Below are 144,179 nucleotides of genomic sequence, written 5' to 3'. Positions count from 1 at the left end.
AAGAGAACACAAGACAGGAGAACACAAGACAGATAAACACAAGACAGGAGAACATAAGACAGATGAACACAAGACAGGAGAACATAAGACAGAAAAACACAAGACAAGAGGTCAGAAAATACAAAGAAAAGAACAAATCGTGGCTAAGGTGTATTATTGGCCCACTAACTGCTAATGAAAACATGTGGACTGAAGGAATCTGTGTGTGTGTGTGTGTGTGTGTGTGTGTGCATGTGTGTGTGTGTGTGTGTGTGTGTGTGTCACTCACAGGCCAAGCCGAGGGAGATTGATGTTATGTTCTTTACACCTGCCAGCACCACTTACACTTTAGAAGTGTGTGCTATAAACAGTAAGATCAACACACAGCTCGTTATCAGAGGGTGAAGACACACAGATAGCTCAGGTGTCATCCCAACACTTCCCTGCTGTCAGCTTCTTAAAGGAAGTGCTAATGTGGGGAAAAACTAATGAAAGCTGCTGATTAGCTGTTAGCAGTTAGCATGAGCTGCTCAAATATAAATTTATACACAAATTATTCCTGACACACACTATTACATGTGGTACGCATACTTATACCCTATTATACACGAGTCAAATTGAACAGTGACACTCGTGCCACTATATAACCGTTCACTACTCTAATAAAATCAGTACCAGTAGTTACACTGTTATTACACTGTTTGTTATGTGTAAATGTGTAACTACACTATTATTAGAGACACTTATTATAAATTGGGAACAGCCCAGTGAAAAAAAAGATAATTAAAGTATACTAAGCATTATTATAAAGCTATAGTGCACTAAAGTGTTCTTGTAGCCACATTATTATTAATCAGTATATTTAAAGAGTGCTACAATTGAACATCTTTTTTGTACTTATTATACTTTAATTACAGTATAAAATAGTACAAATAGTTACTTAAATTGTGCAAAGTGTGCTTAACTCTACTAAATCTATTTTAAATATACTTAAGTAACATTTAAACATACTACTTCATGTACAGTATGTAACCCCATGTTTTAAATATGATTACAGTAAAATACATATAATACATTTAATACATTTAATTAAATAGAGTTATTTTAAATACTCTACATTGTACTTTTTAGGAAGTATGTCCAAAGTTTACTTTTAAACATTTGATAAAAGCATAATATTAATGTACTTTTAATATATTTTAAGTAGTTACATAAATCTTTTACTTTTTACATTTCTCAATACGTTTTAAGTACAAATAAGCATATATATTTTTCACCAGGGCAAATACGCATTTACACTGATTTTCAGATGTTAATGTTAGCAGTTAGCATGAGCTCTCTGCATCACTTCACTATTCGTATACAAAGTAGGAAAAATAAATAAGAAATGAAAACATTTAATAAGGGTGTGTCCAACGTTTTGACCAGTACAACAAGATAACTTTAGCAATAATAAACATACAATAAATAAGTATAGTATGAATTTGATTCATTTCTCAGATCAAGTTTTTAATATCCACCAAGCAAAACCTTTTTTTCGAACGTGAGATGACACCTGCTCGGAGAAACAAAGCGATATGAATCCAGGCTAAACTTATCAGATGAGCCTGTACAATTTCTCAGAGGACGTTGGAAAAAAACACAGGCATGGTTGATCCAGATGGGAGAAAGAGCCTTCATAAAAGAGAGAAATACTCCAGAATCCTGTGTAAATTTAATTTAAAATTAATTTATCATTTTGTTTTGGCTAAACATGCTAAATTTGAAACACTCATCTAAACATTTACATGTCTGCTTTTACCATTTTATTAAGAAAAAGCCAATACTATAACATATATAGCTCTGATGGAGAGGGTGTGCTGTTTCGAAGTTGTAATTTGCTTGCTGTAGATTTCTGTTTTTTTAAAGGTAGTCACACAAAAAATCCAATTTTTTATTTTTATTTTGGTGCCCCTTTATAGTATTATTATACACCAAATCTATTGATATACCAATACCAGACATTAGTTGCTTAACTGTGATAGAAGCACAAAACATATAATTTGAAAGTACTTAGTACATCTCCCTTATCTGCTGACTTGCCAGACTTGAACAGTATATATAGATCCCTCCCTCAGACGAAGTCTGCTGGCTAACCCTGCTGTGTGCTGTCTGAGCTTCTTAACCAGCAGAACAAAACTGTGTTTCTAGAAACTGAACTGATCTAGTGGGTGGGGCTCTGGTGGGGGTTGAAGGGTGTGGGCTGGGTGCCATGGTTTCCTTATTGTGACGCCATATGATCACTGATATCAAATTCTTTCAGCTAATTCACAGAAAACAGATGGATGGAATGTGGATAGTTGTTTTGTGCCTTGAGTGTTTATTGTCGGCAGTATAGAGCCAGGATATCTCAGTGTTTTCCATGCCTTGTGACCATCAGCCCTGTGTGAAACTGTCTGGCTTGATGTTCAGGTATTTTATGGCTCGGTGACTCAGTGCTAAAGCAGTGCTGGGAGCAATCGGGTAAGTGAAGAGCGACTCACAGCATCTCCTGTGTTGTGTATTTATTTCTGAGGGAACTGTACCATTAAATAGCTTCTCTACTGTGGGTTTGTGATCGCACTAGCCTGAGGAACGCTGACTAACAGAGTTTAATGTACAGTACAGCTTCCAATCCCAATGCTTTATACCCCATGCCCCAATGCAGAATAAGTTCTGGAGTGGTTTGGATTGTTGTTTTGTTCTCTGGAGTGATGGCGCTCCATACAGTTCCTCTGGGACGAGTTGGAGCAAAGAATTAATCATCCAACCACAGACCTTGACCTTATTGATGCTCTCGTCAAGCTGAATTCAATCAAATTTCCCCGGCGTTGGTCCAAATTCTACTGTAAAGCTTTCCCGATGAAGCAGAGGCTGTAATAAATGGGCAGGACGTAGACAAACTCAACTCATTACTCTAAAGTGTTTGGAAAATGAGTGAGAGCTCAAAGTCCCAGAAGAATAGAGGAAGGAAAGGAAGCAGCGCAGGCAAACACAAGCTTTCTCTGACTTCTCTCATACAATACTTCATTCATCATCCTTTTCCTTTTTGTAACTCCTCAGAGCTGCGTTATTACCTCGCGTCAGTGATGCTTAGTCTCGTGGAGGAGCCGGAGGAGAGAGAAAGAACAGGCCTGGTTCAGGGGGGACACGCAGGACACTATAAAGACCATTCCCATTCTTTCTTTGGCAAACCGCCTTATAGTCGCAGTCCTACACATAGTACAGATTCACAGGGTTTCTTTTCGTAACCCTTTCAGACCCTGGTTCCATTACAGTGGACATATCACACACTCTGCACAAGGCATGTTATGATGCTCATGGCTCATTGGAAATATAGGCGCAATTTACTTATTAAAACCCTGACAACAGTCAACAGTCAGACGTACCTTCACAGCGTGAACGCGCAGGTCAGAATACTCTGCACACATGGTCAGCAACAATACTCAGGTAGGCTCAATTGGTACTAATGACACGATGCTCAGTTGGTAATAATGGGACCAAAGTGTGCCGCCAGGAAAATATCCCCCACACCATTGTAGCACAACCACCAGCCTGACCAGCTGATACAAGGCAGGATGGATCCGTGCTTTCATGTTGTTTAAGCAAAATCACTTAAATCACCTTTCATCTCCATTCTTATACTCAGATTGAACTGCAGCAGATCAATCTGGCCATGTCTACGTACATGTGGTAATGGATTGAGTTGCTGCCATGTGATTGGCTGATTCGACATTTGCATTAATGAGCAGTTGGACAGGTGTACCCAAAAAAATGGCCGATCCAAGAAGTCTAAGAATTTGAGGGAAGCTTTGTCATAGCAGTCAGCAACTAACACTCTCTTTGTACGCTTTACAAATACACCAATTGTTACATCCAATTATTTCTCATTGGTCCTGAACTGCAGTTGAGTTTGCAGTCTAGGCTGTGAGTATGTGTGTGTGTGTGTGTGTGTGTGTCTGTGTGTGTGCTCAAGGAAGGTGTGTGCCTAAATGGTGGTGAAAAAGCCATAATCTAATTATCCAAGTTGTAGAGGGTGACATTAATCTATTGGAAAGGATGTCTCAGCTGACACCTGCAAGAAAACTTGAGTCTACCTCTGGATTGCGCTCATGGGTCATGCCACGCTAAATTAGCATCAGGTTAAGGGTCTTTAGCTGAGATTCCTTTCTTGTCTTAGAGTCAGAAGACTGTCAGAAGAGCTGTTAGACTCCATAGAAAAGCTAGGAGGCTAAATATTTGAACAGCACTGAGTACTCCATTTATTATTTTTATATACCTCGCTCAACTTGTCCAAAAACCCATTTCAGATAATTCTGTTCCACACTTCGTACTCGCGTCTCGTCCACATACTGCTGTGCAGTGATGGAGATGAAATTGTCTGAATCTGGGTGCTGGAGCAAAGCCACAGCTGGCAACAGAATGGAAATGCTGAACAAACATTTGTTCTAGAGGACCAGAGTGAGGAGCCCACAACCCCCAGCCCCCAGGAGCTCTGCTGCACATGTCTAAGTTGTGTAATACATGTCTATCATTTTTCCTGCATGTATTATAGTAAAATCTACCGCCTGAAATATCATAACAACTCTCTTTTCTACGATTTTCTATGGTATATTCTAAGGAATGTTACGTAAACCATCTAAGCATCCACCCAAAAACATCTTAGCAACCATCTAGGTCACATGCAACATCCTAGCTACTTCCGTGATAACCACCTGGAACCACTACATTAGCCACCAAAAAAAAAACCTACCAAGAAAGACCTTAGGAACCATCTGTAATTCAATAGCAACCACCTACAAAATATCCAATCAAGATTTCCTCCAGATAGTATCCAAGCAGATACATACTTGGACAACTACCCTTGTTGTTGTTTGGTATTTATCAACCACTTTAACATCTGCCCTAGCAACCACCAAGAAATGTCTTAGCAACACCTTAGCAACCATCTGGGCCACATGCATCACCACCTGGAACTACTACCTTAGCCACCTCCTTAAGAAGCCACCAAAGAAGTTATACCAAGAAACACCTTTGGAATGATGTATAATACCCTACTACCCTTGTTGTTATTTGGTATATATCAACCACTTTAGCAGAAACACCTGGGCAACCATCTGAGCAACCACCCAGAAACATTTTAGCAACACCTTAGCAACCATCAAGGCTGCATGCAACAACCTAAGAACTTCTGTGGTAACCACCTGGAACCACTACTATAGCCACCTCCTTAAGAAGCCACAACAAAGCTACCAAGAAAGACCTTAGGAACCATCTGTAATACAACAGCAACCACCTAAAAAATATCCAATTGAAAAATTTACCTCCACATAATATCTAGGCAGATACATACTTTAAAAACTACCCTTGTTGTTGTTCAGTATATATCAACCACTTTAGCAATTACACCTTAGCAACCATCTGAGCAACCACCCAGAAACTTCTTAGCAACGCCTTAACAACAATCTTGGCCGCATGCAACATCCTAGGATTTTCCTTGATAACTACCTGGAACCAATACCTTAGCAACCTCCTTAAGAAGCCACAACAAAGCTACCAAGAAAGACCTTAGCAACCATCTGTAATACAACAGCAACCACCTACAAAATATCCAATCAAAATTTTCTTCCACAGATAAACACTTTAACAATTACCATTGTTGTTATTTGGTATGTTAAAGCAACCACTTTAGCTGAAACACCTAGGCAACCATCTGAGCAACCACGCAGAAACATCTTAGCAATGCCTCAACAACAGTACAGGCCACATGAAATATCATAGCAACTGCCATAGTACCACATGGAATACGTTAACCACTACCTCAAGAAGTCATCAAAGAAGCCACCAAGATACACCTTAGGAACCATCTGTAATACAAAAATTTCAGTTCTATTATGGGTTCTACTGTGACCTCCTGGATGAGTTGTCCATGCCCTTTTCGTCAGGCTGGTCACTAATTGGAAGGTTCAAATGTTCCATGTTTTCTTCATTTGTTTATAATTGCTCTCACTGTGGTCTGTTGGAATCCCAAAGCTTTAGAAATTAGGTTCTATTAGTGATTTCTTGATTCTACAGGTCTGGCATATATTCAGTGTCCTATATTTTTATGTTTGCAATTGAGTAAATGAGCAAATACCTGATAGCAGTATCAGTATTCATGCATGTTGTTTTTTTTTTGGTATAATCATAATAATCTCATAATTAATAGCATATTAGGTACATCATTAATAAACATAACAGTTGCATTCCAATCTTCTGATTCTACATTTACAACATTTTAAGCAACATTTGCATTTTGTTACCTGCCAGCATGGTGGTGGCTGTTTATTTGCAACAAAAACATGAAGCTAGAGAAAGTCGTTTGAGGATAAGTCATAAGACTGGGCACCAGGTGTCTGCCTGAACCAGCAAACAGACGTAAATGAATATTAATATTCATCTAAAAAGAGAAGGGTTGACGTAACAGAAGCTGCAAGAACTGCATGTAGACACCACTGGGTAAAGACAGAGGATGTGAGGAGTGATGGCTGCTTTGAATTGGCTCCATATGGGCCAGAAACCACCTGGCGAACTGCGTGTTTAGAAGACTACAGCGAGAAAATAAAAAAATCAAACGCAGCTCACTTTCTTTTTTACGCTTCTTTTTGGTGTGTTATTTAAGAACTACATTGAAAACAGTTCAGTTCTACTGAGTTATTATTGTGCTTTAGAAGTGGCAGTTTTGATGTGATGATAAAAAATAAAACATGTTCTGTTTAAATATCAAATATAGCTCCTTAGTAAAATATGAATAGAAATTTAGTCAGAACTGTAAACTCTAAGCTTCCATAATGAGCTATAGGGAGGTACTGTAGTGCTTTAATTTGAGATCTGGGGCCCTTTTTAAGTGAATTAGTCAATTGCGGATCACGTAGCTGGATTTAGGGCGTGTCGGTGTGTCTATGGTAACGTGAGGGTGCAAAAATAGGCCTTGTGTGGCTCAAAACGCACAAAAGGTATGTACTAATTCTCTTAATTAATCATAGGTGTGGTTCATTTTGGGCGTAACATAAAATAAACCAATCCGTGTGCCAGTTGTCTTTTCCTTTAAGAGTCAGGTGTGCTATGACTTTGGCACATTCGTATCTTATATAATTTTATTTCTATTTTTTTCCATATTCTCCCTAATTTAAACGGCCATTTACCCAACCCACTTATTAGAAATCCCCCTGTCACTAGTGATGCACCAACACCAGGAGGGTGAAGACTAGCACATACCTCCTCCGATACATGTGAAGTCTCTTTTTGAACAGCTGCTGCTGATGCAGTATTGCTGAGTAGCATCACAGCATAGCACTCGGAGGAAGGCGCAGCGACTCGGTTTCGATACTTCAGCTCACAGATGCCTCGTGCTGATCAACATCACCCATTGGAGTGATGTGGGGAGAGAGTGCCATCTACTGTACCCACCCAGAGAGAGCAAGATCAGTTGTGGTCTGTCAGGGCTACAGCAGCTGATGGCAAGCTACATGAACATTATACAGCGAACTTTAATTCTTTACTCTGTTTATTGTTGAGTTACCACTTTAAAATAAGACTACCTTTATAAAGGGTTTATAAATGGTTTACAATTAGTTTATTAATGGTAACTAATTAGGTTGTAAATGACTTAAAATCATTAATAATCAGTTATGACACCTATGTAGAAAGGGCAACAATATAGATGGCAGTGGGTTCACTATTTGGCAACAACAACAGGTCATTGTTGCTCTTTCTATGTGTGTTATAACTGATTATTAATGATTGAAGTCATTTACAACCTAATTAGTAACATTACTTAACTAATTGTAAACCTTTTATAAACCCTTTATAATGGTATAATAGTGGTACCAAAGTCGGATTTGTGCTTTGCAGCACGTCCGTGTGTGTGTGTGTGTTTAACGAGCGGGGTTGTACACAGCATGCTGGGAGCACCTATAGGAATAGACTCTGATCATTGATTGTTGTCAGGGTTTTAATCAGTCAGTGGAGCACCTGTGTTTTCCACCTGAACACACCTCACTTCCAGACCACCACACCATATCATCAGCAAGGCATGAAAAAAGACTGTTGACGGGGTGTAAGATAGCAAAGAGCATCGTGACACGCCTTTTGCAGGGTGTATGATACTAGGGCCCATGGTGTATAAACTAAACTGTGTTGTGCTAGCCCTCACCCAGCTGTCAGTGCGTTCTGCCCTTTCTAATGACGCACAGTAGGCTGGTGAATTTATGAGCTGTCCAATTGGTTTTGACATGATGACACAGTGGATACTTTCAGGCTGGGTTTGACCTGAGGCCTGCAGACTTGTGCTTTAATGCATCAGCTCAGATCCCACTGTGCACTGCTGATGCAATGCTCGGTTCACTAGCTGAGGGAAGTTATTCTGTAAGCCCACACTTACTACTAAACCACAAATTGAGTATCTGTTATAGATAGATAGAGAGATAGATAGATAGATAGATAGATAGATAGGTAGATAGATAGATAGATAGATAGATAGATAGATAGGTAGATAGATAGATAGATACTTTATTTATCCCGAAGGCAATTTAGGAATATGATACAAATGTGCCAAAGTCAGAGCACATCCGGCTTTTAGAGGGAATAACAACTGGCACACTGCTTGGATTATGGGGTGGCTAACTTAGTTAGGTAAAGCTAAGCTAAGTAAATAAAACTGTAATTCTTATAAAAAATATATTTTAAAGTGCTGGATGTTAACCTACATAGATTTCTCTCTTGAAAACTCTTTTGTTATTTTACAGTAAGCTTAGATTTCCAGATTTCCACTGAGGCTGGGTGCAGCAGCATTTGCACTTGTATTAGCACTAGCGGCTAACCTCGCTTGCCATGGTTGCTTGATGTCATGTTTCAAATATATTATATATTTTTCGCAGCATGAGGCACACCGGATTATAAGGCATATTATGCGACACTAGTAAGAACAGGAGTGTTGCTATGTCTTCCTTCTAATTCAGCAGGTCTCATCGCTGGGTGTTGGTAGTAGGAGTAGCTAAAAAGTTAAGTAAAGCTAAGCTAGGTAAACAAAACTGTATTTTTATAAAAAACATTTTCTTTTAAAGTCGAAAGAGTGCTGGATGTTAATATACACCGATTTCTCTCCTGAAAACTGTTTATTTGGCTGAGTAAAGCGTTTTTGTTTATTTACAGTAAGCTTAGGTTTCCAGATCTCCAGTAAGGCTGGGTGCAGCAGCATTAGCATCAGCATTAGCGGGAACCCTGAGTGTTACTGTAAGCCAGGGTGATATTAGCTAGTGGTTTGTCGTCAAGTAGCTTGTTTTAACACAGTAAACATGCAGACTACAGACTGATATACTTGTCTCTGAATGGCAAAAGAGATCTAGCGCTGGCAAAAGAGTCTAGCGCTATTGACAAAACTGCTCCACCCTTGGTGTTGGAGAAACTTTACTGGAACTCTCTTATAACGCTGTACTTAATAATGCAAAGGGGCTTTACTGCTCTTTACCACCTGACTGATATAATTCATAAATTCATACATAAGGATAATAAGGTGCACTGAAGATTTTTTAAGGAAATTAAACGAAATTAAAGGACTTTAAGTGCGCCATGAGTGTTAAATGATGAACAAATCTAAATAGCACTAATACGAGCAGATGGCTACATCCACTTGTAGAGAAACCACGCCATAAGAGACCATTAATATTCCCATTAGTGGTCTATTAGCATCATTAGGGAGGAGGGCTCTGTAGTTTTTCCTGCCTTCTGAGCCTCATAGCTGTTAATCTGTGCTCACTCTCAGCTATAATAAGATAGAGGAGACCCTGACTCTGACGGGTTTGGGTCTCCAGAGTGTGAGAGAGATATGAGGACGCATTAAAGTCTGAACGTGTGTTAAATATCTCTGGCTCAGTTCCGGTCACTGCTCCCAAGACACATTTAACGGTCTGCTCGGCTTCTGTCCCTCCACTCTGCTCACAGTGAGGAAGCTGACTGGGTTTTAAATGTGATTGCTGCGAGCAGTTAAAGTGTGTAGGCTGTGTAGGTTACTATAACTCCGTCACACACACTCTCCTCAGACACACTCTTCTCCCAGTTCAGAAATGCTTTTTCTCTCAGCGCCATGCTGTGCAACCTGAAAACCCTCCTGAAAGCCCCCGTGGTGCACAAGTATTTTGAATATATGCCTCGAAATGATGTTCATATATATATATGAGCCAGCCTGCCAGTATATTGTGAATATTTGAATTTGCCCTATAGTGTGTTGTTCCTCAAAGGCTTGAAAATCACGAGGCTCCCTGTAGTGATGTGCGGGACTGTGCAATACTTGAGAAAAGGCAGCAGGGACGTGCACAGGAATCTTGAAGGGCAGTTGCTCTAACCTAAAGAAAAATAATTGAATAATAATAAAGATAATAAAAAAATAAAGAGTTTCTCTCTCTCCTGTATTCGTCTCTTTTCCGTGGGCATTTCGAATTTTCTGCATTAACACAACGTGCATGTGAATAATTAGAATAGTGCTTTGTGTCTGTCATTCATCTTGCTTGATAAAATGAAATGTAATCGGCTGCATGTAACTTTTTGGCTAAAGTTAGCCTGGTTAGCCTCTCACGAAACAACCTGAGCCATGTAAAACGTTGACTGCAAGCTAGCTGGCTGTCGGGTTATTTTTTGCTACCTAAACGTGGCACAGTAGGTGCTGTCAGATTATTTAGAATCACTAAACGTCCTAGACTCGACGACATCGGATTTTAGAGAAGTTGATTGTGATCATGTCTTATAATACTGTGAAGGCTACATTTTAAGCTCACCTTCAGGGCAGTCGCTCTACTCCCACGGCATCTTCAAACTCTGGGTCTCTGTTAGTCGGCTGAAGCGCCGCCCGGTCGTGTAAAAGTGTAAAAGTGCTGATTTCACAACAACTACTTAAAGTATAAAAGTAATAGTAATCTAAGGCAACCAGGCAAAAAGGCAAAAAAAATGGTGGCACATGATATGTGTTAAAATAGATGCATTGTCAAGGAAAGATGTGTAAAAAAGAAACAGACAAAAAGAAAAAGATCTGATAAACACAGAATAGAAGGTTGCACCACTCCTGCGTGATAGGTACATAACACTGACTTATTTTTGCTGTTTCACAAAAATAGGCCAATTTTGTTTTGTCTTGTTTGTCTGAATATTTGTGATTGTAATAGATAATTACGACTAGTTCGCTTAGCAGCAGAGATTGTAGCTACGTTTCGTGCACCCACTTGAGGGAAATGATCAAACCAAAAGCTCATTTGGAAGCAATAAGAAAGAGAGGCTGCAATGTCCTTGGGTGTTGTTTACCACAGATTCCCTGCCTTTACAAGTCCTACTAAAACAGCAGCCTGGAGTTAGGTTTATACTAATGTCCTTTTCCTGTTCAATGATGCAGTCCTTGTCCATCTCAGAGAAACTCTGGCTTGTAAGAGTACTGAGTATCTCTGTCTTTCTTTTTATCTTCTTCCAGTCTCCTTCCAGACATTTCCTGTCATTTGCATAAAACAACAACCACATACAGCTCTGGAAAAAAATAAGAGACCACTTCAGTTTCTCTGATTTTGCTATTTATAGGTTTATGTTTGAGTAAAATTAACATTGTTGTTTTATTCTATACTACGAACTACGAACAAGAAGCAGAGCTTTGAGACCTCAAATAATGCAAAGAAAACAAGTTCATATTCATAAAGTTTTAAGAGTTCATAAATCAATATTTGGTGAAATAATCCTGTTTTTTAATCACAGTTTTTATGCATCTTCAGGCATCATGTACTCCTCCACCAGTCTTACACACTGCTTTTGGATAACTTTATGCTGCTTTACTCCTGGTGCAAAAAATTCAAAGCAGTTCAGCTTAATGTTTGATGGCTTTGATCATTTTGTGATTCTTCCTCTTGATTATATTCCAGAGGTTTTCAATTAGATAAAATCAAAGAAACTCACCATTTTAAGTGGTCTCTCATTTTTTTTCGAGAGCTGTGTATAAAGTGTGTGGTCACTGATGTGCATTTCCTCCTCAGCTTCTCTCGGGTAGCCAGGCCGGCTTGTGGCCACGTGAGCGCTGACGAACAGAAGAGCACTAGTGAGTTCTGTAATTTGACATCACTGAATCACTGGAACTCACTGTTGAGTTCATCTGTACTCAGGCTCACCCAGTGCAGCTCACTTTTCTGCGACACCCTGGTGATTTGGCCAGCTGTGCGCATGCCCACTGCCAAATGCGCTCTGCTGCCCGACACCACAGATAATGATGCTACTCTATTTGACAAACACATTCATTCAAGCTTCATTTAGCCTCCGGCCGACTCTCTCTCACTCGGCATCCTGGAAAAAGCTTAGGCCTATCATTAAGACGTGTGCACTCCTGTATGTGTGTGTGTTTGGTTGTGTATTTGAGTGTGTGTGTGTGTGTAGGTGTGTGTGTGGCCCAGAGGGTGAATTGGACAAACAAATTATTTGGAGAGTAGGAAAATATCTATTCGGTCCTTTTCTAAGAAGAGACTGTTCTCGTCACGTCAAGTCCTCATGGATGGATAGAGCACTATTGGACAAATACGCAGATAATTCAGGGGGTTAGCTTTTCCTGACGAGCACTACACTCACACTGAGTGAGCAATAGCTGACCCCACATGGTCCCTCACTGAGGTGTTGGAAGGAAATGATTAATGGCTACAGTGGTGATTAATAGAACTACACATCTGGCAAATGTCACAATTCCAGGTATTCCTTTTTACACGACTTTGTACATGATAAAAAAGAACAGAAAGAGAGAAAGTGAAAAAAAAACTCTACTTCTTCAGCAGAACAAAATAAATGCAAAGTTATCGTTTTTATACATATATTTTATTTAAATTTTTATCCCATCTTCTCCCAATTTACACGGCCAATTGCCCAACCCACTCATTAGGACTCCACCTATCACTAGTAATGCCCCCCAACACCACGAGGGTGAAGACTAGCACATGCCTCCTTCGATACATGTGAAGTCAGACTCCGCCTCTTTTTGAACTGCTACTGATGCAGCATTGTTTGAGTAGCATCACAGCTCATTCGGAGGAAAGCGCAGTGGCTTAGCTCTGATACATCAGCTCACAGACGCCTCGTGCTGATCTACATCACCCTTTGAAGAAAGAGCGCCATCTACCCACCCAGAGAAAGCAAAGAGAAGCCAATTGTCCTCTCTCAGGGCTCCGGTAGCTGATGCAAGCTACATAAACAGGATTCGAACCGGCGATCTACTGATCATAGTGGAAGCTTCTGCTTTTTTATAGGGTCGTCCATGGTACCTTTTTTATTTTATGTGATGTTGTATGTTGTAAAATTAAAGAAGGGTTCCAAAACTAGTCATACAGTGTATACCCAACGTTATAGACTACATGATACCTATACCTATAATGACAAAAACGCCTAGAAAGTGCTGTATGCGCACACACTGCCACCTGTGGAACTTGGAAATGCAGCTTAGTTTAAAACACACTTATTCGTAAAGTACCCTTAATACTTTATAATAATAATAAAATAAATAGGGTGTTGTACTGATTTTAATGATGGTAATAAAAGTATTGTGATACTTTTCTAGTATTGGGATACTACTTACTGTGCAACACTACTTCAGACTGGAGTACATCACAGCTGCTACTTTGGATTAAGAAGAAAGTATGCTTAAAGGTAAGATACCACCTCTATAAGCTCAATATTCATGTAATACGTATCATTACACTGAGTTAACAGCAGTGTTTTTCACTCAAGTTCCCCTGCCTTCAGATCCTTTTACAAAGGTCTTCAAAACTAATACCGGGAACAGTGACATTTAGAAGAACAGATTATTCATCCTCTCAGAGCAGAGAGAGCTCTCACAGGAAAAGTCATTGACATATCTGTCTGATTTAGCTTTCTTTATGCTCCTTTTTTCTCCTTTGATTCCACTGACACCTATGAGTTCAGGTAGTTCAACTCTTTAAATTGAGATGACGCGCGGTCCATTGTGCGGTTCGCAGTAATAACACATTGACGTAAAAGGTATTCGAAGGTTGCCGTTCATCATGCTAAAAGTGAGAACTGTGTAAAACATATTGAACACGCTGAACTTTCCCAATGAGAAAAACAAACTGGATAACCTTCCCGTCGGACGTGCTGATCTCACTCTTTACTTCCTGCTTTACGCTAATGAATAAGCTTTAGCAAGCTTCCAGTGTTAACACTCCTTTTCTTTCATCTTCCTTCTTTTTTGGAGGGATTTTTTTGTTGCTGCAATAAGAGCATGATCTGTGAATGTCATTCAGAGCCACATTCAGTTATCTGTGGAATCTCTTTGATGTCAAAAGCAGGTATTCGTGTATCTATTCGTTATTTTTATTTTTCAGCCAGATGCTTGTTGCTACCATTTTCTACTCTTTTCTACATTTTTAATGTCCTTCTCTCTTTCTCCCTCTCTTTTTATAAAGGAGTTTAAACTCCTAGGACCTGGCGTCCACATTTTGGGTTGTCTAGATCACAACACTAAATTTTGCTCTACGAGGGCCTGGTGTCCTCATGTGAGGCCATTATACTTTCACCTAGTGGTGTCAGATAAGTTTAACACGTTACAGTTTAAATTTTGTTCAGAAATATAAATAAACAGTAAATACAGTAAATGTTCGTGTTTTTTACTTACTTAAAAATGCTGCTTTTGCACATCATTACTAATTGCAACTTCATTGTGTTCTATCGAAATATAAATCTAAAGTCCTCATATGTGGACATAATTTTTCTCAGAAACTACATCATGTAAAAGGACAATTCTTTGTTTTTTTTACACTAATCAAGTGGCAATTAGCCCAAATAGCAAAGCATATGCAGCAGTATGAGTGCAATGCAGGTGATTCCTGTATCTACTGTAACTGTAGATGATTCCTTTTTTAGACAGAAAAATATAGGAAATCTAAGTGAAGTGAAAATGAAATTGATTAAAAAGAAAGTGAAACAAAGAGAGAAGTAAAAAGCTCACTGATACACTGATACATGGAAGGAGAAAGGCAGATGGAGGATCTTTTTTTGTAAAGAGATGGCAGGATGGACAGCAGCCTTCAGGGTCACAGAAAGAGTGCCCTCTAACACACACTGACAGAATGTGCAGGCCCAGTGGACTTCACATGCCTCAGTTCTCTTATACCTTCTGTCTGTTCCCTCTCTCTCTCTCTGTCTCTCTCTGTCTCTCTCTCTCTCTCTTTCTCTCTGGGTCTCAGAAGGCTTTAAGGTGAGGCGTTTCATGGTGTCTCACTGTTTGGAGGAAATCGGCCTTAACCCTCTACTGCAACAGAAAGACTGTAGTGAAATGACTTTAGTACGTCTCTCTCTCTCTCTCTCTCTCTCTCTCTCTATTCTTCTTTTTCTGTTCCTCTCTCCCTCTTTTTTATGATTTTATTTCTAGTTTTTCCCATTTCCTCCCCAATTTACAAGGCCAACTACCCAACCCACTCTTTAGGACTCCCCTTATCACTAGTGATGCCCCAACACACCAGGAGGGTGAAGACAAGCACATGCCTCCTCTGATACATGTGAAGTCAGACACCTCCTCTTTTTGAACTGCTGCTGATGCAGCATTGCTGAGTAGTATTATAGCGCTAACGCTCAGAGGAAAGTGCAGCGACTCAGTTCTGATACATCAGCTCACAGACGCAGCCTTGTGCTGATCGACATCACCCTTTGGAGTGATGTGCGGAGAGAGCACCATCTACTGTAACTACCCAGAGAGAGCAAAAGCCAATTGTGCTCTCTCAGGGCTCCGGTAGTCAATGGCAAGCTGCATGAACACGATATAAACAGGATTCTTGTTCAGTAACTCCTGGCCTATCTGCAGAAGATCCTGACTACAGCTCAAGATACCCACAAAGCACAGTACACTGATATATAGAGAAGTGACTGGTAGAGATATGGACATGCAGTACAAGCCCATCTAGGGTGGCCTATCAGTTACAGGCCAGGGTTCAACACGTCCATGTGTCAGAGAGCTGCTGTTTCTTAGCAACGGCTCACAATTCCAGCTAATTCTCAGCTATGATAATTACTCTGACCCTTAAAGGTGTTGTCCTCGAAGACGATTTAATGGGAATTTCAAGAAGCCCCCGACAGAGAGCTCTGAGTGATCCCCTTCACTCTGTCTTACACTGAGATCTTTCACTCATAGCAGTTTTAGAAGTTTCACTTATTCACTTATTGTCAGATGTCTGGAAAGATTAATGGCTTCTGGCTCAGAGCTATATTTCATGAAGGTCTTAAATCATCTTTTAACTAAGGATGGAATTTACATGCATTTTTCTGTCCACTGAATAAAGCAATGTAATAAATGTACTCAATTGTATCAAAGTTTCAATCAAGGCATGCATTCAAATCAATTAAATGTGTTAAATCAACATTATGGATCATCTCTAAATGCTACTCTCTCTCACTAAACCGAATAAGACGGATGCTGGCAGTAAATTAGTTTGAATTATTTTGTCTAAGTGAGGTAAAATGTTGGTAATTAGAATTAGAAGCCGAGACACGCTCTATTCTGATCGTCTGATCGATGAAGCTGTCAAGAGATGTCAACACAGTACTACTGTATTTGCTAATAAACATCTTGGAGTCTATCGTGCACCCTGTGCAAGGCCCATTGCAATGTTCATTGCTATCTTACACCCCACCGTCTATTTTCATAGCTTGCGTCTGCATCGTCCAAATAGCAATGGTGCTTGTAAATATATCTACACTGATTGAATACAACCTAGGAAAACATAACAGTCAGACGTTCATTACTATCTGGACAGTGAATTGTCAATTGCCAACGGGAATTATTGGGGTCTATCTATCTATCTATCTATCTATCTATCTATCTATCTATCTATCTATCTATCTATCTATCTATCTATCTATCTATGCGCAGCCCCTGTCTGTCCCAGCTGGCATGTATTGGACCGACATAAAGACCCTAACTCAGCCTTCACTGAGGAGAGACGCTAATAGTGAGAAGAAGGCTGGGGCAAAACAGACGTTGGTTTGAGTTTGTTTGAGAGTGGTGGAGGGTGATTTTTATCAAAATAAAAGTATGATTTGAGTTAATTCACTTCTTGTGTCAGTGTCTCTATGTGCTTCCTAACATTCTTCTATCTGGCTATAATTTTAGAAAATTTCATGGCATGATATAAATAACATGTTTTTTAAGGAATATTTTGAATAGGAAATGGTAATAATTTTCCATTATGAAGATTTAAGCGATTTTCAGACTCAGTTCAGAACAGAAATACATTGGAAAGGACCACTGTCTGAGAAAAAGTACAAGTACCGCCACTACTGCAAAGAACTTTGTACAGAGTCTTTGTTAATGTGACCAACAGCACAATAAACACCACATAATGAAGGCTGTCAATCACTTCATTCATAAGCGTAGCCCCTCCTTCTTACGATACAGCAGAAGAACATTTTGAAAATGTAATTTTCTGTTGGAACTGTTGAAGTTAGACAGTGGAGAAGAAAATGGAAGAAGTTGTTTTATCATTAAAGCATATGTGAATGGGAGGAGCTACACATCATACTGCAACCAGCCAGCAGAGGCGGTAGACTTCACTTTTTTAAAGACACAGAACTGTCCATGTCTTTCTTCAGAAATTGTCACCAACCATCCATGTATCACTTTAAAGTAGACACTTTAAAGATTACGTGCTGCATCACATTACCGCTGAAATATCCTGACGGAGCATTTTTCCGGAAATTCCGAAGACACAGAGCGAAGATTCTCAGATTCTGTTTAATAAGTGAAGGAAGTCTGTGGAGCACTCTCTCATTTCCATTTATTAAAGGGGCGGCTTATCGTTACACTCATTAGAGATCAAACTGAATGAAACAAAATGAGACATGAATTATTCATGTCGACACTTTCTGTCTCACTTACCCTCTTATTAACACACAGAGGAGAGTAAAGTTACAGCACTTCATTTAGTAGCTTTTGTGACAGTAATCCTCTTTTCTCCAGGCTCAGGATAAACCCTCGGGTGGAATCAGGTGAATGCAGGTTTTGCTGATAAATTGAATGAAAGAATCATCCAGGCCAAACATTCTTAAAAATGACTTTTAATGGGGTATAAAGTCAATTAAATCAATGCAATCTCTGTGAAGTTGAGAAAAAGAATACTCTCATATTTACTATGGTACAGTTGCCTCCATAAAGTTAGGATATATATATATATATATATATTGCCATCAAAAAGTCACACACTCTAATATTTCATTGAACCACCCTTAGTTACGAGTTTAACCCTTGTGTGGTGTTCGGGTCTGTGGGACCCATTTTCATTTTTCATCAAATGAGACAAAAAATATATTTTTTCTAACTCAAACTCATTGGCATTTGGCTCATTTTTTGTGAAAAACATATATCAAAACACATTTTCGATAAACACACACTGTACACCCCCCCCCCCCCCCTCCCACACACACACACATTTATATTACATACAGTATGTTTGGCCAAGGGCTAATAAACATTGCTTCATTTGTAAATTTGAAACTAAACAAATTTTCTACTCATATCTTGAGTTAAATTCATTTTCTTTTACATTTTATTAAAAAACTAATAAAAAAAGAGTAGCACTTTTTGAAAGAAATGTAACATAAGAAAGGTCAAGGGCAAATATTAACCATGTAAGCTGTTTATATTGCTTGCAATGTAGGTGAAGCAAGCATGTGTAAAGCATTTTAATGTAAAATTGCTTAATTTTGCTGAATTAAATACAAGTAACAAAGTAAACGAGTAACAGAAATATGAACACCACACAAAGGTTAAAGTCATAATATTGTGAGAATAAAGTTTAAGGGGAATTGTAAATATAACACAGGCTGCAGTTTAAGAGCAAAGTGAATTTTATGACTTTAATCTTGTATTCTTATGACATTATTCTCAAAGTAAACTGTTTTTATTTTTGTAAGAGCGGCCCTAAAAAACTGTCATATACATTTCCCCCTGTCCTAAACTTTTTTTAAGATGCTGAAAGGCAAAAAATAATGTATTAACTAGAAATGTCAATCAATAATAATAATAATAATAATAATAATAATAATAATAATAATAATAATAATAATAATAAAAATTTGGTAGTTATTTGCAAAATTTGTTGTTATAAATTGCAATTAATCACATTTGACAACACTGAAACCTTTAAGACAGATTCTTTAAAAATGTGTAAAATAAAAGTATCAATGTAAGATCATCACAATGGGATTTTATTTAAATGTTTGTTTAAATGCATCTTTTTAACTTTAAACTCAGCTTGTCCTTTGTGATCTTTGTTCAAGTTTAAGTCGAAAACATTGATGAAATTATGAAAAAGGAAGAAGGAAATAATAATAATATTTACAGTGAGAAATGGGTGGATTTAACAGCTGCAACATGTGTGTGTGTGTATGTGTGTATGGCAGCAGCAGCCCACAGCAGTTATCGATTTACCTATTTCTATATTTTATGATAATAGCTTGGTGCTATTTTCTGGTCCATACATAAGGTGCACTGGATTAATAGGCTCAATAAATGACACTAGTAAGGAATAGGGTTGTTGTCATGTTTTCCTTCTAATTCAGCAACTGCCTTATTTACACTGATGATTTTTGGGAAAATTAAGTTTTAAGTTTTAATTTTAAGTTTTAAATATTCCCAGACATTAGAGCCAATTTGGGTAAAATAATTATTGTAGAAGAAAATATGTCTTATGCATTAACATGTTACAACTTTGACAGTACTATTATCAACAAATGAATTTAATTCAACCTGAGAAAACATGAAAGGACATTTATCTTCCATATTATGCCAACTTTATTTGGATCTGGGGTTGCATAAATCTTTTTTATAAAAGAGTAAAATGCATCGTCCCAAGTGTCCAGACACACTTTCCTATCATAGCTTTTATCCTAATCTAAGATTAAAATCAATTTCAAGTCAATTTCAGTTTCCAATCGAGGAAGTGTATAAGCCAAACTCAATAAAGGAGAAAGCCTGACTCGCTGCATGTTTCACCTACGAGAGTAAACCCGGGCTCAGGGATCACATCATGAACGGGTCCATTAAGCCTTATTGGCGCTGATAAAAACCTGAAAGGAAGCTGTGGAGCAATTTCCAGCAATATTTTTAGCTGATGTGAAATTGTCTCTCGTTATGGGATTTGGAGTCAATTATGTTCTGACGTCACGGAGCTGCAGGAAAACAAAAGCAGCGGGCACGCGGCCTTCCGCCTACCATTTTCCTTATCTGCTTGATCCGTGAACCGTGGGGTCACGCGAACGCTGAGAGGATTTTGTTTCCTATTCAGCAGCACGGATACGAACAAGCAGAAGAGGAGAGCACTCCAGTGCACTTCATCACACAGATTTCAATGAGAGAAATTAATTTGTCCACATCATTTATATAGCCTACACAATGCATGAAAGGGGAGTTTTGAGTGTGTTTCCTCTCACTTTAGAAATGACAGTTTATTATTCACCATAAAATGGGTTTATTGTGTTTTTTTGTTCAGATAGTAGATATTTCTGTTGTTGGTGTTGATGTGGAAACCAATAAACCACTTCTATACCTTCTACCATAGAGTTTTACAAGTGTAACAGGTTTTATTTTGTTTGTTTACTTTTCACACAAAATCTTTATATTTTATGTGCTAGCATTTTTCTATTTTACATTAACAAGGGATATTTATTATATATTTATTTTTCATGACTTTTATTATTTTATTTTATTGTATGTTCATTTTCTCCATTCCTCCGGGGGGCGCTGTGTCTTTTGTGTTGCGCTAGTTTCTCCTCAGTTGGCTGAGAGCACTGCTGGAGAGAGGTTGGTAAAGTTCAGTCACTGGTTAAAAGTGTCTTAAAAAAGTTCAATATGTGTTAAAAAGTGTTAAAAAATAGTTTAATATGAAGCATAAGGCCTTTAAGTATAATATTCTGGATGTTTGAAAGATGGATGGTGTGTATTGTATTTGTAGCTAAATCTTCGAGTGTTTGTGTGAGAAGTGTTAGCTAGCTACAGCGTTTAGCTCTTTTGATCGGTTTTCGTGTTTTAAAAATGTTTCACATTAAAATACACTACAAAGTTGGTATAAAAAGGGAATTCATTAAAAATATTATATATAAGGTTAAGTTAAAAAGTTAAGTTTAAAGATAAGTAAGTAATATTGCACATATCCCAGTGTATTTCTATATCAGGATCTTGTTTTAGTGAGTCTATGAAGTGAATTTGTCAAATATGTGTTATAAGTACTCGTTTTCATACTAAAATATATTATATATACTCTGACTGAAATTATTTTATATTTGCTATATTGGATATGTCTGTCTTTTTTGTAATTTTTTTTATTTTAATTTGAAAAGTTATACTTTTCAAGCATATTAGACCATGGCTGTGACCAAATTGGCTGCCTACTCCCTCATTAGTGTAGCGCTACCCTGGTGAACAAAAAAAAAAAATATATATATATATATATGTCTAAGTATGCTATAAATATACTAACAAATGTATATTTACCTAAAATATATTAAAAGTACATTAATATTATGCTTTCATCAAATGTTTGAAAAGAAACTTTGTACAGTTAAGTACACTTAGCACAATTTAAGTAAGACTTTTGTACTATTTTTATACAATTAAAGTATAATAAGTGCAAAAAAAGTTGTTCCATTTTTAGCTCTCTTTAAATATACTGATTAATAATAATGTGGCTACAAGAACACTTTAGTGCACTATAGTATAATAATGCTTAGTATATTTAATCTACTTTTTTCACTAGGGTTAAATCACCAGGGTCTCCAAGATTTAGAGTCATTGGGTGCTTTTGTACACCTATTGCGCAAGGGGTGTTGTGATGCTCATTGCTATCTTATACCCTATACAAACAATCTTGTGTGCCTTTAAAAAAGCGTCGATATAGTGAGTTTAGGAATAAATCTAGAGTATACTGATGAGTGGTAAAAAACACAGGTGACTGAAACGCCACTGACTGAAATGAACCTAGACAACAGCCAATCATCAGAGTCCATTGCTGTCTTAGCTACACATGGGCACCATGAGCAAAGCACACACAAACCCAACTTTTATCCAAACAATCAACAGAATAAAGAATAAAAAACTGAACATACAGATTAAAAGTCCACATAGTTGAAAAATGGAGGGCATCAGTGCTGCGCTTTTAAACTAAGCGAGCTGACAGTGTCCACCGTCTCCTCGGGGACGTACGGGGTGATGGATGGTGCAAGGTGGGCGACGCTGCCCTGTGGACTGTAGGGAGAGATAATGGATTACTTCATCCCGACAGTGTTCTGAGGTTTAGAGACAGTCATGCCAGGCTGAAGAGAGAACAAACAATGTGATCTGAGGATTCTGTTAAAGTCACTGACCTCAACTGTGCAACACACACACACACACACAAAAATGGGCTGCTATGATTAATCAACTTTAGAAGATTACTCATCTCCCATAACAAAAACATTAATTAATCTGCAGTGATTAGTTGTCAGTTTTCATTACTTACAGATTAAATTACTCATATAAATCTGCATTATTCACTGTACTGTATGAGCTACTATACTGGTTCTTCTCATAATGAAACACTTCTGGATTTAGGGTGTGTCGGTGTGTCTTTGGTGTTGTAAGGATCCCAAAAAAACGCCTATGTGGCTCAAAATGAACATTAACTAATTATTTTAATTAATCATGGGTGTGTTTTGAAAGTACGCCAGCAGCTCATTTAAGGGAATAGTAATGTTAAATTATTATTTATTCTATTGTTAAGTTAAAAGTTAAGTTTGTGCTCTGCAGAGTGTGTGTTTGTGTGTGTGTGTGTGTTTAATGAGTGGGGGTGTACACAGCGCACTGGGAGCACCTATAGGGATCGACTCTGAGGATTGATTGTTGTCAGGGTTTAAATCAGTCAGTGGCGTACATGCAACATGCCAGAAATTTACCTGAACACACCTCACTTTCAGACCACCACGTCCATCAATGTACATTTATTCATAATTAATAAGAATGGACGTAAAAGCAGAAATATAAATTTAATATAATGAATCAAAATGAACAAAAGCAAAACAAGAAAACAAACACTGAAAATGCAAAATACAAAACAACTAAACTGGGAAACTAAATAACTAAGACCAGAACAAAAAACAATCAAGACTAAAACAAAACAATAATACTTGAGTCAAAAGCAAAAAATCTGATGCATACACAGCAAAGTACCACACAAACTTCCACACTGAACACTGAAACAGAGGGACTTAAATACACGAGGAGGGTGCGGAACACCTGGGACGGGAAACAAGGGGGCGGGGTTACAAACAAGACACAAGGTGACCACACTAATGGCAAGGGTGGGGCGAGGGCGGAGATAGGACCATGTACAGTAACTGAAAAATACACGACATAAAAGACACAAGGTGTAAAAATAAACTGTTGACGGGGTGTAAGATAGCAAAGAGCATCCTGTTGGCTAACGACACACAGTGTCTCCAGGATATCAGCATCATCTGATTAGGCTCAGGTATAAAATAATTAATAATAATAATAATAATAATAATAATAATAATAGTAATAATAATAATAATTATTAGTCAAATAAAAAATATACAATAAATAGTAGGAACGCTAAAAAACTAATCTATGCTATGCACTGGTATGCTTTGTAGCTTCTGTGTGACTGCGCCTTCTACAGTGATGCCCGTTTTTAAGGGGGATTTTCTGGTTTAAAGAAAAAGAAAGTCTAATGATCCTTCAGATGTTACATTTAAAAATATATGTCATGTATAAAAATGGGTGTTTGATATTTTGTTCCACCAGCTGGCAAAGCCAAATGTCACATCTGTGTATTTCAGCCTCTATATCAGTGGCTCTGCCAGCAGACAGGCTTTCATTGCTTGACATATTTATTTAATACATGCTGGGTATTGTGAGAGAACATTAATGGAGAAAATCCACCCAAAAAAAGATACAGATAATGAAACCTGTCACATTGTTGAGGCTGCATGAAGCAGCACTGAGCTACAGGATATTGCATATCATGACAAATAACATTAAAATGCTACTTCTAAACCAAAATTTTCTTTAATGTCACTTTGTACTGATCAAAACTTTCTTGTTCCATTAGTTTTCCCTGTAAAAAAAAAAAACAGTTTTAGCAGCTTGTTAAGGCTAATTATGCTTGTTGACCAGCTTAATCATCAGAGCCCTGATAGAGCACAACTGGCCTTGCTCTCTCTCTCTGGGTGGGTACAGTAGATGACACTCTTTTCCCTCATCACTTCTAGGGTGATGTCGATCGGCACAAGGTATCTGTGAGCTGATGTATCAGAACTGAGTCGCTGTGATTTCCTCTGAGTGCGCTGTTATGCTACTCGGTGATGCTGCATCAGCAGCAGCAGTTGGAAAAGAGGCGGTGGCTGATTCACATGTATTGGAGGAGGCATGTGTTGGTCTTCATCCTCCTGGTTTTGTAGCATCACTAGTGATGGGGGATATGCAGCTAAGTAACAGCTGAATGGGTGGGACAACTGGCCTAGTTAAAATGGAAGGAAATGAGGGAAAAAACATTTTTACATCCGTTGCTTTTAGTGTAGAGGACCTTTTTTGTTTAGATTCATGATAAAGCAGTGGTTCTCTATCATCTCTGGTCCTGTAGATCTCTTTCCATCCTGCATGTTTTGGGTTCTTCCTTGTTCTAAAACATTAGATCAGGGGTGTCCAAGGTATTTTAGAAATAGAATGAAAGTTGGCCCGCTGTTAAGCAGGTTTTTGTAATGTGAGATTCAAAGTTTGAACGCTAGGTGTCAGAAACGGAGTCTAAAAGCGGAGAGAGTGCGCATTTCTGCCGCAGAAAAACAGGGTAAAAGAATCTAAAAGCAGAGAGAGTGCGCATTTCTAGCGCAGAAAAACGTGGTAAAAGAATCTAAAAGCGGAGAGAGTGAAGTTGTAGCGCAGAAAAACGGGACAAAAGAGTCTAAAAGTTGTTTAATATTAAGAGACATCATGAAATTAAACATCAATTTGAAAAATCTTAGTTTACACAACACTGTCAAAGCTAAAGATGTAAAATGGTGTGTAAATGAAATAATCAGGAAAAAAGTATTATTTAAAGTGGTATATTTTATTATTTGTTTTATTACAGAGTCTGTGGCCCGTGACTTCAAATATATTTCTCCTTCTGGCCCCCAACAAAAAAAGTTTGGACACCCCTGCATTAGATTCACATGAGCAGCTTATAATCAAAAGACAAAATTTAAAGACGAAATTTAAGTTTGCTACATCCACAGAGAAGCTAAAGGAGCAAAAAAGACAAGACTAAACAAAAGCAGATCTTCCTTTCTACTGTCATCTCTCTTCTATCCTTTGAAGAGGAATTTGATGTTAGCTTGTTTGAAAAACACTTCACAACTTCATTCAACCATCAAGCTCTCAGCGCTCAGTTTTTACCACAGGTTAAGCAACCTGGACCACATTACAGCATCAGCCGGGATTCATTCATTCTATATTAACAGCTCTTTCTATTCAAAGACAATCCAGCTCTGAGGTCCTCCTGACTGAAGACCCAGCGCACATCTGTGTTTCCACTGGGTGCCCTTTTCTCTGCTTCTCCAGCTGGGCTCCTGCATGGCCGGCTGGGACAAACACCCTGGAGCAATGTGAGGAAAAACAGAATAAGTCACTGTGTTTATACTGAAACCGACAGAATCCTCTCCATCCACTGCAGGACAGAAGCTTGGCCTGTGGCCTTATAAGGGCCAGAGATAAACACAGGGATTAGCGTAGCCACCTCTGAACGCATTCACCGCTGAAATATTCACTCGCTCTGACTCCAGTCTGAAACACAAGCACAGAAATCTGTTCTCAGTGTTTGTTTTGAAGCCTTTTTGCAAAGATTACCATCATTCTGGAGTGAAATAGTGCAGGTGCAGAAGATTGCACAGTTTTTAAATCCTACTTTCTCGCAAAGTCTGTGCTAGCGCAAAAACTCAAAGAATGTACAGCTCGCACTGGCTGGCCCTGAACTGAACTGCTTGATTTTTTACACCAGACGTGACATAAAGTTATCCAAAAGCAGTGTGTAAGACTGGTGGAGGAGAACATGATGCCAAGATGCATGAAAACTGTGATTACAAACCAAGGTTATTCCACCAAATATTGATTTCTGAACTCTTAAAACACAGGGATTAGCATAGCCACCTCTGAATGCATTCACTGCTGAAATATATTTATGAAACACAAGCAGAGAAATCTGCTCCATGCGTTTGTTTTGAAGCCTTATTTCTAAGAGTACCATCATTCTGGAGTGAAATAGTGCAGGTGCAGAAGACTAAAAGTGCAAAAACTTAAAAGGTGTATATCTGGCACTGATCTTAGTTTTTTTTATCACAAGCCATCAAACCAAGCTGAACTGCTTGAGTTTTTGCACCAGGAGTGACATAAAGTTATCCAAAAGCAGTGTGTAAGACTGGTGGAGGAGAACATGATGCCAAAATGCATGAAAACTGTGATTAAAAAACAGTCTGCTTTTGGATAACTTTTTAACTTTTTTTTTTTTGGATAACTTTTTAACACTGCTTTTGGATAACTTTATGCTACTCCTGGTGGAAAAAGCTGGCTTGTGATCATCCATCTTCGTCTTGATTATATTCCAGAGGTTTTTTTAATTTGGTAAAGAAAGAAACTCATAATTTTTAAGTGGTCTCTTATTTTTTCCAATGCGTTCAGCATTTGGCTTTAAAAGAAAGTCTTTTTTTCATTACAGTTTTGTTTACTTAACTTAGCAGTGAGACCTGCTGAATTAGAAGTTCCTTATAGTGTCTCTTAAAATGCACCTTATTATCAGTGTGCCTTATAATTGGAAAAAGATTCTATCATATATTATATTGCAAAAAATACAGTATTTTACATCACAGCAGTTGTTAAGAGCTAATGTATTTGTGGGAGGGGAGAGAATAATTCATTTCAATCAATAATGCTCAACATTTGAATTCAGCAGACAATACAAGTCAATAGATTTCATACATATATTTATTTTATTCACAATATTGACACAACATTGTATGCAAAACCGTACACAAGCACAGAGGCTTTAATATCTACAGCATGATAGTGCATCTCTGTCCGTCCCCGGCTATGTTCAGTTGGAAATAGCTGCAGAAAATGAGAATAGGGCTCAGGACCCTCTCAGTCAGACCGGTATGTATGTACACAATAAAAATACATTATTTATTTTTCATTTATTCAAACATGCACAGCTCAGTGAATGCAAACATATGTTGGCAATGCCTGTGTTGATGTAATGTATTGTGTTCAATGTGGAAATGATGTATATATCTTATATTTTATTAATTTCAGTTTAGGAATGAGTATGGGCTGCTGTCTCAGCTGCATTAAAATGTTCGGAGGCAGTGAATAATCTACAAATTCAATGTTTCATTACATCTAAAGAAGCCCATAGCAAGCCAAGCACTTCATTTCATTAGCAATGTGACAGATGAGACACTGAGACACTGTACCTTCATACACCTCTACACACTCGTCACTCAGTGCCCCTCCCAAACTACTCCTTCCATTTTTTAGCCTGTTTTTAAAAAGATTGTTTTGGGAATTCTTACATCTTTTTAGGAATATTTTCTATGTAGGATATATGATGCTGAGAAAAAAAAAGAACATTTATTTATTGGAATATATATATATATTTTTTTACCTCAGGCCTTATGAACTCTGCTGCTATGCTGCTGTAGAAGACTGGAAAAGCTTTCTTTCAGTCTGTTTAAACAGTTTTACATTTGCCTAAATAAACATCACTTGACTCTAACAAACCTGCTCATTAAATTTAATGGGATTTTCACACTTAGCTACGACAGAAAGTACTTGTGTTCAGAGCATGGACGGGTCAGTTATTGCCAACCATAAACCATCGGAAAGATAAAAAAAAATTGTTTAATTTTTCACTAATGTGACAAAATGTGAATCTTGCAGAAATAGCATAGAAATAATCCTAAATTACTTGGAACAAAATCTTTTTAAACTGACTTCCATTGAAAGTTAGTTTTTGAATGAATGAATGAAATTACACTCAAAAGCCCTATCCGGACGGGATTAGTTTCTCTAGGGGATGACTGTGAAAAATATTTCACACTTCTACTAAGCGATAAAACTCTTGCATTTGGACTGCAATTGAAAAAACAGGAGGACCAGTACATTTTTAGGCTTTCTCGGTCACATGACATCGCGTTCGGTAGTTCCTCCATTTCCACTCACTGGTGTGTTTACACGGATCTCTGTGGAAACGCGCACCCAAAGTGTAACTATGGTGTGTGGCAATGGACAAATAGCTATTTTATTAAACGTGAGGTGTAGAAACTCAGAGATGTGACTCTGAACCCGGAGTAAAATTACCAGAGGACCACTGAGTTCAGCAAAAAACAGTAGTTAATTCAGCCTGTAATTTTCGTTGAGGACGTCTGAGAAAAACACAAACATAGTCATTCTGGACCGGGAATAAAATCACAGAGGAAAAAAAAAAACACAAAAAAGAGAAAATTACCCCAGAACCCCCTGAGAAACTATTCCCGTTCATGTATGTGTTTTTTTCAGACGTCCTCTGAGAAAATGATGATGGTAGAGTCTGACCACTGCACAAAGCAGCACTTCTCCATCCCAAAGACTCTCAATGAGGTTAAGATCTGGACTCTGTGGTGAACTCTCTCTCAATCCATGTGTGAAAATGATAAATGATGATCTCATGCTCCCTGAACCCTGAACTCTTCTCAATTCTAGCTCCATGAATCCTGGCATTGTAATTTTGGAATATTTCTTTTATTAAAAAATCCATTGATGGAATAACCTGGTCTTTATTCAGTATATTCAGGGAGTCACCTGACCTCATTCTTTCAGCAGCACATACTGTTGCTGAACCTAAACCTGTAGACCAGCTGAAGCACCAACCAACCAACCCCACATCATTTACTTACTTAAATCCAGGCGGAGACTTTTTTTTTGACTAATTAATTCCATATATTTGAGGGCAGGAGGTCAGGGCTCAGGGTATCTGGGTTTTGTCAGTGTTTCAGTTCATTTTCATGGGATTTGAAGGCCTGGGACTCTGGGACTCGAGAGAGGTGGAGACGGAGGGAAAGCGGAGCAACATATGCATGATTTATTTCCTCCCTCATGCTTGGCTAGCGTTAAATGACAGCATTTCTGTAAGCAACCTAAATTAGCTCGGCCCACCGAGCCTGGGCTGCGAAGCCTCGGAGAGAAGAAGCCAACATAGAGAGGTTCACAACTTTTGATCCCTTATGGCGATAGAGAATTTCCCTTTTTTGGAGAGAAATCATCTGACTTCACTTATTTATTTTATTTTATTTTTTTGCAGCGTGTTGCGTGAAGCTGTCCGCGAGTTCCCCGCCTACAAAAGCGTTACGAAACAGATGCATCCGTTTTGCCCCAGAGCAGATCTGAGGGTGAATCATCATTTCTTTGCTGTGGAGGTAAACTTCTCGTCCTTCCAGTAGCGTAAAACAAGATGCTATTCTGAGCAAGGTAGGCTTCCCCTTCTTCTGCTCTTCTACTGCTGGAGGCACGAATCCACCCCCACCATACACCACACATCCTCCCCCACCATATCTACACACACACACACACACACACACACACACACTGTAGATGAACAGCTGTTGTTATGAAGCTCACTCACTCAGGATGTTCAGATATCTACATTCTTCACAATTATAAAGTTAAATAAATCATTGTGCAAATAGTCCTTTAGAATGGAACAGACTGATGAGGCAATGATGAGCAAGAGCTCCTGTTTTTTTTTTTTTTTTTAAGCCACACAACCTACTGTACATACAGGTGCATCACAAAAAAATGTAAAAATTAGAATATCATTGAAATTTTTACTTTATTTCAGTAATTCAGTATTATATAGATGTATTACACATGTATCACAGCCAACAAAAACCCAAAAATCAGTGTCTCAGAATATTAGAATATTATATAAAACCAATTGGTACTTTTGGCAATGTGGGCACTGTGCCAAGTCCTGCTGGAAAATAAAATTCGCATTACTTAAAAAAAAGTTAACACCAGAGAGAAGCATGAAGTGCTGTAAGATTTACAGGAAAAAAATACACTGACTTTAGACTTGACCACACCAGCAGAAGTCATGGCTCTCCAAACCCAAACTATTCAACGATATTCCATTTTTTTAAGTGTCTGAACTGAGGAGGATCATCTGAAAATGAATAAATAATAATGAATCGGGACAATTCTTTTAAAATAAAATTATTATCTTAATTAACTAATATCTTAATTAGTGTCAATTAATAATATTGTAAAATGTTACCAATGTATACATATATTATATTATGTAATTTCTATACAGTGCAACGGTTTAAAACATATTTAAATCATTTTAAATAATACATATATTTGGGATGCATATCACATTGAAATATTTTAATACACCATATTTTTTGCACTATAAGGTGCACTTTAAATAATTTAATTTTCCCAAAATCGACAGTGCACCTTGTAACTCGGTGCACCTTATGTATGAATTCTTCTAGTCAGGTTGTAAGGAGCAGTAAAAAAAAAAAACACAGGAGTAAAAAGGAGTTTCAGTTTAGTTCTCTAGCACTAACACTGGAGCAGTACTAGCATTAGCCGCTAACCATGCTAAACCCTAGCTCTTTTATCATTCAGGGGTGACCATTATCTTGTTTTCCCACAAAATCTTACAGCACTTCATGCTTCCCTCTGCTGACAACTTTTTTAATGGAGATGCAGATTTCATTTTCCAGCAGGACCTGGCACACTGCCCACACTGCCAAAAGTACCGGTTTTAAGCGATAATCATAATCAATAAAAGGACTCACTCTGTGTTTAATACATCTATATAATATATGAGTTTCACTTTTTTTCTTCCTGAATTTCTGAAATAAAGCCACTTTTCAATGATATTCTAATTTTTTGAGATGCACCTGTATTTGTATATTCTGTGTGGCTATTTTTACTTGACGAGAGAAGGGCGAATGTCCTCTGTGAGGGAGAGCGGCTTGTGCGGCAGTTGGCACATCACTGTGATTCACGATGATGCATTAAACGTAATGTGTGCTTGGAGTTCATGTCAGCTAGACTGTATAATAAAAGTGTAATAAAAGGGCAAAAGGATCGCAGTCTGTTGTTTGTGATAGCAGCTGTGTGTGTGTGTGTGTGTGTGTTAAGGGGATTTAAAGTGCACAGATTTCTTTTTGTATTTTATAATGTGACTTAATTTTTATGCTTTCTTATGGAGGAACAGATGGGAAAAAAACAAATGCACATAATTGTGTCTACTTCACAGTGCGATAAAGATCAGTTCTTATTAGTGATTTTAGAGTCTCAGTAGGGCTGCACAATATACAGTTTGTACAATACAATCATTACAGTAAAAGTCATTACAGTTTTCGGTTAATTTTATCTGTATAAGGAATTAATTTATGTATTCAATATACTGCATGCCACCCTGCACAGCTGCAGTAACAGATCTCTGCTAAAGGGAGAACACCACAGAATACCCCAATATAACAATCCTAAAATAGTTTAAATCAGGGGTGTCCAAACTACGGCCCGTGGGCCATTTGCGGCCCGTTTCCTTTTTTGGAGTGGCCCGCGAGGTATTTTAGAAATAGAATGAAAGTTGGCCCGCTGTTAAGCTGGTTTTTATAATGTGAGATTCAAAGTTTGAACACTAGGTGTCAGAAACGGGCCAAAGAGTCTTAAAGTGGAGAGGATGCACATTTCTAGCGTAGAAAAATGGGGCAAAAGAGTCTAAAAGCGGAGAGGGTGCGCATTTCTAGCGCAGAAAAAACGGGGCAAAAGAGTCTAAAAGCAGAGAGGGTGCGCATTTCTAGCGCAGAAAAATGGACCAAAGAGTCTAAAAGCGGAGAGGGTGCACATTTCTAGCTCAAAAAAACAGAGCAAAGAGTCTAAAAGCGGAGAGGGTGCACATTTCTAGTGCAAAAAACAGAGCAAAGAGTCTAAAAGCGTTTTATAGAGTTTTATATTAAGAGACATCATGAAATTAAACATCAATTTGAAAAATCTTAGTTTACACAACACTGTCAAAGATAAAGATGGTAAGTCAAGTAAAATGGTTTAAAGTGGTATATTTCATTATTTGTTTTATTACAGAGTCTTTGGCCCGTGACTTCAAATATATTTCTCCTTCTGGCCCCCAACAAAAAAAGTTTGGACACCCCTGGTTTAAACAATAAAAAAATGTTTGTTTGTTCCATCTGCACAAGCTGTGCTGTACGACAGACTGTAATTCAGAATTAGGTTGCAGTAGAATTTTAATGTTTGTGAATCAGCGTCAACAAATAGAGATAACATAGATAATTCAATTGCATCTTGGCTCATTTGATGTCTTTCCACAGTTTTTTAATGATGTTTAGTTTGGGGGAGCTGTAAAGGCCTTGGGAAAACTTTCAGATTGCTCCTCTTGCTGTTTGTACAGGTGGTATGATGGTTGATTCCATAATTTGCTGGAATTTAACAGAATCATGCTTAACCAACTAGGAACCACAGCCATATTGATGTTTCTATTAATTTACAATACCAGTCAAAAGTGTAGAGACACAATTTAATTCAATGTTTCCTTTTTTTCCTACATTGGAATGATGTCCAGACAACATTCAAAGTCATCTAAATGAAGTGATCTACTATACTAGACTATACAAAGGAAAACACCTATGATCGTGAGCTCACTGGTTCGCATCCTGGTCATGCAGCTTGCCATCAGCAGCCAAATCCCTGAGAGAGCGCATTTGGCCTTGCTCTTTCTGGGTGGATACAGTAGATGGTGCTAGGGTGATAAGGGGAAAGACTGAACTTCTGGTCATACCAGCAAAACCATCCTTTCAACACAACCTCTCTATAAGCATCGACTCTCTCTCACCGACAAAGGTTGCTAGGAACCTGGGTGTTATGGTTGATGACCAGCTCTCCTTCACGCACCATGTGGCCTCAGTTGCTCGATCCTGCCGCTTCGCGCTTTATAACATCAGGAAAATTAGACCGTTTCTGACGCAACAGGCCACCCAACTCCTGGTACAAGCAGTCGTCATCTCACGCCTCAACTAGCAATGCCCTGCTAACTGGCCTCCCGGCCTGCGTAGTAAAACCACTCCAAATGATCCAGAACGCAGCAGCACGTTTGGTCTTCAACCAACCAAAACGGGCACATGTCACCCCGCTGCTCATTGAGCTCCACTGGCTACCAGTTGATGCTCGCATCAAATTCAAAACTCTTACAATCGCCTACAAGGTGATGACAGAACAGGCTCCTTCCTACCTGCACTCGCTCCTGAAGGCTTACGCTACCTCCCGGCCGCTGCTCTCCTCCAATGAACGTCGCCTCACTTTGCCAAACATTCACACAAAGCAATCCAGACTGTTCTCATACAGAGTTCCCCAATGGTGGAACAAACTACCTTCCACTACCAGATCAGGAGAATCTCTCGCTATCTTTAAGAAACTACTGAAGACAGAGCTCTTCAAAGAGCACTTACTCTCCTAACACCTCTAACTAACTACCTTCTACTACCAGATCAGGAGAATCTCTCGCTATCTTTAAGAGACTCCTGAAGACAGAGCTCTTCAAAGAGCACTTACTCTCCTAACACCTCTAACACACTAACTACTTCTAACCCCATTTCCTTCTTCCCCTCCTTCACTTCTGTATCCCTTTATTTCCCTTCGACCTCCTTTAAGCCCTATCTAAAAATGGGTTATCTAAATTCCTATTACTTTTGTACTTCATTATTGAAAGTCGCTTTGGACAAAAGCGTCTGCCAAATGAAATGTAATGTAATGTAATGTAATGATGTGGATCAGCACAAGGCTGTGTCTGTGAGCTGATGTATCGGAACCGAGTCACTGGGTTTTCCTCCAAGTGTGCTGTGATGCTACTCAGCAATGCTGCATCAGCAGCAGTTCGAAAAGAGGTGGAGTCTGACTTCACATGTATCTGAGGAGGCATGTGCTTCTCTATCAGATGATCAGCTAGCAGCTGATCAGCTAGCAGCTGAGTGGGTAAGAAAAATGTTAGAAAATGAGAAATAAATAAAAATAATACCCTTAATTTTGGAAGAAATGTCCCAATACCTTTGTCTAAATACCTATATCTGTAGGTTTTTCATTACAATGTATTATTTTGTTCATATTGTGCAGCCCTACCTCAAATTACCTCAAAGTATGGCTGCCATTCAGAACATCACTCTTTCAACTGCTTAACCACAATTGAGGACAGATGATTAATGAACTTATGTGATCTTTTTTTTAAACCAATCAGAATACAGTTTTTTTTTACACTCCGGGAAATAAAAGGCACACTTTCAGAACTGCTTGATCTGCTGGACTTCAATATGATCCGAAACAACGACAACAACCACAATACAAATAAAGAGCAGAGAGAACCGAAGCGTACAGCTTTTCACAAATACCAAAAAAAAAAAAAAAGACTTTTCATTTCTCTGAGAACCCGTCAGACAATAAGGACAACAGCTAGAGCTGACATTAGAGAAGCAGAGACAATAGTTTTGATGATTTGACGAGTCTGTAGACGTGAGTTCGTGCTCATAAATTTATTTCTTCATATCTGCAGGAATCACCCAGGGCTGGGATTATGGAGATTATGCTGTTCAGAATCACTGTAATGTCAAGGATCCTCTGGAGATCCCTGTTTAATATCCTGTCTTGTCCTTGTCTTTGTTTTGGTTTAGTTTGATATGAAGGAATGCTGATTGAACCCTGGTTGATTCTGTATCCTGGTTGGACATCGCATCCTGGTCTGATTCCGTATTCTGGTCTGGGTCCGTATTCTGGTCTGCCAGTTGGGTAACCAGTAGCCAGGTAGGGCTGCAGTTTTCCGTACCAAACCCAAACCGGCAAGATTAAAGAGTTATGTAGACGAGAAGTTTGAATCCCAGATTCGGAATCATTTGAGTTAAGAGCAGATATCCTCTGCTGGTGTTTGGTCATCGGCCTCCTTGGTTCAGGTCAGTGCACTGAGAGGTGTGTTCATGTGGTGTCAGGGTGCACAGAACTGGTTAAACTGGACTGGCCGCTTTTGGTCAAGGAAGCAGCCAGCTGACCAGAACGTCCTTCACACTGAGCAGCAGCAGCAAGGGTGCTTACACATACACACACACACATACACACACTTGTACATGGACACACATATATATACACACACATACACACACCTTGCTGTCTCCTTGCTGCTCGGACAGCGGGCTCATGGCTAGCTGGACCTCCGACTGTGAGTGTGAATGGAGCACATACGCACACATACACACACACACACGCAGGAACATACACACACCCGTTATTTCCATTTTTCCCGCTCACAGGTTGCTCTCATCACTCCCTTGTGGGAACTTATAACACTGCACTTTATGAGCCGGCTCCAAGTCTCCGTCTGGGCCGCTGTTGGTGGCGCCCTCGTGTGGCAGGGGGGTGAAATTCCCCCTCTGCTGGAGGTCCATGCCGTTCTGACAGCCCACGACCAGCAGGTGCTTCTCCTCGGGGCTGGAGAGTGGAGAGGCCAGGCGGGTGATGTCCGGCAGCCTGGATTTGGCTGGAGCTTGGATGAGCATGCTGTTGGTGACCTGAGCCGTGTTGCTGTAGGTGTGGCGGTACTCCTCCTCGATGTCTTTGCCCAGCTTCCATCGCTTCCACCTCTTCAGGATCTCAGACTGCACCTGAGCACAGCGAGGAAGGAGGAAAGGTCAATAGAACGTAAGGCAGGGTGTCTCAAACCTGATCTGCAAGCTGCAAGGGTGGGCAGGGGAGTGGGCAGTGTTGGCAGTGTGCCAAGTCCTGCTGGAAAATGAAATCCACATCTCCATAAACGTTGTCAGCAGCAGAGGGAAGCATGAAGTGCTGTAAGATTTTTCAGGAAAACAAAACTGCACTGACTTTAGTCTTGATAATAAAACACAGTGGATCAACACCAGCAGATGACATGTCTCTCCAAACCATCACTGATCATCAGTAAATTTTACATTTCATTTATAAATCAAGGGAGCAGAGTCTGGAGGAAGAGTGGAGAGACACACAGTCCAAGCTGCTTGAGGTCTAGTGTGAAGTTTCCACCAATCAGTGATGGTTTGGAGAGACATGCTAATCATCTGCTGGTGTTGATCCGCTGTGTTTTATTATCAAGTCTAAAGTCAGTGCAGTTTTGTTTTCCCACAAAATTTTACAGCACTTCATGCTTTCCTCTGCTACTGACAACTTTTATAGAGATGCAGATTTAATTTTCCAGCAGGACTTGAGCACACTGCCCACACTTGCAAAAGTACCAACTGGCCTTAATAATATTCTAATTTTCTGAGACATTGATTGTTGGGTTTTCATTGGCTGTAAGCCATAATCATCAACAATAAAAGAAATAAACGCTGAAAATTGATCACTATGTGTAATACATCTATATAATATATAAGTTTCACATTTTGAATTGAATTTCTAAAATAAAGTAACTTTTGATTAATGAAAAATATGAAATACAGTATTTCATTCATACTGTAATTTCTGCAGTGCAAATCTGTATTTCCATTCTGTATTTCCATACTGTATTTTAAATCCAAAGATGCACAGGGAAGAAAAAAACAAGAGCTTCAGACTCACCTCCTTGTTGACGAAGCAGTACAGGATGGCCACGAGCAGCCCCTGCGAACATGTCAGAATGTGGATCAGTTGTCATCACTTGTGAGCCACTCTCAGAGTAATATCAGAGTCACTGCCAGACAGCAGCTAATCACTGCTCTGCACTGCACTGCACGCTACAGGAGAGCTGAGGACACACACTCACAGCTCTGCAGATGAGTGTTATGAGGGATGACTGGACTCTGTTCTGGAAAATGCAGCAGTTGTCAAACGCTGGAAAAAGTTCTTATCTTAATGTCTCCATTCCCCACGATGGGGAAGCTAACTGTGCACAGATGGACCCTTAACGTTCCAAATGATTCATTTTTGTGAGATTTCTCGTTCTTTTTCTAACTTTGCCTTTCTCTCTTTCTCTCTCTCTCTCTCTCTCTCTCTCTCTCCAATTTATTAGGCAAGAAAAGCATCATCAGGACGATTCCTCAGAGTCACTGATGCAAGTTTGACGCGCAGCAGCTGGGCGCCATATGACCGTCACTCTTGGTTTGTCACGAGATGAGTCAGCAAGAGTGTGACTTCTGTTCTTATACTGCTTTTTAAAGCAGTGATTGAAATTAATGACTATTTATAATCATAATCGACTAGTTGCTTTATTAGTCAAATTACTTGATTGGTGTATTTTATTTAGGCAGAAAAAAAACATAAAGAAAAAAGTTTTATTACTATTAACTACAAAGAATTGTACAACCGATTCTACGATTTTTTTTTTTGTTTTTTTTTTTGTTACTTTATATGTTTGCAATACTGTATTTTTCGCACTATAAGGCGCACCGGATTATAAGTTGCATTTTTTGCAAAACTAGTAAGAAACAGGGATGTTGCCATATTTCCACTTAGTAGCCAGACCTGTAAAGCTAAGCTAAGTTTAGAAAACAAAACTGTAATTCTGTCTAAAGTCAAACAAGCGCTGAATGATAATCTACACAGATTTCTCTCCTGAAAACTATTTATTTGGGTGAGTAAAGTGCTTCCGTTTATATACAATAAGCTTAGATTTCCAGATTTCCACTAAGGCTGAGTGCAGCAGCATTATTAGCATTCGCTGTTAACCGCTAGTGCTAGCCACGGTTAGCAGCTAATGTCACCCGACAGCGCTACACTGAGGAACCCTCCCTGAGTGTTCCAGTAAGCCAGGGCGATATCAGCATAGCTTGTTTTAACAAGGTAAACACGCAGACTACAGAACTATAATACTGGCAATGAGTCTGGACTTGAGTGAGGTAGACTTGTTTATCTGCTTTGGGTCATTGTCCTGCTGCAGAACCCAAGCACATCTGAGCTGCTTGAGTACATAAACAGATGGCTGAACATTCTCCTTTAAGATTGTCTGGTAAACAGATTCTGCCCGATGAAAATATCTTATCACAGATCATTTTGAGAAATTAAAGAATGAAAGACTTAATTTTGTGTGGTGTGTGTAGACAGCGGTAGCCAGGTTTCAACTGAAAGATTTCAAAAATAATAAAAAAAACTATCAACTACAATTATACTAACATAAATAGACAGTGATGAGCAGTAATTAGGAGTGATGAAAACTTTAATGTCCACCACATATCAGGGAGTGCAAACACACCAGACAGTTCTGGCAGGGTACCACTTTAAAATAAGACTACCTTTATAAAGGGTTTATAAATGTTTACAATTAGTTTATTAATGGTTACTAATTAGGTTGCCTTAAAAAACATTAATAATCAGTTATAACACATATGTAGAAAGGGCAACGATATAGATGGCTGTGGGTTCACTATTTGGAAAACAACAGGTCATTTTTGCCCTTTCTATGTATGTGTTATAACCAGTGATGTAATCAGTGAGTATCACAAAAGTAACGCGATAGTTACTTTTACTGGTAACTACTTACTTTTATAGTGGAGTAACTCTCTTAGTAACTCAGTTACTTTTTTGGAGAAGTAACTAGTAACTATAACTAATTACTTTTTCAAAGTAACATGCCCAACACTGGTTATAACTGATTACTAATGAATTTTAAAACCTAATTAGTAACCATTAATAACTAATTTATAAACCATCTATAAACCCTTTATAAAGGTAGTCTTATTTTAAAGTGGTACCGGAATGTGCAAACTTTTAAAAGTTGTGTGTCGACACTTCAGAAGTGAGAAGTTTGTCCTCTATGAGCTTAAAGAGCTTCTGTTCTCACCTGAAAGGAGTTAAAGAAGAGGTCAATGAAGAGTTTGGTGAGGCGCAGGGGCATGGCGCCGTTTGAGGTAGACTCGTCAGTGACTAATGAAAACAGAACCAGATGGATGCCAAGCAGTGGGATCAGGGTGAGGGTAGACTTGGCGAGCCTGTAAGAAGAAGAGCAAGAAGCATAAGACACTACAATAAATACAGTTACTATAAAAGCAGTTAATAATGACGTATTGTTATATCCATGCTCTGCTATAAATTCATTTTTCATAAGATAACTAATGTAACTAGATTTCATAATTTATCTAGATTTGATGAGCTTCACAGAACACAATACATATCAAACACAATTACAAGCCAACAGCATTCTTAAATATAAAATTCTTAAATACAATATTTGCATTTGAGTTAATAACGACTGTTTTATTTAAAGGGTGATTTATTTATTAATTTCGTCATTTTTTTCCCCCATTTTCTCCCCAATTTACACGGCCAATTACCCAACCCACTCATTAGGACTCCCCCCATCACTAGTGATGCCCTAACACCAGGTGGGTGAAGAATAGGTCATGCCTCCTCCGACATTTGTGGATAATGCACCTGGATTTAGGGCATGACGGTGTGTCTTTGGTATCGTGGGGGCACAAAAAGTACCCCTTGCGTGGCTTGAAACAAGCAGATAGCATTAACTAATTTTCTTAATTAATCATGCATCTGTTTTGGGTAATGTAAAATTAACCCACCAATGTGTCACTAGTCATTCCCTTTAAAAAGCAAGTGCACTCTGACTTTGGCACGTTTGTATCTTAACAGCTTAGTGTTTTGCGTGTCTCAGCAGAAGATACTGACCTGTGTGTTCACGCTGTGAAGATACACCAACAGCTCATATAAGGGAACAGTAATGTTATTTTATTCTTTATTCTTCTTATTGTTGAGTTAAAAGTCGAGTTTGTGCTCTGCAGTGTGCATAGCCCCCTATAGGAATGGACTCTACAGATTGACTGTTGTCTAGGTTTATTTCAGTTAGTGGAGCACACGCTAGAAATTGATCTGAACACACCTCACTTCCAGACCACCACACCCATCAGTGTAGATTTATTTCTAAACTCTAAACGCTATTTTAATAACGCATTCGCAAGACGTGAAAATAGACTGTTGACGGGTGTAAGATTGCAATGAGCATGGTGACGCATCTTGTCCGTGGTGTACGATAGGGCCCTTGATTCTGACATTACCCTGTAGAATCCTGTAGTAGCTCTCCAGCCTAGAGGGTTGTTGAACCCAACTGCAGAACAGTTAATCTCAAAGCAGATAACCCCAAGAAAAAAAAATAAAATAAAATAAACACACCACTCCTCACGTGGGCTTGACCCTGGTCTTCAGGGTCGCGGTCCAATACACTATCGCTGCCCTGCGTAGTAAATTGGGACACAGCTGGGGAAAAAAATGCCATTATAAGGAAATAGGGAGCCCGAGAACGAGTGGAAAAACGAGAACGGCGGAAACTAAAGTCACGACGAGCGCGACAGAGAGACTGGGGAGGAATATAAACAAAAGCTCACCAGAGAAGCATTTTATTTTTTTATTTATTTATTTTTCACAGCATGGAATTGTTTCAGCACATAAGAACACTCACCGGCACTTGTAGTCGTTATATCTCATCTGGTGAGCTCTCAGCTTGGACACGAGGATCTTAATGATGTGTATGAAGATGAAGAAGTTGATCTGAGTGGAGGACAAAGCAGAATCAAGGTTAAAGGTTAAAGATCTCCAGGTGTTGTTTTTTTAATGCCGCCGTGTCATGTTAAAGATCTCTGGGCTCGTCAGTCTGTGTCCTCACGCAGCGTGCAGAAGTGATTCAGGGATCAAACGCACAGTTTCAGAGGCTTTAAGCGTGAGGGTAAGTCTGTGGTGTTTTATTTAATAACGTTTGAAACAGGCAGGAAATAAAACCTCGTCTGACACAGCGAGCCGAGCACAGCTCAAACTGCTATTCCTGCTATTCTCTCGCCTGTGCTCCAGAGACGGACGTGCTCTTTCTGCCAAACGCTCTTCAGACCCATTACCATTCAGCGCTGAGGCTGGCTGTAATGTGAGTGTGGTTATTATGGAGAAAATTAGCCATAATGCAGCGAGGAGAAAGACCGAGCTGTGATTAGGATTAAAAATGATTGAGGGACAATTCTCCGAAATTCTGTCCATTAATAAAAAGACCCCTTTCTTTTAAAGCTATAAAATTTAACTTGTAACAGTAGCTTTTTTATTGGCTCCACCCACACAGGATAAGATATCCTTCTCTGCCCTTAAAAAAGGAGGAGTATAATAACTCTACTCTTCTGAGGATTACCCAGTCGTGGCCTCGGTGAGGACAGCAGAGGAAACATAAGGCGGGAGGACATCATAATCACAGAGACCAGACAGGAGAGGAGTTAGAGTTAGAGCTTAGCTCAGAGAGGTGTTTAAGGGTGAGGATAAAGTGGCTTTATCCACTGGATCAGGCAGAGGACAGTGTGATCTACACAGAAAGCTGAAGGAAAGCGAGTACATGAACAAGTGATTAAAATAGAAACTGATAAAAGCAGAGGAGCACTCTCACCAGCACTGCCAGCAGTATGGGCGAACGAATAATCCACCAGTACTCCATGTTTATGTTCTGCTCCCAGCACCTAGAGGTGAACAGGAACCAGGAGATTAACTTACAGTACAGTTTTTCACCACAGATCACCAGCAGTTATTATGATTATTCATTGGGATTCATATTCAGATTTTAGTGCTCTACAGACTCGGGTTTCAGGATCGCCAACATGGAGGAAGATTTTGGCTTCATTTTCATTGAATGAATGGGAACAGCGACACGGCGCCCATCTTTTTTTACAGTCTCTGTCCCAGACAGTCACAAAATTACATGTACTTCTTTATTAGAGCAGGTCCCCAATCCCTAACCCTCATGGTTTGCATCCTAAATGTCTCCCATTCAGCTATTCAACTATTTTGGTTATTATTAAGTGTATTCTGTAGTAAAGTGTACGAAATAGCTCTCATCCTGTGACACATATGGAGGCCATTCATGCCTTTCACACACTAGATGAGTGGTGTTTTCTTTGCAAGAAGGAGAAAGAGACAACGGGACTGCGGCTGAAGGCCACAGAGGAGATAAGCACGGCCAGGCCAGGCTCATCCACAAGGACAAATCAATGATTTATCAGAGCAGAAATTGCCTGAGAACAGGCCGTCAGGCTCGTTCAGGAGCTTCAGAGCTCATCCTGGGACTGAGCAGGGCGGCGATAAAGCGTGCGGGCGGCCGGGGAGCACATCCAGACAATGGGTGAGGTAACCCACAGCGGAGGGAGCGCACCATGCCATTTACCGCCCTTACATAACAGCTGAAGGTGTTCCAGAAATGCACTGAGCAGGCTGGCTGGCTCTGGACCAGGGATTCATTCTACGCCTCAAGCAGCAAAAAGGGAAGGGTACCAGTTTATGTCTTACTGAAGACACTGTACAATTTCTGTACAGATAAAGAAATATGATAAATTATAAGGAAAGCCTTCTTATTGGGGCCAATACAGAATAAAGGTAATGGCTTAGGTTTTGAGAACAGGTTTGGGCTAGTTTCCCCTTTTAGAGTAGTCTTTTTTTTACCTAATTTTTTCCCAATATGAGCTGTGCTAATCACCCCCCACCACACACACACTAGGAATTCTTTGTTGTGCTTCGAAAATTAATAATACTTCAGCATATCAAATTATGATTTGTGCAAAAGCAAATAGATTTCCCAATAATAATGAAAGGGTTATTCAAATATTAAATAGTGTCAATTGATGACTGTTTGATTTGCTGGTTTTATAAGACTACATATGATATTTATGCAAAACCTAATGGACACTTTTACTACGTTTGACTTCTTATCCATCCATCCATCCATCTATCTATATATCCATCCATCCATCCATCCATCATCTACAGCTTAAAGTTGTTGTTGATGATGATGATTTTGGCTTACAGCTATAATAAAACCCTTTAAAAAAGTATCTCAGAAAATAGAATATTATATCATATCAATTGGTACTTTTGGCAGTGTGGGCAGTGTGCCAAGTCCTGCTGGAAAATGAAATCCGCATCTCCATAAAAGTTGTCAGCAGAGGGAACTTTGGGCTTGATAAAACACAGTGGATCAACACCAGCAGATATCAGACATGTCTCTCCAAACCATCACTGATTGGTGGAAACTTCACACTAAACCTCAAGCAGTTTGGACTGTGTGGCTGCTGATGCCTAAGCACTGTGACCTGACTTTAATGCTTGCAATCCTCAAGCCTTCCTCTCAGTGTCTTGGTATGCTAAAATACTTTGAGTCCCCTTTATATAGTATAGCTAGTGTATAGCTAGAATTCAGAAATGAAGTTCTGCAGTATATCAGTGACTTACTATAGACAGTAAGAAGGATGTATTGGGTTGTTGGGAAGACTGGACACAGCAGAACACCACTTCAGAAAATGAATCCTGTTTAGATCAGTTTTCTAAACAGACCTAAGCCTAGTCCTAGAAAACACAGCAATCTGGATAGAGATTCTCCATCGAATAATATAATCCAGGATTTGGCTTGAACCCTTAAGTCCGTAGTGTATTACAGATGTATAAAATCCACTTTATTCCAGCATTTCTTGAGGCTTACTGCCAATCAACTCAATTGCTTAGTCATAGAACAGAACACTGAGATTATCTTTTTATTGGACGCATTCGGGGTTCAGTTTGACCTGGTCATGCTGGGTCAGAACCTTAAAGTCAGAGATCTGGACTTTCTAATGCAATCCAGTGCACACTGTTGATACTGATATTAACAACTAGCTTAATATCAATATTTACAGCTGAAGTGTCTCTTCCTTTCTTATTTAATCTAATTTTCAGGGCAGACTTGAATACAGTTTTTAGGGTCTGAAGATTCAGCATCGATTATAGGTAGGACTCGAGGCATTGTCAGGGTGCGGGCATGAAAATAACTTATCAATAAATAAAAAAGATACAAAACAGACATATTATTTGTAGATTGGGAAGAATCTAAAGAGTATTTAAAGAGTAATTGAAGTAAATAAAGACGTGATTGTTTTTCCTTGTGTCTGTATATCAGAATGTTTTAAAAATAAACTTTCTAAATTTTTTGAAAGTTTATTACAAAATGGGAACTAATAACCAAACAGAAATAAGACTAAATAAACAAACATCGAAACAATGAATACACAGAGACTGGGAACCAAGGAAAGCCATCAACCAATCAGACATACGTAAAGACGTATAAGAACCGACAAGGAGAACAGAAACACACCAACTATAAATACACGTGGATGAGTACAAGAAACAGGAAACATCTGGGACTAGGGGGTGGAGCTATAAATGAACAGGTGAGCAACAGGGGAGGAGACACAGGATACACACAGGGCACGTGCAGAGGGTAAATAAACACAGAGAATAATGAGCACAGAAGGGAGGCGACAGGGAGCAGGGCAAAGACGTGACACTTTATAGCCTAGGTCAGGGGTGTCCAAACTTTTTTTTGTTTAAAAATGTGCACTCTCTCCGCTTTTAGACTCTTTGCCCATTTTTTCTGCGTTAGAAATGCGCACTCTCTCCGCTTTTCGACTTTTTGGCCTGTTTTCCTGCGTTAGAAATGCGCACTCTCTCCGCTTTTAGACTCTTTGGCCCGTTTTTTTTTCGCTAGAAATGCGCACCCTCTCCGCTTTTAGACTCTTTGGCCCATCTTTTTGCGCTAGAAATGCGCACCCTCTCCTCTTTTAGACTCTTTGGCTCGTTTTCCTGAGCTAGAAATGCGCACCCTCTCCGCTTTTAGACTCTTTGCCCATTTTTTCTGCGTTAGAAATGCGCACTCTCTCCGCTTTTAGACTTTTTGGCCGGTTTTCCTGCGTTAGAAATGCGCACTCTCTCCGCTTTTAGACTCTTTGGCCCGTCTTTTTGCGCTAGAAATGCGCACCCTCTCCTCTTTTAGACTCTTTGGCCCGTTTTCCTGAGCTAGAAATGCGCACCCTCTCCGCTTTTAGACTCTTTGCCACGTTTTTCTGACAACTAGCGTTCAAACTTTGAATCTCACATTATAAAAACCTGCTTAACAGCGGGCCAACTTTCATTCTATTTCTAAAATACCCCGCGGGCCGTAGTTTGGACACCCCTGGCCTAGGTTGTTTTTCACTATAGACTAGACTGTAATTTTGCAATACTGCATACATTTTTACTATAATATATTATAAATATGATAATGTTTTATACTATGAAAGTACCCCTAAAATGTGTACGAATAATATAGTCCACAACAGACAGATGTTGTGTTAAGTGTATTTAGAGTTTTGAAAATGTGACTTTGGATCAGACAAAAACAGGCTACATATGCTACAAATAAACAGTTTTCAGGAGAAAAATATCTGTAAATTAACATCCAGCACTCGTTTGACTTGTGACAATGTTTTTTTTGAAAGAATTACAGTTTTGTGTACTACCATTAGAAGGGAAACATGGCGACACCCTTGGTCACTTCGATGTAGGCATCCTTACTAGTGTCGCTTAATGCGCCTTATAATTCGGGGTGCTTTTTTGTATGAAAATAGACCAGAAAATGTATCTTCATTGAGATATTGTGCCTTACAATCCGTTGCACCTTATAGTCTGAAATATATGATACATATATACCAGTTTATCTCAGCATGAGGCATTCCGTCAATCATCTCAAGTGCTTAGGAACAAATCACAGTGCTGGTATGGACTTTGATTAGGGTGAAAAAAAAAATGTTCAGATACAATTTAACATGCCTATCTACAACCCTGTTATTTTTCATCAGAGTGAAGTTGGTGAAAACAAGTAAAGCTGTTTTATTTATTTAGTATTTGTGTTTGTGTTTGCATCATATCCTGCCCAATTTAATATTTTCCCATACCTTTCTTTTTTTATTACTGTCTTCCACTTCCATCTATAACCTCCAGTACTGCTGCCAAGTTTACCTTAACTGCCTTAATATGTCTATCCATATAAAAAGCAATATTATTCTAAAGAGTTACAATCTTTCAGAGCGCCCGCTATAAATCACAGAGATCTCTTAAAGCATATAACGTCCAAATGAAGAACGCCGCCATTTATCATCCATGTCATTAATCAGAGCCGTGTACTTCAAGCATATTACATCATAAAAATAGCTGCAACATATCCTTATTTATAATACTAGCAAGTAGGCACAGAGTGCAGCCATCAGGTCTAATTTACTTCTTGAAAGCGTTCCAGAGAGGAGCAGAGGCCCTGTGATGTACGCATTTTGAGGAGGGGTGGCATCCAGACGGTACAAGCCCTCGGCTACCGCGCGGCTCGGGGAAAAAAAAACTCACCGCCGTGTTTGAGTTGCTATTGTGAGAGGCAAGAAGCCGGCGCATTTTTTCCCAGCTAACGCTTCAAAGGAAAGCAGCTCATCTGCGCAGCGTCACTGTCTCTGGCAGCATGGCTGCGGTGGTGCAGCTCGCCTTCCCATTCCATCTACGTCTCTTATGCACTTGATTTGTTACACACCAGCCGTGAGAGAGTCCGAGTAATCACCCTCTGCCTTTCGTCTGCAGCCGGGAATAAAAATACACCCCGGATATCGTTTTAGAAATGCTCCATATTCTCTCTCTCTTTCAACAACTCCTAATGTACTACGTAATTCCATCTTACAGTATATCTCATCCATGATTTCTATAAATAACTATACTATATCAGACTCGCTCTAGTGACTGGATCACCAGTCAGGTTCCAGGAGTTTTTTATTGAACTGGGAAAATCTGCTTTTAGCTACTTCTAATTTTTTTCTTTTACCTTTTTATTTATTTTTTATTTATTTTGTCTTTTTATCTAATTTAGCTAATTTTATGTTTTACCTTTTAGCCTTTATATTTATTTTATTTATTTATTTATTTATTTACTTTTGGCCTTTTACCTTTTTAGTATTTCATTTATTTCATACTTTTATTATTTATATTTTTTACTTTATTTTAAGTTCTATCATTTACTTATTTATTTTAGTCCTCTATTTCTTTAATTGTGTTTATATTTCATGCTTTTTTTAATCTCTTTCTTTTATTGCTTTACATTTTAGCCTGTCTGCATATCCTTTTATTCTGATTATTTTATTTATTCCAAATTAAATCTTACATTGTTTGCTTGTTTTTATATTTTACACTTATTTTGTGATCGGCTGCACTGAAAATAAGAGCTTATTAAGTGGAAATAAAGGTTGATTGGTTGATTGACATAATGTCACTGCATTAATGTCACTAGTTATTAGAGATAACAAAAAAATATAAAGAAAACACCATTAATACTGAAAGTGTTGACATCTTTCACATTTCTGGAGTTGGTGGTCTAGTGATACTCACTCCACCATGTTTAACAGAAACACTGAAAATGAATAAGCACTTACTCTTCATTCTCGTAAAGGTATTTCACAATGATCCAGGGCAAAACAAAGATCAGTGGAGCTCCTGTAAAAAACAGAAAGACCATGATGTAATCGATCTACATCTTTAAACACGAGTCTACAGAACTCCTTCTTGTTGCAGGCCTACTGTGATGAAAGGTAAAGTCTGTAGACCAGTGCATATCGTTATATAGTTATATTAAATCTGTACAACAACATGTATAACCTGTTATAACCTGTTATAGCTTTTCTATAGCAATTTTAACAAAACCAACCTAAACCATAATATAAGTATAAACAAATAAGTATTCTTTGATTAAAAAATTAATAATAATAGCAGCAGCAACCTTTGTAATTTATCACATATTTACTGTACAATTTATAACTGCAAAAATATATACGTGAAAATGAAGGTAAAGAAACAGTAATGTTCTTGCAGCAGTGTTGACAGGAAATGTCTGATAAAATTGGTACTTATCTGGCATCCCTAAAACCAGAGCAAAATGTCCTGCTGGAAAATGAAATCTGTATCTCTATAAAAGTTGTCAGCAGAAGGAAGCATTAAGTGCTGTAAGATTTTGCGGGAAAACACTTGTTATAACTTTTTGTTATGTTATGTTATGTTCTGTAACAGTACACGGTTTAATAACTGCACTACAACTAGCATATATATATATATATATATATATATATATATATATATATAAACTAGAAGAAAACTGTTAAAAGATTCCATGATGAATCAGAAATGTGAAATGCCTTACCCCAGCCTATACACAGGTAGATGCTGAGGTAGTTCCCCTCAGTCAGGACCGTCACCGCCAGCAGGTTGTGCAGGTAGATCCCTTCCACCAGCAGCCAGTAGCTGTTAGCGATGATACTGTACTGCATCATCACCACGGCAGTCCTGCAGCCAATGGCGGTCTGCGAAACCTGAAGAATATAACACTAGGCTCTAATTACAGTCAAACGCAGTGATATTCACTTATTAAACTACCTATTTTACCCACAACTACTTGAAACAGCATCACACTGATACAGATATCTACATCTAAGCCTGGTTCTTACCTCATTCTTCACCAGCCACTCCATCTCCATCTCCGTGGTGATGCCTGGATCAATGTTGAGACTCGGCCTTTCCAATAAGGCGTCTTTAATGAGTATGGACGCAGCGCGTAGGATGAAGGACGCGAACAGGTTCATGTGAATGTTATTCCTCATGCAATGCAGCTTCCTGAAAATAGTACAGCAACTTAATAAAAATGCTAATGAATGCTGAGTTTTCAGAGATTTGAATTTGACTATTACCAACAATCAATTATGGACAGAAAACTCTGAAACAAAATGTGAAAGTATGAATGGTGTGTGGGGGAGTTACATATAGGTGTAATGTCATTTTATTATTTGTGTTATCGTCTTATTATTAATGTCTTTAAAATCTTTAAAACAGACATGGTTGACTTTAAATGCTCTGGTTGGATGAGTCAATGGTGTGCAATGCTTTGTTGGGAACTGTAACTTTGATAACAGAGATGTTACGGCCATGGTTATCTCAAGGAACTTCACAGGAACATCTAGGGCCCTATTTTAGCAATCTGTAGAGCGCAGGTCAATTGCGGATCAAGCAGCTGGATTTAGGGCGTCAGTGTGTTTTTGGTATCGTGAGGGCACAAAAAATACGCTTTATGCAAAAAAGGCATGTACTAATTCTCTTAATTTATCATGAAAGTGTTTTGCACATAAGGTGAAATAAAACAAATAAACCATCAGTGTGCCGGGTTGTCATTCCCTTTAGGAACTAGCTGCGCTCTGACTTTGGCACATTGATATTTTAACAGTGCAGCGCTTTTGTGTGTCTCAGCAGAGGAAACTAACCTGTGTGTTCATGCTGTGAAGATAATTTAAGGGAACAACAATTTTATTTTATTCCTTATTCTGTTTATTGTTGATGAACAAGCTGGACTTGCGCAACTGTTGACTTTTATCAGGGTTTAAATCAGTCAGTGGCGCACCTGTATTTCCCGCCGCCAAGATAGAAACATGCCGGAAATTTACCTGAACACACCTCACTTCCAGACCACCACACCCATCTGTGTAGATTTATTCCTAAACTCCAACGCTTTTTTAATGGCGCAGACTCAAAGGCATGAATATAGACTCTTGACGAGGTGTGAGATAGCAATGAAGAGCGTGATGCTCTTGCGCAGGTGAGAGACTTAGAATTAACCATTCATTATTCATAAGGCAACTGGATTTGGATTTGAGCTGATTTAAAAAAAAATGTGCAATGTGGGCTAGTCATGGGCTAGAGATCCATACCCTTCATTAACTGCAAAGAATCCAAGGTCACACATGATCGATCTCATTTAAGACACTATAGTATGCAGCTCAGCCTCATTTCTTTCTTAATAATGTAGTATTTATCAGAACTACTCTCATGTTGACTAGTATGGGCCATATGGAGTTAAAGGAAAACTCCGGTTTAAAATTGACTTTGGGTGTAGTAAAACATGATATATAGACTACTAACCGTTGTTAAGTAGCACCTCTGTTCTCTTGCAGCTTTCTGAGATCCAGTAATTTTAATGCAGTTTGTCCAAACATGCTTTAGAATGGATGATATGGGGATTATCATATTTTTCCCCTGCAGATAAATCGCTTCTTACACTATTTTCCAGGCTAAAAGTAGCTCCACGCCTCATTGGTAGGATCAAGAGAGCCCTGACATTTAAAACGAGGCATTAATACCTTTAAAAATGCAAAAGAAGCTTATTAAAAACTACTGTTTACAACCTGTAGTGTAACCTAGCGTAGCGTAACCTAAGAGATTAGGTTACGCTACTGGTTGTATACAATGTTTTTAATAAGCTTCTTGTGCATTTTTAAAGGTATTAATGCCTCGTTTTAAATGTCAGGGCTCTCTTGATCCTACCAATGAGGCGTGGAGCTACTTTGAGACTGGATAACAGTGTAAAAAGCGATTTATCTGTAGTGGCAAAATATGATAATCCCCATATCATCCATTCTAAAGCATGTTTGGACAAACTGCAAAAAAATGACTGGATTTTGGAAAGCTGCAGGAAAGCAGTGGTTAGACCTCTTTATCATGTTTTACAAAACCCAAGTAAATTTCACACCGGAGTTCTCCTTTAATTGGCACAAGTACAATCCACAACTGATAAGACTGAACGTGTCAGAGTGTATCCGCTACCTGAAGGCCACCAGGATTCCCAGTGCAAGCACCAGTGCTCCCAGTGAGAGGGAGTATCCCACAGTGTACATAGTCCTGAATTTACTGAGGATCCTCCCGTAATGTTGCTGTAGACACAAAACGAGAACTTTAGAAACATCAGGGTGCTTTATTTCTGTACAAATGATTATTAAATCAGATGTTCTTCAGACGTACCGTGTCCATCTGGTCTGGGTCATTGTGCTCACACTCACTGGTGTTCTTCTTCTTGGCCCACTGGCCATCTGCATCGCACTCCAGATACACCAAGCCTTGCCGAACTGGAGTAGACAAACAGACACACCCATATATTCTTCAACTACTCCATGAAGACATCTCAAAGCTGGTGGATATTAGAGACCTTGCATTCCTCTATCTTTTAATGTGAGGATGCCCCACAGTTGCTCTCTTCTTGCCCTTTCTTCTTGGGTTTACCTCCTTTAAGATCAACTGTTCTGCAATTGGGTTCAACAACCCTCTGGGCTGGAGAGTTACTAGTCTGTAAGTCTGTAGCACTCCATCCCATTACACTTCATTTACCAAAACAGTTTTTTTTTTGCTTGGAAAAAAGCTTGGAAAATATCTGGCCCACAGCCAAACTTAATTGCCGACCCCTGGTTTAGACATTAATGGCTGTGTGTTGAGTTATTTATAGGGCACAGCAAAGTTACACTGTTATACATACAATATACAGCTCTGGAAAAAAATTATAAGAGACCACTTAAAAATAATAAGTTTCTATTTGTTGATTTTACAAAATTAAAAACCTCTAGAATATAATCAAGAGGAAGATGGATGATCACAAGCCATCAAACCAAGCTGAACTGCTTGAATCTTTTAACCAGCAGTAATAGCATAAAGTTATCCAAAAGCAGTGTGTAAGACTGGTGGAGGAGAACATGATGCCAAGATGCATGAAAACTGTGATTAAAAACCAGGTTATTCCACCAAATATTGATTTCTGAACTCTGCAACACTGCAAATAAATGATCTAAATGACAATATTTTTATTTGGAATTTGGGAGAAATGTTGTCTGTAGTTTATAGAATAAAACAACAATGTTCATTTTACTCAATCATATACCTATAAATAGCAAAATCAGAGAAACTGATTTGAATATTGAAACTTCTTTTTCCAGAGCTGTATATAGCTGTACACTGACTACTTTACATTGTGTCATACAAGTGTCATATCTTAAGTGTTTTCCCATAAAAAGATATAATCAAATATTTACAAAAAAAGTCAAAGTCATGGGATTCGATATCAGTTTATTTCCCATGTCTTCTGGCATAAACTCTGGGTAGCTGAAAACCTGTTCATTAGTACTTTAGGTATGGGCTCTCACCTGTTCTGTGCCAGGGCAGGTACCAGGGGCAGGGCACGCTGACGGTGGTGTTGGGTAGTCCGTCTGGCCAGCAGGCATATTTGTCGAAAGTTCTGTTACAGACGAGACCTGGAGAACAGAACTCAGAAATCAGAAATCAGAGGACACATGGCAAATGTCTCCATATCAAACATCTCAAAATACTACCTCATTTTATTCACCTCCACCTTTCCACTGAACCAGAGTGAACCAATTACATCACTGTTTTCTTCTTTACCTGGACATTATTGATACCTATAATACTCTGGAAAAAAAAAATAAAGAGACCACTTCCGTTTCTGAATCAGTTTCTCTGATTTTGCTATTTATAGGTATATATTTAAGTAAAATGAACTTTGTTTTTTATTCTATAAACTACAGACAACATTCTTTCAAAATTCCAAATAAAATTATTTTAGTCATTTAGAGCATTTATTTGCAGAAAATGAGAAATGGCGGAAATAACAGAAAAGATGTAGAAGATTTTAGACCTCAAATAATGCAAAGACAAAAAACAAGTTCATATTCATGTAGTTTTAAGAGTTCAGAAATCACAGTTTTCATGCATTTTGGCGTGGTCTCCTCCACCAGTCTTACACACTGCTTTTGGATAGCTGTATGCCACTCCTGGTGCAAAATTCAGGCAGTTCAGTTAGGTGGTTTGATGGCTTGTGATCATTTATCTTCCTCTTGATTATATTCCAGAGGTTTTCAATTTGGTAAAATCAAAGAAACTCAACATTTTTAAGTGGTCTCTTATGTTTTTCCCGGAGCTGTATATCGATAGCGTCTATTAGATTTTGCAGCCCTATTGTGTGTGGTGCCCTTTTGGCTCTAATCAGTGGATGCTTTCATCATCATGGCCACCATACAGTCTATATGGTGGTGTTCACCTGTGGGATACGACTGACCAGTCCTTCAAAAAAAAAAAAAAAAAGAGACTTTGATATGACTTTGATATGACCAGCTCTTACAGGGATTTCCAGGAATTCTTGGACAGTGCAGGGACTCTCACTGATTACAGGACTGAAAAATATCTCACCTGTGACCAGCGGTTCTCTGCTGTTGTTCAGAAGACACTCTTCCTTGTACTTCATCCATCTTGCCATTAAAGTTTTCATGGACAAAGCAGAGGAGGCCTGCAATGACAACAGTATATGATATAGACAAAACTACTGGGCCAATATAATAAGATAACCATTTTTTTTTTTTTTGAACCAGTGGCTTGATTTGGTTACATTTCTGGAAAAAAAAAAACACAGTGCATGCTGACAACTTTTATGGAGATGCGGATTTCATTTTCCAGCAGGACTTGTCACACTGCCCACACTGTAGCCAAAAAAGTACCAATTGTCTTAGGTATATAATATTCAAATTTTCTGAACCACAGATTTTTGGGTTTTTATTGCCTGTAAGCCATAATAATAATCCTCAACTATAAAAGAAATAAACACTTAAAATAGATCACTCTGTGTGTGTAATACATCTATATAATATATTTCACACACAGTTTCACATTTTGAACTGAATTACTGAAATAAAGTAACTTTTCAATGATATTCTATATACATATTTTTTTTTCGATCTTATTCTAATGTTTTAGCACCTGTACATGATAGAAACCAGCTAGCAACCCAACAGAAATCACCTAGGATGTAGGGGTGGGCGATATGGCTCTAAAATAATATCACGATATTTCAGGGTATTTTTGCCATAACGATATACTTGTCGATATAGGACAACAGAAAAATAATTCATTAATTTCAGGAATATAGTATAATAGTATAACAGTATAATCATAATGTGGCAAAATAAATAATAGAGCATAAAATAATATAATGCAGCAAATAATATTTAAGACAGAACATCTCTATTATCACAATATGGATTTTTAATATCATGATATTTCTGTGTCACGATATATTGTATACGATATAATATTGCCCACCCCTACTAGGATGCCACAGCAACTGCCCATCAACACCAAAGTAAAACATAAAAACAATATGTGTTTCTTTAGGAAATGTATATTTGAAAAAAAAAATAGAATTTATACAAAATCTAATTAGTAACAATTGTAATTGCTGAATACTGTAGCCGATTTGACCCCTTTGTCACCCTTGTGTCGTCTTGCGGGTCAAAAGTGACCCACCACCATGTTCAGCTGTAGAAAAAATACCTTAAACTATATTTTTCAAACTTGAACATTTATGACTTTTCCTAAAGGCACCCCATCATTAGAAAGAGTGATTCTTTGTTTTTGTTTATGTTTCCATGTGGGCTATACATGACTAGAGTACAAAGATTGTCTTATGGGTCATTTTTGACCCATGAAAGCATTTAAACACCAGAAAAAAAGTATAAAGGCCACACAAAAAACTCTCTCTAATACACACACACACACACACACAGACACAGATACACACAAACACACAGCATCAAACATCATAAGGATGACTCCAGGACCAACAGTGTATTCAGCTGCCTGTGTCCAGCACATTTCATCCCATCCTTTTTCCTTTTTATCACAGCAGCCATCGAAAAAATCACCCTGGAGAATACAAATTTGGAGGATTCAAAATGTAATTTGGCTGCTTTATTTTGGGGGTTTGGTAGGGCGGGTCATTTATTATTTTTTTTTTATAATTTTATTTCTGATTTTTCCCCATTTTCTCCCAATTTGGTTATCCAATTGTCCCACCCCTTTGTGCGTCCCCATCACCGGTGACGCACGTGACCCTTGGAGGATGCGGACGAGCACACGCCTCCTCCGACACGTGTGAAGTCAATCACCCCTTTTTTCGAGCTGCTGCGGATGAATCATTACCTGAGTAGCATCACAGCGCGCTCGGAGGAAAGCACAGCGGCTCGGTTCCGATTCATCCGCTCACAGACGCCTCGTGCCGCCCAGCGTCACCTTAAATGTGATGGGGAGAGAGCGCCATCTACCCACCCCAGAGGGAGCAGAGCCAATTTTGCTCCCTCTAACGCCGGCAGCTTGATGGCAAAGCTGCATGAGCGGGGGTTCGAACCTGCGACCTCCTGCTCATAGTGGCAGCGCATTAGACCGCTGGACCACTCGGCGCCCCAGGGCGGGTCATTTTTGACCCCTTAGCACAAGGGGATCACACAAGAGTTAAAGACAACCCTGGTGTCTTCAGACTGCTGCATTTAACATCTCTAAATGCTGTTCAGGTTTTCTACTGTAGGCTGCAGGTGGATCAGCGCTGTGACGCTGTCTCCCTGCAACAGTCCGTGTTTTGTTTTGCAGTGTTAGATCTTCTTTACTCCTCCTGGAACCGAGGCTGACGTGCTCTGAATTAGAGCACGGGTTGGGATAAATGTGCTGTTTTGCTCGTGGATCACGACTGCTGCCCTAACACTGCGCTGCTTAGCGGCGTTCCATCATGTTACCTAAGCGTGAGGAGCAGCCTGTGTTTAGACTGCACCTCTGCTCCACAGGGAACGCACTGATTACACACCCGCTAAACACTACAGATACTCACTACCACACACAGACAGGTGGAGAGAGAGAGAGAGAGAGATAGTAGAGCGTAACCAAGATACAGTATTTGTTGTTCATATTTTAATGGTCCTCTTTAATTTATGGATTATTCAGAAAGTTTCAGCAGCTTCAGCTGTTTTAGCATAACAGCACTGTAGTCACTAAAGTTACTAAACAGCAGGGATTCGCTGCCACTTTCCTTACATTATAATTGCATTGAAGCAGGAGACAGATATACGATTTTTCAAGTTGATAAATTATCATTAAATTAGGATAAAACAAATAATATGATAATCAGTTATGGAAAGAAAATGATCGATATTCCATTTAGAATTGATGATGGAAATTTGTAGAGTCAGTGAGGTGAAGTTTCTGGGTGTCATCATTGATTATCAGAAAGGCTGACTTGGAAACCTCACATAAATCATTTAACCCTTGTGTGGTGTTCGGGTCTGTGGGACCCGTTTTCATCTTTCATCAAATGATACAAAAAAAAAATATTTTTTCTAACTCAAACTCATTGGCATTGGCTCATTTTTTTGTGAAAAACATATATCAAAACACATTTTCGATAAACACACACCGTACAACCCCCCCCCCCCCCCATTTATATTTATATTACGTACAGTATGTTTGGTCAAGGGCTAATAATAAACATTTTTCTACTCATTTCTTGAGTTTAATTCATTTTCTTTTACATTTCATTAACAAACTAATAAAAAAAGAGTAGCACTTTTTGAAAGAAATGTAACATAAGAAAGGTAAAGGGCAAATATTAACCATGTAAGCTGTTTATATTGCTTGCAATTTAGGTGAAGCAAGCATGTGTAAAGCATTTTAATGTAAAATTGCTTAATTTTGCTGAATTAAATACAAATAACAATGTAAACGAGTAACAAAAATATGAACACCACACAAGGGTTAAGAACAAAAATCGCTAACTCTATTGCATTGCTGTACAAAGTGAGGGATATAAAGTTATAAACAAGTAATAAACAAGCTCTTTATTTACAACAATTCGTTCTGGCCTCACAATCTGATTGGTTGAGAAGTGTTCTAGTCGTGATGATATTTGTGATAACAGCACGGCCTTCACACACTAAATCTGTAAAATCTCTGTTAAATTATTTTTGGGATAAAAGGATATATAAGATATTATAAGATTTTTTTTTTCTTTTCAATTAATTTGTTATTTGTATTTTTTCTGTATACAAAATGTATTTTGTTTAAAATGACTGATTATATTTAGATTTTTTTTTTATTATTTTTATTTCTGTGTATTAAAACAATACAAAAATCACACAAGTCCAGCAGGATTTGGCACACTGCCCTCACTGCCAAAAGTACCAACTGGTCTTATATAATATTCTAATTTTCTGAGACACTGATTTTTGGCTTTTCATTGGCTGTAAGCTTCATAATCATCAACAATAAAATAAATAAAATAATTTAAAGTAGATCACTCTGTGTGTAATACATCTATATAATATATGAGTTTCATATTTTGAACTGAATTACTGAAATAAAGTTACAGTTCTTCAATGATATTCAAATTAATTAAAGTTTGTATATATGATATAAATATATATATACATATATATATATGATATTTGATTATGTACTGTATGTATCTGACAATGGTGTTACATAAGCCTTAAAACAAAGAGAAGTAAGTAGTAAGAAAGGGGTGAAAAGAGAAGAGAGGGAAGAAGAAAGAGGGAGAGCGAGAGAATCATATGATGCCATCATCTGAGTCATATTTACATAAGAGACAGTGAGAGAGAGAGAGAGACAGTGAGAGTGAGAGAGAGAGAGTGAGTGAGAGAGAGAGAGAGAGAGAGAGAGAGAGAGAGAGAGAGAGAGATGCTGACCTGGATGCAGGAGGAGAGTATGAGCAGGCTGAGCAGGATGAACAGTTGGGACATCCCTCAGTCGTGCAGCTGCTGCCGGCGCTGGGACGGGGGGCTGAGGGGGGGTGAGGGGGAGCTCACCTCATAGGACACCTTTACCTGGGGCCACCACGCTGCCTGCACTGAACACACACCACACACACACACACACACACAGTTACTAAAGCCATATTTACCTGGTGAAAAAAAGGGTGTTCAAGTTTCACTACAGGCAAAATAAACAGCAAATCTGCCACTGCTTAATCAACACTTACTGCTAACTCTGATAATTCACTAACTGCTGATGCTCACCCTTTTTTTAATCTAGACTAGGTGAAGTTCATTATGCAAATGAGCTGAGCAGTGACTAATCAGAACATTGGTTAATGACTGATATCGTCACCACAATCAAGCTACATACTGAATATTCAATATTTCAACAAACAGAGTCAGATACAGTTTTAATTCTAAGCTCAATTCATTTCCGTCTGCACTTCCTCTTAATTTATTTGAGGTAATTTATTTTCACACTGAGTTGATTCCTGTTTTCAGGGTTTTTTTTTTCAGATCATTTAAAGCAGTTAGACAGTTGTGCCACTCGAAAATTATAAAACCATGAACATTCCTTTTTTCCATATAAGGCAAACACAGATCTGTATTGTTACGTGATGTAATTTCACAGCTTTAGAGTGGCCCTACAGTCTAACTGCTGCTCATCACAATTGATTAGCTCATGGGACCTATTTTACACACTTTGCACATCCCTATCTTACACCCTACCAAATGTCTATTTCTGACCAATTTTTCAACTGTCTCTGGAACAAAATAAGAGATTAAGAGAGAGTTACTTTGATTTTACCAAACAGAAAAACCTCTGGAATGTAATCCAGAGGAAGATGGATGATCACAAGCCATCAAACCACCAAACTGAACTGCTTGAATTTTTGCACCAGGAGGAAAGCAGCATAAAGTTATCCAAAAGCAGTGTGTAAGACTGGTGGAGGAGAACATGATGCCAAGATGCATGAAAACTGTGATTAAAAACCACCAGGATTATTCCACCAAATATTGATTTCTGAACTCTTAAAACTTTATGAATATGAACTTGCTTTGCATTATTTGAGGTCTGAAAGCTCTGCATCTTTTTTGTTTTTGTTATTTCAGCCATTTCTCATTTTCTGCAAATAAATCCTCTAAATGACAATATTTGTTTTTATACAAAGTAATATTTGTTTCTACACAGACATCTGCATTGCACATCGCATTAAAAAAACGCTATGTTTGAAAGAGCAGCTGTAATTTAAATCAACCAGTTAAATAACTGAAAATTATAGTATCAGATAATTATAGTTTTCATTAAAGGGCTCTTAAAGGGAGAGTGTACACATTAATGAATACTATCCATTACATATTTCTCCTAGGGATAAATATTTATTACTTTCATCGTGAGATCAAGCTTAGATAAAGTTTATAATATTTAAATTTAAATATCCACTATAAAAACCTGTGTCTTAAGTAAAACAAGTCCAATTAATTGCAGTTAATCACAGAATCTTCTTGTGATTAATCTGATAAAAATATATATTTTATTGATTGACACTACTAATAATGCTTAAAAAACATTTTGAAAAGTTCCAGGAAGGTTAGCTTGTAAGATGTAGCCTGTTTTAAGAACTTTCTGAAAACATGTGACATAATTATGATTTAGTGAGGGGACCATCATTTCAGTATTATACTTATTTGATAATGCATTCCTTGTTTTTGCCATAGACTGTATATAGCTGGACAGAGCATCGTCTCTCAAAAGGGAAGCCACCACAGGTCCGGCGCCCCCTGCTGTTCGATTTCAGAAAGCTGTGTAACCCCACCCATCCCCATAGGTTTCAATGGCAAAACAGACAACTTTCAATCACGTTTTTTTTCTAATATACTGTAATTCTACCTCCTTTATTTAAATGCAGCAGCTAGAGTAACCTCTGCTTATATTGTTACATTTTTATATCCCCACAGAATTCGTTTTTTAAAACGTTATTCAGCTCTATTCAAAAAGGTGTGGTTATTGTAAAAGGGCTGGTTATGGGCGGGACCAATAACAGACCGTCAGCTCTGCTCCGCTCAGCTCTGCAGCCTGTGACCTCGAGGCAGCCCTCAGGGGCGGGGTTATTCAAATGAGTAGGCTGTCTCTCCACAGTCTTTCTCCCTCCTCTGGTCTCTACTGCGCAGACTCGGCTATCAGGATCGCCAACATGGCAGAAGATTTTGGCTTCATTTTTATTGAATGAATGGGAACGGCGACACAACGTCCATCTTTTTTACAGTCTCTGGTTTTTGCTGACTGACCAGAAAGTGTCTGAGCGCTCACAACAGTGGAAAAACAACACGGTGACCCATCACACAAACTAGATCCTGGTGAAATAGTGTGTAATTACAGTGTGATTTCCAGAACACACCACATGAACCCCCACAGACACTTTGATGTTGATCTCCTGCCCACGCAGTAGAATCTCTTCATTACTGCGTATTCAGATACTCTGCTCTGCTGATGCTCAGGACTAAATGAAGCCTTCATTGGTCACAGTTGGCTGGGCGAGTTGGAGCTGTCTGTTTATTGGAGTCTGGTTGTTATGCTGGAAGCGATGTAAAGGAGATGACACAGTGCTCTGACTCCAGGCCAATTAGTAGAGGAGGACACTGAGAAAGAGGAGGAGGCACTGTGACACTGAGGCACCAGCCAGCTAGAAACCTTGTTTATAATCACCACTGAATAAGTCCTACCATCACACACAAACACACACACACACACACACACACCAGTGCTATATTCAATTAGTGATGACAGTTTCAGTAAAGTCAACACTTAAGCTTTTAAACGAAGGCTTTAATTACTATTGGGTTTACTTTGTCCCACAAAATTACACAATATATAAAGAAATCAGACTTAATTTGCCGAAAAAAACAGCAAAAGCTTCCTTTACTAAACAAATTATTGTAAATAGTTCAATAAACATTAAAATACTCAATGTTTAAACCCTCTTATTATGTTCCGGGTCAGTTTGACCCGTTTTAAAGTTTGAAGGTCTAGTAAAAATAGTTAAAAGTATTAAATACTTAAATAGTTCAAATTAACCCCCGAACACCATTGCTATTCCTGACAAATGAACATAATAGGAGGGTTAAAGAGATATTTGTCAAACGTTCTATTGCACAAGTAAGACACAAGTTTGACATCAATTTATAATATGTTGTTGCTGAAGCCAAAAGAAGCATTACGGTGTTAAAATCAGCCACAACTGCTTTCTTTCTCCAGTTAAAAAATACATTCAGGTTAGTGTGCATTACCATTATTCTTTAAAACAACAGTATACAAATATTTTTAAAAATATTTTAAAAAAGGCTATAGCTACTGATTTTGAAGTTTATTTGCACCTCGTATTCAGAGTTTTAGATTTTAGTTTTATCACTTGTGATAAATAAACAATTCTGGGCTCGAATGGAATTTTTTCTGTGGATTTTCCTCTCTTTTTGAGTGGAAAATTGCTGTTTGCTTTTTCTATTTTATTGCAAGGAACAGCAACAGGAGCTCCTCAGATAAAGTGCTTTTTCCCGTTTTCATTTTCCCCAGGCAGGACAGTGTTAGACTCCACAGGGCTGACCTGTGTGTTAGCTTGTTATGCTAACTGGCTAGCATTAGCTAGTGAGCTATATCTGCTTCTTTGGCAGTGCTGTTCTACTCAGAGTTTTTAATCTATCGGATTGCCAGGTAGAGAAGCTTAAACACGGATTGAGAAAGGGTTTTTTTGTTCCTAAACTATACATTATGTGTACATGTGTGTTGTTTTCGATTTCCCCGTGAGCTGACCGCCACTCACCTGCACGTCGGTCCTTTAGCTCAAGCGCTGCTTCCCTCTGAAGTCGGAGAACGGAACGAAATCTGAAACGTTTCTGCAAAAAACACCTTTACCATGGAAACATTTTTGGCTAAAACGTTTCAAATTCCATTCTGTTCCAGTCTCTCGGCGCCGGAGGTGTAGAGCGGGGCAGGCATGGGCAGTTGTAGCTGCTGAATTACTGCTGAATTACCCTGCTTACGTTATTATTTTGGAATGTATGTTATATAACATATTTACAGACCCAAAACAAAGCTAGGAGTTGTTAGGGACGCTGGACGCTGTAAATGAAGTGAAACCTATGTTCTTATCTGTGGTATGTGCAGTGGTCACACTCATTAAAGCTCCTCAGATTGGGCTTAAAGAGATCACAATCACGGGGTAAAGGGTACACATCTGGGACAAAACTGCCCTTTCAGTAATGACCACAGAACACTATCAGGTGTGGGTTTTCTTGTCGTGTAAAACCGCTGTTGAGCTCCTCTGAGCTTCTCAACAGTCCTGGAGATCTGATATTTCTAGAGGAGTTTAAAAAAGCCCCCCAGAATTAAGCTGTGGATCAGTGGAAGAACTGTGTTCTCTGGAATGATGGAACTCCATCTGATACTTTTGGAAAGATAGATTGAGTGGTGATCATCCAATATAATGACCTTACTAATGTTCCTGCAATCAAATTCTCACAGCTATTGTCCAACAATCTGGTAGAAAGTGCGCACAGCTTTGCATAGCTCTCCAACTAATCCCAAAAGTACTGAATGGAGCACCATCATTCCAAAGAACTTCTATATTTACTTATATTACATACATGCCATCTTATATCTCATCTATGATTTCTATAGACACCAGTAATTATCAGACCCGCTCTACTGGCTGGATCACCTGTCAAGTTCCTAGAGTTTTTACTGAACTGGGAAAATCTGCTTTAAGCTACAGAGCGGCACCAGTGATCTGAAATTCACTACAGGAAACACTAAAACTCACTCAAAAGCTCACTGGTGTCACTCAATCAATTTAAACTTTGGTACCACTTTAAAATAACACTACCTTTATAAAGAGTTTATAATGGTTTACTTTACGGTTAGTTTATAAATGGTTACTAATTAGGTTGTAAATGCCTTAAAAATAATTAATAATCAGTTATAACACATACATAGAAAGAGCAACAATGACCTGTTGTTTGCCAAATAGTAAACCCACAGCCATCTATATCGTTGCCCTTTCTACATATGTGTTATAACTGATTATTAATGTTTTTTTAAGACATTTACAACCTAATTAGTAACCATTAATAAACTAATTGTAAACCATTTATAAACCCTTTATAAAGGTAGTCTTATTTTAAAGTGGTACCTAAACACTTAATATCTAACCACCCTCAGACAGCCTGTAACTATTTTAGTTGAGTTTTTCTTTTACCTTGTTATTTATTTTAATTATTTTGTTTTTTTATTGATCTAATTTTATGTTTTACCATTTAGCCCATTTATTTTATTTATTTTATTCATTTCATACTTTTATTTGTTTTGTTACTGCCTTTACTTTTGGCCTTTTACATTTTTATTTCATTTATTTTCTTCCTTTTATTTTTTTATATATTTTTGACTTATTATTATTATTATTTATTTTAATTCCATCATTTACATTTTTTTATAATTGTGGTTATTTTAGTCCGTTTTTTTTTAACTGTGTCTATATTTTATTATTCTACTTATTCATCTCTTTGTTTTATTGCTCTACATTTTAGCCTGTTTGCATATCTTTTATTCTGAATTATTTTATTGTTTCAAAATTAAATCTTACATTGTTTGCTTGTTTTTAATCATTTAAATTTTAGTTTCAATCCCTTTAACTCTATGTAAGCTCGGCTACATTGAAAATGAGGGTTACCCCCAATGTATTTACCGAGTGACAATAAAGGTTGATTGATTGATTACTTATATTTATTTTTTCCTTTAGAAATGAATGCGAGCACACATGTGCTTACAAGTGAACCAAACACATGTGGTAACACAGCAACCACACTGCAATGCACTAGCAGTCACCTAAGACACCATAGAAACCACCTAAGATACATTAATAGCAACTGCCTAGCAACTACCTAACAACTCCAGAGCGACCACATGAGACGCCAAAGCAACCACCTGGAGAACAGGTTGCAACTAGTTAGCAACTACCTAACAAGGCCACAGCGACCACCCATCAACACTATAGCATATTTCTCTGACTCTTTTGCTGTAATAAACATAGTTCAAACCAGTACCAGGGTGTGGTGATTGCTGTGGTGGTGGTGGTGGGGGTGGTGGTGGTGGGGGTGGTGAGGCGGGGGTCTGGCTATCTCATGTCCTTCACCTCTCCTCCTGTTGGACAAGCTTGCTGTTCTGGCTTTATCTGATCAACGATAAACTCTTGCTTCAAGAAATTCCCCACCATCCTTTGTGTTTTCTAAGCAAGTTTGAGTGAGTTTTTATTTTACGCTTTTCATATGCAGATTACTGCAGAACATCACGCACTTGGAAAAGTCAGATAATGAGAAAACATCTGATTATTGCAGCCAGCAAATAATCTCACAAAATAAGACGTGACCTAAACAGTATGTAAACCCCAAACTTCATCAGTTTCTCTGATTTTGCTATTTATAGGTTTATGTTTGAGTAAAATGAACACTGTTGTTTTATTCTATAAACTTATGTATCTTAAATGAAAATATTGTTATTTAGAGCATTTATTTGTAGACAATGAGAAATGGCTGAAATAACTAAAAAAAAGATGCAGAGCTTTCAGATTTTCTCAAATAATGCAAAGAAAACAAGTTCATATTCATAAAGTTTTAAGAGTTCAGAAATCAATATTTGGTGGAATAACCCTGGTTGGTTTTTAAATCACAGTTTTCATTTCATGCATCTTGGCATCATGTTCTCCTCCACCAGTCTTACACACTGCTTTTGGATAAGTTTATGCTGCTTTACTCCTGGTGCAGAAATCCATCTTCCTCTTGATTATATTCCAGAGGTTTTCAATTTGGGAAAACTCAACTCAACATTTTGTGAGTAGTCTCTTATTTTATTCCAGAGCTGTATATGATAATTTCTGTAGGAAAGTCATCGCTTGGTACCGTGTCCTCAATCTGGCAGAGAGTGTGAGCTTCATGTCTAGGGAAGGGCTGGTGCCGCAGATAACTCTCTCCAGTGTTTGTAAATTTGACTGCTGTTGCCATTTCACACTCTCATTCTCATTTAGGACTGATTGTTCCTTTAACTGCTTTAAAACTTTGAAAATCTGGCATCCATTCCTATAATTCATGTCACTTTGCCGTGAGCATGCTGGCCAGGGTTTAGCCTTAGTCACAATATAACACCTCACAACTTAGACTAGTGTGTTCATACAGGTTTCCAATCCATCTTCTGAAGTAACTATTCTGTGACACTGGGCATGCCAGTGTATATGGAAAAAACTAAAGAAAGGTAAAAAAAAAAAAAACATGTGTCCCTACATTTAAAACTTACAATGCTAAGTGATGTTAATGACATCTGATGACAGTAATAACAATTTTACCATCAGTTTATTGGAATTCTTAAAATCATTTAGTTGCAAACCACTCTGACCAGAGGCGCTGCGCTGTTAAAATACCAATCGGCCAAAGTCAGAGCACACCTGGCTCTTAAAGGAAATGACTAGTGATACACTGATTGATTTATTTCATGTTACACCACAAAACACAACCATAATTAATTAAGAGAATAAGTCTTTTGAACATGTCTTTTGCCTGTTTTCATGCCATTTGAGGCATACTTTTGCCGTCGTTACGATAGCAAACGCACAATGACGCCTTAAATCAAGCTGCACGGTTGATAGCTCACTTATAAATCACTAAAAATGGCCCACAGTCATTAATAGCACTTTATGTGAAAAACAATAACCAGTCACAGTGTTTCTGTCACTTTATTGCGACGAAATCCTGCAATGTGTCCATACCTGTCAAGTCTCCCGTTTTCTATTTAAAAAACATTATTATTAGGAGACAGGCGCTGTGCGAATGGGAAATCTCTTAACCAATCATGGAGCCGGATCAAGAAGAAAGTCCCGCCTTTCAGAAAAACAGCCAAACAGCTTGCTGGTTTTGCGGCAGGAGCAGGAGGGTCAGTTGTTCGAATTTGTTCAAATCTCAAATATTGATGTGTTATTTAATGTTTTGAAAGGGTTGAAAAGATGGTTGAGCTGGAGAGAGAGGAAATATATATCTGAATATATCTGGTCCATGTCTTTATCTCTATTTGTAAAAGCTCATGATACTATTTTTAGGTCACCAACAGTCATTTTGCAGAATTTGTGCACCCTTTGTTAAATTTTAAATCCCTTAAATAAAACAATATGAAGTAAATAAAAAAGTTATATATATTACTTTTATGTAAATATATATATATATATATATATATATATATATATATATATATATATATATATATATATATATATATATATATATATATAAGGGTTTTCTTTAGGCTGTAGTAAAGGAATTACATATGTAGGAATGTCCACAACATTTCAGTGTCAACAAAGGTAGACCTATGAGATTCTGATCATCTAATTGTACTTTGTAAGTGTTTCACATGTGGTTATTTTATATTTCTTGTAAACCTGTCTTAAAATGTAAGGGATACTGAACCTCAGTTGGGCTGGTGGGACGACTCGAAGCGGGCATCGGAAAATTTCCCTTATTTTTAAATCTAAAACTTGACAGGTATGAATGTGTCCCTGTATATCATGATAACAATTAGTAAACATTATGCAGTTTAAATGGAGTGGCCTGTGTGAGACTATAAACGCAGCCGTCTGGGGCTCTGTGTTCAGACGTATTGTAATAGCAGACCTGTGCTTAAGGCAGGAAGTGACCTGTTTGGTGATGGGAGGTCAAACACTTTAAATCAAGCTCCTCCACCCATTCCAAACTGGAGCACAGGGCCGCCTTATCACACTCCAACTTTTTTTTTACTATTAATACTCACTAGTGAAAAAGTGACCTCAGCGCTCTCCGTCTGGAAAAGGCCTCGCCTCTGTTTGGGACGTGTGCCACGCAGATTAATGAGAATATGAGTACTTTCTCAGAAAACAGAGCGCGTGTCCGGAGAGCAGCCCTGACGTTTCTGTAAATAAAGCACTAGTGTGTGCTGAGAGTATAGTGCGTCGCGTATAGTTACGGTTCTTTAGGTTATTTGAGGTTATGTACTGTTTTAGCTTTTCACAAACAAACACACGCCTACCAACATACTCACACAAACACAAACTCACGCTCGGATTGGCACGCCTGGCACACTACCCTACATCAAGCTCGCCAACAGGCGGAATGATTAACCAGTTGAGGGTGAGGCACAGCATACCTGCGCTCAGCACAGAGAACCGAGTGAATCTTTAACTCTGAACTGTGATCACAAGCATGTCCAAATATGAGCCTGACTGTTCATTCATATCCAGACTAACAAATACTCAAAAAGCCAAGGGCAACAGGGTCTCGTATGATGTAAACAACTACGGCTGCTCAGTATGGACAAAAATAGCATGTCACAGTGATCTAAACCATGAGATAAATACAGTACTGGACAGTAAAGTGTGCATTTGCACAGTAAATCCCTTAAAATCCCATAAAAGATGTCCTTCTGCTAAACTCCATTTTTCTTGTTTTTTGTAAAATCTCAATAGGTCTCTCTGAGTTGTGTATGATGCTGTACATGAAACTCTTCCTCAACCTCCATTGTTTGCAGTAGCTAGTAATAAGAAAACACTCAGAAAAAAAACGAGTCGATCAGGAAAACACAGTGTCTACGTCAACCCAAAGGCCTCGCCAATGAAACAATGAAACTGAAACACCTGTCATTTTAGTGTGGGAGGTTTCATGGCTAAATTGGAGTAGCCTGGTCACCAGTAAGATCAGTAAGAGTGTGAAGGTTCAATTAGCAGGGTAAGAGCACAGTTCTGCTCAAAATATTGCAATGCACACAACATTATGAGAGACATACCAGAGTTCAAAAGAGGACAAATTGTTGGTGCACGTCTTGCTGGAGCATCTGTGACCAAGACAGCAAGTCTTTGTGATGCATCAAGAGCCACGGTATCCAGGGTAATGTCAGCATACCACCAAGAAGGACCAACCACATCCAACAGGATTAACTGTGGATGCAGAAGGAAGCTGTCTGCAATGATTTATGATTCTCATCATATCAACAGATGGTTTGGTAAATCAGAGCTTAATGATGGCGAATCAGGTGAGCTGGTGGTGGAATTGAAAAACAAGCTTCAAACAAGAACCTTTATTTTTAATGGAAGTCAGTTACAATTATTTTAAAGCGTTTCTATTTGTACATTCACAAGCTTACTAGAAACCAATCTAAGGAACAACTAACAGTTTTTTTTTTTTGGCACAGCAGTGATGATATACAGTATATCTTTATATCTTATTCATATATCTTATATCTTAATATCTTTATATCTTACTCTTATATCTTATTCTTATATCTTATATCTTATATCTTTATATCTTACTCTTATATCTTATTCTTATATCTTATATCTTATATCTTTATATCTTACTCTTATATCTTTATATCTTATTTTTATATCTTATATCTTTATATCTTATTCTTATATCTTATTCTTATATCTTATTTTTATATCTTATATCTTATATCTTTATATCTTATTCTTATATCTTATATCTTTATATCTTATTCTTATATCTTATATCTTTATATCTTACTCTTATATCTTATATTTTTATATCTTACTCTTATATCTTATATTTTTATATCTTACTCTTATATCTTTATATCTTATTTTTATATCTTATTTTTATATCTTATATCTTTATATCTTATTCTTATATCTTATATTTTTATATCTTACTCTTATATCTTTATATCTTACTCTTATATCTTTATATCTTATTTTTATATCTTATATCTTTATATCTTATTCTGCGTTAGACAATAATTATTTGTATTTGATTGATGATGTGAAAGCATTCATTTCTCATCCGAACATTCCCAGAAGCTCTTACGCAGAACTGCATCCAGAATGCTCCAGATGTTCACAGAACACAATAATTGTAAGTCGTTATAAGCTCATTTGCATATCTGCAGTGCTATAAGCATAAAACAACAATTAAGAAACGATGTGAGAAAAAAAAAACGAAACGCATGATTATTGTTTTCAATAGATACAGATCTGTGGATGAGCGGCGGATGGTAAATGGGTGTAATATCGCTGGTGGTTCTGAAATGATTATTATCATTTGTTCCCGCTGGAAGAGCCGGATCACCTTCCTCTTGTTTAAGCAGATGCTGAGTGACACTTACAGCACCTGAGGTCTCGCCTCCACTCCGCATTCCAGCATCACGCACTTTTACATCCTGGCTGCTGTTGTTGAGCCGGCTGAGCGCGCCCGAAGCGCCTTTTTAGCAAATAGAAAACTAAACAAATATATATTTATAATCTGTAGAATTCTCCACAGGCCACAATTTACACAATCATACACACCACTGAACCCAATTAGCCTAATGCGAGCATCACTTTCTCTCTCTTTCAAACACACAAACATACTCACACACACACACACACACACACACACACACACACGAGAAAGAGAGAGAAACACCTCCAGCCTAAACACACTGAGACACGAGAGAGAGGAGGTGGAAACAGAGAGAGAGAGAGAGAGAGAGAGAGAGAGAGAGAGAGAGAGCATATCCCACAGGTCAGTTCAACATTCTTTAGCTTCAATTGTTCATGCCAAATATCATGGGATAGGGACTACTAAGTAGATCTCAAAACATTTTAATATCTTTAAAAGCTTACTGTATTTCAGTAATTCAGTTCAAAATGTAAAATGTATATATTATATAGATGTATTACACACAGAGCGATCTATTTTAAGCTTTATTTATTTTATTGTTGATGATGTTAAAAATAAAGTTGCTTTTCTGTTTACATGGACAATTCTAGCCAGATGTTGCCAATCACGACCACTGTAGGTGATAATGTCTTCTAGAACATAAGAAGGGAGAGAAATAAAGAGAAACAGAGAGCGAGAGAGAGAGAGAGAGAGAGAGAGAGAGAGAGAAGGGGGCAGATAGATAGAAAGAAAATAAAAAAGAGGGAAAGATAAAGGAGTGTCGCAATACTCATTGCTATCTTACACCCCACCAACAGTTTATTTTTACACCCTGCACTTGCATTGTTCAAATAGCAACAGTGCTTGTGAATATATCTACGCTGATTGGAAAGGTGGTGTGAAAGTAAAGTATGTTCAGGTAAATGTTTGCTGCATTGCTATCTTGGCAACAGAAAAAAACACAGGTGCACACTGATTGAAATGAGACCAGACAACAAGTCAACCATAAGATGTTCATTGCTATCTGTTACACACACAGTAATGCACAGCAGTGCACAAACCCATTACATCAACAGTAAACAGAACACAGAATTAAATAACATTGCTCTTCCCGTAAATGACCTGCTCTCACACCTTCACACCGTGAAAAAGGCAGAAGTGCTGCCCTGTTAAAATACCAATCTGCCAAAGTCAGAGCGCACCTGGATCTTAAATGGAATGGAAAGTGACACACCCATAATAAATTAAGAGAATTAGAACATTCCCTTTGTTATGAGCCACGCAAGGTGTAATTTTCCTGTTGTTCAAAATGTGAAACTCATATATTATTTAGATGTATTACACACAGAGTGATCTATTATACACGTTTTTTTATATTATTGTTGATGATTATTTAAAATTCAGTGCCTCAGAAAATTAGAATATTATATAAAACCAATTTTTTTTTTGTCTGAGTGTGGGCAGTGTGCCAAGTCCTGCTGGAAAATGAAATCCACATCAGAGAGGGAGAGAGTGAAAGGGAGAAAAGGAAAGAAAATAAAGAAATGAAAGAGAAAGCAAGACAAAATAATTAAAGAATATATGAAGATAGAGAGAGAGATGAAGACACTAAAAAATGAGAGAGTGAGAGACAAATAAAGGACAAAATAAATGTGGGGAAAAACTTAAGAGAAAGAGAGAGAAAAAAGAAAGAAAGAGATAGATAGATAGATCCTGCTGTGCTGCTAATCCAGAACCTAAGTAATGTAATGGGGCTGGTGATAATTGTGTAAGAGAAGCCGGTGTGTGTGTGTGTGTGGTGTTCAGGACAGTTCAGTGAGTTTGTTTGTTGTGAAAGGGCAGTGTGTGTGAGCAGGGCTCGGTGAGGGTGATGATGCAGACAGCAGCAGCAGCAGCAGCTTTAGAGCAGTGCAGGAGTTTCACACCTCGCAGGGCTTCCCCACCACCTCCACCAACACCAGCTCCACACAGTACCACACACCGCACCACAGGAGCCACAGAGGAACGGAGTTCCTTACCCAAGTATGTCTGAGATTATGGTCAGTAACTGATGGTCAGGCATTTCTGCAGTTCTTCAGATTGCTCTGGGTTCTTTTGTGACCTCCTGGATGAGTTGTCCATGCCCTTTTGGAATAATTTTCGTTACTTGGTTTAATTTTCCACACTGAAAGTTGTTCATGACGTTAATGATGTTTTTTAAATTGTTCTTAAATTCCTTCAAATTCCTGTCAGACAGGTTGTGTTTTAAGAATTTCCTGATTTTGACAATCTGAAAAATATAAAAATGCCGCTGTATTAAATAACACAAATAAATTAAAATAGGCAACCTTTTCAACTATTTTGTTCTTTTCAGGATTTGCTGGGTTTTCTGTATACAAAGAATGTTGCCTTTCAAATGTGATGCACTAAACAGCTATTTAAAAAAGCAAATTAGTGATTTCATTCATTTGGCCATTTCGTACACCCTGCGCAAGGTGTGTGGTGATGCTCTTTGCTATCTTACACCCCATCAACAGTCTATTTTCACGCCTTGCGCCTGCATTGTTAAATAGTGTCAGAGTTTAGGAATAAATCTACGCTGATGGCTCTCTTGATGGTTTCCTATGGATACACCCAGCGCTCGTACATCTCCGCTCGTTAAACACATACACACACACACACACACACACACGCGGACGCACTGCAGAGCGCAAACCTAACGTTTAGTTCAACAATAAACAGAATAAAGAATTAAATAGCATTGCTGTTCCCTTAAACGAGCTGCTGGTGTATCTTCACAGAATGAACTTGCAGGTCAGTATCCTCTGTTGAGACGCACAAAAGCGCTGCCCTGTTAAGATATCAGGCCTCGCTCAAACACCAGCCAGTGTTTATGGATGCCAAGGTCAAAGATTATTCATGAACAGCTCTTATATTTTACTAAAACTTCACACATACAATCAGTTCTGTTTTACACTAACCCGCTGTGTTTATTGCGCTAAAAAGAGGTAAAAGAGATGCTAAAAAGGCACAGCTGGGACTCAAACCTGAACACATCCATCAGAGAAACATCAGGATTTCCACGCTTGTCCCCAAAGCTCAGCCATTCTACTGTTTTGATGGCACTTTCCAAATTCAAGCACTATTTTGACTTGCCAACACACCGGCTAAATCCAGCTCAGAGCGTAATTACATCAGATAATGGTGATGTCCCTCAAGAGAACAAAGCAGTGACAGGCGGAGGGTGCTTCAGCGATGAGCGCGAGTGCGGAACGACAGCCGCTGACTATGTTTTCGTTCAAGGGCTCTTCTTTCTTTAGCTGCTGCTCAGAACAGGGATGATAAGTGAGATCAGAAAGAAAACAAGGCTCTCCGCTTCCAAATGCACAATGCTTCTCTGCTGTGGAGGGTCTATTCATGATTAACCCCACAGTCCGGCACCGCGGACCACCCCGGCACGTACAGAGGGGCTTAGAGTTAATTACAGGCATTTACTGTGTGTAGAGCCCTGCCCTGATTAACACGTGCTTGAGTTAAATCAGCATTTGCGTGTTTAACGCTTTGCGTGTCTTCTGATTTATTCGAAGAGATTTCCACCACTTCGAATCAACACTGTTCTGAATATGTGATGCAGCTTGAGTATAGTTTATGATCAGATATACAGCTCTGGAAAAAAAAATAAGAGACCACTTCAGTTTCTGAATCCATATTTTCTCTGATTTTGCTATTTATAGGTTTATGTTTGAGTAAAATGAACATTGTTGTTTTATTCTATTCTGTGTAACTACAGACAACATTTCTCCCAAATTCCAAATAAAAATAATGTCATTTAGAACATTTATTTGCGGAAAAAGACGCAGAGCTTTCAGACCTTAAATAATGCAAAGAAAACAAGTTCATATTCATAAAGTTTTAAGAGTTCAGAAATCAATATTTGGTGGAATAACCCTGGTGGTTTTTAATCACAGTTTTCATGCATCTTGGCATCATGTTCTCCTCCACCAGTCTTACACACTGCTTTTGGATAACTTTATGCTGCTTTACTCCTGGTGCAAAAAAATTCAAGCAGTTCAGTTTGGTTTGATGGATTGTGATCATCCATCTTCCTCTTAATTGAGGTTTTCAATTTGGTAAAATCAAAGAAACTCATCATTATTAAGTGGTCTCTTGTTTTTTTTTTTTCAGAGCTGTACAGTTTCTGTGTAGCAACTGATATTTTTCAAATAAGTGCAAATATTTTGGCATCCTTTAACTGTAACCAAGATACAAATACAAACATGTTGCAACACCTGAGCAACCGCCAAAAGCACCATAGCAACCATCTGGAACACTATAAAATAGGAATGTGAAATGTCGTAATCATACGCAATCATATGACCAACATTTTTGAATATCATGAACGATAATATACCCTGAAATCTCCCACCCCTAATTATCACATCAGGGTGTTATTTTCTACTGTTTTTTAGCAAAAGAAAAATTCACACTGTTCTCATTTCCCATTATATATCTACTAGAGACAGATTATATCTGTCCAGTATCATTTATTTTTCTTTAATCCTGGATATATGGACTTCTGTTACAAATCTTATTCAATTCTTGTATTTCTTTTTGTATCTCAGTTAGGAGCGTGCCATTTCATATTGTATGCAATAATAAGATGTAACTTCGTCTGCTCCGGTAGCCGATGGCAAGCTGCATGAACAGGATTTGAATCAAATAGTCTTCTGATCATAGTGGCAGCGCTCAGCCCGCTGGACCTCTTGGTGCCCTCTTTAAGTCATCTTTTATGACGTTTTATAGATGAATATTTTTTTTTGCCAAATGGTTTAAATTATTCCACAGTTTTTTCCACCTATATCTTATTAAAAATTGACCTCTACAAGAGAGAAATTTAGGAAGATGAAGATCTAAAGACTGACGAGTTGAATATGTATGAATGCATCTCTGCATTTGTAATAGTAATAATAATAGTAAAGTCATTTATGTATTGTGCTGGGATATTTCCATCATCTGAATACATTTTATTAATAGAAATACATATTTGAAATATAATATTATTATAAATAGATTAAATCTGAAGTTTCTCAAATACAGAAGCAGATGACGTGTATAAATTTGATCGTATTGCAATACAAACAAATCGTTTCTAAAAAAAAAACTTCCTATAAAGACATCTAATAATGCTGGGATGAAATGCAGGAGCCGCACTACTATTGTTCTATTTGTATTTCTCTTCTCAGCAGTAGATACTGCTTTAAAACCTAGAGAAGACAGCTTAGTCCTGAAACGGCAGCTGAGAATAACTGAACAGTTCCCTCCCTGAGGCTGGTAATGTCACCGGAAGCCTGTCCTCACTGCCGTAGTGCCCTATGATCTGATAAGGAGGTGAAACAAAGTTCAAGGATGCTGAGTCTATTGTTCCAGCACGCTGTCCAAATGGCTCCACAGCCCAAAACACTACGGAAAATGACTGAGTGTGCTGCTGCTGCTGCTGCTGGCCTGAACGCACTGATCTGAGTAATGATTGGTCTGGCTCTGACTTCACACCACTTTTACCACTGCAAACTGGTTTTATTTGTACAGCTGAACTGAGGGATGAGCTGTATCTAAAGCTCTGCTGCCCTAAAGCATGTTTTTACCACAAATATAAACCTCCTATCTTCCAGTGATTAAGCTTTTGTTTGTATATATATATATATTTTTTTTTCTGAAGCCAATATATAAGTGTTGGCACATCTGCAAAAGAATAGTTTTTCCTACTTTTGTTGGAGTAACTGTCTCTACTAGGGATGCATTGATAGCATTTTTTTTTTGTATCTTTTGAATCTGTTCATTTGTTATTTTTGCTTTTCCCAAAAAGAATATTTGGTATAAATGGTAAAATTATGCTTACATAAAAAATAGTGATTAGTTATACTCTATGGATGCATGCTAATTTGTCCAGCAGAATCAGCCAATCAGATTAGACTTTCAGGGAAAACCATATTTTTCATACTATAAGGTTTACAAGGATTATAAGGCTCATTATGAAACACTAGTAAGCATGCCTACATTAAAGTGTGCAAGGGTGCCGCCATGTTTCCCTTCTAATGGGGAAGCTGTCGAAAGCGCCCAAATAAACAAAACTGTAATTCTTAAAAAAAAAAAAAAAAAAAAAAAAAACAACAACTGTATTTTCAGAAAAGTCAAATGAGTACTGGATGTTAATCTACACAGATTTCTCTCCTAAAAACTGTTTATTTGTGAGTAAAGTGCTTCTGTTTACTTACAGTAAGCTTAGATGTCCACTATTTTCTCCAAGGGTGAGCGCTAGCCAGTTAGAAGGCTAGCCAGCCGCAGTAAACAGCGCTAACCAGCTCCAGTTAGCAGCATAGCCAGCCCTGGTTAGCCACATAGCCAGCTCTAGCTAGCCCCAGCTAGCCGGGCTACCCAGCTACAGTTAGCAGCGTAGCCAACCTCAGTTAGCAGCACTAGTCAACCCCAGTTAGCAGCGCTAGCCAGCCTCCTTTAGCAGCTCTAGCTAGCCCCAGTTAGCCGGGCTACCCAGCCACAGTTAGCAGCGTAGCCAACCTCAGTTAGCAGCGCTACACAGCCACAGTTAGCAGCACTTACTCCCTTATACATTGTAATTCATCTGATTAGCTTCTTACAACCTGTCCTGTAGAATTCATACATAAAATGCCCTGGATTATAAGGTGCACTGCAGATTTTTGGGAAACTTATAGGCTTTTAGGTGAGCCTTATAATGTGAAAAAAGACATTAGGAGAGAAAGCTGAGAGTTAAAAATATGTAATAACAGCGATGTCAGTTCTGTGTCATTATCCACAAAAAATTAACCTTACCTTTATATATCAGCATCAGAATTTAGAATGTTGATCTTCCACTGACAACAACAATAGGGGGAATGCTGGCTCTGTATTTTTTTTCGGTAAAACCCTGTAATATAACTTTATCAACTCAGTTCAGTACTAATTTTATTTTAGCTTGTCAACAACTGCATGTGTTCAGCTGTCCACGAGAAAAAAATCAAAGCATATTTTATAATACAGCAGTGTAAAGATGTAAATTAAATACACACCCCAACTAAAGGGGCGCTTAAAACCAAAAAAAAAAAAAAAAACTAGATAGTTTTGGACTTAGACTTTTAAATACAATATATAATAGTTTTAGTCACATTTTAATTTTTTTGGTTATTAATAGTTTTAGTCTGGTTTTAGTCACTGAGAACAAACATCAATTAAGTCTAGTTTAAGTCTAATGAATTTTAGATAAATAAAATATGTGTTATGTATTTTTATTGTTTTCCTATTTTAGATTTGTGTTATTTTGCAATTATTTACTGCTAATTACACAGTCTTTGACATATAAGTTTAGTTTTTATTAGTTGATGAAAAGTTCTTGTCTCGTTTTCGTCATGAAAATTAGGTTGTCTTGAAAATCTTTTTTCGGTCAAAGTTTTCGTTAACGAAATTACACTGCTAGAAACCTACAGTAGGGCTAGCAGAAAAATAGTATTATTTTGTATTAGTATTATTTGTGGCCAGAACTGAATTTTTGGCCGTATCTAATGGTCACAGTTTACCACTGCTATCTGCAGAGTTTTGTGTTTTTTAAACATCACAATCTATATGAAGATAAAAACCCACAAAAACACACTGTGCTGAGTTTAACACCTCACCCAGAGCTTGACCCCATATCTGCAAAGAAAGCCTAAACTGGACGATTTCACGAACTGCAGAAATATAACATGCTGACCAAGAGCTGGCGATGCTGATAAACAGCAGGCGATAGTGTTTTACTACTTACTGTTGAGCAATTCGAGATATTCCTCTCTCCAACACACTTCACAACATCTCTTCTGTACATTTTAGAGTTCACCTGATAAAGAAGAGCTCGATTAGCTATAAGATGAACTGAACTAATAATGTTATATATATATATATATATAGTAACATATTAATACATTTGTTTTAATAAAGTAACCTATTTAATTTCTGGGATCTCATCAATTTAAAAAAAAAAAACCTATCCAGATAAATCTCTCCATCCAGCCCACTCGTGGGTAACGAGTGGGCTGGGGACAGCCGTCCTTGCCATGACACCCTGAACGAGCGCCCAGTGAGGTACGATCTGAACCATGACAGCGCATTGTCTGGGTTCCCCAGGGTTCGGTACTGGGACCTCTTCTCTTCTCAATATACACCATCTCTCTAGGTCGGGTTATCCGCTCACATGGTTTTTCCTACCACTGCTTTGCTGACGACACTCAGCTATACCTGTCGTTCTCACCAGATGATCACTCAATCTCTGCACGAATATCACAGTGTCTCTCAGACATATCCGCATGGATGAAGGAACATCACCTCCAACTTAACCTCTCAAATACTGAACTTCTGGTCATACCAGCAAAACCTTCTATCCAACACAACTTTGCCATAACCATCGACTCTCTCTCTCTCTCACCGACAAAGGTTGCTAGGAACCTGGGTGTCATGGTTGATGACCAGCTTCTCTTCACGCACCATGTGGCCTCAGTTGCTCGATCCTGCCGCTTTGCGCTTTACAACATTGGAAAAATTCGACCGTTTCTGACGCAACAGGCCACCCAACTCCTGATACAAGCTGTGGTAATCTCACGCCTCGACTACTGCAATGCCGTACTAACTGGCCTCCCGGCCTGTGTAGTAAAACCACTACAGATGATTCAGAATGCAGCAGCACGTTTGGTCTTCAACCAGCCAAAATGGGCACATGTCACTCCGCTGCTCATTGAGCTCCACTGGCTACCGGTTGCTGCTCGCATCAAATTCAAAGTGCTTACAATCGCCTACAAGGTGATGACAGTACAGGCTCCTTCCTACCTGCACTCGCTCCTGAAGGCTTACGCTACCTCCTGGCCGCTGCGCTCCTCCAATGAACGTCGCCTCGCTTTACCAAACAAACATTCACACAAAGCAATCCAGACTGTTCTCATACAGAGTTCCCCAATGGTGGAACAAACTACCTTCCACTACCAGATCAGGAGAATCTCTCACTATCTTTAATAAACTCCTGAAGACAGAGCTCTTCAAAGAGCACTTACTCTCCTAACACCTCTAACTAACTACCTTCTACTACCAGATCAGGAGAATCTCTCGCTATCTTTAAGAAACTCCTGAAGACAGAGCTCTTCAAAGAGCACTTACTCTCCTAACACCTCTAACTAACTACCTTCTACTACCAGATCAGGAGAATCTCTCACTATCTTTAAGAAACTCCTGAAGACAGAGCTCTTCAAAGAGCACTTACTCTCCTAACACCTCTAACACACTAACTACTTCTAACCTCATTTCCTTCTTCCTGTTCTCTACTCCTCTATCCCATTATTTCCCTCTGACCTCCTTAAGGCCCTATCTATAGATGCTTTATTTTTAACTTCTATTATTTTTGTACTTAACCTCTTCTATTATTTGCACTTCAATATTGTAAGTCGCTTTGGACAAAAGCGTCTGCCAAATGTAATGTAATGTAATGTAATGTAAAAAACTTGAGTTTTCAAAATGTCCAACTAAGCTTTAACTTTAATATATTTACATTCTACTGAAATACATTCATTTACAATGGGCATATATGCAGCAGAAATTGGGAAAAGCCTGGTGCATCCCAAAATTATCAACATTAATATTTTAATATAACATTATAGCCAGTATGGCTTTTTAGAAAAATGTGTTTCAGGGAGGGGGGGTTATGGTAGTGTGCTATAGGACTCTATGGGCGTGGTCTAAGGTTTTGTCCTTAATGGCTTTATTTTTTCCCCTTTAATTATTTATACTTTAAGTACTTTTGAAACCAGTACTTTTATTTACTTTTACTTAAAGATATCAAAGAGTTCTTTCTCCTAAACTTCTACAGAAGTATTTTAAACCCTAATATCTATACTTCTACCTACAGAGTAATGAATGTGAGTGTCCACATACATTTGCACACATATATATATATATATATATATATATATATATATATATATATATATATATATATATATATATATATATATATATATATATATATAAAATACATTCATTTTCAATGGGCATATATGCAGCAGAAATTGGGAAAAGCCTGGTGCATCCCAAAATGATCAACATTAATATTTTAATATAACACTATAGCCATTATGGCTTTTAGAAAAATGTGTTTTGGGGAAGGGGGGTTATGGTAGTGCGCTATAGGACTATAGTGGGCGTGGTCTAAGCTTTTGTTCTTAATGGCTTTATTTTTTCCCCTTACATTACTTTTACTTTTATACTTTAAGTACTTTTTTGAAACCAGTACTTTTATACTTTTACTTAAAGAGTAAAAAGCTTGAGTTGATACTTCATAAACTTCTACAGAAGTATTTTAAACCCTAATATATATACTTCTACCTACAGAGTAATAAATGTGAGTGTCCACATACATGTATTTATATATATATATATATATAAAATACATTCATTTTCAATGGGCATATATGCAGCAGAACATTTTAATATAACATTATAGTCATTATAGCTTTTAGAAAAATGTGTTGGGGGGGGTTATGGTAGTGCGCTATAGGACTATAGTGGGCGTGGTCTAAGCTTTTGTCCTTAATGGTTTTTTTTTTCTACTTATATTACTTTTACTTAAGTAATTTTAAAACCAGTACTTTTACACATTTAATTAAAGAGTAAAAAAGCTTGAGCTGATACTTCTTAAACTTCTACAGAAGTATTGAAGTATTTTAAACCCTAGTATCTATACTTCTACCTACAGAGTAATGAATGTGAATACTGAATACATTGATTATATGGAGTGTCCACATACATTTGGACATATATAGGATATATAGTGTATGTTGTAATTTGTTTGCTGTTCACACAGTCGTGTATCTGCTTATGTCCTTGACTCAATCCAGTACATGACTCCACCTGTGCATTATTTGTGCAACACACATACCCACATAATCTACAGATATGTATGTACATATGCATCTATATGGGCATGCAAACGTCTCCTGGTCAGAATTTCTCATGCTGTGAGGAGCTAAGTGGGTAAAAGATCACCTGAGTTACAAATAGCATAAAGTTACAGGTGGAACATTTCTCCAGGTCTGCCAGGTTTGCTTTCTTTAATCATCTTTTATTGTTTATTACTGATTATTCTGTTAAAAAAGGAAAAGAGCCTGAAGTAAAGTATTTCTTTATTCTTCAAACATTCCTTTGTGGTCTATAACTGCAGCCAAACAATTTAAATTGTAACTTCATCAGTCCACAGGACTCGTTTCCAAAATGCCTAATCTTTGTTTAGATTAGCGATGTTCCAATCAGATTATTTTGCCCTCGATAAAATCAGAGTCTCTTAATGCTGAGTATCTGATCTTTGTGTTTAGAATGAATAATGCAGCCACACAGTTTAGATAAGATGTGCTGCTGATTAATAGTGAAGTAAATTAGGGGTGTGACGAGATCTCGTGGCACAAGATCTCGCGAGATATTTCTCGTCAAGCTGTCTTGCGGGAAAAAAATAGGTTAGTGTGGACTTTTTAATCAGGATCTGGCAACACAGCAGGAGTGCAACTACATACTGTTTGTGGTGTACGCAAACGTAGAATCAGCGCCCCCGGGGGGGAGGGGGTGGAGGATATACTTTCTGTCATTACTAGCCCACCGCGCGCTCCGCAAAACCAGCAAGCTGATTGGCTGTTTCTCCTGAGAGAAAATGTATTTGGGGCTTTCATTTGGCGCCCCCTTTAGTGCAGCGCCCCTATGCGTCGCATAGACTGCATACCCCCTTTTTAAATTGTATGTTTGGCTGCATTTTGGCTTTGCAGTGGAAACAATAAACGGTATTTTAGGAGATTTAGGAGAAAAAAACACAAACCATAGTCTTGTTATGACTGGTTGTGATTTGCACTTATTGTTTGCACTATATAAGACCTAGAAAAGTTTTATTTTTATTTTTTATTCTTATTTCTATTTCTTATAAAATCAAAGTGTGAGAGAAACCAGTCTGTTAAGTTTGCGTTATTTGATGATTTTGTCAAATAAAACTCAAGTTTTCAAGCCATTTTTTATTTTTGACGTTTTCTTTAAAATTTTATTTTTAAATCTCATCTCGTGAACCCAGTATCGTGTCTCGTCTTGTCTCGTGATATTAGTGTCTTGTCACACCCCTAATATATATCTTTTAATTTTCTCCCATTTTTCTCCCCAATCTATCTGGCAAATTGCCCCACCCCTGGGGCTTCGAGTGGTCCAGCGGGCTAGGCGCTGCCACTATGATCAGGAGATCACTGGTTCGAATCCTGTTCATGTAGCTTGCCATCGGCTACCGGAGCCCAAAAGAGAGCCCAATTGGCCTTGCTCTCTCTGGGTGGGTAGGTGTTTCTGCACAGTAGAACAGTGCACCACCACACAAGACTGTGCGAAAATTTCCAGAAGATAATTGCTCAAATATAAAATGCAGATTATACACAAATTTATATGTGAATCTTCCATTTTTAAATTAATCCCTTTTGCAGATTGAGCCATTTTGTACTTACTTAAATGTTCACAGTAATATACATTTAGAGCATGGGTGCCCAAAGTCATAAAATGAATTTTGTACGAATAAGCAAAACGAAAATAAATGATTTTGCCCTTTCAGCCAAACTTACACACACACACACACACACTCACACACACACAGACCAAAAAAATATTAAATCACGGCTGCTGACTCTGTCTCAGCTCAGCTCTCCAGGACCTACGTTGCTCATGAGAAATCAGAGGTACTACCTTTCCAAAACGCTAATGCATCCCTTAATAGAAACGAGCCTCTGAGGGGAGATAAGCACATTATGCAGCATTTTTACCTTAAAATGTCAGCTTCAGATTGCTGATGATCCACTCTCTTTAATAAGGTTGGCATTTAGGGTGAAATATCTGATATTAAAACTAAAATAATAATAATAAAAAAAAAAAACATAGCGTGCTGAGTGGTCTGGTTCAAATCCTAGGCATGCAGCTTGCCATCAGCTGCCAGAGCCCTGAGAGAGCAAAATTGGGCAGATGGTGCTCTTTCCCCTCATCACTTCTATAGTGATGTCAATCAACATAAGGTGTCTGTGAGCTGATGTATCGATGCATTGGAACCAGGTCGCTGCGCTTTCCTCCGAGTGCGCTGTGATGCTAAGAGGCGGAGTCTGACTTTACATATGTTGAAGGAGGCATGTGCTATTCTTCACCCTATTCTTGTGTTGTGGCATCACTAGCGATGGAAGATATTGGCCTAGCTACAGTACAGGCCAAAAGTTTGGACACACCTTCTCTTTTTCAATGCGTTTTCCTTATTTTCATGACTATTAACATTGTAGATTCTCACTGAAACATCAAAACTGTGAATGAACACATGTGGAGTTTTATACTTAACAAAAAAAGATGAAATAACAAAAAAATATATATATATTCTAGTTTCTTCAAAATAGCCACCCTTTGCTCTGATTACTGCTTTGGCTTTGCACACTCTTGGCATCATCATTCTCTCAATGAGCTTCATTAAGAGGTGGTCACCTGAAATGAAAGGTTTTCCAACAGTCTTAAAGGAAAGAGAAGGAGTTCCCAGAGGTGTTTATTAGCACTTGTTGCTCCTTTGCCTTCTTCACTCTGTGAAGCTCCAGCTCACCCCAAACCTCAAATCTGGATTGGGTTCAGGTCCGGTGACTGTGGAGGTTCAGCTCATTTTTTTGTTAAGTACATAAAACTCCACATGTGTTCATTCATAGTTTTGATGATGCCTTCAGTGAGAATCTACATTGTAAATAGTCATGAAAATAAAGAAAACGCATTGGAAAAGAGAAGGTGTGTCCAAACTTTTGGCCTGTAATGTAAATTTTTAAGAATAATTTCGAAAGCTACTTTAAATTAAGCTATTTAAATCAACCCCCAATATAGAACAGCCGCAGCCGAGCTGCTGGCAGCGTGCCCCTGTAATGTGAATTAAGTGAAGGGTGTGTGGTGTGGGGTGATATCTCTCCCTGCCCGGTTGTGACACTTGGGACTGAAGTGTGAGGACTGCTTTACAGTCCTGTCAGCTTCCCTCCGAGGCCTCGTGCTTATCATCACCATAATAGAGAACGACTGCCCTGTCAAGGTGAGTTGCATAATCGCGAGCGCTACATGAGCATGCAACATAAATCAGTCTGGGGAGGCCCTATTAGCGTTATTAAATGGTGGCATTTTGCCATGGAACCAATCTATGCAAACAGCTCGATAATAGCTGGTGGCCAATTTGGCTTGACATCATGGAAGCTGCATCTTTATCTCGGACTACTGCATGCTCATACACCTCCATCATGCCAGTGGGAGCTGCAGGCATGGCGGCGACTATGGGATATGGGAAGATTTTTTATTTATTTATTTATTTTTTATTTATTTTCTTTTAGAAAGGCTGCCGGACCATTAATCCCGAAGCTCCATGTCAACAGAATGAAAGGCTGAATTCCTGACACACACTCAAGAGGACGGAGATGACTTTGAATGGTGAAGTTGAAGGGCAGACCTTTTCTTTTCTGGTCGTTTCTTCAACGTGAGCCAAATGTCTAAGGTGGTTTCTCGGGTCATTAAATTCACTCCTTCATAAACACCCGTTTTCAGTTTTCACGTGGCTGCTCGAGTCTCGTGGAGGAAGAGAAAAAAGAAGAAGAAAGGTAAACGGTGAATCAGTGAACCGGCGGGATTGATTGGATAATAATGCTGCAGCCCACAATGCCTGGCTAATTATTCTCCACCCAGACAGTAGAAACTAGAAACTGTCTGCTCCAAAACATAATAACCGACGCTGAGACACTCTTCTGACTCGCGTGTCAGAACTTTCACGATTCCTCTTCATTAATAAGTGTGAGGGAAGTATCTCAGGAGAAGGCATGAAGGTATAAATATAACCGGAGACGAGTACGGCTGAGGCAACCGATTGGTTCCAGCAGAAACTGTCTAACACCACCTCATACACGGGGAGGGAAGATGACATCTGAGATGATAATGTTGAACGCGCTGCATGAGTCATGAGTTTCGAGCGTCGACGGTGCAATGACAGCATTGATGATATCATCAGTACAGTGCAAACTCTAAAGCAGTCCTTTCTTTAAAAAAAAGAAGCAGCTCTGAGAGGAGAATGCAATATAAAAGACAATGCAGACAATGCAAAGCTTATATAACTCCTCCAAATGAAAGCGCAAGTTCTTCTTATGAGACTTGTTGTTTTTACTGTACTGTACTTTCTTTCTCCGCATGTGTGTGTGTTTAAGGAATGACTGTGCCGCCTGCTAAGCATTTGGAATCTCAACTTCCTGGAACGAGGCTCCATTGAACACCAACCAGCCAACTCCACACGCCACACGGCCCAGCAGACGCTCAGTCGGATGGCAAAACACTTGGTTACAGAGAAAAACATGGGTAATAACCAGGGTGGGAACCAGGATCTAACTTAGGGATGCAAGAAAATATTTATTTTATTTATTGTATCGCAATATTTTGCCAGCAATACTGTATCGACTGTATCGTTAATTATCAGTTTATAAGACTGGTGCAAAAATGAGTAGTATAAATTAGTGGTGTCAGTCGCTTAACTGCAATCAATCGCACTTGTTCTTTTTAAGACGTTTTTAAGAAGTTCTTATAGTGGATATTTAAATGTAAATAAAAGAACTAATGTAAGAAATGAGAAATGCAATTATATTTATATTAGTGGTGTTAGTATTAGTATTTAAATTCTAGTATATACTTGTATGTTTGAGGGGAGATAAAACCAACAACCAACCAAATAAAGGTTGTAAGGATTTCTGAATTAAAACTTAATTAGCTGAGTATAAAAAGAGCGTTTCCACACCTGTAGTTAGTAGTAGTTTCTATGATCTGAATCAGTTCATGCGTTTGTTTATTTGGAGCGTTTCTACCTCTGTTTGGTTTGGTTTCACACAGGCATAAAAACCTAAACGCACCAAAATGTGCACCATGATATATGATACATGATAAATGTAACATAAATGTAATTGTCTAGTTATTGTGTTGACATGTGTCTCTGTAGAGAATGTATTATTTACACTTTGAATTTTTGTTTTTCTTTTAAAACAAAATATTGTTTTAATAAAAAATATTGATTAAACGCTGAAACTCTTAATGACTGACTGTAAGTAGTAAAAAGTAAAGTAACTGAGTAAAAATTGCTTGAGTACTTTTAGTAATATTGTGTTGGTGTGGCACAGTGGATAACACCACCGCCTGCTTTTAAACTACTATGTCAGTGGGTGAGTGGGGTTCAGTTCTGTTCAAGTCTGGGTGACTGAAAGCTGTGCTACACCAATAAGAGTCTTTGGGCAAGACTCCTAACAGTACACTGGCTCAGCTCTGTCAATGCAAATGCCCTAAATGTAATTTTTTTTTTATACTAATAATACTTAAATACTATTAAGTAATTCTAATATATTTATACCTAACTGTAATAACTAAAGTAAAGGTAAAAAAAAGGAAAGTACAGTAAACAAATACATGTACATAAAATCAAGCATATTCCACCTCTGCTGATTGTCCGTTGAATTTTGTTTCCACGAAATCTCTCTATTTGCTCATGACACTCTTTCAGTATTCCCAGAATTCCGTGTTTGTTAACGCCCTGAGGGAACAGCATCTACTACTAAAAAGCGCTTGATTATTTATCCACCGTTTCCACGTGTGTTCTCGGGTTCAAGAGAAGCCATCACGCTCTCAGCTCTCCGAGACTGTGAGGTTTGTTCTGTTCATGTTAGTCTATCAATATTTATCTTACTCCTTCCATTAACCTCATTAAATTCCCACTCCTCCTAAGAGTAAATTATCATCAGCGAGTCTAGCGTGGATTTGTGAAGTATTACGAAGAGTAAATGTGTTTGTGTGGCGGTGAGTAAACGAGGGAGGAAGAAAGAGAGACAGAAAGAGAGAGCACTTATTTCACATTGTTATAAAATTCATAGCTTTGATAAACAATAAAAATGTGATTGCACCATGTTGACTGACCTCACATGTGTGTAATAGGTTCAAAGAGTTCAAATTTGTCGTATATCAAAAGCAATAATCTCTGGTTACACACTAAATAAAAAACACAATAATTTAATAGCTATATTCGAGCATGAATGTGGAAAATGAGAACCACAAGCAAAATATTTAGATAAATGTGCTAAACTGCTATAGTACAACTGGCAGTTAGTGTTCTCCTCCAAGCATGTTGATGCTGTCCACTGATTCAGCCTATATTTGACACTTTTTGTTGAATATGAGTATTATATACACCACAGGACATCCCAATGAAAAGTCTAACATATCAGATGTTCACAATCAGAGAACAGCAAGCTCTTTGTTGCACATACAGTGATGCTTGAAAGTTTGTGAACCCTTTAGAATTTTCTATATTTCTGCATGAATGCTGCAAGACATATAATTGTCAACGAGGTCACAAAGGACCTCAGGGTAACTTCTAAGCAACTGAAGGCCTCTCTCTCACATTGGCTAATGTTTATTGTTCATAAATTTACCATCAGAAAAAACACAAGGAAAGGAAGGCAAGGAAAAGGCCACTGCTATCCAAAAAAGAACATAAAGATCACGTGGAAAAAGCTTTAAAAGTGTTATGTTTGGAGAAACAAAACATTTCAGTCCATCATAAAAACCTTATCCCATCTGTGAAACATGGTGACAAATATATCCATAAATCTCAAGAGAAGGTGGGTCATGCAGCAGGACAATGACCCTAAGCACACAAGTCGTTTTACCAAAGAATGGTTCAAGAAAAGTTAATGTTTTGGAACAGGGCCAAGTCAAAGTCCTGACTTCATTCAAATGAAACGTTGTGTTAAGTCCGGATTCTGTGCAGGCCAATCAAGTTCTTCCACACCAAATTTGCTAATTCCTGCATTGTACACAATGATTCCAGTTAGGCGAGGCTGAACAGTTAGAAGCAGTTAAAAATCTGAGTTTTATTGTGCTATAAAAACTCGACTGCATTGGGGATTGCAAACAATTTTTGGATACAATGGTTTTCAGTTTCTGGATGTTAAAGTAACTGTCAGGTCTCAGTAGTTGATTGTTTGTTGACTGTAATCACAGTGGTTCACAATAGCATTGTGCATTGTTTTCCAATCAAACTGCACAGTTTAAATGTCAGAACATGTACCATTATTTTTCTTTCAGTTTGATTTGCCTCTCTCTTTTCTCTCTCTCTCTCTCTCTCTCTCTCTCTCTCTCTCTCTCTCTTTCTCCATCTCTCTCCCTCTTTCTTTCTCTCTTCTTTTCTCACTCTCTCTATTTCTCTGTCTTGTTCTCTCTCTCTTCTTCTCTCATTATCTCTTATAGTCTCTTCTTTCCTCTCTTTCTCTCTCTCTCTCTTTTACTCTCTCCCTGTCTTCTCTCATTCTCTCTCTTCTTCTCTCTCTCGTTCTCTCTGTCTTCTTTTCTCTCTCCCTATCTCTCATTTTTCAACTCTCTCTAATGTTCTCTTTCTCTTCTCGAATTCTCTCTTTCTTTCTCTCTCTTTTGTTCTCTCATTCTCTCTCCCTTGTTCTCTCTGTCTCGTTCACTCGTCCTCTCTGTCTTGTTTTTTCTCTGTCTTATTTTCTTGTTCTCTCTCTCTCTCTCTCTCTCTCTCTCATTCTCTTTGTATTGTTCTCTCATCCTCTCTCTGTCTTGTTTGCTTGTTCTCTCTCTCTCTCTCTAGTTCTTTCATTCTCTCTGTCTTGTTCTCTTATTCTCTCTTTGTCTTGTTCTCTCATTCTCTGTCTTTTTCTCTCTCTTTCTCTCTCTCAAAAAGGGATTTGTAGCTGATTTAAATACTGCAATGCCTATAAAAAAATATATATCTTTTAATATGTAAACACTGGGTATTTTATGTCCATTTCTAGTGTTTATGGAACTCTTTTTAATATTTTAAATAATTTGTAAAGGAAGTTGTGTTAAAGTTGTTGGTGTATTTTTTGAAGCTCTATTGTTTCTGTTCTTCAGCTGTTTTTCTGTTAATGTAATCTGTTTTTTTTTCATATATTGTTTAATTTTGTGGGACAAAGTAAACCTTATACTAATCAAAGCCTTAATTCAAAGCCTTAGTGTTTTATATTATATGTACTCCTAACAGTATAGTAACTCACAAACCTATATTAAAGCCCGGTCCTGCAAAAAATAATAGTAAGAAATAACAATTAAAGTACCATAATATATTGTAAAACCGTCAGAATCTTGAAAAATACTGTGATATGCATTTTTGGCCATAGCGTCCAGCACTAATACACTTGGTCTTTGTAACCAAAAGTACTAGATATCACCATATTCCACACTTAAATGTCTTCTGGACATTTAAAGGGTATTTTAAGTCCATATTTCTGTCAGTTTCTGACAATTTCGTTGTTTCTATCATTTTTGAGTGATAACACTAGAAACAGGAGCCATACCCAAAGAAAGACGAATGGCATGGCAGAAATAATCATTGACTGACCGACTAACTGGATAAAATAATACGAAATTTAGTCAACTACCAAAATAATAGTTGAATTACCATTAGTTGCAGCTTCTATGATATATCAACCCACCTAGGATACAGTCAGCTTAGACTTTCAATATTTTCAACAGTGCAGTTAACAGCAGCGCTAGTGCCGGTTAGCAGCAGCATTAGCCATGGTTAGCAATGTGTAGCGCTAAAAAAATCTGCCCAATAGCGCTACACAGAGGAACCCTGAGTGTTCCGGTAAGCCAGGGCGCTATCAGCTAGCGGTTCGTTCCACGTAGCTTGTTTTAACAAGGTAAACACCCAGACTACAGTCCAATTTACTCACCTCTTAATGCCCAAAGAGCTAACAATGTGGTTAGCGGCTAATGCTAATACTGCTCCAGCCTCGGTTGCTATAGAAACTTCACTGAAATTCTTGTATAATGCTGTACTTCAGCGAAGTGGCTTTACTGCTTTTTAATACCTGACTGGCACTTTGTTCATTTTTGGGAAACTTAAAGGATTTTAAGTGTGCCTTATCAGACAAATCAAGTCTCCCTGAAGCTGCGGGAGTCTCCCGCATTTCGGTAGTGGCTCCCTAATCCCCTCTAGTCACATATAATCTCCCGGTATTCAGAACGAGTGCCCCAAACGCGCACACAGGCGACAGACTTTTTTCTCTCTAATCGCGTGTGGGAAGGAGAGAGAGAAAACAGAGAGGGTTCTGATTGGCCTGTTCTCTGCAAAGAGTCTGTGAGACAGCCAATCAGTTTTTAGTGTGAGCGGGCAGTGTTTTTCCCCCCTCCCGGACAGGAATTTTTCAGTGAGTGAGAGAAAGCAGATCATGGCGCAGGCAGGGAAAGCAGAGGCAGGGCCTTCCAAAAAAATATAAAATTAATTAAAATAAAAGTAAAGTTTCGTTATCCTTTGGTGTGTGTGAAAGTTTTTTTTCGTTCTGTTTTTTTTTGGCCAGGGGTAACCTCCCTGAAATCAACTTTTGCAACTTGGGATGTCTGCCTTATAGTGTGAAAAATATGATAATATATTTTCAGGCATCAATCACAGTGCTCGTATTCTGTTTGTCTGCAGTCCTAGTGAATGACCACCCGGGTCTTTCTTTATATAAGATGTATGTGACGGTCAGTAAGCATCATGTATACTGTAGGCCTGTGTGTATTCTCTGGCTGTGCTTCATGTGTGTGTGTGTGTGTGTGTTTTCTTCGATGTGTGGCTGAGGGAACAAGTCTGAAGCCTCCACCACAGCACATCATTATGTCAGTGTAACCCCTCACCCCCACACCCTCCTGCTGCCTGTCTGACCAGTGGAAAGAAGACAGTTCAGAAGGGTGACTGTGGGCTGCTGAGTGACAGCGGCTCAGCTCAGCTCTCCATGACCACCCTGACTCCTTACACAACCTAGACAGTCTATGACATATGGCAATATATACAGAGTAAAGCAGGTGTGTCGTTGTTCTCAGCACTGCAGTGACACTGGTGTCATTGTAGTGGTGGTTAGTGTGTTAGTAGTGTGTTAGTACTGTGTGTTTGATTCACACAAGCAGATCAGACACAGCAGTGCTGCTGGAGTTTTTAAACATGTCAGTTTCCTCAAATAGGAGTGTCTAATATACTGTCTGACACACTGTGCGTGACTGGACTGTGTAAATTTAAATTAAATGAAATATAATACAATATAAGGATTTTCTTTCACATCCATCTTTTTTACATACATATATGCCAACTTTCATTAGCCATTTTTAAATATGGGACATATTTCAGGTGTACTTTACTATTTACTAAACTATATGTATAACATATACAGCATATATTTAACAAAATATAAAATTCCTCTCAAATTTCATATTGGGGAGCATAACAATTCCATTTTCCTTTTGCTTTTTCACTCAAACTCACACTCAAATACATTTAAATCAAAGACCCCAAATGATCACATTCATAAGCCAGGTACGTTTTCAGTGGCTGAAATTTCCAAAACCCATTTGGTTGGAGGCAGGGTTGAGCATTTAAGGCTGAGCGAAATGTAATTAGGAGGTTTAATTACAAATCTGTGACCTACACCATGCTGTGAAAGAGAAACCCCAGTAAGAAACTGCCTCATCATCCCTGATGTCTTTCAGCATCATCCTGAATGCCGTCATTGGCTGTGCTCTTTGACCTCCTCTGAAATAATTTAATTCATTAACACAAGTCTACTTCTGGGACCAATCTGTTGAATATGGAGAGGCTAAGTAAGGCCCCACTAATGCAGGCAGTTCAGCCACTGTAATACAGGGTGAATCAGTCGAGCCCATGACCTTTGACCCGGCAGGACAGTCAGGAATACCATACCATGTTTGGGTGAGGTGGGATATGAGGGATATGAGTAATGTTTGCTGCTGTGTTTCTTGAAATTCTTTGGAATTCGCTTTATCACACAGGAGTATCATTACAGAACTGATCTGGTAATTATTACATTACTGGACCTCCCAGTAAAACTAGTCTTGGCAGAACAGGACCTTAATTCCAGCCTAAAAGCATCCTTCTGCTTTTTACCAGATCTTCTATCTCTGATAATTCTGTTTGATTAGATAAAGGTGGTCTGGATCTTCTAAATATTTCATTTCAACTCCATGAGATCACACAAATATATATTCCATTTACTGGAATAAAAAAGGACAAAACAGAAGTATGACTTTTCCAAATTTCATTGTTCAGCTTGATATAAGTGTTGTCTTGATCCTATACTATACTACACAGTATTACACTATACTATACTATACTATACTATACTATACTATACTATACTGTATTATATTATACTATACAGTACTATTTTATAAAGTATTATATAATACCATACTATATTACCTTATAATATACTACACTATACTAGACTATACTATTCTATACTATTATATACAGTACTATACTATACAATACTATATTGTACTATATTATTCTATACGGTACTATACTATACAGTACTACTGTATATTATATTATACTATACTGTTTTATATTATAATATACAGTACTGTACCATACCATACTATACCATACTTTATCATACTATACTATGCTATTCTATACAGTACTATACTATACTATATTACACTATAATGTACTACACATTACTATACTATACTTTACTATACAATACTATACGGTACTATACAGTACTGTATTATATTATATTATGCAGTACTATACTATACCATACTACATTACCCAATAATATACTACACAGTACTATACTATACTTATACTAGTACTACTGTATATTATATTATATTATACTATTCTATACAGTACTATAGTACACCATACTATATTACACTACAATATACTACACAGTACTATACTATGCTATAATATACTATACTATATTATACTATATTATACTTTACCATACTATATTACACAATAATATACTAAACAGTACTATACTATGCTATAATATACAGGACTATATTATACAGTATGAACTGTTGTCATCTTATGACTATGACTATGGTAATGGTTGCAGCTTAGAGTATTCTCTGTATTTCTTTCCTTTTACTTATTTACAGAAATGTAAATACTCGTCATGTGACGCAGAGAGACGTCACTATGATTGGTCCACTGAGCCGGCCACACATTCCTGCCTTCGGGGTTTAAACTGCTGAGTGACGCAAAGATGTGGAAGCATAAATGCAGAAGTATTAATGAGGGCAATCCTTAATTTATTAATAGGTGATTAATAGGTGATCATTAATCAGTCGAAAAAAGTCTCTACCATCAAGAAAAGTACTTTCACACTGCAAACAAACCAAATTACTGTTCAGAGACCACATGTTTTGTTCAAACTGGGGTTTGTGGCACCTTTCACATATTCTACTTTCCACAAAAGTCTATTTTCACGCTTTGCACCCCACACTATAAAAATAGCATCAGAGTTTAGGAATATATCTACCCCGCTGGGCATGGTGGTATGGATATGACGTGTGTTTAGGTTGATTTCTGATGTGTTTCTATTTTGGCAGCGAAAAGCTCACTGCGCCACTGACCGATTAAAACCCTGACAACAGTCAACTGTCACCTACCTATAACATGCAGAACACAAATCCAGATTTTACATCAACAATAAACAAAATACCCAACTAACTAACATTGCTGTTCCCTTTAATCACCTGATTAATTAAGAGAATTTGTACATGGTTTTGCGTGTTTTTTAAGCCGAGGAAGACATACTTTTTGCGTCCTCAAGAGACCAAAGGTACACCGACATACCCTAAATCCAGTCTTACCTATAGATTGCTAAATTAGGGTCCTAAAACTGTGTATAAAACAACATTAGCAGTCCTGATCCTGATGTTGCTACTTCAAAAAAACAATCTGTTCAGTTTTTGAAGAGGCCTGTGTTCTGCCATTCAGATTCCATTGTGAATCCAGGCAGTTTATCTTCTTCTCTAACTGCACCAATGTTCTGATTTACTCATCCAGCACACTGTGCCTCTATTAAATCAAACATGGAGTGTCAACCCCATGAATTCTTCCTCCTGTTGCCTTGGATCCAGCTGATCTAGTTAACTCCAGCCACATCCATGCCAGGGGCCACGTTATCGTCATGGACAGTGGCGCTGTTGGTTATTCATTGCAAACAACAGAGTCTGTTAATGAAATGCTAAAGCTCCACGTGCTGAACACTCTCGTCCACTCAACACCCTGACTCACGCTCTCAGAGCCAGATATACACAAGTATCCACTGTCCACAGACATCTACCCATACAATATTTCTACTGATATCAAAGGTATTAACAGAGGTGGAAAAAGTACTGAAAAATTGTAATTAAGTAAAAGTACCTTTACTTTGCTAAAATTCAATTCAACTCAAGTAAAAGTACCCATGTAAAAATCTACTCGAGTAAAAGTAAAAGTACCCATGTAAAAATCTACTCGAGTAAAAGTAAAAGTACCCATCTAAAAATCTACTCGAGTAAAAGTAAAAGTACCCATCTAAAAATCTACTCGAGTAAAAGTAAAAGTACCCATCTAAAAATCTACTCGAGTAAAAAGTAAAAGTACCCATCTAAAAATCTACTCGAGTAAAAGTAAAAGTACCCATCCAAAAATCTACTCGAGTAAAAGTAAAAGTACCCATCTAAAAATTTACTCGAGTAAAAAGTAAAAGTACCCATCTAAAAATCTACTCGAGTAAAAAGTAAAAGTACCCATCTAAAAATCTACTCGAGTAAAAGTAAAAGTACCCATCTAAAAATCTACTCGAGTAAAAGTAAAAGTACCCATCTAAAAATTTACTCGAGTAAAAAGTAAAAGTACCCATCTAAAAATCTACTCGAGTAAAAGTAAAAGTACCCATCTAAAAATCTACTCGAGTAAAAGTAAAAGTACCCATCTAAAAATCTACTCGAGTAAAAAGTAAAAGTACCCATCTAAAAATCTACTCGAGTAAAAGTAAAAGTACCCATCCAAAAATCTACTCGAGTAAAAGTAAAAGTACCCATCTAAAAATCTACTCGAGTAAAAGTAAAAGTACCCATCTAAAAATCTACTCGAGTAAAAATCTACTCGATTTAAAATGTACTTATAGTAAAAGTTACATAGTTACTTTTATTTATTTGATGTAAAAAGTACAAATCATAAAAAATCAGACCGCCCCATAAAACATTTTAAGAAGTGGTATAGGTTTCTAGAATCCATTTTTTTCTTTACTGTTAAAAGGTTATGGTTATATAGGTGACTATAAACTGTATTTTTATAGATTTACAGTTCATTAATAAACATGAACACATGCCAAAAAAATGTGCATGGTCGGCGCATGCGCAGTGCCGTAAAGAAGCACATATCGATGGGTAGCAGAACTCGACAAAACACTGGTTCCCCTGAGCCACACACAGACCCCAGGCTACACAGCTGATTCACACAGCATCGCTCCTGCTAACCGTAATAATAAACACTGCATGGAGAAGTTCAGCTGCGCTGCCATGGAGAACAAAATTCAAATTTTATTTTTATTTAGACTATTTGTTTTTTTTTCCCCCAGCAATTTATTTTTTACTCAGTAACATGAAGTTTTCCAATGTAGCAAAGCAAATTACTTGTGTCAAAATGAACTTGAGTAAAAGTAAAATGACCTATTTTAAAAACTACTTCAAAAATGACAAATTACTTATAAAATCTACTCAATTACAGTAACGTGAGTAAATGTAATTAGTTACTTCCCAGCTCTGGGTATTAAATTCCTAGGAGATTTTGGAAAGCAAGCTGGATTTGGGGCGTGTCGGTGTGTCTTTGGTTTTGTGAAGAAATGCACAAAAAGCATGTACTAATTCTCTTAATTAATCATTGGTGTGTTTTAGATGTGTAACGTGAAATGAATCAATCAGTGTGTCACTTGCCTCACATTCCCTTTAAAAGCCAGGTGAGCTCTGACTTTGGCACGTTGGTATCTTAACAGCACGGTGCTTTTGTGCGTCTCAGCAGAGGATCCTGATCTGTGCGTTCATGCTCTGAAGGTACACCAGCAGCTAATTTAAAGCTGATGTCCGTAAGTTTTTGGGATTTGAGGGCCCTCTCTGGTGAGAATGGGTAATTGCATCGAGCATGATGCGATCCGATTCCAGGTTATGTTCAGTCAGAGTGAGAGAGAGAGAGAGAGAGAGAGAGAGAGAGTTATTATATATGGTTGTCAGTTTTGTCAGTAAAAATACTGTGAAAATGTCTCTTATTTTAAAAAAAATGTTTACTTTAGATACATATTGTAATTTTTAGTTTAGGGTAAAAATGTTAATGTTAAAATGCTGGTTAAGGTAAATAAAAAAAATTGCAATGTGAAATAGTATTCTGTTGTGAAGCATATTTTGTACATTTAGATGAACTACAGTTAGAGTGTAGAAAGCAATAACATCCAACAAACAGTTAGCTTTAAAACTGCATGTGTGCTGAAACATACTCAAATGTGGTATATCACGATATATATCATTATCGTGATATAAAAAATTCCATATCATGCTTATATGATTTTTCCCATATCGCCCAGCACTACTTCTGCTTTTAGTTTAGAAACAAAATAATATGGACGGCCACTTTATAAGGAACAGCAATGTCATTTTATTCTTGATTCTTTCTTTCATGTTCATTTAATTTTAATGATCCTACTTTGATTTAATTTTAATTTGATTTTTGTTGTCTTTCTTACTGTCACCTTTATAGATGTATTTATTTTTTATTTTTTTAGTCATTATTTCCGAAAGCTTGACTACACTGTAAATGAGGGTCACTCCCCACTTACTCAATAATTAAATATGGTTTGAGTGATTTTGTGTTAGAACGTTCTGTGAGGTAGTGTTTAAGAGCTAATAAACACCGCAGGTGTCTGGATCCTCTCAGCAACACTGAACAATTCTGACTCTGCGTGCTCCTGAGGAACAGTGTGTGTTTTACGTTACACCACTCTGAATGACTCTGTTTACATACCGACCGCTGAATTAGGCAGAAGTATTCAGTGTAATTCGCCTTTTGTGCAGCCTTAATGTGCACTCACAGACTGCACAACTGGAGCACAACTGCCAACCTGCTGACTGCACTGTACCTGTGGGGCATATGGTTAAAATAGAGGTATACAATATCCATATATCAAATTAATGCAAGCTTTTATTTTGCAGTATTGTATTAATGATCAAAATCCAAGTTTTTAAATGTCTTGTTCTGCTGAAATCCACTTTTTCTTGTTCTTTGTGAAATTCTATAGGTCTCTCCTTAGCCTTCATTGTCTGCATTAGCTAGTAAAAGAAAATATTTAGAAAAATGAGTCGATCAGGAAAAAGCACTGTTTCGATGTCAACTCATGAATTCATGGCCTCGCCCACCTTGGTTCGGGATCCCCCACAGACAAAGCTGAACCCGAGCAGCAGCAGAGCTGACACAGACAAGCTAAAGAGCTTACAGTTAGCGTTAGCTATCTTGTGTAAGTAACTGCAGATTTAAATCGGATCTCCGGTTGATTCTGCGTTTTACCGAGACATGAAATATAGACTTTAGAAGCAGGGTTTGACAAGGTAACTCAACTCCACAGAACACCAATCAGAGCAGGCTTTGTTTGTGTTGGATTTTATGATATAAAGTGGACTCTGGTCTTCAACGTGGTAAAACAGCCCAAGCACTGAATCACCCAGTCTGAGGTAAGAGTTAAGTAGCGTTAAGTTTAGCTGAAAGAAATGTTATCAATGCCTGCTGCAGTGCTGTTAGCCAATCAGAGGCAATACGTTTGCATGTATGAATATTCATGAGCAAGAGCTGGAATCCTATCTTTCTTCAGAGCCCAGTAATTCAGTTAACTAAAGCAGGCTTATACAGAAACACCAGAGCAAGCTTTTTTTTATCCACAGAAAAGGCTCACAGGCATTCATTTATACTAGAGACCACAACTAAAATGTTTAAAATGAATGAAAAATGTAATGTATGACGTAATGAGACCTTTAACACAATATATATATATATATATATATTTTTTTTTTGACCAATTTAAATGAAAAGATTAGTAGAAATACAGATGAATATAGCAAAATTACAGACTAAACCTGGTGTAAAATCCTTAAGACACCTGTCCATCCGTCATAAACCCTCAACTGCCTTTCCTTTGTCTTTTTCCTCCTCTTTCCTAATCGGTGAAAGCTATTTTAACCTGAGGGCAGCTGTGCATAAAGCTTCTAGAGTAACACACAGTTGAATAAGCACAGGCTGATCTCTCTACAGTGCAGCTAGCCTACACCTGCCTGTACCCTCAGCACCAGAGGACAGCTGTTCACCTGCGAGCGCTGTCCGTTACGTCACCACCTGTCACGTCTCCGCACTCACAGCCGCTGAAGCTGAGAGTCAGTGATGACAAAAAACTCAGACCCCCTCCAACCTGATGACTCACCTCACTATTGTCCAGAACCAAGAATCTCCAAAAAACTCCAATTAATCCCGGAGATGCTCGGCTTGGCCTTTTGAAGAAAAAGGTCACTGATTTCCCCCAAAGATCTCAAGTCCCTTTAAGAGTGTCTGATCTCATGCTTCATGAGCTGTCATACAGCTGTTACAGCTCTTAATAAGCTTGATCATTGGTTCTTGAGTTGAATCAGATGCAAAAGTGTTAGAAAGTAGCGCTGCACAATATACAGTTTTAGCATTAGCATCGCAATCTGGGCATGTGCAGTATTCACATTACAGGAAATGCAATGTCATGGAATGGTATGAAACCCACTAGCACTTAAGTACGGTGGCCCAGAAAGGCACATCACAACAACATTTACAAAGCAAACTAAAAGATGACTTTCTATCTCAAAATAATTAGATAGTATTTCAAAATAACAACTTTCTCTCTCAAAATAATGACTTACTATCTCAAAATAACAGCTTACTATCTCATAATGACTTACTATCTCAATTTAATGACTTATTATCTCAATTTAATGACTTACTATCTCAAAATAATGACTTAGTATCACAAACATCACTTACTATCTTAAAATGATGACTTACTATGTGAAAATACTGAGACAGTATCTCAAAATAATGACTTACTCTTTCTCATAATAATTAGATTACATCAAAATACTGAGATAGTGTCTTAAAATAACAACTTAATATCTTAAAATAATGACTTACTATCTCAAACAAACAACTTACTATCTTAAAATAATGATTACTATGTCAAAATACTGAGATAGTATCTCAAAATAATGACTTACTCTCTCATAATAATTAGATTGTATCAAAATACTGAGAGAGTGTCTTAAAATAACAACTTAATATCTTAAAATAATGACTTACTATCTCAAAATAACAACTTACTATATCAAAATAATAACTTATTATATCAAAATAATGACTTACTATCTTAGAATAATTAGATAGTATCTCAAACTAATGAGATAGTATCTCAAAATAATGACTTAGTATCAGAAAATTACTTACTATGTCAAAATACTGAGATAGTATCTCAAAACAACAACTTACTATCTCAAAATAACTTTCTATCTCAAAATAATGACTTACTATTTTAAAATAATGAGATAATATCTCAAAATTATGACTTAATAGCTCAAAATCATGATATATTCTCTCAAAATAACAACTTACTAGCTCAAAATAATGATTTACAATCTCAAAATAATATATAAGACTCACTATCTCAAAATAATGACTCACTATCTCAAAATAATGACTTACTATCTCAAAATAATGGCATAGTATCACAAAAAATACTTACTATCATAAAATGATGGCTTACTATGTCAAAATACTGAGATAGTATCTCAAAACAACAACTTACTCTCTCAAAATAACGACTTACTATCTTAAAATAAGGACTTACTCTCGCAAAATAACAACTTACTTTCTTAAAATCATGACTTACTCTCTCAAAATAATGACTTAGTATTACAAGAATGACTTACTTTGTCAAAATAATGAGACAGTGTCTCAAATTAAGACGTACAAGCTCAAAATAATATATAAGACCTACTATCTCAAAATAATGGCATAGTATCAAAAACATGACTTACTATCTTACAATGATGACCTACTATGTGAAAATACTGAGAGAGTGTCTCAAAATGACCCCTTACTATTTTACATTTACAACTTACTAGCTCAAAATAATGACTTTTTCTCCCAAAATAATGAAATAGTAGTTTACTTAATTTTGTTTATTTTATTTTAGGTGCAGGAATGGGCTTCCATATAACTGTAACAGTGTATTAAAGGAGTCATTTCTATTTCTAAAGCTGTCTGTAGTGAAGTTTCTCTATAGGGCTGCTATAGCAGTGCTGCTGCTGCTGCATTGCTTGGTCTGGGTTGGTGTCAGAAAGACATTACACTGCTCCTGAGTGTTTGTTTTAAAGTGAATGCCACAGTAATCCCCTGTTGCACAGCATGATAAGACTGGTGTTAATCAAACCCCGGCTCTGCTGCTGGGAGCGCTCATTCGTGACTCGGCTGAAGTATGGCTGAGGACAGGGGTCCAAGCACTCATCTCCTCAGCAGTGCACCACATACCAGCCCTCAGCGGGAGCGGAGCGTCAGGAGAAAGAAACCAGAAAACGAATGGAAATTGAAAGAGAAGCCAAAATAAGGAAGGAGATCGAAAACATTTTGTGAGTCGTGAATTAGATACATAACAGATATGAAGAGGCTGTTTTATTTTTCTTCCATGTCTTTCCATCAACTTTAGGCTATTTCTGGATGAACTACGTCACTGCTACGTTTACAAAAAGAAACAGTGTGGTAAACAGAACAGTAATACTGCATCTGAGCAAACTTACTACACTGCCTGCCCAAAAGAAAATAAACTCTAATATTTCATTGGACCGCCTTGTTTTAAAAAGCTTCTGCAATGTCACAAGATTTATTTTAATCCAGTGTTGCTGGATTAATTTTTCACCAAGATCTTGCAGCAGCATTGATGATGGTAGAGTCTGACCACTGCACAAAGCCTCTCTTTCCCATCCAGCACATCCCAAAGATTCTCAATGAGGTTAAGATCTGGACTCTCTCTCAATCCATGTGTGAAAATGATAAATGATGATCTCATGCTTCCTGAACCCTGAACTCTTTCACAATTCCAGCACCATGAATCCTGCCATTGTCATCTTGGAATATGGCCGTGATCATCAGGGAAGAATAAATAAATCCATTGATGGAATAACCTGGTCTATATTCAGTATATTCAGGTAGTCAGCTGACCTCATTCTTTCAGCACATACTGTTGCTGAACCTAAACCTGCAGACCAACTGCAGCATCAACCAACCCCACATCATTTACTCAATTACTTAAATAATAAAAGGTGAAGACTTTTTATTTATTTATTTATTTATTTTTTGTCCAGACAGTGTTGAATAAATACAACATAAAAGAAAAACCTAAAAGACTCAACAACTTTAACTCATTCTTTGGCAGTTTGGGCCAAAAGAGCCTGCCTCAACGTCCTGTAATTGGTCCAAAAGTCCAAAACAAATCAAAATAAGTGTTTTCACACTACAAACGAACAATTGTATTGGACTATTGTTCAGATGATCTGGCCCAAAACATCTTCTTTTGGTCGTACAAATTTTGGTCCTTTGGTTTGGACTGTGGTCTACGGAACATTTTAAACCTGCTACAGTATTTTGGTGTGGACCAAACAAGGTGGGAACTTTGTATAAAGCTGACTAAGTATCTTTTCTGGGTATCTGATTATGAAAACAGAGTGAAAACAAACATATCATTGATGGTAGTGCTGGGCAATTATGGCCTAAAGAAATAATCTTCGACTTTTTTCCAAAAAATCTGATTTTTGATTATAATCGAAATAATTTTTCCCCCTACTAAAAATCAAACTACAGATGAAAATAAAAGCAATTCAAAACTAGGTTTACCTTTATAAATTTTTTTTTTTTAGAAACTGTAGGATTTATTTCTTATTAAATATATGCTTTATCCCACATGGTGTTTGTGTCGAGACAAGTGATGGAACTTTTCTGATACAAAAAAAAGTCTGTTGAAGGCGGCGGTAACTAAGGTAAGACGGATAAACACTTCAGAAATGAGGAGTGTTTTCAGATATTTTAGATTAAAAAGATAAAATGCCTGTATGTAAGGATGTAAAATCGTGATAACTCCATTGTCAAAATAGCATTAAAACTGTAATTTGAATTAACCTAATTTATCGATTGATTGCATCAAAAAGCCTCAGTTTAGTTTATCAGGTTGATACTGACTTTAAGATAAAATAAAAAAAATAAGCTTTATCATCATTCAAATGGCCACAAACAGTGTCAATTCACAGAGAAGGACAGTTTTAATCAATAATTTTTTTTTAATCAAGTTGTGACAGCCACAAAATGATCATGAGCTATTTATCTCTATTACACCTCCCTAATGCCCATTTCCATTTAGCTGATCTGACCTTAACTCTGGCATCGTAGTGGTCCTTTTCATTTTACCCCCCACCACCCAACTTTCTGTTGTCGCTCTCTTTCTTCCTCTTTCTTTACTTCTCTCTCTCTGTCTCTCTCTCTCTCTCTCTCTCTCTCTCAGTACAATGCTTATGGCGATATGTACTCTAATTACTTTCTTCAATGCCTCACAGTCTGATCTTACACATCTTACCATTTGAACAGCACTCTTAAGAAGATATTTTGGATGATACACTGCCCCAAAAATGATTCTGATAAATAGTATATGCCTATTTGTAAAAAAAAAAAAGCTCTGGAAAAAAAATAAGAGACCACTAAATGAAGATGTCATTCCTTGATTTTACTCAATTAAAAACCTCTGGAATATAATCAAAAGGAAGATGGATGATCACAAGCCATCAAACCAAGCTGAACTGCTTGAATTTTTGCACTTAAAAATCAATGAACATTGTTTGCCAATTTATACTACATGCAAATTTTCTTTAAATACTGTATATTAAAGCTGATGTCTGTAAGTTTGGGGATTTGGAGGAGGATTTAGGGCCCTCTCTGGTGAGAATGGGTAATGGCACTGAGCATGCGGAAGAATCATTTTAAACTGGGAGGGTGTGATGCGGTCTCCTTTCAGAGCGGATGAATCCGATTCCAGGTTATGTTTAGTCAGAGAGAGAGAGAGAGTTCAGTCAGAAACTTGATTACAACTACACACTTGTTTTTTTTTACTATGAGTGAATGAGCCCTTCTGAAGTCTCCATTGGTCCACCAGCCTCTGTGCACTTGTAGAAACGTGCAGAAAACAAGCCAAAGAGTTGATAAAACGTGAATAAAAGAGCCGGATCCTCTTTTAGAGGCTGTGCATGTGATGTAAGTACGTAAAGACACAGTTTTTAGAATTAATATACATTAGTCTTAGCAGGGATAGGCGTTCCAGATCACTAGTGCCATTAAACACAATATTTTATCCATATTCTTCTCCACTCAGAAATGCTTCTGCTTTCAGGTTAGAACCAAAATAATATGGACTGCCGCTTTAAAAAAAAGAAAAAATATTAACTATTAACCTTGAGGAACAAACGCTTTACGTATCGCAGTCCACTCTTGATGCTGTAACTAATGTTGTGGTGTTTGCACAACTGGCTATTGTAAGTATTGGTGACGTCCATTTTTATGTAATCAAACACGCAACATAAAAACACAATGGGTAACATTGAGGTCAGCATAAATTATTATTGTTATCTATATCTATATAGTAACAAATGTAATAACTCACAATAGTAACCCAATCAGAGTCAATCGAAATGATTAAAAGTGAATGAAAGTAGCAGCAGAGATGTGCCTACCAATCACAACACCTTTATCAACGTGACTCAGCTGTCGCCCTGAGATTAATCACACTGTACAAATGGTTTGAAACAATAGTGAACGGAACAGGTTACGCCTTTAAGTCAGGGCAGGGCCGAGAGGGATGAGAGCTCTCGACACACAGCCCATATTTCTCCAAACAGAAGTCTGAAATTGAGCTTGAGTGGACACTGCGCCAAGCTGCATGAGCAATCATTCGTCCCAAACTAATCTATTTCTATTTCACTGCTTCTGACCTTCGGGCACTTGTGTACTTTCAGATGTTGTCCATCACACTCTGTTGGAGCGGAGCTCATACTGAAGAGGAGAAAAAATGAGCTTCTCCTACAGAGAGGAAGCCCAAAGTCTTCAAACCGATGGCAGGAGGTGACTGCATCCACTGTTACAATCACACGGCTCTATAAATTATGATTCAGCACGGTGAGGTGAAGCAGCTGGAAGGTGCGGAGCCTTCTGAGAAGTGTAAAAAGTTTCTACGGAAGGTCACTGATGTTCACATAAACCCTCCAGTTTAGTTTTCGCCTTTTTAAGTTCTGGATCTGTTTTCTGCAGCCAGGTGTATAAAATGGAAAAAGAAAAAGTTTATAAAAGTTTAAGCAGCCCTCCAACTTTAGAGACTTTGGAGAAAAAGAAAAACTTCAGCTTGGAAGATCTCCAAAAAGCACAAAGTTATTATACTAATAAAGTTAATATTGCAATGCACACAACATTATGGGTGACATACCAGAGTTCAAAAGAGGACAAATTGTTGGTGCACGTCTTGCTGCCGCATCTGTGACCAAGACATCAAGTCTTTGTGATGCATCAAGCGCCACGGTATCCAGGGTAATGTCAGCATACCACCAAGAAGGACCAACCACATCCAACAGGATTAACTGTGGACGCTGTAAGAGGAAGCTGTCTGAAAGGGATGTTCGGGTGCTAATCCGGATTGTATCCAAAAAACATAAAACCAAATCACGGCTGCCCAAATCACGGCAGTTTAGTTCTCGCATTTTTAAGTTCTGTATCTGTTTTCTGCAGCCAGATGTATAAAATGGAAAAGAAAAAGTTTATGAAAGTTTAAGCAGCCCTCCAACTTTAGAGACTTTGGAGAAAAAGAAGAACTTCAGCTTGGAAGATCTCCAAAAAGCACAAAGTTGTGTACGATTTAAATTATTTTTTTATATTATTGGGCAAATAGAGAGAGATTTGGGGACATTTTTGAGTGATCTACATGGTTTGGACAATGAAACTGAAACACCTGTCTCATTTTAGTGTGGGAGGTTTCATCATGGCTAAATTGGAGCAGCCTGTTGGCCAATATTCCTTAATTGCACATTATTGCACCAGTAAGAGCATGAGAGAGTGTGAAGGTTCAATTAGCAGGGTAAGAGCACAGTTTTGCTCAAAATATTGTAATGCACACAACATTTTGGGTGACACGCCAGAGTTCAAAAGAGGACACATAGTCTTGCTGGAGCATCTGTGACCAAGACATCAAGTCTTTGTGATGCATCAAGCGCCACGGTATCCAGGGTAATGTCAGCATACCACCAAGAAGGACCAACCACATCCAACAGGATTAACTGTGGACGCTGTAAGAGGAAGCTGTCTGAAAGGGATGTTCGGGTGCTAACCCGGATTGTATCCAAAAAACTTAAAACTCCGGCTGATCAAATCACGGCAGAATTAAATGTGCACCTCAACTCTCCTGTTTCCACCAGAACTGTCCGTCACCACAATAAATTATTGTGCTCTAAAACCAGGTGTTTCAGTTTCATTGTCCAACCCCTGTATTTTCCAGCCATCAACCATACTCCACGCAGCTTGGCTTTGAGCATGTCAGTGTTTTTGCTATCATAACAATGGTAAAAGTATGCCTTGTGCAGCTCGAAATAAAACAATGAGTGTGTCGCTTGCTATTTCCTTTAAGAGACAGGTGGATCTCTGGTTCGAATCCCAGGCATGCAGCTTGCCATCAGCTGCCAAAGCCCTGAGAAAGCACAATTGGCCTTGCAGCTTATCAGATCTATGAATAGGACAAATGATCTTCTATTTTGTTATAAGCCAGATCTGCTCACGTAGAGAACATATACAGCCCTGGAAAAAAATTAAGAGACCACTTCAGTTTCTGAATCAGTTTCTCTGATTTTGCTATTTATAGGCTTATGTTTTAGTAAAATGAACATAGCTGTTTTATTCTAGAAACTACAGACAACATTTCTCCCAAATTCCAAATAAAAATACTGTCATTTAGAGCATTTATTTGCAGAAAATTAGAAATGGGTGAAATAAAAAAAAGATGCAGAGCTTTCAGACCTCAAATAATGCAAAGAAAACAAGTTCATATTCATAAGGTTTTAAGAGTTCAGAAATCAATATTTGGTGGAAGAGCCCTGGTTTTTAATTATAGTTCACATGTTCTCCTCCACCAGTCTTACACACTGCTTTTGGATAACTTTAGGCCTTTATTCCTGGTGCAAATTCAAGCAGTTCTTGTTCAAGCAGTGAGGTTTTCAATTTGTTAAAATCAAAGCAACTCATCAATTCTAAGTGATCTATTATTTTTTCCAGAGCTGTATATTTATAATCAAGTGTACAGCTCTTAGTATTACGGCACCTTTAATAAACAAAGTTAGACTGGACTACCAGACCACTGAAGATCCACCCACACACAGTTCTTTATACTGTACTGCTGGTGTGTTTATCATGTGACACTGCTGTGACAAAAAACACACACACACATCATCCAATAGCAAGGTGAACTGACTAACCTCAAAACAGAGAGTAGCGCAGACTCTCGACATGCAGCGCGCCAGCATGCAGCCATGCAGCGATGCAGAGCAGAGCACTCATGCATGAGGCATCAGAGCAAGACTTCTCATTCGATGCGTTTTCTTTATTTTCATGACTCATATTTACATTGTAGATTCTCACTGAAGGCATCAAAACTATAAATGAACACATGTGGAGTTTTATGTACTTAACAAAAAATGACCTGTCCTCCACAGTCACCGGACCTGAACCCAATCCAGATTTGAGGTTTGGGGTGAGCTGGAGCACAGAGTGAAGAAAGCAAAGGGGCAACAAGTGCTAATAAACACCTCTAGGAACTCCTTCTCCTTCAAGACTGTTGGAAAACTTTCCATTTCAGGTGACCACCTCTTAATGAAGCTCATTGCGAGAATGATGCCAAGAGTGTGCACAGCAGTAATCAGAGCAAAGGGTGGCTATTTTGTTTTATTTATTTCACCTGTTTTTGTTAAGTACATAAAACTCCACGTGTTCATTCATAGTTTTGATGCCTTCAGTGAGAATCTACAATGTAAATAGTCATGAAAATAAAGAAAACCCATTGAAAAAGAGAAGGTGTGTCCAAACTTTTGGTCTGTACTGTATGTGATTTATTTTATTAATTTTATACATTTTATTAATTTTATTAAATCAACAACTGGACTCTGGACTAATGTGATTAAAGCTTTAGTAAATAATTAGTAACAAATTCTATATTCAAGTATGAGTCACAGCGTGTTGTAAAGTGTAAAAGTGTAAAAAGGTGATGCAATGTAATGTTCAGTGATATACAGAATATCTAAACACCTACCATTTTCAAAACACTCTTTTTCCAATTGATACACTCAGTATATTTTCATATTTTGTTAATAAATAGTTAATAAATGAATATCAGGTTAACTGACAAGAAAAAAAAATGGTTTGGCTGAAATGTGTAAAGGCCTTGTGTATGATAAATTAGTAAGTGTACAGGTTAATTAAGTGACTTTTTCCATTATTTAAAATGTTTCTGCACTGTAGATTAATATTAAAGTCGCCTAAACTATGAAAAAAAAAACATCTAGAATTATTTACTAAACAAAAAAACCTGATAAACAATCCAGAATATGTTTTAATAATATTTTAGATTTTTCAAAGTAGGACCTCTTGCTTAGATTAGACAGTTTTGCACATCTCTGCTGGATTTTGTCAGTCAACTTTATGAAGTAGAGTCACCTGGAATTCAGGCTTTCAGTTAACAGCTGTGCTGAACTCATCAAGAGTTAATTACTTGAATTTCTTGTCTCTTAACGTGTTTGAGAGCATCAGTTGTAAAGTAGTGAAGAGGTAGATTTACAGGTACAGCGAATAGTGAATATTTGAGTAATGTTCTAATCCAGATTATGAGAAACAAGAACTACTCAACTAAGTAAAGAAAAGATCATCAAAATGCTATGATGGAACTGGAACTCATCAGGACCGCACCAGAAAAGGAAGAGCAGAAGTTACCTCTGTTGTACAGGATAAGTTAATCAGAGTTTCCAGCCTCAGAAATCTCAGAAGGTTAACAGCTCCCCAGATAAGAGCTGAACTTAATGCTTCACAGAGTATTTTGGTTTGTTTAACACTTATTTTAAGTTACTACATGATTCCCTATGTGTTCCTTCATAATCTGAAGGACTTCAGTATTGATGACTGAAAATATCACTTAAAAAGTGTATAAAAATTCCACGATTAATAAAAAACTCCTCTATGAAAGTTCAATGTGATGATTCTTTTTTTCTCTTTCTAACAGGAAATGAGCTCCACAGTAGAGAACCAAGATGAGCATGCATGCCAACTGCACTTCTTCTTCATCTCACAATCTCAGCACCTCAGGAACAGCCATTAACACGACCTTGTTGAAGAAATCAGCCCCTCAGTGTTTCTGGCTCTTTGTCAAGATAACAGTCTAGTGCATGTAGAACGTCAGAGGAGAAAGTTAGAAAGCTCCGCATTCAGAGAGCCGGGCTGCAGCCTGCAGACTCCACCGCAACTCAGTCCACTTTAAATTAACATCTCGAGTGTGAAATTGATCTCTAATGTACACTTTGCTGTTCCACCGGTCTCCAGAGTGCTGTAAGCGGCGGCGCTGCACTCCAAAATAATTCAGCTTTCAATTTAAAGAGCAGAACTGAGACCCACGTCTGCTGTGATTCACAGAGCGGATACTGAAACCAACCAGGCACAGACAAACACAATGAGAAAAGAGACTGGTTTCATTTCATATATAGAAAACAATACATATTTCTGCATGTGAAGATGGGAGAAGATTTGCAGACAACAGTATCATAAGCTGTCTTAAGGGCATCTTTACACCTATGTACTTTTTAGTCCAGGTAAATTTAGTTCAAGCCCCTGGTTGGTTTTCATTCTTGCTGTGATTTGTGTTTGGGCACGTGTGAATACACTAATCACACACTTGAACATTAGGGGCCCTATCATACATCCTGTGCAACAGGGCTGTGCGATATATCATTTAAGCATCGTCATCACGATGTGTGTATATGCAATAGTCACATCGCAGGACGTGCAATGTCACTTATGGCAGCTAAATCAAACACATCATGCTGTAATGTATATTGTCGAAAAAAGATTTTACATTTGCACTACAGTGTTGTGCCGTATTCAGCACCCCAGCCAGGAAAAGCACCCACTCCCGGGAGCACATTTCTAAGTAAAGTTAAAGCCAAGGGCAGATTTAGGCACTACTATGGTGCCGAATTCAGGAGCTTAGGAGCGTATTTCTAAGCAAAGTTAAAGCGCTTTTAGCAAGAAGATGCTGCGTACGCGCTGCCAAGAGGTGGTGCTTTTCATGGTAAATTCAGCAATTCAGAATTCAGCACCCCCGCCAGGAAAAGCACCCCCTCTTGGGAGAGGCTGCAGGTGACATGATTATTTTTCCTTATTCCTTAAGAGCCAGCGTAGCTTAGGAAAGTATCTTGGGTGTTTCCATTTTCTAAGTAAAGTTAAAGCCAAGAAGGCATGGGTGCTTTTCCTGATGGGATGCTGAATTCAGCACAACACCGGCTGCCTTGAAAAAGGAATCTCAACTTATCACGGTCTTACAGCATAACAAAAATAAAAAATAAACTTTTCTTTTAGTTGTAATAACTTGATGTTTTAATTTATGCTAACTTCACTTTTTATCATTTTTTTATACTTTTAGCTTTATTTAGGCAACCGGTTTTGCTCAAATTTTTAAGAAAAAAATCTAGTTTTAAGTAAAGTTGAAGCCAGGAAGGGGTGCTTTTCCTGGCAGGGTGCTGAATTCGACACAACACCGGCTGCCTTGAAAAAGTTAAGTAATCTCAACTTATCTGGTCTTACAGGAAAACAAAACGAAGAAGTTAAATCAACTTCCCCTTTAGTTGTAATAACTTGATATTTTAAGTTAACCATTACGTTTTTATTAAGGCAATCGTTTTGCTCAAATCTTTTATTAAATTAACTTTCAGGCTTTCAGTGTTTCCTGCTACTGAATTTATTTTCCAGTGCATCTCACAAGACCTGACAGGCATGTCAATATTTATCTACACAGTGAGCTCACAGTTCACTCAGGATCAGATACACAGTACAGTCATTTCTGTCAGGTCAGAGTGTAAACAGATGCAGGCAGATGTAACCACGGGTGAAGTGGGGTTAATTAGGCAGCTAAAGTTTGGCCACAACACACACGCATACGGCTTATTTCTCGCCATCCACCTGCTCAGCCAGCGTGCAGAAGTGGAGGAAATCAAGCGCACCACCGAGAGGACAATACTGTCCCCCTGAAGAAGCTCTAATGCAGGTCACAGGAGGTCAAACCCCAGGACACACTGTTAAAATGTGATTTTGTGAAAGGAAGGATGACAGGATCAGAACGTACAGTGGCCTCTGCCTCGGGGAAGACGCTCTCGTATCTTAGATGCCGTGTAGAGCTAAGAAGACATTTAGCTGCCTTTATCCTGAGCTGATGGTTAGTTCAGAAAGCCAAAAAAATCCTAAACAGCACAGGAAAGCACTTTCCACTCTCTGTATCTCTCCAAGAAACTGTTGATTTTCTCTTAACCATGCCAGTTCACTTCAGTTCTTCCCTTCATGTGATTACAGCTGTCTTAAAGGTGTCATTCCATTGTTTTTTCATTTATTTTAAAATGCCTGGTTGTGGTCTCTAGTATGAATAAAGGCCATGTGAGCTGTTTTTTATTTTAAAAGAGTGCTCCGGTGATCCTGTATAACACTGCTTTAGTCCAGTGGAGGAGTGGGGGGAGAAAAACCATAGGATTTCGGCTCTTGCTCATGAATATTCATACATAAAATCATAAAACATATCGCCTCTGATTGGCTAACAGCACTGCGACACCAGGAGGCAGTGAGATGGACAACAGTTAGAAACGTTTTAAAATAAAGGCATTTTTACGCTAATAACAGTCTTTGCAATGTCATATGTTACTTTACAACATGTGTAATAATGCCCTGCTAAATGCAGTTCAGTCTAGTCAGACCTAGTCTTAGAGTGTCTGTAAAATGGCAAATCCACCGGAGATCCTATGTAAACCTATAGTTACTTACACACGGAGGTGAGTAATCCAGGTCCAGAAAGTAAAAATCCACCTTTTGGATTGGTTGGTTGAGCCGCAGCAAAGCCACCCAGTCAGTTGGAACAAAACCCTGGGGTGGATTTTTACTTTTAACTAGTGTAAACAGAACTGTTTTAAACATACTGTACACCTACCTATCTCAATTGTAAAACACTGGTGGTGTTCCATAGACAATTTTTAACCATTTGCTCCTTAGCTCTGAATTACTAGGAAAATCATATAAATAACACTGATGTGATATTTGCACAAATAACACAGGAACGAACTGTCAAGCTGTTCCTAAAGCTGTTAGCTCTGGTCTGAGGCCTCTGGGTGGTTGCGAGCCAAGGTGGGCGAGGTCATTAATACTAATTCACGGGTTGACGTAGATACAATGCTTTTCCAGATCGACTCCTGATCCAATTCTGAATTCTAATTATTTTTTTTTACTAGCAACTGCAGACAATGGAGGTTCAGGAAGATTTTCATGTGCAGCATCATAAACAACCCAAAAAGACCTATTGCATTTCAGAAAGAACAAAAAAAATGGATTTTAACGGAAGGAGACCTTTAAAAGAACATTATTCAGCTATTAACTATTTCAGAAGACAAGATGCACACAGTATTTCTGTCAATAAAGAACAGAAAAGGCACAAATTAGCCACATCATTAAATCGAGCCATGCTTCACTAATCAATCACACTTACGCTCCGCTGATTTTCCTAAGTTAGGGTCTTCAGAAGCAGAAAGACGGAGCAGCAGATCACCATAGTGTTCATGCTCCGCAGGGTTCAGGGTTCAGGCAGCAGCAGGTTGGTCTGTGAGGAAGGTCACGGCCTTTTGTTTGTTTACACTGCAGTCAGGGCCAAGGGTCCAACCACGGGGGCCAACACCACTCTTACATCAGCACCCACCCCTCTCCCCCTCCCCCCACGCTTTCTGATGACGCATGTCCTGACTGTGTTTTTCAGTCTCGTTCAGAGAGGAACCGCTGATGGAAACTTCATTCAGGTAATCAGGGCCCCCGCTCAGAGACGGCACACCAGAAATAGCAGCGCAGGAAGATAAAAGCACGGGTTTCAGGTCTGATCAGGTGCCTAATCCAACACTGATTTATATATAACATGATTACTCCTCATACTGTAGCTAAACCAAAAAGCTTCAACACCATAATTTTCTCTAACTACTATTTATTGCACATTAACAATCTGTTTAATTACAGAATACTTGCAAGAAAAATATACATTTACAGAAATTTAACCCCTTAACGCCTGTTGTTGCAAATATGCGACTAACCGTTTGATTCAATCAACCTGCCAAGATAGCGCCTGCATTCCCCCAATGCCTGTTAGTGCATATTCGCCACGGACCTAGGAACCTTTGACAATTTACAATTCAAATGAATCTAGAATTCAAATTAATGAAATGTTTCCTGTAATATTTGTGTATATTGTGTTGGTGACAGTAATTGGTGTTATTTATTATTGCATGCCTGCTGTTGGGTGCATAAATAAAACATTGATTTTTCACTGTTATATTACTCTGTTATTGTTATCTTAGTATGGACCATTATGTCTGCTGTAGCAAATTTGCAACATACCAAATTTACCCCAAATAGACCATATTGCCTGTTGTTGCAAATTTGCAACATACCAAAATTTCTATTTATTTTTGTGCAAAAGTGAAATTAATAATCTCAACAATATTTACTATCTACTTAAAGGTAAAACACACATGAAACATTTTTTCATATACAGCTACATTAATTCAGGCGTTAAGGGGTTAACTGTCCTTATTTGATTACGCATGTTCAAGAACATAAAATAGAAACTAACAATGTTACAGCTGTTGAGATGCTGTAATCTAGGGCTACACAAAAAACAGTATAGTTTCAGCGTCATTATCACCATTGCAAATGAAACCATAAATATGTCTATATACTATGACACTGTTGTTTGTTTGATATTAAAGTATTCTCAAAAGGATTCTCATAATTTCATTTCATCTATCACAGGCAGAATATATCTGCCCAATATATTTTTATTACTCCAATACTTTAACAATGGAAAAAACGCATCATTACTATTATGAGATTGTATTATTGATTATATGATATATAGTCAATGATGATAATTCCTGTAGGCTGATTTTGATTATTGCAATATATATCATAATGTCACTTTTTCCAATATTGCACAGTTCTACTGTAACATGTAGGGTTAAAAAAAATGTTGATTATTATATGCATCTCAATTTAGACTTGGGCCATTCTGATTGGCATTTGTCGATTCACAAATGCCATAAATAAATTTAGACCTGCCAGCATGTACGCATTTTGTGTAACGGGCATGAATTTTGTGTACTCTTGTGAGATTTCATTCACATATATATATATATATATATTGCCATAACATTATAATTATCTTCTTGTTTCTGCTTTCATTGTAGCTGGTTTTAAAATTACTCTAACAACATCAATCCTAGATTTTTGGAATAATCATTTTAATAATTGAAATAATTGTGATCAAATCGAATTGAATTGTAAGTTGCCTAGAGATTCCCTACTCTAGTAACATGTGTAACAACAAATTGCATAGATACATCATAGCATAGATTGGTGCATTTAACCAAAAGTAGATCAAGTTTATAACATTGCATAAAAAACACCATCAAAAATAAATATTATTCCTGTCATGCAAATCCTTCCTATCTCCAAGACGTCAATGCTGCTAAAAGAAAAATAGAAATAGAAATATATAGAAATATATAGAAAAATATACAAGTCAGCGAGAAAACATTTATTTTCAAGTCAATTATAATTTTTTTTCCTATTTCCCACATTTGGCATAATATGAAATGATCCAGAATGACTTGAAATCAAATGTTTTCTCACAGACTTCTGTATAAAAATTAAGATTAATCTCAGTGCAAGCTTAGAATTACTATGAGTGTCATTATTTATTAATCTCCAAAATATCAAATTTAGAAGAGAAGGGAAAAAACTTCAGAACTTAATTTTGGATTACTTATATGTGCTTATTACAGCCATATTCGTTATGGTTATAATCTGTAAGAGGGCAAATACTTTTTCACGTCACTGTACATACAGCTATAGAAACGTATTAAATGATACATATTCATGCTCGGGAGCGTGCTGGATGCCCTTGGTGTGTGGTATGAGTTGGAGTGCTGTTCATGCAGCAGCTGAAGTTTGAAGCAGGGCTGGAAAAACACTCAGTGAGCAGTGTCTGTGATCTGGGCTTTCAGGCTGCCCCTCTGAAGAGAGGGCTGTAGAGAGCACCACTTAACACCATAGCAAACACCACTTCATCCCGACTTACACTGGCATACTTACAGCAGGTCTCAGAGCACATCTCACCCAAGGACACACGGCAGGTCAAACCACAGCAGTAGTAAAAACACAGCAATACCACAGCCCAAAATCTGTACACCCTCCACCATTCCATTTCTTCTAAAATTAAAGGCATTAAGAGGGGATTTGTCTTCATTTACTACAGTAGACTCAACTGTAGATGTTGGAACATTGCTGTGAGAATATGATTGCATTCAGCTACCAGAGCATTAGTGAGGTCAGGTAATCAGCTAATCTCAAAGCTGTTGGATAAGGTTCCATCACTCCAGAGCAGCAGGTACAAATCTAATGTTATTATAGCAAACAAGTTAGCATTAGCATTTCCCCCCAGGTTTTCACTTCCACCTTAAATTCTACCTTAAATATGGAAGCTTGACCAGCAGTACCAAAACAAGTCGTAGCTTTAGTCAAGCTAAAGTTAGTGACGAGTGTTCCTAGAGCCTACTAGAGTAGTTAAACAAGCTGTCAATTTTTTTGGAATTTATTTAGTTTATATCTTACCCACTTTTAGTGAGTTTTCTGTTGTGTTTTCTGTGTCGAAGCGTTGAAAGTCACAGCCAAATGTATATTTACATTACATATACTGTTGTTGTGTTATTAAATAATGATAATTTTAAGGTTAATGTAACTGGCAGGTTAATTCTTATTGTAAACACTAATATTTTTAATAATCTTAGGTTGTGCGTTTCTTTATACAATTATAACATCAGTTCATACAATGACATAAAATAATAGAAATAAAAGTTAGATATTTTTTATGCAATTAATAATCAATTAATCAATAAAATAAGGGACAGATTATTTGATTATCAAAATAATTGTTAATTGCAGCCTTAATAAATCTGATAACTTGATAAGTAAGAAGAACTAAATACTCATCCCAGTAAAACCACTGCCCAAAATCTGTACACCCCCCACCATTCAATTTCTTCTAAAATTAAAGGCATTAAGAGGGGATTTATCTTCATTTACTACAGTAGACTCAACTGTAGAGGTTGGAACATTGCTGTGAGAATATGATTGCATTCAGCTACCAGAGCATTAGTGAGGTCAGGTAATCAGCTAATCCCAAAGCTGTTGGATGAAGTTCCATCACTCCAGAGCAGCAGGTACAAATCTAATGTATTAATCAATTAACATTATTATAGCAAACAAGTTAGCATTAGCATTTTCCCTCAGGTTTTTACTTACACATTAAATTATACCTTAAATATGGAAGCTTGACCAGCAGTAGCAAAACCCGTACCTTTAGCCGTAGCTTTAGTCAAGCTAAAGTTAGTGACGAGTGTTCCTAAAGCCTGCTAGAGTAGTTAAACAAGCTGACATATTTTGAGTAAACTCATATCTCACTAACATTTAGCAAGTTTTCTGTTCTGTTGTTTTGTGTGGAAGTGTTTGAGAATCACAGCCATTAAATAATAATACTAATAAAATTACTGTAACTATCAGGTTACTTCTTATTGTAAACACTAATATATTTAATAATAGTAGGTTGTGTGTTTCTTTATTCAATTATAACATCAGTACAAAAAAGTTTGGTTTCATTAAATAAAATAACATAAATTAAATTAAGCTTATTTTTTATCTGATTATTAATCTAATAATCGAAACAATAATGGACAGATCAAAATATTTGTTGATATATCAAAATAATTGTTAATTGCAGCCTAAATGTATCTTTCAAAAAGCTTGACACAGAACTAAACACCCATCACAGTGAAAACTTGAGCTGGAGATGTGCTTATTAGCGCTGAGCTAACTTAACATGCTGGCTAACACGGATATAAAACACACCGGATTATAAGGCGCACTTTAAGCTATAATAGTAAGGAACAAGGGTGGATAAAGGGAACAAGGATGTTTTCCCTGATAATGAGGAAGCTGGGGGAAAGTCAAGTGAGCGCTGGATATTAATCTACACAGATTTCTCTCCTGAAAACTGTTTATTTGGGTGAGAAAAGCGCTTTCCTTTTATTTACAGTAAAATTAGATTTTCACTATTTTCAACAAAGCGGTTAGCAGCAGAGCTTAGCGCTAATAAATGCCGCCCGACAGAGCTACACTGAGGAACCCTGAGTGTTCCTGTAAGTCAGGGTGCTATCAGCTAGCGGTTCTTCCCATGTAGCTTGTTTCAACACAGTAAACACACAGACTTTAAAAAAAAAAAAATAGCGTGCTAGCTAACTGACTAAATTTCCACAAACAATAAAATACAAAAGTATTTACCAGAAATGTGGAAATTTTATAGTTAATACAGAAATATTAGTTAATGTAATTTGACGTGTGGAGCCTCTCTCTTTCTTACTCGTTTATTTTGAGCCAGTGGTAAAGAAGCAGCTAGCATTAGCATTTCCGCAGGTTACAGCTGGAGTCCTACTGGGACACTTTTCACCAAACAACCTCAACGTCAACCTCAAGTTTTAAATGAGAAATGTATTCGTGCCAGCAGTCTCTGATGCTAAATTGTGCATCGCAGGGAATCCTATTAATATTAAAATATTTTTGCTCATGAAAATTTGCAGACAGAAGCAGACACTCTTAGAATTAAAAAATGCTGCAAAGGGTTCCTCAAGGGCAATGGCACTGAAGAACTACATTTAGCTTTACAAAGAAGCATATTTGTTAAAGAAATGTGATTGCGGAGAACCTAATTTTATTTATTTACACAAAGCTATTTTTAAAGAAAATTTGGTAACACTTTACAATAAGAGTACATACATTAAAATTACACTACATAACTTTTAAACTTGAAGCAGATTATAAACAAACTGGACATATTACACTACACCACAGTTTTTTATTTTTATTTTTTTCTGATTTTTATAGAATCTGTACCAATATAGAGCACAAAAAACACTTGGTGGCTGCTAGTGGTGTGCCATATCATATCATACACAATAATATTGACAACATTTTTGAATATCGTGAATGATATTATACCCTCAAATAACGTACCACTCACCCCTAATTATCACATCAGGGTAGTACTTTTTTTTACTGTTTTTATAAAAAAAAATTCACACTGTTCTCATTTCCCATTATATTCTGGATTATTGACTTCTGTTACAAATCTGATAAAGTTCTTGTATTTTGTTAATATCTCAGTTCGGTTTGTGCCGCATCATATTGTATGCAATAATAAAATAAAATGTTCGTTTTGTTGCAGTAGTGTATACTTGAAATACACTACTGGCTGCGCGCTCTCACATCTGCACAGATCTGATTGGCAGAGGAGAGTGTTTTTTTTACAGCACACGTGATTGGTCTGTAAGTTTACTGCGCTGTAAAGCACGTAAACCGTAAAGACAATAAACGTTCCGCCGCTTTAAATAAGCGTTTATCGGTTTGGGTCCGGATTGGACAACGTCTGGGTCCGGATCCGGATCCGGACCGCGGTCCGCCTATTAGTGACCCCTGCTATGGACTATAGTCAGCATAATGACTGTAGATCCCATAGACCCCATGTTGCACCTGAGGGAAAATACACAATGGGATTTGAGTTTGAGCTCAAGCCACACTGTGTACAATTAATGACTGTGTTATTATCCACATTATTATCCATAATTATCCACATTCTCACTGGAATGGAAGTGCTGCCAAGCAGTGTAACGCAGCAGCCAGACGGGGTTTTGGCACGTTCTCGTAGCATACAGAGTGGAGAGCAGTCGTTCAGGCAGGCTGAGATAATTAGAAAAGGACACTCAGTTGTGGGTTAAAACATGCTGCTTTTCACCCGTAGATTAGTGAAGGTGCCAAAAAATGGGAAAAACCTTCTGAATCTGACCAGACTAAGGAAAACATGAAACCAAAATTGACAGAAGACAGTGTTCTGGGCAACATCAGGGATTTTTAATAGATTCAGTCTGTTGGCTGCAGCATTCAGAACCCTGAGCTGTGGTAAAAGGTTGTTTGAGTAAAGTTGAACAAGTGTAAAATCTTTTTTTCCCAAGCCAAAAATTTAAGAATCTTAACAACTTAATCCTGAACTTATTAAAATATATTATTATATTATATTACTTTCAGACTTTAATGCTACTGAAGAAGTTGCAAAAGCAAACAAATGTTAACAATCTGAAGTAACTGTGAAGCCTAATCTTTGTTAAATAATTAAACTACTGGTGTCAATCAATTAAAATATATCTGATTAATCACAGCAATAATCTGTGATTAATCGCACTTTTTCTTCTTCTTAAGACACACGTTTTTATATTGAATAATTAAATGTAAATAAAAGAATGAATGTAAGAAATGTAATATGCACTTATATTTATATTAGTGGTGTCAATTTAACCCTTGTGTGGTGTTCGGGTCTGTGGGACCCGTTTTCATTTTTCATCAAATGATACAAAAAAAATATTTTTTCTAACTCAAACTCATTGGCATTGGCTCATTTTTTGTGAAAAACATATATCAAAACACATTTTCGATAAACACACACTGTACACAACACCCCCCCCCCCCCCCCTTACCCACACACACATTTATATTACATGCAGTATGTTTGGCCAAGGGCTAATAAACATTGCTTCATTTGTAAATTTGAAACTAAACAAATTTTCTACTCATATCTTGAGTTTAATTCATTTTCTTTTACATTTTATTTAAAAAAACTAATAAAAAAAGAGTAGCACTTTTTGAAAGAAATGTAACATAAGAAAGGTAAAGGGCAAATATTAACCATGTAAGCTGTTTATATTGCTTGCAATTTAGGTGAAGCAAGCATGTGTAAAGCATTTTAATGTAGAATTGCTTAATTTAGCTGAATTAAATACAAGTAACAAAGTAAACGAGTAACAAAAATATGAACAGCACACAAGGGTTAAAGCCTAGTATATACTTGTATGTTTAAGGGGAGATTAAATCAAAGTGGGGCGCTGGAATAAAGAATGCATGATAAACTGTTGTTGAGTATAAAAGAGCGTTTTCACACCTGTAGTTGTGAAAGTTTCTATGGTCCGGATCAGCTGATGAGTTTGTTTATTTGGAGTGTCTTCTCCCTCTGTTTGGTTTGGTTTCACACAGGTATTAACCTAAACGCACACTAATAAACCTTGCGAACCCATTGTCTCCTCTGATTGGTCAGAACTGTCTGGTGCGGTAGCAAGAAAGTAAATATAGTGAGAAGATTCTGTGTTCCAGTGTGTATAGCTCTGCAGTGTGAAGCTGCTTTAACACAGAACACTGAAAATATGCTGTGAGCAGTGAACGCTGCACATGCCACGCTGTTAGCATGGAGCAGCAGAGACAGTGATTGTTCATAGCAGTATACAGGATTCTCTGGCTAATACATCAGAATAAACTGCACGTAACCAGATGTTTAGCTTAATTAAAAATAAATATATTTGATAGCTGGGTCGGATCGAGATCAGATCATGTTCTTACTACAAGTGTACCGCTCTAGAAAAAAATCTGCGGGTTGGGCAGGGCCAGGGCAGATTACGGCAAACGATGGGGTCAAACTTGGTGGCATAATAATTCATTTTGTTGCATTAAAAAATGAAGATGCGTTACTGATTCCAAATTAATTGCATACGTTAACATTTACTAATAGTTGTAGTCTACATCTCGGCTTGGATTTAACATCATTCCACCTTAAATGACGCAGCAGGTACTGTAAATGGGGTGCAGGTGCCAGAATGAAACTGTAGGAGCATTTAAGGTGGAACAGATGAAAACTGTATAAGAAGCTAAAAAATTTATTTAAAAAACAAAAAAAAAATTCATTGGTTCATTCTTTGAAGCCGTTTGAAATGGCCCTTTCTATGGTTAATGGGTCTTTCTATGGGTTATATAAAATAAATAAACAAAACTAAAAATGATTAAAGTGTTTAGCCAGTGATAAATGGGATTTTACCATCACTTTTTCAGTACCAATATTGATAAGGATTATTATAAACCCTGAATTTTAGCAGAAACCCAATATCTATAATCATTTATATTTTCTACTGCTAAGCTACTGCTAATAAGCTATTTTAACCTGAACAACTTTTAAGAACAAACATTTCCTACTGATATAGACCTTCCCCATCCATTCCCGGTGTGCCTTGCCACTGTTCTCTGATTAAAGCGGTTGGTTATGGCACACAAATTTTACAATACAGCAAATGTTACAGTGATGATTTAAACGCTATAATATCCACTTAATCCTTCACACCAAATCCATGCGCTATCATAGCTGAATCTTCTTCTCTTCCAAAGTGTTTGCTCACAGGAAGTCCCTTGCTATTTGACATAAAACGGTTTCGTGTCACGCCAAGTCAGTGCTCTCCAACTTTTCCATTAAGGAACGTTCACCATGACATCTCACTTTCACTACTACGTGGAGAAACGCACACTCCGTAAAATCAGGCCAAAAGAGCCTGAAAAAATGTTGGAATCATCTCTTGGGAACACCATGACTCAAAAAGAGGCCTTCAGTGGAGCATCCCAAACATCCATCAGAGTACTCAGAAGAAAATAAGCGGCGATGAGTCTCATTGATGTGAAACTATATCTGTAAATGAAGTGTGCTTGAAGGAAAGCTCAGAACACACTGCTGACAGATGTCCTGTGACCTTATGCCAAACATACGGATGCCAGTTAAAGGAGATGGAAGGTTTTGTGAGAAGCCAGCAGTAGGGTTGCAGCGGTAACCGGTTTCACGGTATACCGTGGTATTAAAATGCACGGTTATCATACCGTGTGTGTTTGCTTATTACCGGTAAAACGCAAGCCAGCGGAGAAACTCACCCGCGCATGCGCAACTCTGTTCCGCTTCAGCTACTCAGCACACAGCGGTGAGAACGGCAGAAAGTGCATCAGACTAGAGCTTAATTAACAATTATTATTGTTAATGAAAACGAACCAAATAACGAAAACTGAAAGTGAAACTTAACTAACTTAATTATAAGCACTGTTTTCACTCCCGCAGTTCTACAGCGGGAGGTGTTGTGCTGATTCTGTCCGCGAAGCGGGAGTCGGATTGAGCAGGGAGTCGGATTCGGCACAACAGCGGCAGCGCGGCAGCACCTCGCGGCCCGCGGTGTTAGTTGTAAGCGCTCGCGCTAGCCGCAAAATACGACAGAAAACACTGAGAAACTGCAGAATTATGAATTGGACTAAAATGAGCACGAAGAGATAAAAGAGAACCTTTACCTGTGAGTAGCTCACATCAGAACACGCAAATCTCTCTCTCTGTGTCTCTCTCTCTCGCACGTGAACTTCTCTGCACTGTGTTTAGCTGTTCTTAAAAATCATTTTAATTAAATAATAGTTCTATGCTTCTATGTTAGTGTTAATTAACATAATTCTGATCATATTTCGGTCATTCAAACAGCCTGAAAACAGACTTGTAATCTTGTAATCAACAAGCTTGTAATCAATGTGGCCGTAGTCACAGCTAAAGGAGGAAATACATCAAACCTGTTCTCCCATCTCCGAGAACACCACCCCGCTGTGCAGCGCAAAGTATGTGTTCAGTTTATAATTTTAATCTGAACATAAATAAAACCTCTTTGTAGTCGTGCACAACCCATGCGGTAAGCGCCCGCAAAAGCGCTGAGTTATCCGAAATTTGGGCACGCAGGTACAGGCGTGAAGTGCGTGCTACGATGGATTCACGTGTCCGTGTAAAGGTACTGGCCGGACTGGATGTGAAAGACGCCATTCATTTACATGCGTTTATTTTCAAATTCTGACGTGCCTGTTTTTCATATGTTGAAGGTTTTAAGGTATGAAAGCCTTAAAATAGAAATCTCTATTGTGAGGATCATGTCAGAAATAAATCCCCTCTTTCTGCAGTATCTGGTTATATACCAACTTTTTTATATATATACACTCTTAGTGCCCTTAAGAGTAGTGGAAAAACATGGTTTCCTTCACCTGATGGTGTAGTTTCTACAATAAATAGTTAATTGAACAAAAAACCTTTGTTGTAATTTCTTTAAGGGTCGGTTTAATAATATATGTAACAAACTGTGATACCGTGATACCGCGGTATTTTCCGAGACGGTTATCATACCGTGAAAATCTCATACCGTTGCAACCCTAGCCAGCAGTAGGGGTGGGCGATATGGCTCTAAAATAATATCATGATATTTCAGGGTATTTTTGCGATATACTTGGCGATATAGGAAAACTAAAATAATTCATTCATTTCAGGAATATAGTATAATAGTATAACAGCATAATCATAATGTGGCAAAATAAATAATATAGCATAAAATAATATGATGCAGCAAATTATATTGCAGAATATTTAGTGCATTCATATAAACTGCAAACTAAAACAATTATACAATAAATACACCTAGAGCTTCACAGTAAATAATAGATTACTTTTAGAACAGCCCTATTATCACGATATGGATTTTTAATATCATGATATTTCTGCGTCATGATATATTGTATACGATATAATATTGCCCACCCCTAGCCAGCAGAGCATTCACAGTCAGACCAGCTCTGATTCTGATTCACATACAGTATTTTTCACACTATAAGGCGCACTTAAAATCTTAAAAATCTTTAATTTTCAAAAAAAAAACATCAGAGCGCCTTTTAATCTAGTGCACCTTATGTATGAATTCTACCAGTCAGGTATTAAGGAGTAGTAAAGCCACTCCACTGAAGTACAGCATTATACAGGAGTTTTTGGTTAGTTCTCCAGCACTGGGACTGGAGTAGCATTAGCATTAGGATTAGCATTAGCTGCTAACCGCACTAACTCTTTCTTCGTTCAGAGGGGAGTTTATCCGACTGTAGTTTGAGTGTTTACCGTGATTAAAAAAAAGCTACATGGGTAGAACCGCTAGCTAATATCTCCCTGGCTTACCAGAACACTCAGAGTTCCTCAGTATAGCGCTGTTAGCTAACGTAAGAGAACGGTATATCGTACACTTCAGTATTCCGTACAGTTGAGCATTTAAACAATAAAATACTTAATAATAAACTATTGTTATGTTTGAAATATAGTCTGGGGTCATTGTCAATCCTTCCTCTTTCCATTAAAACAGGTCAGTGACCATCCACGTTGTGTTTTCTCTTGAAATCCCGGTAGGTAGGGAGGAACCGTCCGCGTCGCCGAAAACGGGTGGATGGGGAAGGGTTAACAACGTTGAGGCTAAGGGGTGGGGAAAACTTTATTGACTAGTTCACGTAAGGTTTTACCCACTTTGAACATCACATTTCACCCAAAATGCAACGTTAAACATCCAACTAACAGCATATGTTGTAATATTTGATTGAGGAATTAATAATCATAGTTTATTACTTACTTTAAAAACGAGCTTACTCCAGCTCCACTTCACCACTCATAGACAGCTGAGATTTTGTGCTGCAGCTTCAGCACAATTTTTTTCAATTCATAGACAACTTATCAAATCCATTTGACAAACACTTTACTAAGCTTCTATGTCAGTCTAAGATCATATGTTAAAGGTGGTGAAGTTTTGCAAAATACAGCCACCACGAGTGGAAATCTGAGGTGTACGGAACACCGTTGCCTGTTTGTTGGCAGGTGTACGGAATACTGATGCACACTGGTGACAGGACTGAGGTCAGTTTTTGGGGTTTTCTTTAAAACTATTGGTCCAAATGTAACCAATCAAAATTTATTTTGGTTGCTAGGCAGATATTCCATAGTTTAGCCAATCACTGCAGCCTATTTGAACTTGGGTATTTTCGTAATATCCACTCAAACGCGGAAAATACCGAAAATGTGTACGGAATACCGTTCTCTTACGTTACCGGTTAGCCCCTAATGCTAATGCCCCAGCCTTAGTGCTGAAGAAGTTCAGGAATCTAAGCTTACAGTAAATAAACAAAAGCACTTTACTCACCAGGAGAGAAATCTGTGTAGATTAACATCCAGTGCTATTTGCTTATTGTAGTATCACTTCTGAACTAGTGAGTATGGAAAAGTAAATTTCACACTTTTGTTAGCAAATAAATAAGAAATTAATGAAGCATGTTATGTTTTTGTTTTATGCAAAATGTCGAAATTTACACAGATTAGCTGTGTCACGTAGGGGCAGGCAGGGATACGAGGAGGCGGACGTAGGTGCAGGTAAGGGCAGTTTTAATACAAAACTAACTAAAACAAAGAAACAAAGACATAAACCAAAGCAAATCAGAAATGCGAAAGACATAAACAAACTGGGAGGCTAACAAAGGAAAACAAACAGAGATAAACAAGAGATAGCAAAACACAAGGGCTAAGAAGGAGCAGAAACATGGGAGTAACAATAAACAGGGGTAAGGTGCAAAGATCCACAAACACAGACTGAAACACTAGGACTATATATATATAAGCACAGGGAACACAATAAACTACAAACACCTGGGGAAACAGGTAACGAGGGGGCGGAGCTACAAATAGACACACGTGACTGGAAAATTACTGGGAAAACACATTGGAGACCAGAAACACAGGGAAAACAGGGCAAGGGCGTGACAAGCTGACTGTGTGAGAATATACTATTATGTGAAACATAGCTTAGTTTGATGATTTAGCTATAATGGCTCATACAGACTATTTATTTTAGTATAGTTATGGTTTCTTATGCATTTTTACAAAGCATCCAATTAGAAATACATAAAATAACATGACCCTACTCAGTCAGAACTGAAAGCTCCGCGCAGGTTCTAGCGGGAAACTCGAAATCACGCCACTTTTCTCAGCCAATCACCAACTCCCACCTGTCCTTATAAGACCTCCCTCATACCTGTTCTCCCCTGCTTGCAGGTGCTGACATACGTTTTCACCCTCCTCCTTCCCCACCGCCTCCAGTTCGGTCCCGCCGGTTGCCCAGGGGATAGGCTACCTGTACGGCAGGATCTGCGAGGTTCCAGACGCTGCGGACCTGGGCTTCGACGGGGCTTTCGCCAAAGACTCTATATACAATATATTCACTATAACTAATTGTCATACATGTTTATTGGGATTAAATCTTTCTTGCTGCATTTTGTCTCTAGAGTTTTCCTGCTAGAACCAGGAATCCAGGAATGTTTAAGTTTATTTGTAATATTTGGATCAGTACATTGCAGCAGAAGAGCAAAAGAAAGAGAAATAGCTGGGCTGCTTTGAGATTTATCCTGAGGTAAGTGGTTAATAACTTGAATTTGTAAACAGAGCCCATGGTGGCGTGTACTGACTCCAAAGCGTGTCCCCAACGCACCGCCTCGTAAGGTTCCTTATCGGTTAAAGAGCCGTCGAAAGAGAGAGCTGCTTTTGAAGGCTGTCCTCAGATTGGACCACAGCTAATTTCCCTGTCAACCTCCAAGCAGGGTACAATCAACCTTTGATCAGCATTTTTCTTAATACTTTCCTCAGGAACATTTTTGTACATTTTCCATCAGCTAAAATGTGATATTTTTGCATGATGTAGTAAAATAAAGAGTACAGAACAGCTCAGCCAGTATTGGTCTATAGCACAGCTGCCCATAAATAAACAATGAAACAGCTCCAGACTGGAGTTCAGAGGAAAAGCGCTTAGTAAGAGATGTGACAAACCCAATTTCTCCTACTCTGACAAATAAACCAGATAGAGCGGCCAAAACAGCTCCAAAAATCACTGCCTGTGACCAACTGGAGCGTCCGTCACTTCCAATTATACAACCTGCTCAAACGGGAAAAGCCTAAATGTTTTTTTTAGTAATTATAACCACATTCTTCGTTTAGGATGAAAGCAATACAGCTCTGAAAGAAAATAAATAAAAGACCACTCACAAGCCATCAAACCAAGCTGAACTGCTTGAATTTTTGCACCAGGAGTAAAGGCATAAAGTTATCTAAAAGCACTGTGTAAGACTGGTGGAGGAGAACATGGCTTTAGGGCTAGGCAATATATTGAAAATAACAATACAGCTTCTTCAGTTTCTCTGATTTTGCTATTTATAGAGAAAAAGACGCAGAGCTTTCAGACCTCAAACAATGCAAAGAAAACAAGATCACATTCATAAAGTTTTAAGAGTTCAGAAATCAATATTTGGTGGAATAAACCCTGGTTTTTAATCACAGTTTTCATCCATCTTGGCATGTTCTCCTCCTCCACCAGTCTTACACACTGCTTTTGGATAACTTTATGCTGCTTTACTCCTGGTGCAAAAATGTAAGCAGTTTAGCTTGGTTTAAAAGTTTGTGATCATTTATCTTCCTCTTGATTACATTCCAGAGGTTTTCAATTTGGTGAAATCAAAGAAACTCAGCATTTTAATTGGTCTCTTTTTTTCAGAGCTGTATATTCAAAACCCAGCCATACTTCCCAAAGGTGGGTGGAGCAAAAATATACTTTTATAATGCTGCTTTAACCCAAGTTTAAAGTTGAACATGACGAAACTCCACTGTAACATATTCTGCTGGATGAGATACGGAACTGTCCAGTTTATGCAACGTATACATGCATGTAATCTGTATTTATTAGTGCTGCAGCAGCTGTTCTGTATGTGTGCAGCCCTGATGAGATTACTGCAACATTCCTAAAAAGCCTAAGGGCTGGTAATGCTAACAGAGATACCCTGAAACGCTAAAGCGTGTGTCTTTCCCAGTTACCTCCTAATGGTGAGCGGCCTTCGCAGACTGCGCTAATGACCCGAGCGGCCGTCTGCTGCCCTGCAGGACCAACAACTCGAAGGTAATAGAATTTACAGGTAGGTTGAAGAGCATGTATGTTAGAGGGGGATTTATTAAAGGAGTGAGAGCGGCAGCTAAACCGCATGCACACTGTTTGGTGTACTTGGACAGATTTAATCAACTGGGAGCAAATCCGGTTAATACCGCACGCGCAGAAAAGAGAGGATAATTGGCTATATAACTGGAGCGGGTAAAAACAGAGCAGTCGATGCTAATTCGATAAGCTGCTGATAAGTGTTTCCTATAGCTCCCAGGCTGCCATTGAGCTCTTTAGACTATACGTGAGCACACATATCCACCACGGAAGCATAGCACAGAACATACATAAGAACACGTACGCGCCACACACACAGCCGCATGTAGGCCTAATTAGCTCGGGCTACAAAGCATTAGCTGGCTAGCTTTTCTTGGATGTGTGACTTGTTAAAAGTTGTCAGAAAGTACGTCACTGCCTGCAGTGAGGTTGTTAACACACATGACTCCCGTCTGACCCTCTGGGACGAATCTGCTCGATCTTATAACATATATCCTGCAGCAGATCAGAAAACGAGGGTTTAAACCAGCCATTACTATTCAGTGAAACGTGATGTGATGTAATGTGATGTGGAAGTAAGTAATGTACTCTACTGTAGCTCTGTATGTGTTTCTGTATTTGTGTATGTGTGTTTCTGTGTGTGTGTAGGTCTGTGTGCGTGCGGGGGTGCATGTGCACCGTAGGCCAATAACCCCTATCATCCTCATGGCATCTCCACTCTAAGAATAGTCGAGGTGCAGCTATTGATAAAAAGCTATTCTTAGTGCATGTGAGTCGTCTGGTTTCCGACCCTCAGCCTCGCACCTCTTAAACACGGGCCGGTCAGGACAGGGATGGATCAGCTGGAACAGATTCCACTTGCATCACCCATCATAATACTGTGGAATATGGTGGAATAATGTACTGTCATATTAAAAAAAGTGGAAAATTCCATAAAAACCTTGGTCTTTTTAAAAAAATTGTCAAAATCAGTAGTTGCACCCAGAAGGAATAAACTGTTCCAGCAGGACAATGCATTTCCACATACCACTGCTCTCTTAAGAGCTTGCCTTGAAGACATAGATACTATAAAATGCTCGGCTAGAGCTTAGATTCTTTGCCCGAACCCAACTCAACCCGAGGCCCGACCCAAACTCAGATCGAAATTTACCACGACTTTCCTCAGGCCAGGTCGGGTCAGGATCAAGAGTGGTCCAGCGGTCTAAAGGGCTGCCACTATTAGCGGGAGGTCGCAGGTTCGAACCCCCACTCATGCAGCTTTGCCAAAGATGGCGCTCTCTCCCCACATCACTCCTAGGGTGATGCGGGCAGCACAGGGCATCTGTGAGCTGATGTATAAGAAGCGGTGGCTGACTTCACATGTATCGGAGGAAGCATGTGTTAGTCTTCACCCTCCTGGTGTGTTGGGGCATTACTAGTGATAGGAGGAGTCATAGTGAATGGGTTGGGTAATTGGGGAGAAAATGGAAAAAAAATTGAAATAAAAATATTAAAGAAAATGGTCTGTGACATAGGCGTCTGTTTTTTAATGCTATATTTATTTTATATAAAGATATGGCGTAATAATCACAATATAGCTAAGTAACAAATTACACTTTATTTGAAACAAAGGTTGCATAGGAATGTTATAATCACGCAGCTCTGAGGCTCACAAACACGTGAGCATTTGACTTGCACCACTGTGTGCATTTTTCTTATATGATAGGTCTATGCTTCTTTAGTGTTGCATTGTTTATTAACTTCATTGTTTTTAAAAAGCTCAGTTTTAACACTCAGTTTTACTTACTAAAAAAATGTCGGGTTTAAATTGGGCTCAAGCTTAGGTGTGGCAGCTCCAGCAGAACTAAGCTCTAGGTTAGACAGGAACTGCGTGTGTATTCAAGGTGCATGGGATAGATTATAGAAGAACACCATTAGGAGCCTCTACAACACACGCTGAGACACAATTGACATGTTTCTGAATCTAGAACTTTCGTGTATTTAAACATATGTACATTAAGTCTTCATTTGTACAGTATTGAGAGATGGAGGTATATAATTCAACACATAAATCTGAAAAAAAATATTTTTCCTCTTAATCTGTGAGAAAATGTTATGACACCTTCATTTATATTCCTACTTAAAAAATGTGAAATTAGCTGCACATGATTGGAAAAATCTTAGAGATAATTTTAATCCCCGTTCACAGCTGGAATTAATAAGCGTACCGTGTGATCTGATCATAAGTGATCAACACAAAGTACAGAGGTGAATGCAGAAAAAATAGGAGACCACTTAAAAATTATGGGTTTCTTTGATTTGACCAAATTGAAAACCTCTGGAATATAATCAAGAGGAAGATGGATGATCACAAGCCATCAAACCAAGCTGAACTGCTTACATTTTTCCACCAGGAGTAAAGCAGCATAAAGTTATCCAAAAGCAGTGTGTAAGACTGGTGGAGGAGAACATGCCAATATGTTAGTCACATGTGAAAGTGTGATTAAAAACCAGGGTTATTCAACCAAATATTGATTTCTGAACTCTTAATAAATGCTGTAAATGACAATATTTTATTTTATTTTGGAATTTGGGAGAAATGTTGTCTGTAGTTTATAGAATTAAAAAAATGCTCATTTTACTCAAACATATACCTATAAATAGCTAAATCAGAGAAACTGATTCAGAAACTGAAGTGCTCTCTTTCTTTTTTCCAGAGCTGTATTTGTCATCATCATCATCTTTATCCTCAGCTCAGTGCTGCTTTGCAAACCAGAGCCGTTCTTAACCACTAACCACATCCCCTCATCCTCTCACATGACATTTGCAAAATTCAGCTGACCTTTAGGCGATCTTGATCATGCATCACCTAAACATATCTGTAAAATTCCATTGCAAAGCAACAACAGTGGTTGCTATGCTAAGCAACTGTAAACATGTTTTTCGATTATACGATTATAGCCACATATTTGCAACACTGCTAAATTTGAGCTAATCTGAGCCTCTTTGCTTTGAGTTTAGGGTTGAGTAGTATAGCAGTAATACCAGAGACGGTGGTATCTGCAAATGGGGACGATATATTTTTTTAACCCTTGTGTGGTGTTCGGGTCCCACGTTTTTATTTTTCATCAAATGATACTGAAAAAAAAATTTCTAACTCAAACTCATTTGCATTGGCTCATTTTTTGTGAAAAACATATATCAAAACACATTTTCGATAAACACACACTGTACACCCCCCCACCCCCTTACACATTTATATTACATACAGTATGTTTGGCCAAGGGTTAATAAACATTGCTTCATTTGTAAATTTGAAACTAAGCAAATTTTCTACTCATATCTTGAGTTTAATTCATTTTCTTTTACATTTTATTAAAAAACTAATAAAAAAAGAGTAGCACTTTTTAAAAGAAATGTAACATAAGAAAGGTAAAGGGCAAATATTAACCATGTAAGCTGTTTATATTGCTTGCAATTTAGGTGAAGCAAGCATGTGTAAAGCATTTTAATGTAAAATTGCTTAATTTTGCTGAATTAAATACAAGTAACAAAGTAAACTAGTAACAAAAATATGAACACCACACAAGGGTTAAATATGATGATGTTTTTGACGTGACAAAATTCTGTCTCTTTGTCTGTGGCTAATACAGACCAAACCAGCAAATATCTCATTCATTCATGTGCAATTAAGATGGCCACAGGATGGGGCGTTCACTAAATTTGAGTTGCTTTTAATCAATCGACCTTTATTTTGACTTAGAAATACATTGAGGGCAACCCTCATTTTCACTGTAGCCGAGCATTTACAAAAACAGGGATTGACATGACGAGAAAGAAAATAATAACTACATTTAATCATTTTAAAATAACAGTGAATAAATGATAAAAATAGATAAAAATGTAAATAATAATTAAATAATAATAATAAAACTTGGTTTAATTGAAAGAAAATTAAAATCAAAAGAAGATAAGATTAATTCAACAAATGAAAACAGCTCAAATTAAGCTAAAACTAACCTTCACATAGAACAATTTAAAAAATAAAAATAAATAATTTATATAAAAAATGTATTATAATAAAAATAAAATGAATAGTAATAATAATAATAAATGAAACTAATCAAAATAAGGTAAAAAGCAATAATACAAAACTAACTATTAAAAGAATTAAAGGAAATAAAGCACTATAAGAAATAAAGAACTAAAATAAGAAATAAAAGCTAAGATTAATTTAACAAAAAAAACATACATAGTACAAAAAAAATAAAAATAAATAGTTTATATAAAAAATGTATTGTGATAAAAGAAAAAAATAATAATAAAAGAAACTAAATAAAAATAAGTTAAATAGCAATAATACAAAACTAACTATTAAAAAAACAAAAGCATAATAATAAAAGGGAAATAAAGAACCAAGAGAAAAACTAAAATAAGAAATAAAAGCTTGGAATAAATAAAATTTAGTAAAACAGGTACAGACTGTACCTATATTAAGTTTGTATTAAAATGCTTAAAAAAACACCCTAATCTGGTCCCGTAAAACACAGAACATCACAAAACATAATAGAGAGGCAGCTGCTGAAGCACAACGGCCTCTATGTTATGAATTATGAATTATTCATAAATCAAATAAACTTTAATCATAAATGAATTATGAATTGTTTTTGTTTGTTTTTAACGTTTACCCTATTTGGAAATTACTTACTTTTTTTAATGTTAGCAAAGAAAATATGACATATCTCAGATTCCAGAATATATTCAAATTCCTGTAAAGCCCTTTTAAACTGTGTTTAAGAACGTTACAAACGTTTATTACCATTATTATTAACATTATTACGTGCTAATAAGTAAAATAATTAAGTGCTAATCTTTGGATGTAGCAGGATTTTTAATATTTCAGAGCTCAGGAAAAATAAAGTAATTGAGATTAGGAGTAAGAAAAGATGGAATATTTCTTTAAGCATCCTCTCTTCTCCTGTTCTTACTCCTACTGTTTACATTTCTCATCAACATCACCTCAATAAATAAAACACCCACCTCCTCGTATGCTTGCCCCTGTGTGTGTAGGCTAGCGTCTCTTTTTCAAGCAGTTCAAGCAGGACTAACTGTTATGAGCTCTCAGAACAAACGCAGCCGCAGTCTGTGTGGGTGGGAGAGGTGTATCTGAGATAAAGTGCTGCTCCAGCTTTTCTCAAGTAAAGCTTCAATCAAGAATCAGGGCTGGGGTTCAGCATTTCAGCACAGCGAGGCTTTAAACACAACAGCAAAGCTACAAAACCATTAAAATATAGGTAAATACGCTGAACGCAGTGTACTGTGTTCAATAGAATAAATAAAGTTGTATACAGAATAAATAGTTTATAGTATTTTGGAATACTGAAATTCTGATTATGAGATTATAAGTATGATTCATTACCCATAATCCAAGACTTTTAATTTAAACCCTTTTTTTTTTATCCTAATCCTGTGGACCCCATTTTTGAGTTGTCCTTAGTGTAAAACACCTGACTGTTCATGAGTTAATAGTCCTATAATGATTTTAAACCCCCAAAACCATAAACTTTTTGACTCGTTGTAGAGCTAGACGATATGGCGATAAGATAAAAGTATTATATCACAATATTTAAAGACATTTATTACCATATTTTTGACATGCAGACAAAATATAGCATCAGCTAAGAGAAATTCTGCTATTAAAATGGTCTCCAATACACAGTAGAATATATATATTTTTTTTCATTTTTAGAAAGAAATAAGACTAACTGCATGGCCAAACAGGCATCCACATGGCTGGGCACGTGCTTGTAAACACACATGTCAAAAGCTGTGCACCTCAGTCCAGCACAGTTTTGCAGCGCAGATATTTCCAGTTACAGCAGAATTCATGCTTTTAATCCCAGAAAAAAACAAACACTCTTATTTACATTTTAAAAAGCCATTTAAATGCTTCATTACTGTTGTTTTGCTGTTTTCCTCGAGTTTTGAGTGCTCTGCGCTGACTCCGCTCTTGATTGGTCCCGATGCTAGACGTGGTGACATCATGGGCCCTGCATTGTTTAATATTGCGATATATTTCGTCGATAAAAGAACAGCTGCAATGTAACATTTCTAACAACTCTAACATCGCGCAGCTCTAGTATAAATATTTAAATAGATTAACTAACGAATATGCATAAAAAATGATGTAATTAATTCATAAAAAAATTTCAATCTCCATATTTTTTTTTTTCATTTAGTTTTTTTGCACAGAAACTTGAAAAACATACCATCCAATATGCAGTTAAGCACAGTATGCAGGAGAAAGAAAAAAGTGTGACAGAGAATTCAGGAGACAAGGGTGTTGTTGATACTGGAGAGCAGCTTGTCACCTCCAGCTCTGCTAGTTACAGGAATACAGGTTCCTACAAAATCTTGTGACCACAACTTTCACTATTCCTAAATTTCCTTCGGGATAAATAAAGTTTCCGTCTATCTATCTATCTATCTATCTATCTATCTATCTATCTATCTATCTATCTATCTATCTATCTATCTATCTATCTATCTATCTATCTATCTATCTATCTATCTATCTATCTATCTATCTATCTATCTATCTACCTATCTATCTATCTATTCCAGTGTCTTAAGAAGGGGAGGTCACAATCTACATGCCACAACATGAAAACTAAGGAAGCAAACCTTTAAAAAAAGGTAAAAATTAGTTTTAATATTGCTTCTGTCCATCATTCGCATTATATAAAGCAAAGTTGACTGCCTCAGCTAAACCAAACTGAAGAAAAATACAAATCAGTATAATGATGATTTAACGATTGTGCAGAGGGGGAAAGTAATGAATTACATTTACTCAAGTTACTGTAATTGAGTAGATTTTATGAGTAATTTGTAATTTTTAAAGTAGTTTTTAAAATAGGTCATTTTACTTTTACTCAAGTACATTTTGACACAAGTAATTTACTTTGCTACACTGGAAAACTCCCAATTACTGAATAAAACTAAAATGCTGGGAAAAAAACAATTGTCTGTATTTTTAAAAAATCATAATTGGCAATTGAGCAAATACTGCCTGAAAGGTCCAAATTATTATGTGGAATAATAGTTCATTAAAAACAATTTAACTTATGATTTGTTGTACTTTTTTTTACATCAAATAATTAAAAGTAACTATGTAACTTTTACTCAAAGTACATTTTAAATTGAGTACTTTTTTACTTTTACTCGAGTAGATTTTTAGATGGGTACTTTTACTTTTACTTGAGTAGAATTTTAACAAAGTAAAGGTACTTTTACTTAATTACAATTTTTCTGTACTTTTTCCACCTTTGCGATTGAGCAGCATTAATTAAAAAAGTAATCAATTATCGTTGTCTATTCTCCTTTCCAGCATTTCACAGAAGAAAGTTTTTGTAACTTTTGTGCTAAAACTTTGCTTTAGTCCTTTAGTTTCTGTGAGGCGCTGCCAATGATGTAAAGCAGCCAATAAAATCAGAGCTTATCGAAGTATTAAGAGCCTCCATAAAAAAAAAATCAGGTTGTTTAATTCAGAGCCAAAATAACTGGGTTGTAAATGGGCTTGTTAAACTGTGTCTGGACATTTTTGCCGCAACCCAAGTCACTTTAAATTAAAATGCTCAATAAATGAATCTTTTGGCACTTTTAATGAGTTGAAATAGGTGTGCTCGATCACGGAGAGAGAGCACGAGTACGTGACTCATCTCTTTTGACTTGGTTCCACAGCTAAATCCTCCGTTACATAGGTGTATCTATATTAGGATATGCTGTGAAATGCTGTGCCTCCAGCCAGCACCGCCGGCGCATTGAACCCGCAGTGTGCACCAGTGCAAACAAGGCCAAGAATTTTAAAATGTCTTCATTTACATCGCATGAGAACTAATGAGGCCATCAGGGCATTTGGGAGTAGTTCACAATTCCCCAAGAGAAGACTTCTGAAAGAATAGCCGGCAGTTTTATTGCATGTGTCATACTTTAGTAACATCATCGGCCCCTGAAGAATGTCTAGCATGTTTTACATATGCATAATCCCACACTGTAAGTGCTACTCTTTAGCCTAAAGCTCACTTTCTGTGTGGGCCACTTGGTAAAGCTGACATTTACAAGATTTCTTGGAGGATTTATCCAGTCAAGTCAAGTCAAGTAGTCTGTATGTACAGGACATACAGAGAATTGAAATCACGTTAATCTCCTTCCCAAAAATTACAGCAAGTACAAATAATAGATATATAATAAAAAAGAATGGGAGACACTTTTTTTAGTCTTTACAGGGTCAGAAAGTACAGATTTGTACCATTTAACCAGCCAAAAGTTACATTCAGTATGCTGTATCACTGTACTAATAAACAATATATCATTTAATGAGTCATTTTTCACTTGAAAGCAAGTTCTTGACACACATTCAGTTGATGGTAATGCTTATAATCTTTCTAATCTTTACTGGTACAAAAAAAACATACGTTCCAAAAAAAAAAAGACTTTTACTGAAAAGTACTATATTGTATTTTAAGCTTTGTCCTCTAACCCTTTTAAGTACTTAGTATGTAATAATGGTTTGCATCACAACGTTATTAGAACGTTTCTCACAAGATTAACAAGACATTTCACATAACATTCCCAACTAGACAAATTCTCACAATTTATATTAACGTTTAAAGTAACATTCCCAAAACTAAAAATGTAAACATTGACACAATTGACACATTAAAGCAATGTTACTAGAATGTTTAAAGTTCAGAAAAGATTCATTAATCAATGGAATCAAGTATTCTACTAATAATTCAATTGATTAATTGATTAATTGAGATAAAACTTTTTTTTCTGCTTGGTTAAAGAGCAATCATAAATACACAAGAAATATAAGACATTTCACTTAATATTAATAATAATAAACGACCAATTGATTTCCTCTTTTAGATAACAATTTTATTTCTTAAATTCCCATTAAATTAAATATTTCAATACGGTTACTAATGACTTTTTACTTGTACTCCTTACATTCTTTACCCCATTACATTCTTTCTACTAGGGCTGCACAATATTGGAAAAGATTTACATTGCAGATGTAAATATTCTTTTTTTGATGATATATATCGCAATATTAAACAATGCAGGGTCCGTGATGTCACCAGCCCCGCCCCCACCCGCGCTCTGTCTCGTGTCCGGACCAATCAAGAGCTGAGTCAGCGCTGAGCTCAACTCAAAACCCAACAGAAAACAGAACAGAAAAACAACAGTAATCAGCCCTTTAATCAGACATTTAAATGGCATTTTAAAAGGTAAATAAGAGCGTTTGTTTTTCTGGGATTAAAAGCATGAATTCAGCTGTAACTGGAAATATCTGAGGTGCACAGCTTTCCACACATGCTCACTTTTAAAAGCACGTGTCCAACCATGTGGATGGAGGCCATGCAGTTACCACATGTTTATTCTTGTTTTTTCAAGGCTATTATTTTTCTATTTAACAGATTATTTAAGTGGAGCTATGTATTATAGCTTAGTTTTGGGAGTGATCCACGCCCTCACACCTCCCACTTCCTTCCCTATTTAAACCGTCACTTCCTCTCTACCTGCTCGTTGAACAACCTCGCACCCTCCTCCTCAATATGTTCCTCCTTCTCTTCGTGTGTGGTTGGGGCTTCGGCTTCACACTTAACAGCGAAGTTGCCCCGAACTCCACCCCAAATACTCTGAGTTCGCTCCCCCTCTTTTCTTCTTCTCTGTCCAGTCAAGGGCGTGGGTCAATACAAGCAAAAGGGCTCTATAATGCTAAACGTTTTAACATAGAGGTGCTCTGTTCCGATTGAGCTATTAGTCTGATTTTTAACGGATTATTAGGATGCATGTAAACGCGCCAATTACTGCTGTTGAGTTTTTTGTTTGTTTGTTTGTTTTTTTTCGCACACTAAAGCGGCTAAAACAGAACACTGGGAATGTGAGAAGAAGATGGAAAACAAAAGGGAATACATCCATTAAGCAGAAAGGCCAGAGAAGTTATCATTTTTCTTTGAGTAAGCGCAGCTTAAAGACGCTGACGCTGGTAAACCGGCTAAAAATAAAAGTTTAATAAACAGCACAGAGAGTTCCACCACCTCTCACAGCAGCAAAGGTACATTTATCGGGGAGTTTGAGCTTCTGTTTCAACTCAGGGCATCAAAAGGAGAGAAACAAACAACAGGAGCATCTACGAATGGTGTGAAAGCTGTGAAAGCTGTGAAAGATGTGAAAGATGTGAAAGTTGTGAACGTGTGAAGGTGTAGATTTTGCTCTGTGAAAAAAAAGGCCTCAGGGCTTTGTCGCCCCCTCTGGTGCAAACTGATACTGTTCTAAATATACCGATTATGTAACTATATAATAGCCACGCTTCTGAAACGCGAAAACAGCGCGTTTATTGATTTCTCAAAAAGGCTTATCCTCCCAGTTCTAGATAAATGTGATACTTGTTTGTTTTAACTTTAGAAAAGCCATTATTCATTCACAGGCTATTTCTTCATAGCTAAAGCTGAATAGAGCAACAGGTCAATTGCTTTTAAATTAGGATCAGAAAGCCTCCCTGATTATAATGGAATGTAATGACTCACATTAAAAAGAAAAAAGGAGAATGAAAAAGGCAAGACATCAATCCAACATGAGACAAAACAAGGTTCAATTATTAAGCTTCTAACTGGGCTGTTTCATCATAACGCCACTTGACCAGCGGCGGCCCACGTTTTCATCAGGATTTCCATGAAAGATTGTTTTGTTAAGCATTGCAATGCAAACACAGCTTGTGCGAGTATAAAAGCAGAATGTCAATCACACTTCAGCCTGCAGTCTTCCACAACTTCCATCTGCTGCCAGAATCAAGAATTAACCTTTAGGATTTGTGTGCATGTATTTATTCTGGACTTTTTTTATCCACCTTACAACGTTTGACGAAAAGGAGCAAGCCATGTGGATGAAGCCAAGGACCATCATCCAGTGCAGCAACGGATATACAGTACATTGATATACAGTACAAGTCAAACGTTTCAGAACAGAGCCCCATTTTTTCCAATTATTTACGCCATTTAACCCTTGTGTGGTGTTCATATTTTTGTTACTCGTTTACTTTGTTCCTTGTATTTAATTCTGCAAAATTAAGCAATTTTACATTAAAATGCTTTACACATGCTCGCTTCACCTAAATTGCAAGCAATATAAACAGCTTACATGGTTAATATTTGCCCTTTACCTTTCTTATGTTCCATTTCTTTCAAAAAGTGCTACTCTTTTTTTTATTAGTTTTTTTAATAAAATCTAAAAGAAAATGAATTTAACTCAAGAATTTAACTTGCATATCGTCCCAATCGCTCCACGGACGATGCCATCACCACCACCCTTCATCTCTCCCTCACCCACCTGGAGAAGAAGGACACTTACGTCAGAATGCTGTTTATAGACTTCAGTTCAGCATTCAACACCATCATCCCACAGAACCTCACCAGGAAGCTAAGCTCGCTCGGCCTCAACAGCCCCCTCTGCAACTGGATCCTGGACTTTCTGACGGGGAGACCCCAGTCAGTCCGTTTCGGGGGCAGCACCTCCAACTCCATCACACTGAACACAGGGGCCCCCCAGGGCAGTGTCCTGAGTCCTCTGCTGTTCACCCTGCTGACTCATGGCTGTGCTGCAAAACACAGTTCTAACAGCTTTATCAAGTTTGCCGATGATACAACCGTGCTGGGTCTCATCAACAAAGGCGACGAGTCAGCATACAGAGAGGAGGTGCAGCGGCTGACAGACTGGTGTACAGTCAACAACCTTCACCTGAATGTGGACAAGACAAAGGAAATGGTTGTTGACTTCAGGAGAGCACAACACACCCACTCTCCACTCAACATCGACGGGTCCTCTGTGGAGATTGTTAAGAGCACCAAGTTCCTTGGTGTCCACTTAGCAGATAACCTCACCTGGACCCTGAACACCAGCTCTACAGCCAAGAAAGCCCAGCAGCGTCTCTACTTCCTCCGGAAGCTGAGAAAGGCCCGTCTCCCTCCACCCATCCTCACACTCTTCTATAGAGGGACCATTGAGAGCATCCTAAGCAGCTGCATCACTGCCTGGTTTGGGACCTGCACCATCTCTGACCGCAAGACCCTCCAGCGTATTGTGAGGACAGCTGAGAGGATCATCGGCGTCTCTCTCCCCTCCATCACGGACATTTACACCACCCGCAGCATCCGCAAAGCAACCAGCATTGTGAATGACCCCACTCATCCCTCACACGAACTGTTCTCCCTCCTGCCTTCGGGAAGAAGGTACCGCAGCATCCGGTCCAGCACGACCAGATTCTGCAACAGCTTCTACCCCCAAGCCATCAGACTCCTCAACTGCAGAGACTGAACTGATGGTTTTTCTGTACATGCACACACACTCTTACCCCACTTACCCCAGAAAATGGAAAGCACTAAAAACCCTACTACCTCACTGGACTCTATTGCACACTGTGTAATAGAGTAATTACTACCTCACCTGGTCTTTTTTGCACACTGCAAAATTTGCACACTGTCTTGTTATTTATTATTCTTTGTCTGTATTGTGTTGTATTGTCTGTCTGCACTTTTGTACTGTTGCACTATTGTTCTGTCTACACTGTGTTTATGTGCACCACGGTCCTTGGAGGAACGTTGTTTCGTTTCATTGTGTACTCTGTATATAGCTGAAATGACAATAAAAATCACTTTGACTTTGACTTTTGAGTAGAAAATTAGTTTAGTTTCAAATTTACAAATGAAGCAATGTTTATTAGCCCTTGGTCAAACATACTGTATGTAATATAAATGTGTAGGCAGGGGGGGGATGGTGTACAGTGTGTGTTTATCGAAAATGTGTTTTGATATATGTTTTTCACAAAAAATGAGCCAATGCCAATGAGTTTGAGTTAGAAAAAATATTTTTTTAGTATCATTTGATGAAAAATGAAAACGGGTCCCACAGACCCGAACACCACACAAGGGTTAAGCTCTTCATGTCCAGTCAATACAGTAACTGGAAATCGTACAAAAGCTAAAAAACTAAGCAGTAACCTGCCAGGGCCTTTAAACAAAACAAATTAACTTAAAACTGAAAATAAGTTTTGGTGTAGTATTTAGTATTTAGTATTGATAGTTCAAGGTGGTTAGCAGGATTGAAGGTTTGGCTCACACAAAAAGTGACGTCAACAATGTGTAACGACCAAGCTCGCCGACACATGGGTGGCTATGCTGATAGAGAAGCAGAGAGTTGTTGTGCTGCTGTACCACTACACCTACTGGACACATGCTACTTTAATTATATATATATATATATTTTTTTTTTTTTTGTAGTAATGCCCTATATGTTTTTTTGGTGTCTCCTTGGTTCATGTATGAACTAATAAACGAGTGGAATACCGCCAGAGTGAGGTGGATTGTCTCATATAGTACTGTGACCAGATCTGACCAAAATTTCTTTTAGAGTGTAAAAATACAACAAATAAACCATCATTACGCATCACAAAAGCAGCTCTACCACGTTTTTCTTCCTGTCAGCCCAACAGAAGCCCCTCAGATAAAGTTAAATTCAAACACATGCCAAAAGAAGACTTTTGGGAGTACCAAGCCCAGCATAAAGCCAATAAAAATAAACAAATAAATAGTTCTAAAAGCTTTATTCTGAAGGTTAAAATGAAATAACTCTCAGAAATCTACAAATTGAAGCTTAGATTCACTGCAAACCAGTGGAAATCCATCTAAAACTACACTTGTACACAAGTTTAAACATTGACCTCCAATAGAAAGGTACCATATTTAACACATCATCCCCCAGAGATTGAACAAGTAACTAGTATTTTAATGTTACACTTACTCTACCACATTTTACCTGCCTCACAGTAATCCTCAGAAACAGGGGTTTGTGGACCTTAAAAAGAGTTTACTACATGGTAATGTTATGATTACAGAAGACCCGCCAGATAAAGGTAAATGCACGAGGGTAAAAAAACACATGTTAACAAAAGACCCTTGGGAGTACCAAGCCCAGTAAAAAAACATAACAAATCTCTCCTTAGCTCAGATCAAATTCAGAAAGCTTCATTCTGAAGGTTAAATGCAACCCTTCCATTACATAATCAACTACAAATGCTCCAAAATGGCTTTGAATACACCTTTTTACACTGAGCTCCACTGACAGTTAAGATTTTTTTATTCTCCGGTGAAGCTGCCATTTGAAGGGATTTTTTTGTACACATGTATTTAACACATAACATTTTAACAGTTTAACACATTTAACACACTTGTGGCTTAAACTTTCCTAAACTGTTTTAGCACCTAGTTCATATTTCAGTCTAGCACAGGGGTGTCAAACTCATTTTGGCCGAGGGCCACATTGGCATATTGGCTGTCCTCCGAGGGCCAGATGTAACTTATAAATGTAATAAAATGTAACCAAATGTAATATATGTAAATGAATGTAATTACTCCTTAATGTTAAATAACTCTCAATATATTATTTATTCAATCAAATATTACAGTTGCATGGAAAAAATGTTTGCTTGTTGCTCTATTAACATAAATCCTTTTAATTTGTCATGTCATGAAATCCAAAAACTCCATCAATCAAGAACCAAACTATTCAAGTGAATAGAAATGACATCAAGTTATATTAACTTTGAAATTATTAACTGAAATAAGGCTTAATAAATATAAAATCAAAAATTGTGAGCTGTTAAGAACATAGCATTTCCTCAGATTTAGCAGTTCCTCATCCAACCACTAGTGGGAGCTGCAGCAGCAGCACCACAAGTCCGCAGTCTTTACTGAGTCAGCGCTACAGCCCAGCCACGGGCTACAGGGCTCAGCTCAGCCAGTCTGGAGCGTTTTTAAAATTTTTAAGTTCTTCTGTGTATGAAATAAAGATTTTTGTAACCGAATAATACAGCTCTCTACAGTTCATCTTTCAGCCCAATCAGCTAACAGCAGCCGTTTAGAGCATGAGTCACTGCTGGGATTACATTAAAAACAGGTCAGTTAGCGCGCTGCTAACCTCAGGATGTTTATAACTACGGAGTTTAGTGGACACACCACGGCAGCAAGGTTAGACTGTTGAAGGCTACTGAAGACTATTAAAGGCTATTGGAGGTTATTGAAAGGGTTATTGAGGGCAGAAATCAGTAAAGGCTGGTTAGATAAGTGATTCACGTCCTCGTACTTTGCTGTGGTGAAACTGTGACTAGCGCTGTCACAGTGATGTTTATTAACGTCATTAAAACAGATTTTGTCAGCTATTGTCTTATAAATATTTACACAGAACTTATATCTCTCCTAAAAAGCGTTTATTTTGGTCAGTAACACTCTTCGTAACACAAAAGGCATACCGGTCTTTCGCCTTGAAGCACAGCCGTCCGTCTGCATCAACTTCTCTTTTTCTGGACATTATGGGATAAACATTTATATGTCTCAATTCCACCCGCGAAGTTACACCTTCCCTCCGGCAGGGTTTCCACATCAATGACTACACTGCCGTGTAGTGGGAGAAAGCCGTAACTTTGCTGGTAATACAATCGACAAGCATTGTGGGAAATGTATTTTTTGGTCAAAGAACGCTTCTGACCTATTTATTATAGACACTAAGATCTTACAAGCTCTCGCGGGCCACATAAAAAGACGTGGCGGGCCACATTTGGCCCGCGGGCCTTGTGTTTGACACATGTGGTCTAGCAGAAGACCCCTCAGATAAGGGTAATTCAAACACATGCCAAAAGAAGACCCTCAGCAGTACCAAGACTAGCATGAAGTCAAAAAATATTAATTTCTCTTTAGTTTAGATCAATTTCTGAAAGCGTTATCCTGAAGAACACAACAATTCAAGAGCATGAGCAGCTGTAACAAGTTTCTCCTACTCTCAACCCAACAGGAGCCTCTCAGATAAGAGTAAATTCAAACACATGCCAACAAAAGTCCCTCAGGAGTACCAAGACTAGCATAAATAATACATAAAAATAAATAACATTGTTTTTGTTCCCACAAGCTGAGTTACACTCACTCTACCACATTTTACTTCACCTGCCTCACAGTATTTCTCAGTGTTGAGGTTTGGGGACCTCAATTATAGTTTTCTCGTTGGCTGAAACTAATTTGTCCCATGTTAAAATACCAAAAAACACTATAATTCATGAGCATAAGCAGCTGTAACAAGTTTCTCTTACTCTCAACCCAACAGGAGCCCCTCAGAAAAGGGTAAATTCAAACACATACCAACAAAAGACCCTCAGGAGTACCAAACCAGCATAACCACCATGAATTATAACTAATAGTAACACAGTTAAAGGCAGAAAGCGCGGGAAATAATAATCAGTAAATGTACCTGGAAGCGGGTGACAGTCCTCTCTCCACAGCGGCTCATCTTCAACCCAACACCCTGCGCGCGCGTCCTAATCCACTTCAGACTGGAGACACTGGTCTGGAGCAGCTGGGAGAACTGGGAGAGCTGGAGGAGGAGGAGGGAGGGAATCCGTGCGAAGAGCAGAGCACACTCTTTCCTCTCCGCTGCTTTCCTCTCTCTCTCTCTCTCTCTCTCTCTCTCTCTCTCTTTATTTCTCTCTCTTCCCTGCTCGTTTCTCCCGCAGTTTTACAGCTGATAGAGCTGAAGCGATAGAGGCTCGCGCGCTCGCAGAGTCCCACCCGCACCGGCACGCGCTCCTCGCATAGTTGATGAGAGTGAGAGAGCGCGTGAGCCGCGAGCGCGACGTTAGGATCCCTCTGGCGTCACGGGCGTGACACGAAAGCCTAAGAAGTTCACGCAGAGGCGATATTAATAATATAAATCTACCTTTAGCACCAATACTACTACTACTAATAATTGTTTTAATAATTAAATTAAATATGTGAAAATAGGCTATTTGTGTTTGGTAGATTTGTTGGTATTTATTTGTTGTAAAAATGCTTCTTGGAAATAAGTGTATATATCTTGGGAAAGCCACACACTTTTACTTTTTTCATTTTATATATATATATATATACGTATATGTATATATATATACATATACGTATATATATATATATATATATACGTATATATATATATATATATATATATACCACCTGCACCCCAAAATGATATGATGGTTATAACCAGCTGTTTTCGCTTTAGCCTTAAATTGATTTTATATTGTAAATTAAGGATCATTTTAAGAGAGATTTTGATTGTCTGCTTTAAAAATAAATGGAACAATTAGCCAAACAAATGATCCATTTCTGTAATACTGTAAAAAAATAAGATTCAACATGATGCAACATTTATTCATACTTTTATATCATTTACATGCCACATATGCTCATCTGTAATCTGTAATTCATAAGATTTATATTTTGTTGTGTTACAATTAGAGATCAGCATGAAAACTAACCATGGATAGTCACAGTTACAGTCACAGTTGCAAGAAAAAAGTATGTGAACCCTTTAAGAGTTGTTTGATTTCTGCATAAATTGGTCATTAAATGTGTTCTGATCTTCATCTAAGTCACAACAATAGACAAACACAGTCTGTTTAAACTAAAACCACACAAAGATTATATGTTTGCATGGTTTTATTGAACACAACATGCTATAACTTTTTGTTTGGTGTTAGTTTAAGCAGACTGTGTTTGTCTATTTTTGTGACTTAGACAAAAGATCAGAACACATTTAATGACCAATTTATGCAGAAATCCAAGTAATCCCAATGGTTTCACAATTAGAGATCAGCAAAGATTGTTCCCTTTGACCTTTTGGGACCTATTTGAGCGATGTATAAGCGAGATGTTAACTGTACATCATGCAGCTTGATTTACGGAGCGTTGGTGTGTCTTTGCTATTGTGGAGGTGAAAAAAATATGCCTAGCGTGGCTCAAAACGTGCAAAAGACATGTATTAATTCGTTTAATTGATCAAAAGTGTTTTGAGCATAATGTGAAATAACCCAATCAGTGTTTCACTTGTCATTCCCTTTAAGAGTCAAGTGTGCTCTGACTTTGGCATGTCAATATCTTAACAGCGCAGAATGTTGCGCGTCTCAGCAGAGGATACTCACCTGTGCACAGGCAGTTTACAAGAACAATAATGTTATTATATTCTTTATTTTGTTTATTGTTGATGTTAAATCTGGATTTGCGCACTGCAGCACATCAGTGTGTGTGTGAGGAGTGGGGGTGTACTCACGCTGAGCGCATGCCTCGCACACGGCAAACCTGCGTAGCTAAGAATAGAATTATGGAAGGTTCACTATTGACTGTTGTTAGGGTTTAAATGGGTCAGTGGCGCACTTGTGTTTTCCGCAGCCAAGATAGAAACATGCCAGATATTTATCTGAACACACCTCACTTCCAGATCACTACACCTATCAGTGTAGATGTATTCCTAAACTCAAATGCTATTTTGAGGCATAAAATAGACTGTTGACGACGTGTAAGATACAACTTTCT

At 37.8% G+C, this 144,179-nt stretch overlaps 1 protein-coding gene and 1 long non-coding RNA gene across 5 annotated transcripts; both read right to left on the bottom strand.

Annotated features, from left to right (window-relative positions):
• Window positions 1–27,040: 27,040 nt before the first annotated feature.
• Window positions 27,041–78,053, bottom strand: LOC125799308 (uncharacterized). 2 transcript variants are annotated; one of them, XR_007438162.1, is made up of 2 exons: window positions 77,681–78,053; window positions 27,041–33,705 (listed from the first exon to the last, which is right to left on the bottom strand). It is a non-coding gene; the product is annotated as an uncharacterized LOC125799308 (long non-coding RNA). The 2 variants fall into 2 exon arrangements; XR_007438163.1 differs by having other exon boundaries at window positions 77,784–78,053.
• gcgra (glucagon receptor a) lies at window positions 27,041–142,422 on the bottom strand. Of its 3 annotated transcripts, XR_007438160.1 has the most exons (15): window positions 142,084–142,422; window positions 57,316–57,476; window positions 52,982–53,078; window positions 51,922–52,029; window positions 50,753–50,856; window positions 50,558–50,664; window positions 48,415–48,580; window positions 48,111–48,279; window positions 47,350–47,410; window positions 41,496–41,565; window positions 40,536–40,624; window positions 38,910–39,057; window positions 36,713–36,754; window positions 33,617–35,784; window positions 27,041–33,513 (listed from the first exon to the last, which is right to left on the bottom strand). XR_007438160.1 is itself a non-coding variant. In XM_022667993.2 (14 exons), the coding sequence occupies exons 2-14, from the start codon at window positions 57,367–57,369 to the stop codon at window positions 35,428–35,430; spliced, it is 1,572 nt and encodes a 523-aa protein (XP_022523714.1). In that variant the 5' UTR covers window positions 57,370–57,476; window positions 142,084–142,422; the 3' UTR covers window positions 27,041–35,427. The 3 variants fall into 3 exon arrangements, 2 of the variants coding, with proteins under 2 accessions (XP_022523714.1, XP_049331715.1); XM_022667993.2 differs by having other exon boundaries at window positions 27,041–35,784; XM_049475758.1 differs by lacking the exon at window positions 142,084–142,422 and having other exon boundaries at window positions 27,041–35,784; window positions 57,316–58,435.
• Between the last annotated feature and the right edge of the window lie 1,757 nt (window positions 142,423–144,179).

This window comes from Astyanax mexicanus, chromosome 3 (genome assembly GCF_023375975.1).
Source record: "Astyanax mexicanus isolate ESR-SI-001 chromosome 3, AstMex3_surface, whole genome shotgun sequence".
NCBI classification, from domain to species: domain Eukaryota; kingdom Metazoa; phylum Chordata; class Actinopteri; order Characiformes; family Acestrorhamphidae; genus Astyanax; species Astyanax mexicanus.
This window is presented reverse-complemented; position numbering and strand designations above follow the sequence as displayed.

What these genes read in the sequence shown, in the direction of transcription:
- gcgra (XM_022667993.2), bottom strand. Translation starts at nt 57,369, where the DNA reads ATGTCCCAACTGTTCATCCTGCTCAGCCTGCTCATACTCTCCTCCTGC. An exon ending in AGTGGCTGGTGAAGAATGAG is followed by an intron (nt 48,280 to 48,414) that starts GTAAGAACCAGG and finishes TATATTCTTCAG; the next exon opens with GTTTCGCAGACCGCCATTGG. An exon ending in CTACCTGTGTATAGGCTGGG is followed by an intron (nt 47,411 to 48,110) that starts GTAAGGCATTTC and finishes TGTTTTTTACAG; the next exon opens with GAGCTCCACTGATCTTTGTT.